The 141,964-nt window shown below is 42.6% G+C and overlaps 7 protein-coding genes, 1 long non-coding RNA gene and 1 other non-coding gene across 16 annotated transcripts; 4 read left to right on the forward strand and 5 right to left on the reverse strand.

Moving 5' to 3' along the window:
* Positions 1–4,633: 4,633 nt before the first annotated feature.
* Positions 4,634–11,341, reverse strand: LOC114803280 (kunitz-type protease inhibitor 1-like). The gene is made up of 10 exons (XM_029002749.1): positions 10,746–11,341; positions 10,469–10,626; positions 9,959–10,100; positions 8,497–8,667; positions 8,297–8,335; positions 7,980–8,105; positions 7,399–7,449; positions 7,098–7,268; positions 6,889–6,948; positions 4,634–5,532 (listed from the first exon to the last, which is right to left on the reverse strand). Exons 1-10 carry the CDS (start codon positions 11,116–11,118, stop codon positions 5,348–5,350), a joined length of 1,476 nt encoding a protein of 491 aa, XP_028858582.1. The 5' UTR covers positions 11,119–11,341; the 3' UTR covers positions 4,634–5,347.
* Positions 11,342–17,415: 6,074 nt separating this feature from the next.
* LOC114763706 (espin-like protein) lies at positions 17,416–19,968 on the reverse strand. Its single transcript, XM_028953463.1, has 5 exons — positions 19,954–19,968; positions 19,747–19,885; positions 19,534–19,664; positions 18,976–19,149; positions 17,416–18,904 (listed from the first exon to the last, which is right to left on the reverse strand). The coding sequence occupies exons 1-5, from the start codon at positions 19,966–19,968 to the stop codon at positions 17,462–17,464; spliced, it is 1,902 nt and encodes a 633-aa protein (XP_028809296.1). The 3' UTR covers positions 17,416–17,461.
* A 2,915-nt stretch (positions 19,969–22,883) lies between these two features.
* LOC114803025 (kinesin-like protein KIF1A) lies at positions 22,884–59,692 on the reverse strand. Of its 6 annotated transcripts, none has more exons than XM_029002281.1 (47): positions 59,424–59,692; positions 58,239–58,387; positions 54,732–54,805; positions 54,047–54,226; positions 53,830–53,898; positions 53,543–53,721; positions 52,434–52,545; positions 52,191–52,268; positions 51,327–51,392; positions 51,206–51,223; positions 51,054–51,132; positions 50,198–50,276; positions 49,980–50,122; positions 48,486–48,613; positions 48,254–48,333; positions 47,542–47,617; positions 47,392–47,471; positions 46,119–46,309; positions 45,816–45,996; positions 44,985–45,057; positions 44,820–44,898; positions 44,275–44,423; positions 43,871–44,049; positions 40,914–41,051; positions 40,528–40,646; positions 40,294–40,379; positions 35,249–35,381; positions 34,988–35,159; positions 33,924–34,014; positions 33,716–33,834; positions 33,571–33,626; positions 32,692–32,800; positions 32,177–32,243; positions 31,387–31,471; positions 31,138–31,243; positions 30,878–30,901; positions 30,536–30,650; positions 29,785–29,918; positions 29,576–29,637; positions 28,373–28,518; positions 28,128–28,301; positions 27,390–27,461; positions 26,995–27,113; positions 26,693–26,806; positions 26,071–26,263; positions 24,929–25,047; positions 22,884–24,529 (listed from the first exon to the last, which is right to left on the reverse strand). In XM_029002281.1, the coding sequence occupies exons 2-47, from the start codon at positions 58,342–58,344 to the stop codon at positions 24,487–24,489; spliced, it is 4,995 nt and encodes a 1,664-aa protein (XP_028858114.1). In that variant the 5' UTR covers positions 58,345–58,387; positions 59,424–59,692; the 3' UTR covers positions 22,884–24,486. The 6 variants fall into 6 exon arrangements, with proteins under 6 accessions (XP_028858114.1, XP_028858113.1, XP_028858111.1 ...); XM_029002280.1 differs by having other exon boundaries at positions 29,576–29,640; XM_029002278.1 differs by having other exon boundaries at positions 48,486–48,679.
* A 1,855-nt stretch (positions 59,693–61,547) lies between these two features.
* On the forward strand, positions 61,548–67,088 carry agxtb (alanine--glyoxylate and serine--pyruvate aminotransferase b). 2 transcript variants are annotated; one of them, XM_028953045.1, is made up of 13 exons: positions 61,548–61,559; positions 61,829–61,974; positions 62,372–62,678; positions 63,060–63,252; positions 63,345–63,409; positions 64,061–64,161; positions 64,260–64,330; positions 64,428–64,512; positions 64,584–64,682; positions 64,777–64,846; positions 64,942–65,037; positions 65,632–65,760; positions 66,641–67,088. In XM_028953045.1, the coding sequence occupies exons 3-13, from the start codon at positions 62,391–62,393 to the stop codon at positions 66,746–66,748; spliced, it is 1,305 nt and encodes a 434-aa protein (XP_028808878.1). In that variant the 5' UTR covers positions 61,548–61,559; positions 61,829–61,974; positions 62,372–62,390; the 3' UTR covers positions 66,749–67,088. The 2 variants fall into 2 exon arrangements, with proteins under 2 accessions (XP_028808878.1, XP_028808879.1); XM_028953046.1 differs by lacking the exon at positions 61,548–61,559 and having other exon boundaries at positions 61,822–61,974.
* Positions 67,089–67,949: 861 nt separating this feature from the next.
* On the forward strand, positions 67,950–86,476 carry tmem63a (transmembrane protein 63A). Of its 2 annotated transcripts, XM_029002091.1 has the most exons (23): positions 67,950–68,046; positions 69,963–70,132; positions 70,352–70,431; positions 70,567–70,645; positions 70,738–70,775; positions 72,620–72,762; positions 73,039–73,090; positions 73,377–73,485; positions 74,579–74,649; positions 75,838–75,918; positions 77,307–77,436; positions 78,328–78,461; positions 78,717–78,884; positions 78,996–79,149; positions 79,482–79,588; positions 80,250–80,336; positions 81,589–81,648; positions 81,743–81,905; positions 83,222–83,327; positions 83,484–83,651; positions 84,621–84,736; positions 84,869–84,925; positions 85,032–86,476. In XM_029002091.1, the coding sequence occupies exons 1-23, from the start codon at positions 67,956–67,958 to the stop codon at positions 85,176–85,178; spliced, it is 2,511 nt and encodes an 836-aa protein (XP_028857924.1). In that variant the 5' UTR covers positions 67,950–67,955; the 3' UTR covers positions 85,179–86,476. The 2 variants fall into 2 exon arrangements, with proteins under 2 accessions (XP_028857924.1, XP_028857923.1); XM_029002090.1 differs by having other exon boundaries at positions 83,222–83,651.
* LOC114802938 (uncharacterized) lies at positions 74,498–82,728 on the reverse strand. The gene is made up of 3 exons (XR_003751832.1): positions 82,328–82,728; positions 81,757–81,876; positions 74,498–74,621 (listed from the first exon to the last, which is right to left on the reverse strand). It is a non-coding gene; the product is annotated as an uncharacterized LOC114802938 (long non-coding RNA).
* A 1,391-nt stretch (positions 86,477–87,867) lies between the features above and the next one.
* LOC114802937 (protein kinase C eta type-like) lies at positions 87,868–114,014 on the forward strand. Its single transcript, XM_029002092.1, has 14 exons — positions 87,868–88,478; positions 95,350–95,413; positions 95,523–95,676; positions 96,841–96,875; positions 97,140–97,222; positions 97,490–97,619; positions 97,714–97,847; positions 101,307–101,447; positions 101,533–101,706; positions 102,548–102,702; positions 106,686–106,824; positions 107,125–107,313; positions 111,193–111,339; positions 112,643–114,014. The coding sequence occupies exons 1-14, from the start codon at positions 88,125–88,127 to the stop codon at positions 112,805–112,807; spliced, it is 2,064 nt and encodes a 687-aa protein (XP_028857925.1). The 5' UTR covers positions 87,868–88,124; the 3' UTR covers positions 112,808–114,014.
* Positions 114,015–116,518: 2,504 nt separating this feature from the next.
* On the forward strand, positions 116,519–133,383 carry hif1ab (hypoxia inducible factor 1 subunit alpha b). The gene is made up of 16 exons (XM_028953602.1): positions 116,519–116,660; positions 116,787–116,910; positions 122,785–122,975; positions 123,141–123,286; positions 123,512–123,596; positions 123,703–123,812; positions 124,941–125,143; positions 125,591–125,697; positions 126,408–126,555; positions 128,263–128,552; positions 129,522–129,742; positions 130,263–130,385; positions 130,900–131,255; positions 131,334–131,442; positions 131,854–131,968; positions 132,050–133,383. Exons 2-16 carry the CDS (start codon positions 116,879–116,881, stop codon positions 132,202–132,204), a joined length of 2,391 nt encoding a protein of 796 aa, XP_028809435.1. The 5' UTR covers positions 116,519–116,660; positions 116,787–116,878; the 3' UTR covers positions 132,205–133,383.
* Positions 133,384–141,735: 8,352 nt separating this feature from the next.
* On the reverse strand, positions 141,736–141,808 carry trnak-cuu (transfer RNA lysine (anticodon CUU)). Its single transcript has one exon. It is a non-coding gene; the product is annotated as a tRNA-Lys (tRNA).
* Between the last annotated feature and the right edge of the window lie 156 nt (positions 141,809–141,964).

Consider the following 141,964-nt stretch of genomic DNA (forward strand, 5'->3'; position numbering starts at 1 on the left):
ATTTAAGACGACATATTAAAAGGGTTAAGAATGGACTGTCTAACCACACGAAACACTGGATAAGAACACCGTACGAGAACCATGTCACACTGGGTGAAGAGCCAGAGCGTAAAAGTGAGTTTTTAAACCAGATTTAAACGCAGTGATTGACGCCGCCTGTCTCAGGCCTGGTGAACTGAGAGATCGGGGTGGAGTGTAGGAATGGAGTAATCTGACCAACAGGCTGCAGTCGAGCCGTTCGGGGGAATTTTAAAACGGACTCTAAAACAGACAGGGAGTCAGTGTAGTGAGGCTAAGATCAGGGTTATTGTACCAGTGAGAAAACGTGCAGTTGCATTTTGTACTAATTGTAGGCGAGCTAGAGATGTCTGGCTCATCCCAAAAAGCAATGAATACAAAAGTCAAGGTGGGACGTAATGAAAGCGTGAATCACTGTTTCCACATTTCGTTTGGAAAGAAGCCCAAACCGAAAAAAAGCACTTATCATGTTGATAATGCAATTCTGTAATATAGCTACGGTGCTATACGCTTGTTACGGTTCCTGGCGGTCTCAGAACGTGATTGAAAGTGAACTTAATTAACCCCAAAGGAAATTGCTTATTGTATGTACAAGACATAGGGGTGGTAGTAGCCTAGTGGGTAACACACTCACCTATGAACCAGAAGACCCGGGTTCGAATCCCGCTTACTACCATTGTGTCCCTGAGCAAGACACTTAACCCTGAGTTGCTCCAGGGAGACTGTCCCTGTAACTACTGATTGTAAGTCACTCTGGATATGTGCAACAAGTGCACAGAGAGACCGAGAGACAGACATACATTTATGAGCACTAAAAGTAAGTATGTAGTAGTGGCTAAAGCACCACTACACATTATGTAAGAGTTAAAAGTTAAGAGTCAGTAAGTAAGTTACTGCACAGTAAAAAACCAGCAACAGGAGACAGTTGCGCAGAAGAACAGCAGCAGAAGGATCATATTGCACAACCCCATGTAGTTTACAGGTAGTTTACAGACTTACGGATCGTGAGTGTAAGGTAGAGAGAGGGAGAGAGAGAGTGGCAGAGGGGCTGTGGGAAGGAAGGATTTCCTGTGGCGTTCAGTGGAGCATTTCAAACTTGTTAGTCTATTGCTGAAAAAACTCCTTTGTCCCTCCACAGCACTGTGCAGTGGGCGATCAGCATCTCCAATAACAGACTGCAGCTTTCCCAGCATCCTCTGCTCAGCCACAGTCTCCAGCGTGTCCAGTTTTACGCCCACGGCGCTGCCAGCCTTCTCGATCAGCTTGTTTAGCTCGTTCTTATCAGCAACATTCATGCTGTTCCCCCAGCTCACCACAGCATAGAAGATGGCACTGGCCACTATGGAATCATAGAACATCCGTAGCATGATGTTGCAGACCCCAAAGGACCTTAGTCTACGCAGGACGTACAGCCTGCTTCCCCCTTTCCTGTATGTGGCCAGTGTATTCTGTGACCAGTCCAGTTTATTGTCCAAGTTATTGTACAATCTTCACCTCCACTCCCCTGATGGATATTGGGGCGACTGTAGATTTTGACCTCCTCATGTCCACCACCAGTTCTTTGGTTTGGCTGCCGTTGAGCTGCAGCGGAGTTAGCTCACACCAGTCAACAAAACTGTCCACCACACTCCGCTATTCCCTTTCATCACCGTTCCCGACATGGGGCAGCCCTCTGAGTTGGAGCTGAAGTCTGTGGTATAGAAGGTGAAGCGAAACGGTGACAAAACGGTTCCCTGTGGGGCACCAGTGCTGCAATGAACAGTGTCAGTCCTGCAGTCTCTGACAGGTAGACCATGATCCATCAAACCAGCGGGGCGTCACAGCAGACAGCTTTCTTTCCCGACGGGCTGGCCGAAGGGTGTTAAATGCACTGGAGAAGTCAAAGAACATAATCCTTAGAATTCCATTTACCAGACGCCCTTATCCAGAGCAACTTACAATCAGTAGTTACAGGGACAGTCCCCCCCTGGAGACACTCAGGGTTAAGTGTCTTGCTCAGGGACATAATGGTGGTAAGTGGGATTTGAACCTGGGTCTTCTGGTTCATAGGCGAGTGTGTTACCCGCTAGGCTACTACCACCCTACACCATGCTGATGGGGATGGAAGAAACAGACGAGGCACTGATGATGGTGTCTTGGGGCGCATTGTCTGCTGATGGAGTGTTGATGGGGTTGAGTGGGGACCTGCTGTGGAACCTATTAAAAAAATGGTTAAACTCGTTGGCCCTTTCTCTGTCCCCCTCTGCCGCTCTGCTGGTGGACTTGAAGCCACTTTCCTCCTGTAATTTTCCCTTCTCCTCCTTTGATTTCTTAGCCAATTTCTTCTGTACCATCCTTGATGCATCCCTGTCACCCGACCTGAAGGCTCTCTTCTATTATGAAACAGTACAGCACAGCACATGGTGACACAGTGAAACGTGTCCTCTGCATTTAACCATCACCCTTGGTGAGCAGCGGACTGCCATGAAAGGCGCCCGGGGAGCAGTGTGTGGGGACGGCGCCTTGCACATGCACTTCAACCAGGTCACGCCGCTTGGATTGTCACATGGACAGTTTTTTCCTACCACATAGCTTGAATTTTTTTTCTACAACCTAAATATTTTTCTCTACTACATGACCCCTAGGGGGCTCCATACCATTCAACACTGCTAATAATAAAAAGTACTACACCTGAAGGGCCAAAATTTGATACACGTCAACTAATAAAAAAATAAAAATAAATAAATATTTGAACCCTTTGATATTTTGAGAGACATTTTATAGTTCGTCAGGACACAGGCAAAACCTTGTGAATTGCAAACTGCTCTTGTGCTTGGATATTCTCTGCTACCAGATCATCCTACCACTGATCCAGTTTAAGTGTCTGATAAGGAGGGTCTAAAGTAGGGCCGCAAATCAGAACAGAAACACCAGAGCAAGTGTATAATCGTTTGGCCAATTTGTTCTGGTGGTGTTACCACAACCACTGACATCCTGAAACATCCTGATACTGAAACACACCTGCACTTTCTAATAATATTGTAGGTCTGTGTAGCAGTAAAATGTTTCCTCTGTGTGTATGTGAATTTATTTTAAAGCAGATACAACTTAACTGAACTCATACTGTTTGATTATAATTACCGTGAATGTCTGAAGGTGCAGCTTTCATCTCATCTCATAATGTAAGATTTTGAGACAATTTACGCTGTCACGGCAGGAAGTGGATATTACAAGATAAGAGCAGCAAAATAATAACACAGACAATATGTTGACTGTATAATATAAAAGTTCACTGTACAAATTAAGCAAATAAATAGTCCCAGAATAGCAAAATAAAACAGTGAATGTGAGTTGTAAAAATAAAAAAATATGTCGGTATATACATAAAAGATTGATAATTGTGAGATGTACAGAGTGGGTAGATATAGACATTTTGGACTTAAGAGAAGTGGAGATGGTGTACTGGATGTGTGATCAGCTGTTGTAGAGCCTGACAGCGGTTGGCAGGAAAGACCTTCTGAAAGACCTTCTGGCAGCCTGCCACTGAAGGAGCTGCTCAGCTCTGTCAGGGTCTCCTGCATGAGGTGAGAGATGTTGTCCACCATTCTCCTGTCACATAACACCTCCACTGGGTCCAGAGGGCATCCTAGAACAGAGCTGGCCTTCCGAATCAGTCTGTTCAGTCGCTTCCTGTCCCCAGCGGACCACACCGTAAAAGATGGCTGAGGTCACCACAAAGTCATAAAAGGTGTTCACCCAAAAAGACCTGAGCCTCCGCAGCAGGTACAGCCTGCTCTACCCTTTTCTGTAGAGGGCATCAGAATTGTGAGTCCAGTCCAGTTTATTGTTCAGATGAACCCCAAGGTACCTGTAGCTCTCCACAGCCTCAACGTCCAGACCCTGGATGTTCAGTGGTTGCAGTGGTGGATGTTTGTGCCTGCGGAAGTCTACCACCTCATACTAGTTAAGATATCCGGTTAAGGAACTGGTGAGCAATGAAGACTCTGGTCCTTTGTATGTGTGAAGAATGTATTTATTTGGCCGATTATAGGCGTTTTTTTGTGTAGTGTCTGTATGTATGTGTGTGTGTTTATGCATGTATATATATTTATTTTCTTTTCCTTTCCTTTTTTTAATTAAAAATAGATAGGGATTGTTTGAGCTGTTATCTTTTGTAACCTCTTGAGAATATTGTTATTGCACATGCTCTAATTCCAATAAACACATTTTTTCATTTTAGGAGCAAAATAATAAGAAAGGCTTATCCTTTCTCAACAACAATTCATCCCACCACCCAAAAGCGGGTGGGTTTGCAACTCAAGAATTGGCCACAGGTGCAATTGTGCATACGCCCAGACGCTTGCCGATAGCTACCAAAAAAGCTAATTAAAATCAAACATGAAAGGGTTTTGCCAGTAATCGGTCTGACTCATGAAAAGGTAAAATTGTGTGACTGTGCACATGCATCATTGTTTGCACAGGCAGACTAACAATATTAAACCATATCATCTCCTCACAGCTTGATTTTTTTATCTTGTTGCATGTATTTCAGAGCAGATAGAATACTTTTCCACAAATTTATTAAAAAAAAAAAAAAAAAAAATCCATATACAGTTAATATCAGAAATAGTACCCATTTAGATGCATATCAAAAACTTTTATTTAAATGGCTAAGATATTAAAAACGGAAACACTCATACATAAAAAACACAAACATTACAGTACAGGCCAAACTAGTAAAACTATACATGAATATTCTGGCTTCAGATGAAGACAATTCCGGAGTTCTCGTTTCCCTCATGACACAGACTCCCGATGAAGCCGTACGATGAGAGTTCATGGTTTTTTTTTTTTTTTTTTTTTAAACCTGACAGTCGAAACTGGGGCTCATTAAAAATCTTCCACTGAGACGTACAAATATCCAAAACGCAACCGAGAATAATAGTAATAATAATAACCTGAGCTAGCTGATATCAGTATATACACAAACAGCGAAGGAGCCTCTTGAATCCACGACCTGGATTCACGAACAGATCTACCTCCAACCAACAAAAGTTCCCTTGACGACTCATAAATGTACTTCTTGGCACAACCCCCGGTTTCCAAATAACAATTCAAGCAAAAATAAAGCGATCTGCACACAAAGTGCTCTGCTTCAGGAGGGTATTCAGAACAAACCCAGAGTAACTATCAGCATTTCTAATGTAGTACATTTTGCTGCCCTTTAGACAGACGTTGTAAGTGGGACGTTTATGATGCGAGGCAAACGAAACCCTGGCCAGCAGTAAACCAGGTAAACGAGTTGGAACTGCGATTGGCCGCAGCCCGGATTCGGGGATACGGAGTCTGTTCAGACTGGCTTGGTGGTGGAATTGTACACCATGTTATCGGAGTCCTCCTGGAGCTGGATCTGGGGCGGACTGGTGGCCACAGGTTGGTGATCCGCCCTCTTCCTTTTCTTCAGGACGCAGTAGCCAATCACAGCTAAGGCTGCAAAGACGGCGACTAAAAGCAGGACTAATGCAGCGATGGAGCCTGTAAATAGAGTTGTAAAAAAATATATCAGGTAACAGCTTTCCCTTGACCTCCGTGGGGAAATAAAAAAAAAAAAAAAACCACGGAGACCCACCGTGCGAACCACAATCTGTCTGCACAAGCAGCGTCTCAGTACTGTTAAGTAACAGTGAACGTTTTTGACCATGGTCTGCTGTATAAAACTCAGAAGCTGGATTACAGAAGTGCTCCCACCACCTTGCTTTTAACCTTCAGAACTGAGTTAATTCTTCATGGCATGGGTTCAACAAGACGTTTTCCCTCAAGAGAATTTAGTCCACGCTGACATGATCGCATCACAAAGTTGCTGCGCATTTGTCATCAGAACTCAGTCATGTTCCAGAAAGCAGTCTGAGATGATTTGAGACTGGCGACATGGCTACTTCCAGCAGGGTAATGCACCATCAGTAGACCATGTATGGATGGACATGATCAGCAACAATAAATCGAACTAGCCGCGCACTGTCCTGTCCCACGTAAATTACTTTGGGGACAGTGGTACTTGGGGCCTGGCGGGTAATGAAGCAGACTCGGAATCGAAGGGTTGTGGATTCATATCCCAAATAGTCAAGGTGCTACAGAGGCCCCCCGGAACAAGGTTCCGTCCCCACACACTGCTCCCCGGGCGCCCACGGCTCACTAAGGATGATGAGTTACATGCAGAGGACACATTTTGTTGTGTCACAGTATCACAATGGGATGGTAGTAGCCTAGTGGGTAACACACTTGCCTATGAACCAGAAGACTACAGAGTCACAGGTTCAAATCCCACTTACTACCATTGTGTCCCTGAGCAAGACACTTAACCCTAAGTTGCTCCAGGGGGACTGTCCCTGTAATTACTGATTGTAAGTCGCTCTGGATAAGAGCGTCTGATAAATGCCATAAATGTAAATGTAAACAATGACAAAAAAACAAATCACTTTCAATACTAAAATACATTGCCAGAGAAACTATGTTCAGCAACAATAAATCGCCCAAAGTGTGGCAAGAAAAATTCTCCCCACACCATGACACCATCAGAAGCAGCCTGAAGCACTGATTCAAGGCAGAATGGATCCATGCTTTCATATTGGGGAGTGGTGGCCTAGTGGTTAAGGATGCGGCCCCGTTCGAACCCTGATCCGCTGAGGTGCCACCGAGTGTCTGGGTGGGGTGTGTAAAAATCACTCACCTCACTTTCTATAACCACCCAGGCAGGATTAATGTATTAAAAATAAATGCCACGCTTTTGCCGTTGTATTATTTGCACTCTTCTGGTTGCAAAGGCATGTGAAAATAGCAATAAATTAAAAAAAATAAAAATTATTTAAACAATGTAACGTGCAAAAGTGATACCTGATTTGGGGTCCCCTGGAGGTGAACGATCAAACAATCCTTTTGCGAAGACATCTTTATCTGCAATAAAGTGCACAATGTAAACGAGCTGGAGGTTCTCCACAATCCTTCTGGCATTTAGTAACGTGTTCATCCAGCCCTAAACCTAGTTTTTTTTTTTTTTGGTTGTTTAAATCGCAAGTTAATAATTAGACCCTTTTATTATTTACCGGTCACCAACTTGCACGTATCCATGCAGACGCGCTCCTGCTCAAAGTTGTTCTTGTTCCCATCACAGCCACCATATGTGAAGCGGTAGCAGCGGCGGTCCATTGGGTCGTAGTACCAGTGGGACATGCTGGCACGGCAGGGGCCCGTCACCGGAGGCTCAGTACAGTGTGCTGAAAGCAGGTGAAGTTTAAAAAATTTAAAACACCTTATTTTCCATTTATAATGGCTATTATACACCAAATGAGTGGCTGAATAAGCCTCAAGGAGCAGATCTCCAAAATCCTAGAATGAGAATCTCACCTTTATCTTCATCCACGTGTATATGCAGCAGTCTGGAAAGAGTCCTATTGACTGAGGCGGAGGGAGAAAAAGTAAATGTATTACTGTACTGACAGATGGGTCTTTTTTTTTTGTCTAGTCCATGATAAGACAATTTAAGTAGACTTATTGAAAAATAAAAAATCATAAACTAAATGCACAGTTATGTGATCTAATAGAATACAATTAATTATCCTTGTAACCATTATTTATAGATAAAAAGAAAGATAATAATAAAAAAAAAAAAAGATTTGGTCTACAAAACAGGGTCGTTGCTCAGCCCCTCGCCTCTCTGCCTAGTGGGGGTCAATTATGTGCATTGCTGGAACTCAAAAACTGTGTCCCCGCAGTCCTGGCTCTATAAAACCATTTGTTTCTGACAACACAGTTCCAGCAATGTGGGTTGTGAAAAATCTGCCGCATCCTCACAACTAGATGCAAGGAAAAGAGATTGCTGAGACAATGAGAATGAGATGTGAATGATTCTTTCTGTATTGATCAAGGGTCCATTTCGAATGGACACAGGTCTGGATGTGCATGTGCGGGTGTGTTGGTGTTCTCACTCATGCTGCATCCACTTTCATCAGCACCGTTGCTGCAGTGCGCCACGCCATCACATTCCAACGAGTCGTCCACACAGCAGCCGGGTTTACACGTGAACTGGTCGTCTCGACACGTCGCACCACAAGCTGCGTCCCAAACAGGAAAAACACCCCTCACATCTAACTGGTAATAACAGTACGCAGGAGCTTAATATTACGGAACCAACTATTGCCCGTTTGCATCGTCCCCATAGGACAACCAGATTAGGTTAAATCAGTATTGGCAAAAATGCTCCTACGAATCAATAAAACGAAAGAGGAAAAAATTCTCTACTTACCTTCATGCTCTGGAACGCCACTTCTTCTAAAACTAGAAGCTATACAGAACAAACAGAAACAAACAATGAACAGCATGAAGCACAAGGAGTGATTATAAATATTTACAGCATGAAACAGATATAAAAATGGAACAGTCGTCGTATAGAAACACTTTTTTTTTTTTTTTTCCCAGGAATATCTTTGAGGAGGAAACTCGTACCGGAGATGCCATTGCAAGCCGCGATGCACTCTTTCTCGGAGAGATAATTGTTGAGGTTTGCTTTGCAGCCCCCAAACACAAAACTCTCACACTTCTCAGATGCAGCGTTGTAGTGCCAGCGGGTAAAGGAACCCTTACATGGCCCCGTCTTTTTCGGGACCAGGCAATGGTCTACGACACACAGGAGCAAAAGTTGAGTATGATGGTGTGTCAATGTCACAACAGCAGCGTGGAGAAGGTACGAGAATAAGAATCCTGAATTTAAGAAAAATTTATACAATTTAAAAAAAAAAAAAAAAAAAAAAATTAATACAATACCCCCAATTTGAATTAAGTTCACAGTTCCAAAAACGAGATGGCTCACATGTTAATATCAGTTCATAGTTCAGTGGAAGTCACTTATCAAACGTTTTTTGTTCATACGTTTAACACTTGTTAAGTATTGTAATAATTTTTTTTATCTGCCTAAATTTTTGAAAATCGTTTTTTACTGGATGATTCTGGACGATCAATTCAATGCAATTTCCCACTTGTGGGACTAATAAAGGATGATTTTATCTTATCTTATGATTGACAAACTTCATTACAGGTCATTTGTAGTTGTTCATGTCTGATAAAGAAAACAATACGACGGCAACATTTAAAGAATTTCCCTGGAATCCTGTGGCATTCTTCCATTTCTAGTTTATCTAGTTTTTCGCATCTGTGGGACGCTCAACCAGCACAACATTCCTACAGAATTTTAAAGTAGGATTTAAAGAGTGCCGTACCCCACCCCGCGCCCACATTCGCTCATGCACCTTTTTCCCCAGCGCTGCTGCAACTACTGCGCGCCTGAGAATTCCACGTGAACTAGCGATTCCCCCTTTAAAAGCAGGAAGCAGCCCTGCAGTGTCTACGCCCAAAAACATCTCCACACCCACGATGCATTTCAACAGCCAGCGTGCCGTACGCTGGAAAGAGGAGAGAAGCGCCTCCAGGGAGCGGTACGGCCTGAGTTTACATCACCGCCCCCAAAAAAGGGCGGGGCCAGTGAAGTCACCCCCTGTGACTCTTTGTATTGACGTTGCTGAGCCGTTACGGATTTAACCGCCCACAACACGTACGGAACACGCCAAACCAGTTTCAGTCCTGGATTTCACGTTTTCCCATCAGTCTCTATCATCTCATCTAAAAGCATGTACGTATAATTAGTTAAACGGAAAATATAATACATTTAATAAAATTAATAATAACAAAAAAATAAAAAATTTAATTCAGAAAGATTCAAGCCCAACCAAGTAATACTGCATAAATTAAGATTTCAGAAGTTAAACACTTCTTTTCAAAATGATTTTTCATGAATATCAACATAAAGCTACGGTCCATACTTAAATTAATTAGTCGAATCTTATACGGAGGGATCATCACAGTTCTAATTAATTCAAACTAAGATCTATGTTTGCCTTTCCGCGGTACTCACGTTCCGACTGTTGGTGGGTGAGGACCAGGACCTGGACCTCTGCGGTGGCGGACTGGTCGTGGGAGTCGGTTACTTTGAGCTGAAATACGTAAACTCCCGGGAAAAGGTTGGACACCATAACCTGATCTTCATATCCCGTTTTCTAGAGAAGAACGGAAGAAACGGCATGGAAACGAACAAAAATCCCCACACTACATAAAACCAAAAATGAGACGTAACCAAGGCAATAGAGGCTTTTTAATTATGTGGAATCTTCCACATACATATACATATACATAGCCCCGGCTACCACCAACCCTTAACTAGTGTAGCCCGGTTTGATCTGATCACATTGTCAGTGGTGACAGGGCCCTCAGGGCGAAATCCTTGGGGCAGGGGTGGTTAAGGAAACGGCCCCGTAATCAGAAGGTTGCCGGTTCGAATCCCGACACTGCCCACTCAGGGTGATGGTTAAAAACAGAGGACACATTTTGTTGTGGCAGCGTATGCTGTGCATTAAATCCGCTTTACCTCCATCACCACGGACTGGTTTCCTTGCACCAGACTCCAGTCGTATCTGGCGATCTTCTTGTCGTCCCAGCTCTCGACGCCGTTGAGGGTGACGGACTCCATGGGCTGGGCCACCACGGCGGGTCCGGCATCGGCTACGGGGGGTCGGTCCTTCTCACCTGCGGGGTGGCACACTTTATTACGCCCCGATTCGGAGCGCGTCACAGTCGGTGGTGACGGGGACTGTCCCCCCGGGGACACCCAGGGTTAAGATGGCAGTGGGTGGGGTTCGACTCACCGGCTGTCGGGCCGTCCAGGAACCGCGCGTACACGGAGGCCTTCACGTAGCTGACGAAGCCCTCCTTCCTGGCGAAGTTGCACACGAACCTCTCCTTGTACAGGCAGTCGAACAGGAAGCAGCCGCCCGCGGCGTCCCGCAGGTCGGACAGCGCCACGCTGCACCGGGGGTGGTCGCAGCAGGCGGCGACACAGTCCATGGCGTTGAACCCGGCCAGCAGCGCGGCCCCGGCGTTGATGGAGTCGCTGGTGTCCAGGAAGAAGTCGGCCTTGCCTTCCCGGAAGTCCGCCGCGCAGCTCGGGTCCGAGGAGCTCACCTGGGCCACGGCGAGGAGGAGGAGGAGGAGGAGGAGGAGGAAGAACGCGCGGCGCATTTTCCCTCCAAATGCTTACAGTAATGATTAGAAATATGTAAATACCAATATATATCAACGCAGCCTGCGATAAGATGTCCTATCCGTATCCGGCGTCTTCTGTCCTCTGCAACCGAACCGGCGTCCTCCGGCGTCTCCAGGCGAAGGTGAAAGCGGCTTCCAGGTCCCCGGATCGTGTCGAGACGGTCACACCCAGAGTCCCCCCGGATCGTCCCCCCGGATCGTCCCCCCGGATCGTCCCCCCGGATCGTCCCGGCGAGGTGTGGGCGCGTTACGGCGCAGGTTCGGGGACGCACCTTTCCAAGTTCAGGAAGTGAAGGCGGCGACGCACATGACGCGGGGCGCCTTTTTATCGCCAGACGTCATTAGCGGCTGAGCCCGGCACCGGAGACCGCATCAAAGCACCACGCCGCTTTAAATCAATTACAGTCGGCCCCACGGTCCTCTTTGGTTTCTTTGTTAATAAAAAAAGAACTTTTCAAACAGCGCGACTTGCCCAACGCCGCCAACCGGGGGCAGTATTTCACCAGGAGACCAGGTGAAAACGCTATTAAATTACCGATAAATCACACACACACTCACATATTTATACACATGTGTACAGTACAGGCCAAAAGTTTGGACCTTCTCATTCAGTGCGTTTTCTATAATTTCATGACCATTTACGTTGGTAGATTCTCACTGAAGGCATCAAAACTATGACTGAACACATGTGGAGTTATGTACTTAACAAAAAGTGGAGACCTGGCTTCCACAGTCACCGGACCTGAACCCAGTCCAGATGGTTTGGGGTGAGCTGGACCAACAAGTGCTAAACACCTCTGGGAACTCCTTCAAGACTGTTGGAGAACCATTTCAGGTGACGACCTCTTGAAGCTCATCGAGAGAATGCCAAGAGTGTGCAAAGCAGTAATCAGAGCAAAGAAACTAGAATATAAAACATGTTTTCACTTATTTCACCTTTTTATTAAGTACATAACTCCACATGGTACATAACTCTCTCTCACACACACACACACACACATACACACCACCGGAGACCTCTTTTAATTTCAGCCTTAATGGCAAATTGTTAGTCCTGTAATTTCCTAATTCCGTTCCTGTAGTTGTGACTGTCATTTGTACATAACGCATCGTTGTTTTGCTGTAGTCCGTCTCGCCTTTTGAACTGAGACAGCAGGGCCCTTTCATATCTTTTCAGACAGTAACCAACATCACACAAGCCGGGTTTTTTTTTTTTTTTTTTTTTTACTCCTTTTGAATTTGTTTGAAGTTTCCTTCCTTCTGATCAAAGTGCACCTTTGTTGCTGCAGAAACTTACGTGTAAAAACTTGGTAATGCCATTCATTTGCTCGGGTTTCTCATGGTGTGCAGAAGACAGAAAGCCACCTGCAACGTGTACTGTCTGCTAGCGTTAATGCTTCAGTGCTCGGATTAGAAATGATTAACTGGAACTGGTCACACCTACGTAGACATTCCTCTAAACTCTTTTAATCCGTACAGAGAGATCGCCGGAACCCGCTAAAATGGGGTGGTAGTAGCCTAGTGGGCAACACACGCGCCTATGAACCAGAAGACCACAAAGTCACAGGTTCAAACCCCACTTACTACCACCATGTCCCTGAGTGTCTCCAGGGAGACTGTCCCTGTAACTACTGATTGTAAATCACTCTGCTAAAATCAATAAACCACATTACATCTGATTATTTGGTGTCTCTGCAGCTTTGTTTCTGGTCTGTGCTCATGGCTAGACAGGACTCGCTCTTGATATGTGTGTGCATGTGAATGTCAGGGGTGTAGTTAGTTATGTCTTTATTGCCATTGCACTAAATCAGGATGCTACATATACAACGTAACTGTAGAAGAAGAAAAGAAAGAATGTGAAGTGATTGTCATCAGTGCAGCACAGCACACAGTGACACGGTGAAATGTGTCCTATGTATTTAACCCATCACCCTTGGTGAGCAGTGGGCAGCCATGACAGGCGCCCGGGGAGCAGTGTGTGGGGACGGTGCTTTGCTTGGTGGCACCTCAGCGGATCGGGATTCGAACCGGCAACCTTCTGATTACGGGGCCGCTTCCTTACTCGTTATGCTTGTTAGGACCCTAGGGGCTACTTAACGGTGCAAACAGACAAAGGCAGACTGTGGCAGTGTAGACAATAGACAGTACAGACAGCAATGCAGACGATATACAGAGTACACACAATAAAACCCAGAACATGTCAGTTTACAGGTTAGTATTGAAGCCTTTGTGTGTGTGTGTGTGTGTGTGTGTGTGTGTGTGTGCAGTCTTGATTGGGACTGAGTACGTCAGCATGTTCTCGACGGCACAGCGGTACAAGGTCTCCAGCAGCTTCTCGCTGATGTTGATTCTCCTGAGCACTCCCAGGATGACCGTTGTGGTGTTGGGCTTCCAGGAGTGGACAGTGTGCACCCTCTCCACGCCATCGTCGTTGGTGTAGAGTACAGTGGATCTACCCTGTGCCTTCTGAAGTCCAGGATGATCTCTGTTTTAGTGTTCAGGGGCAGGTTATTTGCCAGGCACCACTTACACAGCCTCAGGACCTCATCGCTGTAGGCAGACAGCATTACATTTACATTTACATTTACATTTACGGCATTTATTAGACGCCCTTATCCAGAGCGACTTACAATCAGTAGTTACAGGGACAGTCACCCACCTGGAGACACTCAGGGTTAAGTGTCTTGCTCAGGGACACAATGGTAGTAAGTGGGATTTGAACCTGGGTCTTCTGGTTTATAGGCGAGTCTACTACCACCCTAGACAGCAGTGTTGTGTCAGCCGCAAACTTGGCCATTGTGTTGCTGATGTGGGTAGATCTGCAGGTCGAGGTGTACAAGGTGAACAGCAGTGGGCTCAGCACACACCCTTGTGTCCAGGTGGGGGACAGGTGGGATCCCAGTCTCACTGTCTGTATAGTGTCTTGTGGGGAAGTCTTTAATCCCGGTGCAGGTCAGTTGTGGGATTCCCAGATGCTGACCAAGATGTCGAGGATGATGGTATGACGTTGATGAAGCGCATTCTGAGGGCAACTCAGCGCAGTGTGAAGTGCGGTGGCAATGGCGTCCTCTGTTGACCTGTTTTCTTGGTAGGAAAAATGGTGGGGGTCAAAGGAGGGGGAGACAGGAGTTGAAGTAATTTTGGACCGTATTGGGATGATGGTGGCGGACATCAGGCTGGTCTGCACAGGCTTTGAGTTCGAACCCAGAGAATGCGTCAAGTCTGGCCGCTTTCCTGAGGTTCACCCTCCTGAGCATCCGTTCAACGTTCCTGCACCTGTACAGTCAGGGGGAGCGAGCAGGAAGCGTGCAAAGAAGGTGTTCACCTCCTCTGCTAGTGCAGCACCCGAGTCTGTACCTGCTTGGGTCTGTCATCTGAAGTTGGTGATTTGTTCAGGAGGTGATTTTTTTTTTTTACCCGTTGTCAGATTTGGCTTTTAAATTTTTTAGATCTGCTCTGGCAGCACTGTAACCGCAGTTATTTCCTGACCTGAAGGCAGCGTTCCGCATCTTGAGCTGTATGTGGACCTGGCTGGTCACCCAGCCAGGTCACACACCCTGTTTGAGAAATGTCACATCCGAGTGTTTCCCAAACAGGATGTGATGTGATGTAGGACACGACAGCCTCTGTGTGTGCAGCCAGATCCCGTTGTTCCATTTGGTGTGAGTGAAGCAGTCTTGGAGGTGAAGGAGCACGTCTTCTGGCCATGTGGTGATGGACTTGATCAATGGAGGAGCAGTGCTTCTTCTGACAGGTGTGTAAGCCCGGGTGTAATATCTACACTAATATTAGGGTAGACAACTCCCTCTCCTACTTTTCTAACATTTCCAATCTCTCTCGCTCGTTCAACATTAGAAGCATTCATCCATATCTATCAAAATTGGCTACCCAGATACATGTCAAATCTATGTTCGTCTCCAAGCTGGACTACTGAAACTCCTGGCTGGTCTTCCTCTTAGCATTACTCGATCTCTCCAGCTGATCCAGAACACTGCAGCATGACTTGTTTTCAACTTTCCCAAATTCTCCCACACCACTCCACTGCTGAGTTCCCTCCACTGGCTTCCTGTAGCTGCTGCACTGTTCCAGGGGGGGACTGTCCCTGTAACTACTGATTGTAAGTCGCTCTGGATAAGGGCGTCTGATAAATGCTGTAAATGTAAATGTGCAGACCAGCTGGCAGGTGTTCTCACTGACATCTTCAACATCTCTCTGAACACCAGCGTTGTTCCAACATGTCTCAAGGCCACCACCATCGTGCCCGTGCCAAAGAAGTCTTCAGTGTCATGTCTCAATGACTACCGTCCCGTTGCACTCACACATCATGATGAAGTGTTTCAAGAGGCTGGTCATGAAACATGTGAAGACCATTATGCCCTCCATCCTGGAGCCACTGCAAAATTGTCCAAACCGCTCCACGGACGATGCCATCGCCACCACCCTGCATCTGACCCTCACCCATCTGAACAATAAGGACACATAAGAATGAATGCTGTTCATAGACTTCAGTTCAGCATTCAACACCATCAGTCTCAGCATTTCTCAGCACCTGATCGAGAAGCTTAAACTGCTGGGCCTGAACACCTCCCTCTGCAACTGGATCTTGGACTTCCTGACTGAGAGATCGGGAACAGCTCCACCACACTGAGCACTGGAGCTCCTCAGGGCTCTGTGCTCAGTCCAATGCTGTTCACCCTGCTGAACCACGACTGTGCAGCGATGCACAGCTCCAAACACATCATCAAGTTTGCTGATGACACGATCATGGTGGGTCTCATCAACAAGAAAAATGAGTCAGCATACAGAGAGGAGGTGCAAAAACTGATGGACTGGTGTAAGGTCAACAATTTATTTCTGAACGTGGACAAAACAAAAGAGATGATTGTTAATTTCATAAGACAAAGGAGGATTATTCTTCACTGAACATTGACAGATCTTGTGTGAAGATAGTCAAGAATAAAAAGTTTCTCTGTGTTCATCTAGAGGAGAACCTCTCCTGGATTCTCAACACCAGCTCAACCATCAAGAAAGCCCAGCAGCATCTCTACTACCTGCAGATGCTGAGGAAAGCTCATCTACCACCACCCATCCTCACCACTTTCTTCAGAGGAACTGTTGAAAGAATTCTGACCAGCTGCATCATTGTCTGGTTTGGGAACTGCACCATATTGGACCACAAGACCCTACAGCGTATAGTGAGGACAGCTGAGAAGATCAGTCTCTCTTCCCTCCATAATGGACATTTACCACACACGCTGCATCAGGAAAGCATGGGTGGTAGTAGCCTAGTGGGTAACACACTCGCCTATGAACCAGAAGACCCAGGTTCAAATTCCACTTACTACCATTGTGGCCCTGAGCAAGACACTTAACCCTGAGTGTCTCCAGGGGGACTGTCCCTGTAACAACTGATTGTAAGTCGCTCTGGATAAGGGCGTCTGATAAATGCTGTAAATGTAAATGTAAATGTAAGCCACCAGCATTGTGAAGGACTTTACACACCCCTCACAAGCACTCTTCACCCTCCTGCCATCTGCGAAAAGGTACTGAAGCATTTTGGCCCTCACTGCCAGACTGTGCAACTGAACACTCAGGAACTTTCCCCTTTGGACAGACACACACACACTACCTCAGTTAAATTGAGTAATATTATCTATTTTTGCCCTGTTCCTTTTTACACAGCTGTCTCATTGTTGTCTACATGTTTTTTTTTTTTTTTTTTTATTTGGCATGGTGGATCAGGGATCAGTCAATCTGTAGTTCCCGGAGGCAGAAGTTGACAGAGGACACCATCACTTCGGCTAGGGTCCTGTGCAACCAAAGTGAAGGCCTCGAACGCGGAGAGGTCTGTGGCTGATGACACTTGCTGGTTCCTGGCGAGTTAAGTGTGGAGGAGATGCTGGGATACAAAGGACCCACTGGACTGATGTGATTCAGGGTTCAGGGAGGTTGACAGTAGGACCTGTCAAAACCCATTTGGGCATATTGACTGTTTTGGGCTATATTAGAAATAAACGTTGTTGTTCACTTGACACAGTGAAGCTTCGCTAGCACAACCCGCCCCAAACACACACACACACACACACACACACACACACATGCAGATTCAAAGTGATGCAGGATTTAATGTCAACTTCAAACATAAATATAGGTAAGATTATTTGCCATAAACTTTTTAAAATTTACAATCTGTCAAGATATAGCAGAAATAACAAGCATGAGTCTTGAGTTATGATTCAGGTTAAATTTGGATTAAGTTACACTTGTCCATGGTCTATGCAATTAGCTGAAATATTGATAATTAGGTCTGAAATCATTGTTAAAAATCAAAAAGTTCCGCTTCTTTCTCTTTCCAAAAAGCAAAACTACGATTGATGTATCTGCATATTTCATCATTGTTGTAACTCAAGAACTCTGTATTGTTGCTCTTTTCCCATGTTGGCCCATGACCAGTGTTCTCAACAACAACCCTATGATGACTAGAGCTGCTTGAACATAGATCTGAACTTGCTTCTCTCCCAAAAAACTGAGCTTTGATGTCTTCAAAACCGTCCTTCCACTGACGCTTTCCAGCCTGGATCTCCTGCAGGATGGTTTTGTGGAAATCCCTCACTGTCTCCCAGGGGAAGCTGCCCACGTGGTCAAATACTTCAAAGCACAGCAGATGCCTCATCTTTCTCTCCTCTGAAGGAAGCTCCTGCTCCAGTATGTGAAAGTAGCCGAGCATGAAGAGGTCAAGTGTGAGGCCGTCATAAGGTACTGGTGCACCATCTACAAATGGAAGAAACTGTTCCGGAGAGTAAATGGTCTGTTTCCTGTTGAGGCTTTGGAAGTGACATAAAGGAGCTCCAGTTAGGAAGGCCCTCCAGTTTTTGATCATCTTATCTATAGCAATCATTTGAGTGCAGAAGTAACCGAGAGACGTTTGTCTGTGTTGAGTGGCTGCCATTGACGTGCATTCATTAGTTTGGTAGTTGTTGAAGCTCGCTCTCATTTTAGTTTTCAGAGATATAGCATAGGCCGACTTCTTCCAGTGGCTCAGAAATAGGACCACAATCCTCTCTTTTCGCAATGTGGTGCTTTCCATGATCGGCGCATTGCACTTTCCACTGAGGGTCGTGTTGTGGTCAATGCCAGTGTCCAGTTTGGTAACAGAATGGCCTTTGACTTCCAGAAAATGTGTGGCAGTGGAGAGCTGATGCTCATTGGTATGTTGGGCTGAAGCTTTGCTCATTATCCCAGCAAAGGGGTAGATGGTGTCTACCTGATTCTCAAAGTTAGACCTCAGAGTCCTCACTGACACACCTGACAGTTGTATTTCTCGCTCTATCTTCTCCCTTCTGGAGTAGTTCTGGTGTCGTGGAGGAGAAGCTACAACCATTTCCCCAGGCTCTTCGTCGTCTTCTCGACCTGTGATGTTGTTCAGAATCAGAGTCATGCTCTTGACTATTCCTGAAATACGACTGCACCACACAGGCAACGGCAGCGGGCCCTCGTGGCCTGGAGGTTGCTCGTGTAAGAACTGTGTGTTGACAGTGATGTTGACTATTGGAGCCGGAAGGAGCGACCTTAGCTCCTCGGTTAAGCGGGCCAGCTCCAGCTCATAGGCCTGGCACCTCTTTTGCAAAGAGACGTTCTCTATCTGCTCCTCTAGATAAGTGAGGTCATCTTTGGTGAGAAGTTCACCAAAAGGGCCTAGAATGGCAGCATGGACGTGGGAATATTTCCATCCATCCAGGTCTGTTCCTTGGATGCTGCTTCCCTGATTAAAAACATTTATAGGCAAAGATGAGCATTTCACAGCAGATGTAGAGATTAACATGAATTCTGTACCTTCTGGTCCTGGTCTTCCTCATTCCACAATCGACTCTGAAGCTTGTGGACCATCACCTGTCTTTTCCATTCTGCAATTGGTTGGCCATTTGCATCATGGGTAGGCACAAGACAATCAATGTCAGTGAGACAGGCCTCTTCATTTGGGTGAACCACCATGTCGTTCTCTCCTTTCTGTCAAAGGATCATTCAAATAAACCATCTGCTATAAATCTACAGCAGTACATCTGAAACTGGTGTTTATTGCTCATAATATCATACTTTGTTGTTCAAATCTAACCATCAATATTCTTTTTTTCACAAATGTTCATCCTTAATTTAAGGCTATTGCCTACACTTGATAAACTAGTCATAATACATAAATAACTAGTCATAATAAAATAAATAGGTTGTTCTCTCAGCCAATCAGAATGGCAGGTCAGATCTCACCATTGTATTAACGTTGAATTTAAGGATTTAAATGGTCTGCAATAATCTACAGTATAGTTTTAAAAAGCTGATTTACAGTATATACTATGAATACAGTGTACAAATCACATGTATAAAACCCCAATTCACCGGAATATTGACGCTTTGCCCAGTGAAAACTGCTGTAATCCCTGCATGTTTTAGCGATCTCATTGACTTCATTTGGAACAAAAGACTTGATTCTTCCTCTGGAGACCTCGTCTTGCTGAACGTGTTCACAACTGTCAAATAAATACAACAACGTGTGTTCATAACCAACATCGAGCAGGCCTTTAGTGCAGCAGTGCCATGAATATTCCTCACCTGTAGAAGCCACCTGCACCTGCTGGAAGGAGCCGGTGGCAGCTGCACTGGCCGGCTGGTGTGTGGAGGGTGGTGACAAGAACGTGGGCACAGGAGAAGATGGACATGATCGGGGCTGTGGAGGAACCTGCTTCACTGGCTGCAAAGAGGAGAAAGATCTTCAGTTAACAGCCGGCAGGTGACAGGTGTTTACTCTAATATAGATACCTTGCCGCTCTCCATCATGGACCTGAGGCTAAGGCAGCCTGGAGATTACTTTTTGGTGGTCCTCTTGTACAGAAAGATGAAACTTGAATTTCTGGAGCAGATCATAGAGAGGAATTCAGTCATGATTTCTGTCAGGTACCAAGTATATTCTACTTATATTCTACACAAATAAGTTAATAAATCATAAAAAATGGTATTATTAAATAATGTATAATTATTTATTCATTCAAGTATTTAATTGTTCCTACAAATAATTATTGTACCTGAATCATTGTTCTTGAAAAAATGGAACAATAAATCATAAAATAGAGAAAGAAAAAATACATGATGTGCACCACAACACTGGTTGTAAAAGTTCTTGCTCTGTCATTTGAACAGTCCTGTGATTTGATTGGAAACACAGTGCTGGGCAGTATTAATGTCTGACTCAAACTGTCTTCATAATTTGTCAAAGTCAGATGAGAAATGCATGGTGTGGAGCAACGCATGATTAAATTATGTGTGAATTGTGTAAATGTGTTAGTCCTGCTGTAAATGCTTCCGAAAAACCCTGAGCCAAAACCCATATGATGTCGTTCACTTATGCAATCTGCTGACAGGACCTGGTCTCCTGGACTCAAGAGAGACGTGAAATATGAGACAGGATTGTTTACTGCACATCACCCCCTACTTGGCACATGGGATAAAGGGGCCACCCGATCAGACGTTTCAAGTGACTACTGTACCAAACCCACAGTGATTCACACTGGTCCTCGTGATTCATTCATATGAGTCGTGTGAGTTGTGCTCATGGTTGTATTCAGGTATCACTACTCTCTGTATTTCACTGTACATAAACAGTGTGTGTGTGTGTGTGTGTGTGTGTGTGTGTGTGTGTGTATATATAAATATAAATATGTGTGTGTGTGTGTGTGTGTGTGTGTGTCTATTTTTGAGCAAGTGGTGCAGAAATGCATGTGAAGTGCTCACATCACTAACACACACATTTTTTAGGACTTATTAAATGGAGAGCCACAGTCAAAATGCACAACAGAATAACTGTGTGAACCAATTGAACCCAAAATACACTGCAAGATACACTGCAGGTGGCAACTGACATATCAGCATCAACATGAATCTTACTTTTTAATGTATCAATCAGATGTATATATTCTGAAATATTCCAGCAGATGTATTCTTTAATTGTCTCATTAAAAAAAAGTATTCTGAATATTGCAACAAAGACATCTACTGATATTTTTTGCATTTTGATTATATGACTGTATATGAAAGTCTGTGTTTAGCAATTTCATTAACAACAACCTTTAAACAATACTATGCTAAACAAAACAAATAGATGATCCATTAACTTTATATTTCACGTGGATGAATGTTGTAATGTGAATTTGCCAAAATCTATGAATTTATCTACAAATATGAATTAAAACAGAAATAAACTTACAATCACTGCTCAGTCAAACCAGGCAAAGAGCACTGCTGGAAACGTGAATTTCTTAGGCTCAGTCATGAGAATATCAGACAGTAAGCGAATGCCCAATGGCTACCCTGCTACGATGAATAAACTCCAATAGGAGGCCTCCTTAGTAAGGTGTTAATAATTGAAGGGATGGGATTAAGTGTCCAGTAAAGCTACTAATACAGTGGTGGTCCAATGACTATGTGAAGACAAGTTGAAGGCATGGTGTGATTGGTGGGGGTCTGAATAGTTGTACTACAGTAGGAGTCTGTAGGAAGGGGATCTGTTTACCCATCTACACAATGTTGTCGTACGCCACATGGCTGTCTGCTCCGCTCTGTGCATGACAATGCGACTGCATTGTCAATCTCGATTAAAAGTCCAGTTGTATTAAACCAATTCTGGAGTCCACTGGGTGAGTGTGGGCGAATGCAATATAATGGTAATCTACATACATCTATATTTTCAGTGCTGCCAAACTGCAGGCATTTAGGGATATACTTCGTAATGAAATATGGTAATATGTTTTTCTAATACTCCATATGCCCTATATATATTATAGTATAGTTCACTAGAATTTGATTCAGAACTGAACAGAGCCATGCATTATAAGGTGTGCTGGATGTGCCACTTTCTCTGGTGTCATGTTTCCGTAATCTTCTATTCTATTTGTTGAATGCAGTTGATTGAAGTCATTCTGAACTGGTGATACACTTGATGTTTGCAAATGTGATGTCATGTGAATATAGCTCAACAACCTGTGAATGATCACATTTTCTGTGGTCATTCACTGTGGGGTCACGTTTTCTAGAAAGAAAAACCTGTTTGATTTTTATGTATATTTTTGGTGGATTAAGCCTTCACCTTTAGGCTTTGTGTATCTCGTCGTTGACTATGACTTGAGAGCAAGCCGACGGTGAAACCAGATCTCCAGTGTGAGTAGGAATAAATGGTAGATGATAGTCCAATACTGTGGCAGGCAGACATCCAGCCTGCTGTCAGCTCTGCTAATGAGTCTCTTTCATTTGGTGTATCATTTCTGACGCTCTGAGGTCATCATGATGTGGTGTGGCGTTTGATGATTTTATGTCAGGTCTATCAATTAATGATAAGTTCTTTATTAAATTTTAAAGGACAATGGACACACACACATACACACACACCACAATCGACTTTCTAAACTAAATCTTTCATACAAACCTATTATCATTATATTACTATTATATTGTAAGGCACAAACAAGTGATCTGTTTCTCAGACACTTCATCTGTCAGCAGGACTATGAAATAATAATCAAATAATTCCAGTCATGCTAATTAAAGGATTAGGATACATTTCTGTTCGCCAGTCGGATGACCTCAGTCTGAAGCGCTTTATTCGGACTCAGGTAGATTAGCTGGCCCTAAGTGTGCATTGGATTCTCTGTGTGTGTTTCCTATCCACATGGTCACTCGAGAAACACAGACTAAGCATATATTTTGACACATTTCACATTTATTACATACAGGACAAATCCACACATTTTAGAGAACACAAGTCCCGGAATGATGACTTTACCGTCTGGGGGACAGGGAGCGGGGTATGGATGGGCTTCATCCATAATTATTTACAAAACCTGAAAAATGTGTGAGATGGGCAGAGCACTTGGGTTATGATAATGGGTTTGCAGAGAAATGTGGACTGAGGCAGATGTTGAGGGAGGTGGTCAGGCGACAGCTGACCCCATGGTGCCAACCACAAGCCACTCAAACCAAAATCACAGTTTGCTGACTAGTTGGATTTCTTCATAGCTACGGGGCAGCTTTATATTCTACAAGTTCTTCATGGAAACAGCTAAAATCGAAACAAAGCATCACCCAATCGGTCTAGAGACAGTCCTCATAAAGCATAGGGGTACTATGCCGATGTAGAACCAGATATTCATTTCAGCACACAGCAAGGTTAAGTAATGGACAATATTGTGTATTGCAGCCCTGATGGAGCACTAGCACATGATATCCATTTATGAATATTTGATACTGAAATACTGTATTCTACTAAGATTTAATTATTTCAAAGCAAAATATGTATCTACAGCATGCCATCAGATACACAGAACGGCATCACATATCAAAATGAACAGGTAAGGCGGAGTTCAGACTACACAGCTTGTTGGGTTGCTGTACAGTTCACGCTACACTTTCTGACCTGTGATCGGATTGTAGGGGTTTGTACTACAGGGCTGAGTGGCAATGATTCAGCCCTGAATGGTCCACTTGGTCTTCAGAGCAAAACCATCAATTATGACACTTGAACAGTCTGCAGAGAGAGTTGGAGGTCCCGCCCCTTTTCATCTTCTGGTGTCCTGCACTCTCATTGGATGTAGCTCATGGGCGGCTCAAAAAGACATTAAGCATATTGATGCCAGTCATCAATGAATCTTGGCCATCTTTCAGCACATTCATTCAGGGACTTCCAATTACTGATACATTTGAGATTTTAACAAAAAAAAACAGCTGAGCACAGTAGATTTCTGAGCATGCTCAATGAGTTGGAAAGCTCACAACGGCATGCTCTGCACTCGCACGACTGGCAGGCCAGGACCAATGGCTGGCTGACCATGTTCACTGGCCATTCACATTAAAGAGGCACAAAACAGGAATGGGAATATTTTCTCATCAGGCCTATTACTGATTACATTAGGTCTTTAATAAAAGGCAACCAAATCTTTTCTTTTAAACTCAGTTGTTTAACCTCTGATGCAATTGATGTAAACTTGCAAACTTTGTTATAATGAAGTTTAAAAAATAAGTCAACCAAAAAAACTAACTAACTAGTGAAAATGTCAGTAAATAGTTAGGGAAATGTCCCTAAAGGCTTCAGAATTCATCAGTGACAAGAGATGTTTGTTTCTTTCCTCTTACAGACACACAACTGTAATTCTTCAATAAATGCAGGATAAAATATGACAAATGTAAATATCTGTTGCAGGCATTAGAGTTTCATACAGTGAAAGCTACCCTCACATGATGTAGGTACACATGGAGGTACTACAGTAATGTGTCCATCAGGGCATGGTGAGGATTCTGAGGTGCTTTTCACATTCTCATTTGTCCTGACTTTCTTCTGGACAGCCGGGACCTTCAAAATGAGAAGAAGAGAAGGGATATTTATTTAAGTATGAGTCAGTAGTAGTATGGATTTATTTGAATAGACGGATTTATGTGAATCTGTAAGGAGTCTTTCTTGTGTTATCTATTTATTTAAATCTACTAGTGAACAAGCCCAATGATGTTTACATGAAAACAATAGTTCATTGTTGGCCCATTTCTTCAAGACTAATTAAAACATGTTACAAAATATTGAAATTGTCGCCATGAACTGGAACTGTGTATAATTTTGTCTGGGCCCTGAATGTAATATGAAACCACCTTTTCTGCAATATTTTGAGGAAAAGAATGCATAGTATTCAGGTAAATATAGTAATTTAATATATTTTCTGATACATTGATACATTGGCCACTGCAAGGTAAACGGTACCTGATGGTCCCTGCCAGCAGAGGGTTGAAAGCATATAGCCAGTCATGCATCTCCTTCTCGGTATTCGCCTGGATGAGAATGCCGCGGTGCTCTGTGCAAACCGAAAATGTGTTGGGAGCCTAAAAATAGAAACACAACCTGGTCATTATTTATGCCATCAGAACAAGTATAATCAAGTGTCCATGGTATACAGATACAGATAAGATAAGATACTTGAAATCACAATTCCCAAAAATCAGGATAGGACCGAAACTCTAATAAGATAAGATAAGATAAGATAAGATCAACCTTTATTCGTCCCACAAGTGGGAAATTGCACTTGTCACGGCAGAAAATGGATAAAGGCAGAAGGTAATAGCAGCACAAAAAATAAGATAACAGATAATAGAGGAAACATACAGTAGAGGCCAAAAGTTTGGACACACCTTCTCATTCAATGTGTTTTCTTTATTTTCATGACCATTTACGTTGGTAGATTCTCACCGAAGGCATCAAAACTATGAATTAACACATGTGGAGTTATGTACTTAACAAAAAGTGGAGACCTGACCTCCACAGTCACCGGACCTGAACCCAATCCAGATGGTTTGGGGTGAGCTGGACCCCAACAAGTGCTAAACACCTCTGGGAACTCCTTCAAGACTGTTGGAAAACCATTTCAGGTGACGACCTCTTGAAGCTCATCGAGAGAATGCCAAGAGTGTACAAAGCAGTAATCAGAGCAAAGAAACTAGAATATAAAACATGTTTTCAGCTATTTCACCTTTTTTTTGTTAAGTACATAACTCCACATGTGTTCATTCATAGTTTTGATGCCTTCATCTACCAATGTAGAAGGTGTGTCCAAACTTTTGGCCTGTACTGTACATACATAGAAAATAAATGTTTCATTCATCAGATTCTTATCTCTTAACTCTTTTTCATGAACTAGTAAACACATTTGTCTTGACCGTAAAATTATAGCGGCTTTGCTCTGTTTACAATTTAGTTTATTGCATATAGTAATGTGTGTTATGTCATAGTTTTGAGTCTTTGTGTAAAAAATAGTCAGCAAAAAGAAAGAATGACTTAATGCATCCTAACTTTTTGAGTACAGCATATCAGAACTTGTGTTTTCTGTCAGTCTGTGCATGCACACGAACCCTCAGAAGGCTGTGGTTGTCCTCTCTGTAGTCCACCTGCGCGGTGGACAGGTTGATGACTGCACGCTCCACGGCATCACGCTCGCTGCGGTACAGGTAGACGTACGGCCGACGTACCACCACGTACCGCTTCACCCACCCGTTGGTGTGTGGCTCCAGGAAGAGCAGGTAGCCTTTCTTTGACACAATGGGACTAGAAAATAAAGGCCACTTTTAATGTTCAGTTCATTCATTCTGCAGAGGTTGAGTCCATGTTACAGTTTTCAAAGGGATTTGTAATATACAGTTTTTTAACTGTAAAAAATATAATCCGCTTTTTACACATGCATTTTCTTGGATTCTGTACTGTAAAATAATACAATACTAAAAATATTTATGCCAATATTTTCCTTTTTTAGAACGATCACAGCATAGTCTATTACTGGTGGTATAGGATACTATGGTAATTCCAGTTGGTTTGGTTTAAATGGAAGATTTATGGTAGACAATTGAACCTCACATCAGGTAGGACATGTTCATCTGTAATCTTTCGCTTCAAAAAGAACATTTGGCCTTGGGCAGAGATACTGTATGTTACCAAAAACTTGATGGTTCTTTGTTAACGTGGATGTTGCAGCCTCACCTCACTCTAATCTCTTGTATGTTAGGAACAAAGGTGCATGTTTTGATCTTTCTCTCCTCTGGACTAAAGGGGTCCAGATCAGGACTGGAAGCCCCAGAGTTAGAGCCCACACTTCTGGGAAGAAAGCAAAAACAGACAAGTGCGGTCCATTAACATGTGCAACTGCACTGCGCCTTTCTACCTGTCGAAACGAGTGAAAGGCCTGGCCGAAGAACACAACAACTAGAGACACAGCTTTTTAAAAAGTGCTTCATGAGGGGCATTTTGCATATTACATCACGTCAAATGTAAGGTGAACATACCTGTAGTCTGCAATGCCATAGTGGCCCTCCACCAGTGAGGGGCAGGTGGATGACGGGGTGAGCGTACTCAAAGTGGTGGAAGACGAGTCTCTCAACAGAGAGTCTGACATCTCAGAAAGCTGACACAAACACAAACATTACACAGCAGTCCATGTGCCCGCTCAATACAAAATGTGTGTTTTCACCCAGACAACACAGCAGAGATCCTTGAATTCCACGAAATTCTGGCTAAACAGTGGACTTTATGCTCTAAATAGGAAGCAGGATAAGTAATGTGGTTTGTGAATAAGTCGCAAACCATGCTGGAGCAAACCATGCTGGACTTTACACAAAGACTGGAGGAACCCAGTGGGTTGTGAGGCGAGGCTGGGGCAGGGACCATTTTGAAAGCTCACCTTGCTTTCACTGACACTTCTGCTCACCTGGCTGTACTCCCGGTCGAACGTGTGCATGAGCAGGCGCAGACACTAAAGGGGAACCAGAAAAAGAAGGGCTGGTCATTACTATTTCATTTCCATGGTTTAGTCTTTAAAAAAGAACATGGATCATGCATTGGATGGCAGTAATGCATGGAACGATTCGTCTCACCACTGCATGAGCAGCTGTAATTTACATGACTTTTAAAAGGAGATGCTGCGGAGGTGCTGGAATATGGAACCACGTGACCAGGTTAACTACGTAAAGCCAGCAAAGGTACTATAGACCTGCGCTAGTTTTAAATGTTGTAGTTGTAAGTGTAGAAGAACGTTTCTCACACAGTCTTACGGGAACCATGCACTTCATGTTATAAGTAAAACATTATATGTTTATTTCGTATTGCAAAACTTTTCAAGGCCTGAAAAAATTATTTTTTCAAATTCCATGACTTTTCCAGGTTGTTAATGACTGTTAGAATCCTGTGTATTACAACAAAGTGGCAAAATTGATTATCTATCGAACAGTAGTCGTGTTTCCCAATTAAATAAATGGCAGATACACTATGACAGACTGCGTCCAATGCTGGGCATGAATGGTATATTTACATATATGGGTATATATTATAATAACAGTATTAACACATTCTTCTACATGCTTCAAACTGTCCATGAATTCGTTGCTTTAGAACGCTGGTTTGTTGAAGTGTGTTGTGATACCTTCGCAGCCAGCTCCCTCTGCCTCTCACTGGGCTCGAACTCTAGACTCTGGGGCTCTCTAGGGGAGCTGGGGGAATCCAGTGGGTCTTTGCCACCGCAGATGGCCTCGGACCCCAACAGCATTGACGATTCCAGCTTCTCCCTCAAGAGCAGGTAATGGCGGGTTTTCTCCACCTGAAGAAAGACACATATCAGTAATACCCAAAACCAGCCCTGTTGAACACACTCGCTTAATGTTGGTCCACCTCCTGCAGCAAGCTGAGTTTCTCCAGCTCCCACTGATGATCCAGGATCAGGCTGTCACTACGTGGCCTCCACCCGGCCAGGTTCTCTTCCCCGCGTACGTATGCCACTGAAGTATCCAACACCCTCCTGCGGCGTCTCTGCATTCCTGATGCACATACGTCAGAATAAAAACTCATGCAGTTCACCATTTTCAATGCAGATCAACACACCCAGTTGCCAGTGTGACGTACTGCTATACGAACACTCAAAAGATGGATACATCTCAGCTAGACAGACTTAAGAGTCCCTTCAAAAAATCTGTTCAGCAACAGAAAAATATCACTGAGGACAATTTGAACCACATTTTCCCAGGTGAAGTGAAAGTCATTGTGAAACACTGCAGCACAGCACATGGTGACACAACGAAATGTGTCCTCTGCATTTAACCATCACCCTGAGTAAGCAGTGAGCAGCCATGAAAGGCTCCCAAGGTGCTGTGTCTGGGGACGGTTCCTTGGTGGTGTGGGATTTGAACCCACAACCTTCAGATTACAGGTACATTTCCTTACCCGTTAGGCCACTACTGCCCCAGGTGCATATGATGTAGATCATGAGTTCAATATTTTCACTGACACTATGAAGGTTTCAACTCTGCAAGTGGGGGTTGTTGGGTGGTAGTAGCCTAGTGGATAACACACTAAACTATGAACCAGAAGACCCAGGTTCAAACCCCACTTACTACCATTGTGTCCCTTAGCAAGACACTTAGCCCTGAGTGTCTCCAGGGGGGACTGTTCCTGTAACTATTGATTGTAAGTCAACCTTGATAAGGTGATAAATTACGTAAATAAAAGTGTGTCTTTTGGGTGACAGAAAAACTATCAAAACTATTTGCTGTGTGTGTATTGGGGTTGACGGCATCAAATCGGCAGTACTGGTGATGTGTAACAGCTCTGGGGGTATTTTATTCCGATATGCATCCAACATTCAAGTGTCCAGAACAATTTCCATACGGTAGGTAGTGCGTAGAGGTGGGGGTCCTGTTTTTTTCCAAACAACATTTTTTCCCTTAAATTTCTATGAGTAACATACTGAAATTATTGATCATATATCTGTCTGAATGTGTGCTCAGACACAATATACACTTTCTGGATCATAACCCTGTTCAACATTCCATAAAACCCCAATAAATTGCCGGTCTTTTTAAATGCCACATCTGTTACCTGGACTTCCAGCATCAGCCAGATGACAGAGGCTGGTTTCATACATGCCAGTCACACGATTGCTGCTGACAGACAAAGAAAAAAACAGATATAAATATATAAAGAAATAATTAATTTCAGGTCAAGTCATTGTTTTCAGTTGAAGTCTTTGGTTTCCTAGATTCGCTTCTGCTGTTCTCAGTAGCCATAATCTAAAGAAGTGCTCTCACCTCTCGGAGGGTCTGAGCATGCCTGTGCTGAAGAGGTTCCTTATGGAACGGCAGGCCGGCAGCTTGGCCTCGCGGGAGTAAAACATCATGCAGAAGTCCTTGGTTATCACTGCTGGCTGGTTGCAATTCTCCAACTGGATTTAAAAATAAAAAAATGGTACACACACAGATCACACATTTTAGTTAGCGTGTTTCAATGACAGCACTAAGAAACACATGATGGTCATCATTTTTGTGCATTAGGCTCCCCTGTCCACTTACTGACCCAAGCAGAGTGGGTCATACAAAACTTCCTAGCTGCTCAGCACAAAAACAGAACAGAACAGTTCCACTGACCCTCATTCATTCTATTTTGTTTATTGTATTGTCTAAATGAAAAGGACGTGAGTTTATTTTTCATGCAGCCATGAAAACAATACAGTACAACACCCACGTAAAGTTCCCAGGTTCTTAAAGGATTCAAAATATGCCACAAATGTGTTCAAAACACATTTGATTAAGGTCTAGGCTATGCAATTCTAAAAATGGCAACGTATTAAATGTTTTTGTAATGGTGTATTAAGTGAGTGTTGCCAGATTGGTAGAAATAACACAATTCAAATGCCAAAAATGTAATACATTACATTAAAATAGTCTACCTTATCCCCCAAAAAGGGAGGTTGGGATTCGATCTTTATTCAACTTCTTAGATTCATCATGGTATTACAGTATGATTAAGTGTAAGTGTACAAGAATTCAGGGTAGCACGTACCTCCAGATAGGCAGACAGGGTGATGTAAATTTTCTCTCCATAAGGAGTCACACGGTTGAGCAGCAGGGAGTTGTGCATGGAGCTGTCCCACGCTGCTTCAAACCGATAAAAAGTCCTAGAAGGTAACGGGAAGACCTCAGTGCAAGAGGTACTCAGAGTATCTGCAAAACCTAAGTGGTAATTACCACATATTTGCACATACAATTAATTTTAAGTGATTTAGTTGAAGGTACTTTGTGTGTCTGCAGACATCATGCAAATGTGTCACTGAAATCACTGTACGAATGCAAGACTGGATCCATTTATAGACTGGACACAACAAAAACACAGACAGAAATTTACCTATGATCAAGTCCCAGCGAAACACTAGACGGTGAAAGTAATAAACAGAAAATAAAGTTGATACATGAGGTAAACTGCAACTGCATATTGGTCCACTGTTCACAACTGATCAAATTTCATTCATTTTATTCTGCCCTATGCAACATTCACCATACAGTGAATTTTTGCATATTTTGAAATAAACACACTTCCCAGATTCCCATTGAAACCACATGTCATTCTGTTAAAAGTACTTGTGTGGTGGGTGGAGAAATGCTCACCTGTCACCATAAGAGGGTCGGATGTAATCCATAGACAAGATGTTGAGGGACAGTATGTTGGGGTCAATTATGGTCTCATCTGCTTCAGGTTTGTTGCGTATGCGTCCTGAAATAGGAAACATCAGGGTGAAGAAAATTAACATTTGATGAAAATTTTCGAAACAGCAATCATTTCAATGTTCATTTTTTTCTATCTGTTAGAACACAAACAGGGAAAAATATTAAGTAATATCTTTCTCCATAACTCACCAATAACCAGTTCCCTGACTTCCTTCCACTCAATATCATTTCCCGTTTCATGTGCAATGGTCACTGTGATCCTCCTCTGAATTCCCTGCAGGGAAAAATGTCAAGTCTCACTCTTCTGATGGACGTCATACAACAGTCAAAATCTTTGCGCTTTTTACTTTACTGCTCTGTTTTTTTTTTTTATGGCTCTTTTCTTTAAAATGAGTGTCTTTCACTCATTTGCACACCATCACCCTACCAGTTACACATATTTTATGTTAAAGACGTAAAAGTGTAATATTTGGTTATGTTTGAAATATTTGCATTTTGGTTCATTGTACACTGGCATCATTTGCAATACTGTGGTTTGTGGCAGTCGCAAAAAGCATTTCACTGCACATCATACCGTGTATGACTACGTATGTAACAAATAAAATTTGAATTTGAAACGGTGACACAACAAAATGTGTACTCTGCTTATAATGATCACCCTTGGTGAGCAGTGGGCAGCCATGACAGGCGCCCGGGGAGCAGTGTGTGGGGACGGTGACACCTTGGCGGATCAGGAATCGAACCGGCGACCTTTTGATTACAGAGCCGCTTCCATACCCGCTATTCCACCACTGCCCCAGCAATTATTGCCACCCTTATTTGCCACCCTTATGAGAGCATACTCTATTTTATGTACAGAGCATTTTCTATCTGGAAATCTATCTTGGTATCATAGATGATAAGATGCAACTGCATACATGTGTTCGCAAACTGCAGTCTGAACTACTCCTTTGAGAAAATACAGACAGTGAGCTAATACCTGATGTAGAAGGAAGGTTCCTTGACATGGCATCCCATCTCTGTGATCCACCACTGCAGGGATGTAGCTGGAGATAATAGTACATTTGGATAGGAACACATTTTCTGCCATTTCATGCAACCAAACCAGTAATTAATTCAAGACACACAAAACATAAGTTGGTACATGCATTGTTAAAAGATATATCATATACACTAAAAAATACAAAACTAATTGAAGAATTCAATGCAATCCCTGTTGTCTACGGTGGTGGAGAGAAGCAAAGAGTGTGAAATCACAGCAAAAGCTCCCTGCTTTGGAGAGACTCAAATATTCAAGCTTTTTGTTGTTCTTTATTAAATAACCTCATGTGTGTTACTGCATAGCCTTGTCTTCAGTTTTGTTCTATAATGTAAAAAATTCAAGACCCATTCATGAGTAGGAGCATCCCTACCTCTGATTAGTATTGTATACATAACATATGGAACCTTTTTTCCTTTATTCTAATAAAATAAATGTGTGCATGTGTAACTCACTCTCCATTTGCTTCTAGTTCACAGATCTCAAAGAAGACCATGAGGTCATATTTGCAGTGGCAGGGCCCAGTGGTGGGTCGGTTCATGGTGTTGATCTTTGTGGCAGGAACTAAGAGAAAAAGCCATGAGGCAATTCATCATCATCTTCTTCAATGTTAAATTCAAATAGGGCCCAGTTCACATTATGCATTTAAGCAACATGCATACATGTACATTAATACATACTTTCACTCCACTCCCAAATAACTTTGGCAACTTAAAATAGAATTTTGGTCAAACAACCTTGACAGAAAGTATATGATTCTAAAAAAGTGTTCGGTGTAAATACGGAATTTCTCTGAATGAATGACAGTGTCACTGCCCACCTGAAATGGCAGGATGTGCATCCATCAGCTCCAAAATATTCTAGTACAGTGGGCTTCCATGCCTGAATTTAGACTGAAATTGTATAACTGAACATGTTGTGATTTTGGTGCTTTTTTACATTTTTTTATATTGTGTATGACTGCTGCTATTTGGTGTGCATGAGCGAAGCCAAGGCTAAAGACTGAAAAGCAATAAGAATGAACTTAATCATGTATTTTCCTGTATCTCTTTTTTAGAAAAGAAATTCCATTTGTGGGAGAATATTTACTTTCACTCAACTACATTTTAAAGTAATATATATATATATTTTACACTCCACTATTTGTGGCAAAATCTGTCATTAATTTTTACTCATGAGTGTGGAAAAACAAGTTGAAACAAGTGAGAATGCAGCAAGTTCCTGACTTGGTGAGCAACCTAAAATTAATTAACTAAGCAAGAGCATTTAATGAAAATACAGCATTTCACTAATGAATGTGGAAGAGTCAGAGAGTAGATAACTGAATTTCTCACCTGGTTTGGACAAGGGCATGATCCTAGGGGACTGCCTCCTAGCAGGCCGCAATGGACTTCACAGTGAGGATTAGAGAAAAGACATGAAATTAAAGAGTGTTTCCATACTTTAATATTACTATCACATTGTATGTAGCATACATACCTGATTAGGTCTTTACAAAACTGTGGGAATGGCTGCTTCTGGTAATGTCCAAACACCTCAAACACTAGAGGCTGAGTCTTGATGTATTCCACAAAGGACTTGGTGACCTCCACAGTGATCTAACAAAAACACAAACAGAATGATGCTGGGCAGAATCCTCCACATGACAAAATGGAATATATCTTTCTGTGGTGTTACTTATGCCTACATTCTGAACATGATAGAACCCTAATGGAGGTCCTCTCCCAGTGTTCTTCAGTGGTTCTGTGGAGAACGCCTCATCATGTCGGTGGATGAAGCTGCATGTGGGGGTTTTTGTTAAACATATCAATTCATTATAATTATTAAATTGTGTAAGTGATTAAAAAATGTTATCCAATTAATCAGAAATAATAACTTAATTAAAGGCTGCATTGTCATTAATCATGAGTTTAAAATGGTAGTGTTTTAAAAGAACTAAACAAATGTGGGTTGAGGGGTGTAACTGTTGGAATGTTACATTTACATTTACAGCATTTACCAGTCGCCCTTATCCAGAGCGACTTACAATCAGTAGTTACAGGGACAGTCCCCCCCTGGAGACACTCAGGGTTAATGTCTGAAAGTTGAGTCATGGCAACTGGTCTTTCTTTAATGTAGAGACGTTTCATTCTGCATCCACAGAACTTTGTCAATCTGTTCTGTCAATCAAGTTCTGTGGAGGCAGAATGAAACGTCTCTACATTAAAGAAAAAAGGCTCAGTTGCCATGACTCAACTTTCAGACAAATTCACCTTGATGACTGAGAATTTTCACAAGACACTCAGGGTTAAGTGTCTTGCTCAGGGACACAATGGTAGTAAGTGGGGTTTGAACTTGCTACCCTGTGGTCTTCTCTTTCACTAGGCTCTGATGTTAATATGACCATCTAAGTCACTTTGATGTGTTTGTTTTTGCTGCGTGTATGAAATTTATCTCAACATAAATGATTAATTGGCATTAAAGCATAACAATGCATTATTTACATTAACATTATAACCTGAAAAAAACTCTAGATTTCAGGATTACTAGTATTTTTAAATTATATTTAAGTACTTTAAAGTTCCGCAGATACCCTGCATACTAGTAACAGTCATTTATCTAATTATTCAAACAAGGTGCTATACATTTCAAATAACATGCACTAATATGTTATCAGTTACTAACTGCACATGTTGAGAGTTAAACATATTTTTCATAATAAGTCAGAAAGCTTTGATCAGTGGCAGAATTTCAAGTTTTGAAGACACTCACTTGAACTGGCAGAAGATGTCGGCATACTCAGCAGAGATGCTCGAAGCCTGGAGTACCGTCACCCTGAAGGTGAACTGGCTGCCGATCTTCAGGTTCTGGAGGCCTTTTTCCTGGCCGCCCTCCAGGGGGCAGTCCAGAGCACTCTTTAGGGCGCTGCCTGGCTCGGGCGTGGCTGTGCAGGAACAACACACAATACAATTGCAGGCAGGCACACACGTGTGTGCACACCGTTTTTTTTTCCAGGCCCAGTGGCTACGGTACCTGCACAGGTGTTGTTGTTGACCTCATCTGCGGACAGGTCCATCTGACCCTCCATCTGGCCCTCTCCTTCCACGATGCGCAGTTCCTCCTGAGAGGTGTGAGACTGGATCAGAGCACTGGACTCAGTCTGAAACTGCAACCAGAATAGACAAATTCAAATGACACAATACACAAATACATACAAATAAACCAACTTCACACTCTGTTTTGGTCAGTCTCAAGTGTCTATAATTTGACACAAAGGCTACAGTGCAGGAGCGTCGCACTGTAAAAATGGTTTCAGGTGAAATCACTGCCAAGTCCACATTTTCCATCCTTGAGAATAATCCGATTACAAGCCCATTCTGCTACTTATAAATCTGCCACAAAAGCATTTGACAGATCCTTCAAAAAATAAAGGCAAAATATTGGTTGGACCACCTTAAGGTACAGAATCCATTCACTGTAGTGATATTTTAATAAACTTATATCATATCATAAGATTTATTTCAGTCCAGAGTTGTGCTAATTCTTCAGCAGTTCTGATGGGAGCGTTTAATAAAGAATTAAGTCTTCTCCAGCACATCACAAAGATTCTAAATAAGTTTAAGGTCAGGACTCTGTGGTGCCCAATCCATCTGTGCAAATGATGTCTCATGTTCCCTGAACAATTCATTAACTATTACACCCATCCATGTACATTTACATTTACAGCATTTATCAGACGCCCTTATCCAGAGCGACTTACAATCAGTAGTGACAGGGACAGTCCCCCCCTGGAGCAACTTAGGGTTAAGTGTCTTGTTCAGGGACACAATGGTAGTAAGTAGTATTTGAACCTGGGTCTTCTGGTTCACAGGCGAGTGTGTTACCCACTAGGCTACAACCACCCAGTAATGGAAAAGTGTGTATATTCAGGCGTTCAGCTGACATAACTTCATTGCGACGTAATGTTGACAATACCAACTGAAGCAACCCCCCGATCCTAACACTGCATGCCCAGACTTGCACATTAGGGACCATGCATGATGGGTGTTTCATGCAAAGACTGATGACCCCATCGCTCTAGAACAGTGTGAGTCTTTATCCGTTTAGTCGATTATTTGTGCTTCCTAGCAACTTGACACCTTTTTACACATATTCTCACTAAAAAGGGGCTTTCATGTGACCACACCACATTTTTTGAATGGTGTATGTGGAAATGCAGAGCAGTGCGTTCAGCTCTCCATTTCTACCATTTGACGTCACCAAACGTCGAGTGGTCTCTGATTATTCTCCGACACACCACGCCACAGCACACAATGCACGCAGTGAAATGGGGTCTCTGCATTTAACCATCCCCTAAGGGCGCAGTGTTGGGGACAGTACTTTGCCGGTTCAGGATTTGAATCATCAATCCCCCTACTTATCGCATGCACTCTGCCATTTGAGCTAATTCCCCTATGCTGATGATGTATTGAGGTACTAAATCAGTACCAGCTAACTATACCAGTGTTTTGAAATAGCTGGTATTAATTGTATTAAGAAGCTATGCGAATATTTCAAAAGTGTTGTCCAAATCTAAAAAAAGTGTAAGATCTCTCATATTCAATACTCAAAAATATACGTTGATATATATCAACACAGCCAATGCTTTTTTCCCTATTGTAAAATTAAAGAGACCCTGTGTTAAAGATAAAACTCACTTGAATATAAAATATGAAAGATCATTACATGGGGTTACCATGAGTTATGCCCATGGTAATCTAAAGATGATATGGGAAAAAGACCTTCCCGAGGTTTTGGATGGAAAATTATGGGACGGGATTCTTTCCAACACAGAGGAAGCAAGAGGCAAATTTATTCAATCTAAAATTATTAATCATTAATCAAACAAGACTGCACAGAATAAACCTAGTTAAATATGACTTCTGTTGGGAAAGTCAAACTGAACAAGGCTTTATGAACAAGCCCTGGTGGAGAAATAGAACAGCCATTGTTCTTATGCCATACATGCCAAAGTTTTAATGCCTGTCTGAATGTTTTATTATTATGTTTATTGTATTATGTTTGTGTTTACTGTATTATGCTTGTATCCTTTTATTTATTTATTTATTTGATTTGGGTGTGAGTGTGTGTATATATATATATATATTCCCTTTAATTTTCCATTCTTTGAATTGCTGTTTTCCTGTTAACAACAACAACAAAAAAACATTTAGAAGGTCTTTACTGCATCAGTTAAATATTATCCACTGAAGTAATTAACTAATCAAAGGCTCTTTGCTCTATTTGGTCATTTAAATTCAGGTGGCGACTTAGTTTGGCAGACTTGAAAGTTAATTCTTGCACGTTTATATTTGTCAGGATTGACTACAGCTGTGCTTATCACCGGTGGCCAATCCTGACAGCGCTTAAATACCCTAGTTTTCCGCCCCTTCAGGAGGGATGGCATTTTCATGGACGTTAGCGCACGTATGTGAATGTGTTTTTGAGTTCTGGCAATTGCAACACGCCTGTGGGCTCGTTTATGTTCTTTCATTTAGTTAAACTGTTTTCAGCCACCAAGCTGCGTTTATGTTTGTTTATTGTTATAATAAAACCCCTTCCCAGCATGTCAGACCTTCCTTCCTTCCCCGTAGTCCGTAGTCGTGACAGAATGCCGTCCCTCTCGACAAAAGCGGCGAGGAAAAAAGCAGAGGAGAAGAAACGCCACGAAGGACACAGCCCAGCGCGACGAACGCGGACACCGGGGGGAGACACGCCGCCCGTTCTGGTAGAGCGATTTCTCCCCGATAAGCCGTGGTACGCGCCGCCGCGTGATGACGTCACCCCTGGGAAACTCCGCGAAACCCAGAAGCGACAACGTTGGCGGGTGAGTGGGCGGAGCGAAGACGTTGGCCTCGACAGCAACGAGGAAGTGACGTGGGCAGCGAGCGCAGAGGATGCGACCCCCACGATCTTCGCCATGTCGAGCCAGGAACTCTGCACTCTGCTGGCCAGGCTCCCCGTGGACTGGGACGACACAGACGATGACGAAAGCACGGGAGACGAGAGTTGGGCTCCGCCCATCGCGCCCGTCCACGATCGTCGCGAGGTCCGTGGGGACCCATGTCACTTCCAGGGGGGTGAGCGACGACCACAGCGGCGTTCCTCCAGCAAGGAGATGGGTAGGCTCCAGCCCGAATGGCCAGAGTACTGCCCATGGGAACTGATCGCGGCTTGGGTCCAGGATGTCCGCAGGGTGGACGACCCTCAGAGTCACAGGTGGCTGGTCGGTGCCGGGATGGCTCCACCCATTGCGTGCGTCCGAGATCGTTGCAACATCCGTGATGACCCACGTGACTTCCGGGGGTATGAGGAAGATGAGGGAGACACGGACGACGACGAAAGTGACGAAGACAGTGTGCTCGTCCCAGATAGTCACAAGGTCCGTGGAGACCCACGTCCCTCCCATCAGTGTGGGGACAGCTGGTGGAAGAGGGCGACGGGAGATCACCACCATCCTCACGTGTCTGTCCGGGTCAGCATGGGGCTGGGGCGCAGCCCTCTGGCAGCAGGGAGAGACAGACGGAAGAAGTTTTCCGGACTTCCTGCCGAGACTGAGGGCGGAGTTTGATCAGCCAGAGCCTGAGCCAGGGATCGAACTCTGCCCCTCCACCACGTCCAGCGCCAGTCAGGATCCGGAGCAAGAAGACCAGCATTGGTGGGCGACGAGAAGGTCGCTCCTCCTGAGATCCTGGCTGTGCCCCCTGAGGAGGTCCCGGAGAGCCCAGAGAGGGAGCCAGACGACCCTCTCTTCTGTCTGTCTCTATCTGTGTGTGTGTGCGTGGTATATGTGTCCGTATGTCGCCCCCACTTCCCCTCTTTGTGTCCACCAGATGGCGACCCAGCAGCGGAGCCGAACCCCGGGGAGGGAGTTCCTAACCTGACTGTACTGGTCCAAGACGAGGTGGACAAGCCCCAAGGTACCCCTAAGTCCAGCCGGGGGGGGTGCTCCCCCAATGAATTTTTTGGGGGGGTGCAGTTTGGGTTGGGGGCCCCTCCTGAGGGGAGGGTAGGTGGGGAAGCGATGGCGCTGGGTCCTCCGGTAGCCGATGAGGAGGGCGGGCCAGGCATGGGCCTGTGTCCCCTGGTAGAGCCCCCTGGTAGGCATGAGGACCCAGCTGGGACAGGCAGGAATAGGGCCTGCTTGTCCCAACGGACGCAGAAGGGGCTAGCCGGATGGTCTGGCAATGCCCCCCCTTGGCACCAGGGCCGTGCAGTGAGATGGGCTGCACGTGCCGAGAAGGCATCAGCCTGGGGTGCCTGGAACAGTCGCCGGAGGCTCCGGGACAATCTCCCTGCGCGGTGCAGGGGGTGACACAAGACGTGTCAGAGGGGACGTGTGGAGACAGGGCCCACACGTACCCAGATGGATCGGCCGTGATTATTGTGTGCAGGTACGAGGGTCCGGGGCAGCCATGCGGGACCACGCCGGGGAGCCAGGCCGAGGGACCGGGGCCGCCACGCCTGACCACGCCGGGGAGCCAGCCCGAGGGACCGGGGCCGACACGCCTGACCACGCCGGGGAGCCAGCCCGAGGGACCGGGGCCACCACGCCTGATCACGCCGGGGAGCCAGGCCGAGGGACCGGGGCCGACACGCCTGACCACGCCGGGGAGCCAGCCCTAGGGTCTGCATTCTGTCACGTCTACGGACTTACGGGGGAAGGAAGTGCAGAGGTCTGACATTCTGGGAAAGGTTTTTTATTATTAAATAAACACAAATAAAGAATGGCGCGGTGGCCGAAAACAATTTAACTTAAATGAAGAATGTAAACAAACCCGCAGGCGTGTGGCGATTGCCAGAACTCAAAAACACATTCACATACGTGCTCTATCGTCCACGAAAATGCCGTCCCTCCTGAAGGGGCGGAAAACTAGGGTGTTTAAGCGCTGTCAGGATTGGCCACCGGTGATAAGCACAGCTGTAGTCAATCCTGACAATATTCACCTGCTGGTTTTGATTGGTCGTTCTTACACTAAAACCCTACCTTCTAACTTCTCCTTTGAAATCCTGTAAAATAAAAAAGATACAACCAGCACCTTTTCAAACTGGTGGTCTTCAAAGGAGATCTTGGCGGTTCCTGACTGCCGAACTCCAGAACCATAATCAGGAGCCTCTTCATCAGCTGTAAGTGAAAAAGAAAGCACATCAGTGCAGTGCTACTCCATTAGCTACTTCAGTGAGTGAGTGTTCTAATTCACATTCAGCGTTCATCGGGTATAAAACAACTAGATCAGAAACCGAGGAACCAAAAGAAGATAGGGTTTCCTCACCTGAGATGGCCTGCACCGCCACTCTGAGGAAGCCCTTCACCTCCCCCTTCTCACTGACAATGGCCACACGGTGCACAAGGGGCACTGGGTACAACAGGTTGCTCAGATACACAAACGCTCTGTGGCAGAAAGAGAGAGTAAAGCAACAGAGAAATATTCAGGATCTTCTTTTCCACACCATGGAGTGGTTGTGAAAAGAGCCGCCCCTTAGGAAACAAACGTATATTGCTATATACTAGAATTTATATTGCAATATATTTATAAATATATTTCAATATATGAGAAACTTCCCTATATATTTGCAATTTAATTTATCAGTATATACAATAATATATTCATTGAGATTATAAATTGAGAAATATATTTTTGTTGCGTATGAGACTTACCGTCCCACCAGACGGAACCAGGGGAAACGGTCATAGAAGGGATCTCCACCAGACAGTGTGTGGTCACAGTCCTCCACCATGGTGCTCGGCAGCTCTGCTGCTCGGTCATACATCTCTCTCATCAGGTCCAGTCTCTGCCTGAAAATGGAGCACACAGTATATGTTTCATAACCTAATTAAAATAAATTAATAAATAAACATAAACACTTTCACACAAAGTCTGACCCCAGTCAATTAGTCTTATATTTTGAGAAGGGTAAAGGTACGGTGAAAAAGTACAAGTAAAGTGGTCAGGTGCATCCTGTTTCCCCTGATCCTCCTTGAGATGTTTCTGCAGCTTAATTGGAGTCCACTTGTGGAAAAAACACTTGATTTTACAAGTGGAAAGACATACACCATCTATATAAGGTCCCACAGTTGACAGTTCACAAACACAAACCAAGCATCAAGTCAAAGGAACTGTCTGTAGACCTCCGAGACAGGATTGTCTCATGGTACAAATCTGGGGAAGATTACTGAAAAAGTTCTGCTGCTTTCAGGGTCCCAATGAGTACAGTAGCCTCCATCATCCATAGGGGAAGAAGTTCTGTAACGCGAACCGGGACCAGAACGAGAGAGACGTGTAGGAGGAAACGAGAGACCTCAGTGCAGTGGGACGCAGGGAGGCAGGTAAGTTCCTCCACGTTAATCTGCGAACGGGGACGGCGCGAGCCGCAACACCACACTGATGTTGTCGTTCGCGTATTAAGACACGATACAGGGCAGGACAGGGCGACAGGAAGGAGTTCGAGGGTCAGGAGAACAGAGAGGACAGGTACGGTCTTACTGGGTTGCAGGTTTTCGGGGCCGAGTCGAATGGCGTGCGTCATTCAATGACTGAGCAATTTGCAGCTGCTCTCCAGCCTAATATATAGGAGTCACGTTACCTCGTTTCCGTGTTACTCCCGGTCACATGACGAAATCATGTGACAAGTTCAAAACCACCAGGACTCTTCCTACAGTGAGCGATCAGGGGACAAGGGGCTTAGTCAGGGAGGTGGCCAAGAACCCGATGGTCACTCTATCAGTGGAGAACATCTAGAAGGACAACCATCTTTGCAGCAATCCACTATTCAGGCCTGTATGGTCAGAGTGAGCAGACGGAAGTCAACCCTTGGTGAAAGGCACATTTCAGCCCACCTGGAGTTTGCCAAAAGCCACCTGAAGGACTCTCAGACCATGAGAAACAAAATTGTCACAAAAAATTAACTTTTTGAAGGGAATGCCAGGCGTCACGTTTGGAGGAAACCAGGCACCGCTCATCACCAGGCCAATTCCATCCCTACAGTGAAGCATGGTGGTGGCAGCGTCATGCTGTGGGGAAGTTTTCCAGCTGCAGGAACTGGGAGGATAGTCAGGATAGAGGGAAAGAGGACTGCCGCAATGTACAGAGACGTCCTGGAAGAAAACCTGCTCCAGAGCGCATTTGAAGTCAAGACTGGGGCGACGGTTCATCTTTCAACAGGACAACAGACCAAAGCATACAGCCAAGATATCAAGATACACAGCCAAGATATCAAGATAACACTTGTGGGACTTGTGAGCAATTTAGTATATTCATTAACAAACAAGAAAAAGAAATACATATAAAATGAATAGAAATGAATAAATAGGCACAACTAAAGCTTGTGTCAGCATCTCATAGGGGAAGCACATGGAAACCGGAAGTGATGCCATCTGGAAATGTAAGGAAGCACAAAACAGGCTGAAAATGGGGAAACTGGGCAGGGCGGATGGCACGGCAAAGCGCATCACCCCAGAAAAAAGAAAACAGAAGGCCCTTTTATAACGGCTGTCCGCAGCAGGAACAGAAGGGATCACTTAGTAATCACCAGGCATCCTGCAACACAGCACAAACACAGGACGAATGTGCACCAAAACACCGGGACGTAACACAGACGCTTCCCATCCAACCTGATGGAGCTTGAGAGGCGCTGCAAAGAGGAACGGGCCAAAACTGGCCAAGGATAGGTGTGCCAGTCTTGTGGCATCGTATTCAAAAAGTTGCATCACAAGGTCTTGAGCAAAGGCTGAGAATACTTATGTGCGTGTCATTTCTAATTTTTTTTATTTGTAATAAATTTGCCTTTTTTCCCTTTATCATTATGGAGAGTTGTGTGTAGAATTCTGATGAAAAAAATTTATTTAATTCATTTTGGAATAATGCTGTAACCAGACACGTAATTTCCAAGGGCATTAGGGGGTCATGACCTGGTAACGTACCCAACCCCCCAGTCGAATACTTGGTATTACCCAACCCACTTCCTCTATTAAACTATTTGGTGTATTTTTGTCACGGCTGCTAACTAAATGCTGGCTAACTGAACTGTGGGGACAGACATGAAAAGAGGCGTACAGACGTTGGTCGAGACCAACCATGTGCAAAAAGAAAAATGTCCTGACCGAAAGGAGGTAAATTCACATATTGTTAAGTTAGCTGGTGATTTGTTGACTAGTGTTGGTTAGTTAGTCGTTCGCTTGCCAGCCTAACCTCCTGTGAGGAAAAGCCAGAGCCTGGCAGTGATTAAAACCAATGTCAGTTTCACTGAATTTTAGTGGTACTCCGCTTAACGTATGGCTCACATTTATCAGATGCCCTTATCCAGAGCGACTTACAATGTGTGATTAACTACTGCATCATTGTGATATAAATGGTCTATTACACAGCTGCAACCACGTTAAGTAAATCACTGTGTATCGCAGTGTATTTCTAACACAATACGTAGCGAAAGTAGCCTGACTTTAACAAAAGTAAATGATTAAATACATACATAAATAAGATGAGTTTAACCATGTCACCATGTGGTATTTTGCTATCAAAGCTACGCCCTTTGGCTGTGTTATAAGAAAATGTGGAAAAAGTGATGCACTGTGAATGCTTTCTGGACGCACTGTACGTAACAGAGAGCGGTGTTTACCTGAGCTTCTCAAGGGTCCAGTAGTGTGTTGCACCATTTTTCTGGTCCTGTACCTCAACAGCTACGATGGTGCGTGGGAAAGGTCTCTTCTCACGATCTTTCACCATGCTGGGTGGCAGCAGGTCAGGAGGAAGTGGAGAGTACAGCGTGTCGGTCAGAAGGACGAACTGGAACTGAACCTGTGACAGATTTATGTAAATACACAAATGTATTCTTCACAAAGTAACACATGTATCTAAACACAAAATGCAATCATGAATGTATCATTTATAAATTCTGATTACAGTGAATACAGTGATAATTACAGTGAAAACAAAAAAATATAAAAAAAAAATAAATAAAAAAATAACTAAATGTAACTAAACTGGATTCTGAAAGGAGAAGATTTTGGATTTCCAGCTTACCTTCTTCTTCAGCTCCACGCTGATGGCATTGGCCTCTTTGAGGAATACAGCGTTCCCCCACAGCAGGTCCCTCAGAGAGGTGAACTGGTAAAACCTCCACTTCCGAAAAGCCCACATGCCCAGGTCAGTTTCTCGCTTAGTCCATTGTACTGTAACACGTCAGATAAAAGGGTACGATCTAGTAAACCCTTGCACCACTGTGCAGCCCCTTGGCAGATTTGAAACTTCTAACATGCCTCATTTACCTCATTTATCATTACACAGGAGTAGGAGCAGCAATTACGTTAGGACTATCCTGAGACTCATGGCTTTCACACTACAGAACTGCTGTCCTAAAAGGCCATTGGACCTTTAATATTTGCATTTGGTTCAAATCCCGCTTACTACCATTGTGTCCATGAGCAAGACACTTAACCCTAAATTGCTCCAGGGGGGACTGTCCCAGTATCTACTGATAGTAAGACGCTCTGGATACGGGCATCTGGTAAATGCTATAAATGTAAATGCAAATGCATTAGTAAAGCACCAGAAATTAGCTTTCTGACCTTCCTCTTCCTCTATGGTTTTGGGATAGTAGTGTGAGTCCACTTTATCCTGAAGGGCCTTCAGCCTGAGCTCAAAGTCCTGCAGCAGAAGCACCCAATTCAGACTCAGTTGAAACCATCTATAACTAAAAATGCTAGACCAAAAAGAAAGTCTTGCAAACTGACCCGCTGCAGATCATCCAGGAGACTGCTAGCCACTTCTTTTTCTTTTCTGTACTGGTCTTCCAGATCCTGCAATCTGAAAACATATCAATATATATGAAATATTAACAGTTAAAAATATAAAAATATACACTGATTAAAATGTTCCTGCTTGCTGGATTTATATGTGGGGGCTGTACATTTACACTAGTGTGACACGAGTAAAGTGGCCCCTCGCCTGTGCCCTGGTATAAAGTAACCACTGTCTTTATGACTGTGCAATGACAATTTGCTAATCTAAAAGTTATTTACAATCACATACAAAGGTATATCATTTACATTTACTCATGCATTTTTGTTCATGATTTTTGTACATAAAACAATTTCTATTTAAATAAACCTGTTTACAGGCTTATATTATTAATTTTGCAGTAATAGAGTTTGATATAGGGAACCACATGATCAATTGCATGTGTGCACTCGCCTATGAACCAGAAGACCCGGGTTCGAATCCCACTTACTACCATTGTGTCCCTGAGCAAGACACTTAACCCTAAATTGATTGTAAGCGATTGTAAGTCGCTCTGGATAAGGGCGTCTGATAAATGCTGTAAATGCATTAGAGCTTGCATATCCAAAATTCATTTGTAATTTGTAATTTTGTCAGTTGGTTGATATTGTAGTGTTGCATTAGTCAACTCAATACATGCATACTTACAGCTTCTTGTCAGACTCACCCTGGTCATCACCTATATCATTTCTATTGCAAAGAGTGGTGTGAGTTGATGGTTTTTGGAGCCCCAGCCTGGCAGCAGAACATGGCAACCGTATATGTGGTAGTTTAATAAGTGGTACCTCTGATCCATTTCCTGCTTCATATCGATGCCCTGTTTCTCCAGTAGCTCCCTTTGGGCAAAAGCCCAGTCTACTGGCTCAGCAGGAGTCTCAGCGCATGGTGTCCGCTCCCTTTCCTGGCGTGCTTGTTCTGGGTCATTAAACCGGAATACGTGGCTTTTCCCCATGATAATACGGTTTCCTGGGTCACAAGAGCCGGTCATAATTAACATTTTATATTACATTTGGTAAATCATTATTTGGCTTGAATTGATGTTTTATATATATATAAAACCAGCATGCATTTTGGTGACTGATAACCACCTGAGCGGAGCACGGTGGGTGCTGTCACCCTTTTCCCATTGACATAAGTTTCAGCTCCATCACAGGGCTCCAGGACCACCACCCCCTCACCAGACATGCCAATAGTGCTGGTGAAACAGCAGTGTTCCTCCTTTATGAAGTGACCACTGAGCACAATGTCCTGTCGAGTGCGAGCATCCTTACGTCCAACCCTGCGAAAGAGACACAATCAGAGAATGTGTGAGATCTCAAAAAGAAGCACAAACATGCTACAGTTATTGTTCAATGTGCTCTATTACATGGCCATTATAAAATTAAGAGTTGTGGTCTCCCTTTGGCTGCTCCCCTAAGGGGGTCGCTGCAGTAGATCATCTGGTCAACTGATTTGGCAAAAGTTTCATGCCGGATTGCCTCCAGATGCAACCCTCCCCCTTTACCCAGGCTTGGGACCAAGAAATGCACAGTAACGTTTCCCCAGTTAGGTTCCACATGGCAGTGGTTGGCTTAGCATGTAAGGAAGCGGCCCGTAATCGGAAGGTTGCTGGTTCGAATCCCGAATCACCAAGGTGCCACTGAGGTGCCACTGGGCAAAGCACAGTCCCCACACACTGCTCCCCGGGCGCCTGTCATGGTTGCCCACTGCTCACCAAGGGTGATGGTTAAAAGCAGAGGACACATTTCATTGTGTCACTGTAGGCTGTGATTGCTGTGCTTCACAATGACAATCACTTCACTTTCACTTATAAAATAAAGAGTAGAGGCTCTATAAGACAAATTAAGGAAACATAATGGCTAAATTGGCCATACATTTTTTATTTTTTTTTATGAGGTCACTGTCAATTTGTAATACAAGCAGCAATGAAGCAGCACTGCTGAGGAACAAATGGTCTTTTGGGAAACAAAAGAATTATGAAATGTTCACCGTGCAATATTGTTAGGTACATGTTCAAGTACACTTAATAGAACATATTTGAAAATAGAGTACTGATTTTGGGAGGAAATAGTCATTACTATAAAGTGAAAGTTGAAACAATTACAGTAATTACAGTAAATGTTAAAGATATATCTAGAGATGTGCTAAAAGAGCTGGGGACTGTTCTCTCCCAACTCTGTAAACAATTAATTCTCATATGACAAGTCTACAGATGGAAAAAAAGATATAAGAAAAAGAAGAATAGAGCTGTGGAGACCTGCATCTTAAATAAATAGTGTTGTATTATTAGATAAATAGTGCAATTATATTATATTGTCTTTTACACATTACTGAAAATAAAAATTACAGTCGTTTTCTTACTTTGTTATTCCATCTTTGATGTAGTACAACAAGCACTCAGACATGAGTGGATCTTCATTGAGATTTACTAAGTGAGGGGTCTGAAAAACAGAAACCAGTAGATTAGGAATGTCCAAAGGCAACAGCATCATTTCCTGAGACTACACAAACCTTTTTCGGGGAAAACACTCCCACTGTGCCTCCATCTTCTCGAATGGCCACACCCATTTCTGCCAACAGAGCCTCTCTGTGGAAATCAGTGACTTGGTTAATAAGAGTGAATGCAAGTAAAAGTATTGTTACTTATGAATAATTACTTGAACAGAAGTAAAAGTACTTCAGTATGAGCTTTCAATCCCATGAATCAAGTATAAGACAATATGTTAGAAATTGGGAAAGACCCTAGATTATTGTTAAGAAATTAATTTTACTGACAGACAATCAATGTGTTCTGAGATTATTTGGCCAATGATTATAAAAATAGCTGTATTATCCATCTTTAAACACTGGGCGTTGCCGAAACCACGCTTCATTCTCAAAAGTCCGTTTCAAACCTCACACATATCCTGAATCCAAAGTGGAGAAAAAGTGTTTACACCCTTCAGAACATGAGAGAAGTACTAGATAAAAACCTCAACAATTAACAAAGATTAGGAAGAGAAGTTTTATGACCTATAAATGTATTTGTCTATATACTGTATGCTTGTTGTCTGTTTGTCGCCACCTCCAACATCATCTCTTTTGCTAACTGCTGTGAACACCAGCCTTGCCAAAGGCATCACTTGGAGTTCTCTACCGCGGTTTGTGTTACGTTCTTATTTTGTAGTGCCTAATTTGTTTTCCAGGATGGAAATAGGATTTTTGATTCGTGTCTATATCCAACCTTTCCATGCGGATGGCCTCAGTGCGTCTGAGCTTCTCCTCCCAGGTCTCATTGAGCTCAGCAATGATTTTCTCGGTTTCCTGGACAGAACACAACAGAGCTTGGACCACTGATATGGTTTCCTCCAGCCGAATTCCGATCTCTCAGGTTTTAACACAGATGTTGGCTGAATAGATACATCTTTGCTACAATGCACTGACTGCGCCTCCCTCCCGCTTCTTCTTGCACCCACCTTCAGCCTCTCGATGGTCTCCTCACTAGCAAGCATGATGTGGTCTTGAAGATTTTTGACAGAGCCTGCTCGGCTGGACAAGGCAGAGAGTGATGGGGAGGGGCTCATTCCTGTCATAGCATTGGTCACTGTGGAGAGATGACCCCTTTGACTGACAGCCTGGACATCAATGACATTGCTGTAATTGGCTATACCTGCCAAACAGGGGGCGTTATTCGCAGGGCACATGAAAGGGAAAAAAGGGGAAAAGTTCAGGCAGAAAGGGATATTGTAAAGAAAAGCAAAAATATTACGGCCAAGGGAAATTTCTTCAGCAAATCAGAACAGAACATTCACCTAAGGCCTGGGCAACAATCTCCAGGGGCCTTTCTCAGTTCTGCTGCTGCTTTCTCTTAGGTCTAGGCCACACCAGATCTGTGAAGTCCTGGTTTTCATTCCACCATCAATGTTAACAGGTTTTGGGCAGGATTTGGGCGTGGCCCGACCCACAAGTCAGCAGCATATTCTGCTTGTTGTCTATTTCACAAATGTAAGTGACTCTCAGCAAATTGGACAGAAACAAACACCTTTCACTGTACTATACATGTTATTAAAGAAGAACGTGGAGGCTACGTGCATCCTACATTCTCATTGACGCATGTCTCTCTCTATCACACTCTCTCTCTCGCTTATGCCTTTGTCTTGGCCTGTTTATTTATGGCGGTTTATGCATTGATCACCACATACACTAGCCCCAAATGGATCTTGGTGCCCAGTCCACATGCTCGTTCTCATTCACAATAAAATGCAAGCCAAGATAAAATGCTGCAGCCACTCTCAGATAACCAGCGGCCAAAAACAAAAGGCATTTATGACAGAAGCTCACTTCTTTGTCATGACCCATTGCATGACAAGCTCAAGCTTTCTGGAGCACCACTGCATGAAAAGTGAATTCCTAAAAAAAAATGTATTTTCTACATTTCCTTTCACAATTTATAAAGAATCAGTGCAACCATCTAAATCCTCTAGTCTCTGGTGCTACAGGCAGCTGGGGTTTATGTAGGGGGGTAGATAGATAGATAGATAGATAGATAGATAGATAGATAGATAGATAGATAGATAGATAGATAGATAGATAGATAGATAGATAGATAGATAGATAGATAGATAGATAGATAGATAGATAGATAGATAGATAGATAGATAGATAGATAGATAGATAGATAGATAGATCAATAAATTACTACTTTTATATAGAAGAAAGTGTAAACAAACCCTCATACACACATTTCAGAGGTACAGCAGGTAAGACAGGACCCGGATAGACTTATGAAGAGAGGAGAGACCATGTGACACACCTTTTCTGCTATTATGACAGTCTCCTGCAAAACTACTGGTGTACTACCAAATGAATAACTGGAGCCTATTGGAAGTGACTTTCATCATAAAGCGTTACATTGATAGATTATCAACATCAATTTAAAAAGCTGAGGAGCTCAGAGATAATACACTCACTTTCAATGATATCACCAAGACCCTGGGAGTAGAGAAGGTCTCTGAGTCGAGCCACTTCCTCCTTCAACTCACGCACCAGACGGTTGTTGGGGTCCTCGTTGATGATGGCATTACAGCGAATCTGTTTTGCTCGATCAGCGTATCTACAGTGATTAGGATGACGGTACATCACTCCTAATGCACCAAGTGAGACTTGTTTCTTACATCCATAGCATTACCTTAGGGTGCTGAGGGTCTCATCATAGTTGATGTCAGCAGGGCTGAGAGCTGCTACCATAGCAGTTCGGGAATTTCCACCTAATGAAGATCACGGATGCAATGAATATTGAACACACCAGCATAATTTTTTAGACATACACTTGTTTCCATGCTGCAAGTGCGTGGAGTGTGAAACTATTCAAGGAGAGATTCATTGTTGTTTTGTTCCAATTTAAGTGTTTCAGTTAATAAAAACTATTTTAATTATTTCATGTGTGCTGTGGCTAAAACTACTGAACTCTGTATCTTGCTATGTATGGGCACATACAGCTCTGGCAATGCTGTATACATGTGTGCTGGACCTTGCTCCGACTCTCATGACACCTTTAAAGGTCCTCTGACATGAACATTTTTTTGCTTTTATATCGGTCTTATTGGTCCCCTAATACTGTATCTGAAGTCTTTTTCTGAAATTGGTGCAGAATTACAGCCACTTTGATCCAGTCCCAATATGCGATTTCCCAGGACGTGCCGCTTCGGTGTCTGTAGCTTTAAATGTTAATGAGGAGGAGAGGAACAAGGAGGATAGCGGCCTATAGAAGTGAGGGGGCATTCGCGGAAATGACGTCACCAACACCACAATGTTTGGCAGAGACAGGAAGTCGTTTTTCCAGAGTTGGGTGACAAATTCCACATCCGACCGTCTGAGCTGCCACTCACTGAACGGTGAAGCAGAATGACCAAAGCACTCTTTAAACCTATCGCCATTTCTAGCCACCGTAGGACCATATACAGGCTAGGGGACCTTGTATTAATGTTACATTTTCATGTCAGGGGACCTTCAATAAACAGCCCTGTGGTAGGTGTTGGTCATACCCAGGTTCTCCCTCAGCAGCCAAGTCAGTACAGAGTCTCTGTAGGGGATGAAGCTCTCCACTTTCTTCTTTTTCTTGTTCTGTTGGTGCAAAAACTCTTCATAAACGTCCAGTGGGCGGAAAAGAAGAAAATTATTTCATGATTTGTTTTACCTTATTTGGAGCGGAATCCTACCAAGACAAATCAGGGCAAGACGGACATTAGATAACAAATTTGATTAATCGCAAATTATTTTGAAAAAAATTGTGAGGATTTGCGTCTGATGACTCGTACCATTTCAGCCAGTGCTGAGATGACTTTTCCAAGGGTGGTTAAGGACTTGTTGATGTTTGCGCCTTCCTGTAAAATTGATAAAAGTTATCTATGTACAGTTAATTTCATTCTTTTACCATTTAAAATCTTCAATTCAATAATTTTTTTTTTTTGTTGCAATTGTATCACAGGGAAAATAGTGGCTTGGCTTGACACGTAACCACTTCAGCGTAATCCTGACACAAGATCAGAGGCTCAGTTGTGTCAACTTCATGGCAGTGGTGACAAAGACGACCCAGCGCAAAGCCACCAAGAACGGTATCTGTTATCAGGCGGGAGGTGCCAGAAACTTAGGTAACCTTTACCTGGGCAGACAAACCAGAGAACACATTCATACCAGCCAGTCTTCACTATCATATTCCTCACAAAACCAAGTCCTTTGACTGAACTGGTAGTAGGGGTGGTAGTAGCCTAGTGGGTAACAAACCTGCCTCTGAACAAGAAAACCACAAAGTCAAAGGTTCAATCCCCACTTACTGCCATTGTGTCCCTGAGCAAGACACTTAACCCTGAGTGTCTCCAGGGGGACTGTCCCAGTAACTACTGATTGTAAGTCACTCTGGATAAAGATGTCTGATCAATTTGTGAAAATGTAAATACACCAACTGTGAGTCCCGGTTTGCCCCCAGTGCCAAGCAGGATGCAGTATCTGGCTGTTTAGCTGTGACTGGTTCTGTTTCACATTTTTACCTAAACCAACTCACAGGCGAGATGAAATTCTTAAATCACCAGTCACATAGGTTTATTCTCGAGGTTTATTCAAGGTCTCGAGTGGGGAAATGAACCATGGTCAAGCATTTTATCATCAACTCGCTCATCACCCACCTTCAGTCGGGTGCCTTTAGCCCCTGTGGAGTCCGCCCTCTCACTTCCCGCCAGATCCACCAGACTTATTTTGCTGACCTGGAAACATTAAAGGATCTTTATCTTTACCAGATCCGTAGCAAAGAACACAGAGTGGACAAATATCCATATGTTTACTCTGGTATAGAACCATAGTTGTTTTCTTACCAAATACCAAACAGATCCCATAGTTATGGGATAAACGTGACTGTGTGGGTAAAATACCTTTTCTGAAGTGTTGTCTGTCTGGGAGTCATGCTCTTTCTGGGTGAAGATGATATTGAACACGGCATGAGAACGACTGCTTGTCTCATTCATGTTAGTGGCTGCCACAGTTCTGAAAGGAAATCACACAAAACCAGTGAAGTAAAGAACATCACTGTAATTTTCAGTTATCAGACGCCCTTATCCAGAGCGACTTACAATCAGTAGTAACAGGGACAATCCCCCTGGAGACAACCAGGGTTAAGTGTCAAAAAGCTGCTGAAAACTATTTTGGCACAAACTTCCAGCAACTTGAGTGAAGGTCCTCCTCCAGAAGGGGGTGCTCTTGCACCCACAGGCTGCCTTTGTTGTAGGAATTCAGCGCTTTTTGTGCTCTTACAGTTCATCACTCTGCTCTGACATGAAAGTAAAAGTGATATTCTCTGTTTCTCAAAAGAGGTCCCAATCGATAAAAACTATGGTTTATAATTCTATAATTAAAAAAAAATCGACTTCATTGCCATCTCAAGATCTGTGGAATCTTATAATCAGTCCCTCCAGGAGTCTCTCACTAACTCACATGGCATAACCGTTTAATTTTCCTAAGGGCCGTGGCTGCAGGTGTCCTTCCCAGGACACTGGGCGCAGGACAAGACTCACCCAGGGTGGAACACGTGCACACACAATTCACTCACATACTCAATTCAACTAGCGTGCATGCATTTGGAATGTGTGAAAAAGCGGAGAGCCCAGGATAAACCTGCATTAACACATTGTTATATAAATATTTTCATTTATATTCATCCATACATTAATTTATATTTTACACTGTTCACATGTGCACACATCGAGCAGCAACCAGAATTGATCACTTCATTGATGGTAACATGGAAGCACGTTGTAAGTCGCTCTGGATAAGGGCTTCTGCTAAATGCCTTAAATGTAAATGTAAATGTGTGATATGAATATTTACCAACTGTTTCATTCTCGCTCATTCTCAATGAAGATATTCCTTCCAAAATTTTTTCTTCAACACTTTCACATTGCAAGATTCATTAAAACTTTTCTAGCACAGTCTTTAACATCTAAAATGAAGACATCAAAAAAGTAATGCTGTGCCATCAGCTAACCTGGCTTTGTTCCCAGCATCCATGAGATCTTGAATGTCACTGTAGGAGGTGACGGCCAGCTTGGAAAGGTCCTCCACGTATGGCCCTAGTAAGGGGTGCTCGCGTACCCGCAGGTTCCCTTTGTTCTTTGGATTCAGCAGGTCCCGCACACGCTCACAGTAGATCTCCATGTAGCTCACCTAAAAGAGATCCGAGCGTTGAACGTCCGACGGCTGCCTGTTTACAGCATCATTTCATCATTCCAGTCACTCGACACCACTGACGCTGTTATCAGTCGAAGCTCTCACCTCCACTGAATATGACAGGCGGTTGTCATTGCTGCTGTCATTTATTTTGGTGAAAAGGTCTTCACATAGCTGTCAAATAGAGACAAGGCGTGACAATTTTAGTTCCCTTGATTTTCTGCCCTTTCTGGCCAGCAGTAATGCTTTTTTTAGGGCTTGGTTTGTCCAATAAAATAAGTAGCAGCCCTAGCAGCTGCAACTCGACTTGACTGTTCCGTACCAGTGGTATGATCCCCTGCTGGTCCTTCTCCTGCTTGCCCATCATGGTGTATGACTTCCCAGCTCCAGTCTGTCCGTAGGCAAATATACACACGTTGTACCCCTCAAAAGCGTGCTGCAGCATCTCTTCCCCGATGTCCCTGTACACCTGCTGCTGCGAGGCATAGTTGATGTCCTCAGGCTGCAACAGGTTGGTGCAAGAAGGAAAAAAGTCATCATTTGACATGTATCAGAGGATGTGTAGAGGATTCAAATAATGCATAAGGTTAGATGCTGATGTCAGCCGAGAAGGTCTGGTTTACAGTCAGCACTCAGTAATATAGTATATAGTAGTATGTAGTAGTACTCAGTAATACAGTATAACACTCAGTAGAATTGCACTGCACAATTTCATTAATATGTACAAAATTTAAACAGGCAGTAAGTGAGGGGCCTGGTAGCTAGCTTAAGATAGAAACAAGATCTTTAATGCTGTTTGCACGTGTAATGTATTAAAGAAGTAGCATGCATGAGAGCTGCTAAATAATGGTCAGGTCTGTTTTATCTGTTTATGTAATTCCTGAGGATGCCACAGACGAGCAAGCCCCACATGTATCATGTAATACTTTTTACGTAAGTAAATTCCACATTTTAAAACCACATTCTACACACAAAGAACAACATAAGTTTCCACCAGGGCAACATACCGATGTATGTGACCAGTAGGAATAATCAAAGTTGAAGCTCTTGTTATCTTTTGGCTGCTTTGGATTCAGAATAGCTGAAAGAGAGGGAAAATGGCAGTGAGTAAAAGCATTATTACCTGCTTTTTCAACGTATCACTCACTTCAAAATGTTAGGTAAGGTAAGGTCAGTCTCATGGACAAAATCTGCACACCACATGCTAGATCTTGGTTCAAATCAGTATGTGCTTGTAGCAGCATAGAAAGCAGTGCTTGGTCATGTGTTAAAGTTAAAGTGAAGTGATTGTCACATGTGATACACAGCAGCACAGCACACAGTGCACACTGCTCACCAAGTGTGATGGGTAAAAGCAGAGGACACATTTTGTTGTGTCACTGTGTTCTTTGCTGAATCAACAGCACACAGAGCTGCCATTTATTATATTCACATATTGCACACTCCTCTATTATTTGCACCATAATATCATTATTTCATTAGTATGTCTAGTAATGTTACCTTCCATTGGATTGTATAGTCCAATAAATAATGATTTATTTATTGTCCTAATAGTTGGTCTTTATCCCATTTGTCCCATCTGTATCCCATTTATTACCCTGCAACTGGGGCACAAGAATTTTACTGCACTGGAAAATATATATAAATCATGAACTTGGAAACTTGAAACCATGGCCACTTTTAGACAGGCATATATGAGGAGGAGGCACATAGGCAGGAAATGGGTGGGGTGGGGGTGGGGATGCTCTAGATAACTGTTTTTGTCATGTAATTGGATTGCACATTGTCAGGCCTCTACCCTAAGACCAACTTGGGTGTCGCTCATGAAGGCTGAGCTTCTGCTGATTTTGCTCTTTGGGTCACTGTGGCACACAAACCCCTGACCACTATAAGGTGGCAACTCCTCAAGGGAAAATGTGAAATATAAAACTGCAAAAATGATTCCTCATCAGATTATAACAACTAAAAACATGATATTTACCTTAATTGGATGACTAATATCAAATATATTCAAACCAAACTTCTCACTATTGCCAATAGTAACAAAAAAAAAAAAGGGTAGGCCGAGTAATATAAAAAATGTCAATAAGCTTCACTAAAATCGATATATATGTATATCAGAAAACCTGTAGCGTGCAGAGTTGGAAGAAGGGGCGGGGCTTTGTGTCGGGGACTGACAGACATAGGTCCTCCAGTCGGCCTGATGCAGCAGACAGGCTCACAGTGGTGCTTGTGGGATCAAGAAAGAAACACTTCTCATCCAGACTGATACTGGGAGAAGAACGGTGGACTAGACCCCCACTGACTGTACAAAGAAGGATATATTTTTTAGTTAACTATCTCACGAGTCGCTATGATTTTGATAACAGAGATTTGTTCTTCCCCCAAGGCCTCCCGCTGTTGTGCAGCTGCGTACTACAGCTGTAATCGGGCCTAAAGAGTTAGGAGGGGTACGATATAATGCAAGTTTGTGTTTGTGGACCAGTCGTTAAGCGTGTGAGCTCGACTCGACCCAAGACTGACTTAAATGACAAAAATTGAGCCTGGGCCAAGATTTACAGCTCTACTTCCTACGGAGAAACCTGTCACTGGGTCATTTGCATACTAACAGTGATTGGATGTTTAGCTAGGGGGAGGGTGAGTGGGGATTGGCGCACAAACAGAGCATGGAGGCAACAAGAGGTGAAACCCACCATCTCATTTGTGCCTTTTCCAGCGGATTTTTTCACATACTATAGTAAATCTGGTCCATATTCGTAATTTATTATTTTCTTGCTCAACTTCTTAAAGTTTGATTTAAGGGGGCCTGTTTAACAGGGCATTGCCCCCTCTTGACCCAGTGTAGAGCTGGCCCACCAAACTATTAAAATGTTCTGAAGTGGATGGAGGTAAAACATTTAGGAAATAGAGTTTTTCTAGTTTCAAAGCAAATATTAGCTTTACCGGACCTTTTGTTCAACCTGATTGTACTTCATTGATTCATTGGTGTGTTTAGGGCATAGCATGCTATGAATCTGAATTATAATAGCTGTCAATAGTCATGATATTTAGTGAACTGGAGATCTTTTTGGTACCACAGTGACTTTCCCATGGAACACCTTTGTTGTCTGGCGTCCTCGTGAGGGTGGACTCCAGAACGTTTACATAGGCCAGTGTGAGAGAGGTCTTTATTAACTTACCCGGTTGCTTTGTGACCTCATGGACTATTACACGGTTGCTCATTAAAGTCAGGTTTGTTGGTCTACTACCCCGGGTAACTATGTCCTTGAATGTCTAGACAGTCTGTTTGACTATGGAATGATGGATTCCATACTCTTCATATATCCTTTTTTATGCCATTTCCTGCCTGATTTACATGGACTACTCCTGACATACATTGATTTAAAAAATACAAAGATCCTTATTCTTTTACTAAAACAGGGTGCCACTTACACATTATTTTCATTCCATTTATCAGACTCTAATTTTAGCGAGTTTTTCGTTTTCAGTTCGTTATAAGTTCGTTTTCATTTGCCACTCAATTACTTCTTTCTTTTAAAAGGGTTCACAGACTTTCAAGCACTAATAGGTCCCTGTCCTAATAGGGGCCACCCCTGAATACTGCTACAATTAGCTAATTATTATTTTAAATGTCCCCTATTATGAAAATGTGACTTTGTGAGATAATGTAACATTAATACAAGTTCCTCTAAGCTGTCTATGGTCCTGCAGGGGCTAGACATGGTGATAGTTGTAAAGAGTGCTTTGGTCATTCTGCTTCACCATTCAGAGAGCGGCAGCTCAGACGGTCGGATCTGTGCTTAGGGCATAGCATGCTATAAATCTGGGAATTTCTGAAATTTGGAATTTTGGAATCTGGTATTTGTTGCCATATGACGTCATAAGAGGAAAGGTTACCTCCCATTTCTCATATGTTTTCTCATATTTTATCTCTCATGTTCCATATTTTATGTCATATTTTCTCAGTGGGGCAGTGGCGGCCTAGCGGGTAAGGAAAGTACACTGAGCAAAGCACCGTCCCCACACACTGCTCCCCGGGGCGCCTGTCATGGCTGCCCGCTGCTCACCAAGGGTGATGGTTAAAAGCAGAGGACACATTTCGTTGTGTCACCATGTGCTGTGCTGCAGAATTCACAATGACGATCACTTCACTTTCATCAGTACTTCATATTTTGACCGCCTAGAGAATTTCTACCATCATGACTTCCAAATGTGTGAACCATCCCAATTGCTTGGTGATTGGATGTGAAAATGCTGAAAGCACAGAGTCTGACCGTAATTCTGCACCAACGCTGAATTTTGGAAAGAGACTTCAGATACAGTATTAGGGGACCAATAAGACCGATATAAAAGCAAAACAATAGGGGACCTTTAAAGGACCTTATGTTTTATTTCTGTCACCGGATGATTTATTTGTCCTCCACTTTTTATATAACTTTGGCTCCTAAACACTGATCTGTTATTTCAGTTTTTAATAATAATAGCTGCGTGCAATGAGCGTGCAATAAACTCACTGGTGGTGTTTCCTGACATCTGGATGATGCATTTGCTCTCCTTGCCGATCTCTCTGGAATTGAAAGGTCGCACCCTGACTGCCACTTTCACCGAGGCTCCTGCCATTATACCTGTTGGATGGAAACTGTCTGGACTGGAACCTTTTAACCTGGAGGAAGATGAACAGAACAGCTCACATTTGAACAGCTCACATATGAAGATTTAAGAGCCGAGAAACACCACGGGGAACGAGACATTGGAGCTAACGGCCTTCTGGTTAATATGGCCTATAAATGTTACGATTGGTACCATATTATATCAACATAATATGTAGATCTTCTGTGTTCTGTGCAAGAGAATCCCAGCATAAATCCATTCATCCTCAATTTCATTTCATTATTTTGTACTTTCTTCCAACACCCTAATGCATTAATGCGACTTCCCCGACCAACTATTTAAATTTGAATTATTCTATATTGAAGTAATGGATGCAAGGAGTGATCGCCTCATCTTGTTTTACTAGACTACATCTGTACATTGGTGACATTTGACCTGGATTGCAAGTTAATGTGATTTTTTTTTTTGCTGTTGCTAAATGCTGCCCCCTGTAAGGCCAGAGATCCCACGAGAGGAGAATTCCACAGTCGGAACTATGGAAATGTCACAATTCCAAACACGGCCGGATGTGCACATCCGTCCACCGACGAGCGGAAAAACGACGTGGCCGCGCTGCGCGCGCCCGACAGACGGACAGCGCGCGTCTGCGCGGCTGCGCGTCGCTCCGCGGCCCGTCACGTGACGCGCCTGTTATTACGCTCGCGGGGCAACAACACCGCGGCGCGCGGATCGTTTGCCGATTATTTCGGCGGCTCAGCGGCGCAATGACATCGCAAACGCCGCTGCGTAATTAAGGGAAGGGCGTCTGAAAAAATAAAATCCCGAATATTCGGTAACAAAATCGCATTCGTATACCTGCTAAATCAACAGACACGTAAACGTTGGAGAATAAATTACAGCAAAGTCTGGTTCTGCATACATGCAAAGCTCAATCAGTGTAAATCTGATCAACAACAACAAGAAAAAAGCCACCCAGGAACCGCATGTCTTCCTCGTCCTCTGTACTGTCACATGAAACCTAATCTCACTGGTTCAGGCTGCAAAACCGATGGCATCATCACTTGCAGGGTGGAGGCCGCCTCACCTACCAACTTCTCCTTCCCTTCGCTCCTCTGAGGACGATTCCCGTCCAGGCTTCTCCCGCCTGTCCTCAGTGTCGTGCACCGGTGGCAGCTGGAGCCCACCCCGGGGGGGCGGATGAGAGAGACCCGGTGAGGGCAGAGCTGCAGGGGCCGGCAGGGCCTGGTACGCAGTGGCGCATCAGGGCAGGGCCGGGGAGAGAGAGAGGGAGAGACAGGGAAGGAGGGAGGGATGGAGGGGGCGCTGGACAAAATGGCTCTGATGTCTGCTGGCAGCGAGGATGCTGAGCAGTGGTGATGTGGTGATGACATCAGCACAGGGATGTGGCTGTTGGGAGGTGGAGAGAGAGAGAGAGAGAGAGAGAGCTGGACAAACAGAAAGCTAGTGAATGTACAGCTATGGAAATAATAATAAAAATAAAACAGTATTTCTGTTTTTATGGCGGTCATTACATGTCCATTATTTGTTGAATTTCAACACTGACATACGTTCATGATGAACTTCTGATTAAATTATCAAATTAACCAAATATAGAGAAGCATCTGTGGACTGTCCTGTTTCATCTTGTTTGGACTGTCAAACCCTTCCTAAGCATAATTATTATATAATTAAATAGACTTGTTTTGGTGTGTTGCTTATCATTTCTTGTAATATTATTGTATGCTAATTTTAAAGTTTATTTAAATATATAAATAGCATAAACCCAGAAACCCAGAAACAGACTCATCTGTTAAGAAATACATGAAAAAGAAAAGGTTGCCAACCTTTCTTAAATTTTCCCAGAGAAGATTTTAATAAATCTCATCATAACTAAATCAAACAAACAAATTTTCCCCCTCTTAACAATGCCACCCATCACACTACTCGTCAAAGAACCCACCATCATTTATTACTTATTAATCAGACAACTGTATTGTGCCCTAAAATAAAACATTGCAGTGATCAAAACCACCGAAGGCTGAAAAGACCTTCCGCAGTCAAAGAAACAATGAGAGCAGTCTAGAACATTCCATGAAACAATGAAACACAGTGTCTGTTGGTGTACAGTATGGATACATTCAGAGTTGGACAAAATACTTTGTAGGGATGTCTGAATACTAACCATACATGTACTCAGTAATGTACGCTGTCTCAGTACATTAAAAAGTCATGTATTTAGAATAAATTTAGTAAACTTATAAAATACATGTTGAAATGTATGTGTAAAATGTGTTGCATTGTTAGTCGTCTATCTTTCTTTTGAAAGACTTCTGACTGGAACTAGAGTTACTATTGCGTATAAGCATCAACACGGAAAAATTTTTTCTGGACTCTCATCCACATCCACAACGCATGAAGCAGAATCGCATTTTTGTAAGTGTTCACACAAGCATCACTTACCAGGGATTTATGACTTATTACAGTTACAGTCAAAATACACGATACGTACTGTGTGTGACATGATTATTATTTTTATTGACTGTCCTTGACGTCAACATCTGAGCGCTCAAAGCAAATGTAATTTATATTACAACAGACGTATTATAATAATTTGAAATAGTGTTGTGTGTACTGTATTTTTGTATTTAAAATATGTATCATTGTACATCTGCACATGTTGCCTCCAGGCTAGAGTTCGAAACTCAGTCAAAACCGTCAAGTACCACAACCCAGTGTAATCGCTTCAGGTTTTTTTGGGGTTATGTTGGGGGTAGGGCAGGGAAAAATGGATGCAATCGCTTGACTCACAAACAGGGGGTTTAAATCACAACGTAACAAGGGCACAAAGAACTTACAATGACATGGCTAGACACAATAAGGATACATTCATACACATGACAACAGGTGCACATCTCTTTAGCCCTTGTTGAATGCTTCTGATACAGTGTCTTGCCCGGACGGCGCAGACATGTTGCAGACATGTAACCTTCGTGTTTCAGGGTGGGAGACCAGGCGCCCACCGTTGCGCAAATACCCACCAAATGAGGCAGCTAGTCTAATTATTGACTGGGTCGATGGCAAGGCCAGAGTCAAAGTCCCTGTTGTACCATACGCACTGAAGCATTCAAATCCACACCTGCAGAGCCACCTGCATTTTGTTCAGTTCAGTTGGGCAATTTGGTGGCTTAATTACAAATGTAATGTCAGTACAGACTTAATATGACGTAAGCTTGAAACAAACAATTAGTTTGACTTTTTGTCAGATTTGCTTGGAAATTATATTTGTTTGTGTAAGCAAATGCTTCTCTGTATTAATGTGCATGAATGTTGTAACTTGTCATGTCAAAACCTTTAACTGGTGAGGACTCAGGGTTACAAATTACCCGTCCAAAATCATTGACATTTGTGTATGTGCATGTGTAAGTGTGTGTGCTAAACATCTGGGTGGGCCATTGAAAAAAATCCTTCTCAGCCAATCTTCTTGCTTGAACAGGGTAGCCACCTCTCCTCCTCATACATGTTAACAGGCACCAAGGGGCAATCGATAGGACAACGAGTGACCAAACTCAAATACAACAGGACCCTACAGGACCTGCTGGCGGAGTGCCAGAAAAGAGCACGTTGCTCAGTAGAACCCAGGTATTTTTCTTTCTTTTACAAAACTATAAGATTAACAACTGATTGTATTAATTTCAGTTTTCATTCCTGATGGTAGAACTCAGCAGGCCAGAAGGTTAAAAAAAAAAGTCACTGTAAAGTATGCATTGCCTTTTAAAGAAAACATGATGAAGTGCATCAAATATGAGGCAGGGCTGTATGGGCATTGCTATAAATGTGTGGAGTTGGAGGGAAATGTGGTAAAATAACATGAATCCTAATGTGCCGTTCCTAAAGGGATAGTGTGGTAGGCTATTTATATTTTTTCTGTTCTCCGCTGGCTGTGGGTGGGCAGGTAGGGTCTTTTTCTTTCTTTATTCAGTGACGCACACAGTTCATTAGCCCACAGGTCAAAGACCTGTTTACTTTATATTCTCAGGTACTGACCAGAGCAGCAGATGATCAGGCTCTTCACCATGCTGCAGAGATCACTGTTCTCCAGGAGCGCCCTGCTGGTGCAAACTGCACCCTTCGAGAATTTACTTTACTCCAAAAACACACACGCGGCCTCATGCATCCACCGCTCCTTGGGCTCGGTAACTATTCCCCCTCCTGCGTGCATGTTGCGGCCCCTCGAGGCCCCTCTCCGGTACCTGTTTGGACCCGGGCCTTCCAATGTACCACCACGAGTTCTAGCGGCAGGAGGAAGGCCCATCATTGGTCACTTGCATCCAGAAATGTACGAGGTAAAATACTTTTATATATATATTAGATAAATCTGCAGTACTTTGGAGAATGTTAAGTATTTTTAATGTAATACAATAGCCCATCAACTGATACACACACATACACACACACACACACACACACACACACACACACACATTAATATATTTGTATTGTATTTTTTATAATGTGTCTGAAAAAGTAGTGTCATCTTATGTTCAGGGTCTAACAAAAAAAACCTACATGTTAACAACTAAATGCAATATTTTGATTCATATTAGCTCAGAGTCTGTCTTATATTCAGGCTAATATGGTATGTCATTATTTTAATTGTGTAATATAATATGAAGATGTAAGTAGAGAGAGAGAGAGAGAGATTTTTTTGTGTGCACTTCCTCTAGATTATGAATGACATAAAGAAAGGCATTCAGTACGCCTTCCAGACGAAAAACAACATGACAATTGCGATGAGTGGCTCGGGACACACTGCTATGGAGTGTGCCGTGTTCAACACGGTGGAACCAGGCGAGAGCGTTGTGGTTGCAGTCAACGGCATCTGGGGAGAGCGGGTCGCGGAGATCGCAGAGAGGATGGGTAAGACTGACAATCGGATGTTGCACTTCCGCAATTGACATATTGGCACAATTAGCCGACGGTTTGTTGCATGACTGCGTGTGTTCCAACAGGTGCCCGCGTTCACAGAATGGTCAAGGCTCCAGGTGGCTATTACAGCAATGAAGAGATAGAGCAGGTAAAGAACTCCTCCAGGACTAGGGGCCTAGGGCACACGTTGAAGTATCTTGAGGTCAGTTTTGGGTTCCCCCTTTGCCTCAGCTTCCATGCTCCCAACTATGAGGAGTTGGTTTGAGTTTTTGAATAATCTTGGAATAATAAACCCATCTAGTGGATCTTGTTTGCTAATGATGCATTAGTTTGTGACGGTTGCACCGATCTATTCATGATAATCACATGGCTGGTTGAGTTTGAGGGAACTGCTTTGCTCCTGTAAACATACATTATATAACACAGGACATTTGAGTGGTTGGTTTTTATGGTATCTTATAACATGTCACAGCGCAGACTTTCTTACTCGATTTGGAAGAACCCACAGGCTTTTGCAGAGGTAAAATTATAAAACATTAGTTTGGAAAACTTATACGATACATTTGTCAAGTCAGAGATTTCACATTAGAAGATTCATAGTTTCCTCTTATTAATTAAGGGAAAATAGGAAATGTCACTCAACTAAAGATCAATTTAAATCAATTGAAAGTAGCCACGCATAGACACAAGCCCATCAACTGAGAGATGTGTAAAAAGGAAATGCTGCTGCTGCCTTTTCCCCGGGCCAATATGTACTGCAGAAATCTAGAGACACAGGGGTTTATGTCCCTCTGTGCAGACCCTGGCCAAGCACAAGCCTGTTCTTTTCTTCCTTACCCATGGAGAGTCTTCAGCGGGTCTGGTGCATCCTGTTGATGGCATTGGTGATATATGCCTTAGGTGAGCCGTTTTCACACTGATTACGCTGATTTTCACACTGATTTTGCACTGTGATATCAGCGCAAGCTGAACCGCTCCCTCACGTGCTTCATCCACAGACACAACTGTTTGTTTTTGGTTGATTCGGTGGCATCACTCGGTGGTGCACCTCTCTTCATGGATGAGCAAAGTAAGTTCACAAGAAGAACTTTTAAAGCTACACACAAAGATGTTTTATTCAAGTAATATTTGTAATATGTAATTCTACATTATTTTGATTATTTTAGAAATTGATATTTTGTACACTGGCTCCCAGAAAGCCCTGAATGCCCCTCCGGGTACAGCCCCTATCTCCTTCAATGAAAGGGCATGGTAAGTCATGGTGTTGTATAGTTATTAAGTGCACAGGTCCTGCATTCTGATTTTACTCCCACCTTTTACAGCAAAAAGATGTTCAACAGGAAAACCAAGCCTGTTTCCTATCTCCTTGACATGACACATTTGTCCAATTACTGGGGTTGTGATGGCAAAACAGCCAGAATGTAAGAACTTTATTAAGTGTTGGAAGTAACTTTGCTGTGACCAGTTTCCTGGTCATTCCTGGTCAAAAGTCTTTTGGATTTGTCTGCGTTCCAGATATCACCATACAGGTCCTGTTTCCGGCTTCTTCAGCTTGAGAGAGAGTCTCTCCATCCTTGCTGAAAAGGTGTAGATATAACTCTAAATATATTTTGGTATATGTTGACATGAATGCAGAGTGTTTTGTGATGGGATGCATTCAAGAGGCTTTGGTCTTCCCAGGGCCTGGAGAACTCATGGCGGCAACACAAAGAGGTGGCTGAATATCTATGGAAGGGTCTGGAGGATCTGGGCCTGAAGCTGTTCATTAAAGACAAGGTGAAAAATACAGGGTGGTCACCATTAATCACCATCTTGACACATATTAAATACTCAAGCTAAATAGCTAAACCAGCATTGCAGTACACCCATCAACCCTATGAGTGGCACAAGCGACTGCCCATAACATAAGATAACATACAGTACAAACAAAAAGTTTGTACACCTTCTCATTCAGATTCTCACTGAAGGCATCAAAACTATGAATGAACACATGTGGCGTTATGTACTTAACAAAAAAAGGTGAAATAACTGAAAACATGTTTAATATTCTAGTTTCTTTGCTCTGATTACTGCTTTGCACACTCTTGGCATTCTCTCGATGAGCTTCAAGAGGTCGTCACCTGAAATGGTTCTCCAACAGTCTTGAAGGTGTTCCTAGAGGTGTTTAGAACTTGTTGGCCCCTTTACCTCCACTCTGCACTCTGGGTTCAGGCCAGGTCTCCACTTTTTGTTAAGTACATGTGTTCATTCATAGTTTTGATGTCTTCAGGGAGAATCTACCAACGTAAATGGTCATGAAAATAAAGAAAAAACATTGAATGAGAAGGTGTGTCCAAACTTTTGGCCTCTACTGTATATCCTTTCCTTCAGGACCTAAGACTACCGTGTGTGACCACCATCAGCATCCCTCAAGGCTATAACTGGAGGGAACTGCTAACCTATATAATGAAGCACCACCAGATGGAAATGACTGGAGGCCTGGGGCCCTCTGTTGGCATGGTGAGTGTTGATCATTAATCATTACAGTGACCATTGACATATGATTAAATTTTTCTTGGTGTGTAATTATTTCTGTCACTCACAAGATGAACTTTAATGGTGTTTTTTGTAAAAATAGTTTCAAAAGGGAGGAGCCCATGGTGACGACGCTCACTTACACACCTTACTTCCTCATTCTGGACCATTTCTTCCTTTTTCTGTCAATAGGTCACACATGCAAGACCACAGACCACAATGTTCTACAAATGAGCAAAAACACACACAAAACTCTTTCGCCTCTTTTTTACAAACTTAAATAAGAATAGGATTTTTTCCCAAAATAACACACATCCGTAACCAAACCAAATGTATATCTATATTATCAGCGCCATCTGATTTTTTAATCTTACATTTGTGAATGTCCCCAAAGCGTCACAGAAATATTACCTATGTCCCACTGTAAAGTAAAATATATACATTAAGCTTTGCCTAAAATTATTAAATGTTGTCAAGATATTTGATTAATTCTAAAATATTCATTAATCCTCCTGACAACAACAGACACACAAGGACTCAATGGACAAATCACAGCTGATGTGAAATTTGTGGTGGCTTAGTGGGTAAAGAAGCGGACCCGTAATCAGAAGGTTGCTGGTTCAAATCCCGAGCCACCAAGGTGCCACTGAGGTCCCACTGAGCAAAGCACCGTCCCCACACACTGCTCCCCGGGTGCCTGTCATGGCTGCCCACTGCTCACTCAGGGTGATGGTTAAAACCAGAGGACAGTGTTTCACAATGACAATCACTTTCGCTTTCAAATTTTCACCATCACATTTTCAAACTTCAGGAATTTTTTTACCATAATTTGGCCTGACGCATGCATTTTGATGCTCTGTTGTAGGTTCTGCGGGTCGGACTGATGGGGTACAACTGCAACAAGGCCAATGCAGACCTGGCTCTGGCTGCGCTGGCTGATGCTCTCAAAGTCTGCCCGAAGAGCAAGGCATAGAGTGGACTTTCATGCGCCGCAGTTCACAATGCCTGTAATAAAACCTTGACACTTTTTTTTTTATTGAAAACTTCACATTTTCAGTATGTACATACTGGCATTGCCCAATATGCCAAATAATTTGACCTGTCATAGGACTTTTTCAAGATGAATTCATGTCACATACAGGAGCTAATGGTCATTTGAAAATGGTATTGCATGTTTTTTTTGTGTTTAACCAGAATTGGATAAAAGAGATAAAGTATCAGATCAGCCCAGGTCAAACTAACCCCAAGACTTAGTAACTATGAGTAACCGTTGAACAGAAACTATACAAATAAATTGCGTTGAATGACAAAAACATGTTATGTGACTTAATCATTTTGTTACTTCATAATGTCATAATATGAAAGTATAAAATGCTAAAGGTATGATCTGCATGTGTTAAATAAACAGTGCTAAAATAGAGCAGCTGATAAGATCACAAGTTAACACTACTGGCTTGTTGCATTGTTTCAGATCATGAAACATGAATAGATCCACAGAGGAGATATAGTGACCATCATTTAATATCGTTGTTTAGTGTGTGTGTGTGTGTGTGTGTGTGTGTGTGTGTGTGTGTGTGTGTGTGTGTGTGTATATATATATATATATATATATATATATATATATATATATAAATGAATGTGACTGGAATGGACACTGTGGAGCTATAAACCTTCCAAATAACCCCAACAACAAGCAATTCAAAGCCCAGCTGTACAACAAATTCTTAGAAAATATACCTGCCCACCAATTTAAAGACATTTGTAACTTATTAAATTCAATGACTTTGTCGCACAAGGTGTGACAAGAGAAGGACTTTCAGTGTTTGGTATTGGCACATTTCAAATATTTGTTTTTCTGATAGAAAAGCCACATAGCCACATTGTTATCGGTCACGGGTTCACACCACCTGCATGACTCTTTATTATGATAGTAGGTTAAAAATTTTTTTTTAATAAAATTCGGATCAATTCTCTTGATACAGGTTAGAAAACACTGACAGCCCACAGACGGTAACTTGCTCACTGACAGACCTGTGCTGCATCGGGCGGGGGCGGAGACTTACTTCCGTCGAGAGGCGGGAGTTTCTCTCAGCTCAGCGCATGCGCTGTAATCATTGGCTGCCACCCAGATGGGCGTGGCCACCAGGGAGGGTTTTCCTCTAGGCTGTGCGCATGTGCGGATGTGTCGCCTCCCTGTTTTGAAAGCGCCTGGGAATGTGCAGTTTATCCCCCATCTGACGGAAGAAAAGGCTATCAGTGTTCCGACCGGAGGTATGCTGATTGGTTCTCGTTAAATTCGTTTTTATTCAGTAAAGGAAAAGAATCGAAAAGCTCCGTCCTCTTCACGATCGCGACACGATCTGAACAGTTTTAAAGTGACCAGTTGACTGTGTGCAGCAACACCAGAGGATAAAAATGGTTTAAGAACGTGTTGCAGGCCAACTTGGGATGTTAATGAAACGTTGCATACATGTTTTACCTTGTGTGTGTTCTTAGTTCAGCATAGGAGTTGACATCTGATCAAAATGGCTATTCTTACGAAACGTATCACCAAACTAGTTTATTTCGAACGATCATTTTAAAAGCATGCCGAGACTGTGCTTTAAAGTTCACCTAAAGTGAAGTGGAACCAAGTGTTGGAATTGTGTCGGTCCAAAAAAAACAAAAAAAAAAGCACCACAACTCTACTAACGTGACACGTCACTTTCTTCACGTGTCCTTAGGAAGGGAATTTTGAGAGAGTTGTCGGCACAGTCCGTGGTATAAATGATAAGTATAGCTGTGTGTTGTTTGGGATGGGCGACTGTGTAAATATGATCCTGAGATCTCCACCTTTCCGTGCAGAATTTTCAGAAATGTTCGTGTGCATGAGGAAATCTGGAATTCCTGTAGGAAGCTTGCGTCTGTCGAGTTCGAACGTGTTTCGTGTGGATTAGAATCAAAATGACTGTTTAAACTGTTAATTTACATCTTACATCTTATCTCAGCTTAGTTCTCTACTTCGCTCAATTTTGGAGCTCTGTCGTATCCATATGTATAAATGTATTGTGTGGTACTGTTTCAGTAACCACTGACAAGTCCAGTTTCGGTTCTGCCTCAGCCCAGTTTGAGCTTTAGACAGAAAAAAAAGAGCCGCTTTTGCCCTGTGTAACCAGACCGTACGGTGTACTACATGTCTATAGATTGCTATTGACCAGGAAATGGCCGCGCCCTCTTTAAAATGAAGTGATTGTCACATGTGATACACAGCAGCACAGCACACGGTGCACACAGTGAAATTTGTCCTCTGCATTTAACCCATCACCCTGAGTGAGCAGCAGGCAGCCATGACAGGCGCCCGGGGAGCAGTGTGTGGGGCCTTCTGATTACGGGGCCGCTTCCTTAACCGCTAAGCCACCACTGCCTAGTAAATACAAATAGTTTCAGAATGTTTTGAAGAACGAAAAATTCTGCCTTGGTGCCTGTAGCTTTAAATGCTAATGAGGAGGAGAGCGGCCTATAGAAGACGTCATCAACACCATTCACCAACCGCAATGTTTGGCACAGACAGGAAGTCGTGTCGGCATTTTTTCCAGAAAAAATGTAATGAATCCACTGGCTCTTCAGATTCTCACGTGACTGAACTAAAAAATATGTTTGTGCTAATTTTACATCCAATCACAGAGCAACTGCAGTGCTCCAAACTGCACGTTTGGAAGCCATGACGGTCTGTGGAGATAACGCTTTAGGGGAGGGGCGGGAAATTTATATAAATGTGACAACATATATAAAATTGACAACATAAGGGGACAAATTCCAGATTCATCGGTCTCTGAACGGCGGAGCAGAATCGCCATTTCTAGCTACTGCAGGACCATAGACAGGCTAGAGGAACTCGTATTACTTAACTTGGCAGACGCTTTTATCCAAAGCGACTTACAAGGAGAAGACACCAGCAATTCTCATTCGGTTTCCATAGATTGTGAGTTATTAATGTTAGATAACCTCACAAAGTGAAGACCTTTAAAGGCCCTGAGAAGTTCAGAGGGCTTTTAGTGACATGAAACAAAGTGACAATTTTTTCAGCATTACTCGTCACCTTGTTCTTCACACATAGGTTCCGCCACCATCCTTGATTGTCAAACTCCAACTATAATGAGATCTGCTATTTGAAACCCAGATGTGTGAAAGACGTTTCTCTCCGCCAGGTTCGTCAATGGCCTCTGAGTGGTGGGAGCAGGTCCCCTGGTTGGGGGGCAGAAGTAATGTGTCCGGGGACAACACCACATGCTTCAGCTCCAGCCAGAGCACCGTTCTGAGGGGAGTCCGTTTTGGAGGGGTACCCGTCGTGCTGCTGCTGGACTTCATCTTTTTCCTGGTGAGTCAGTCGCTCTGCGCTCTGAACCGTTTAAAGCGAATTTGCACGACTGCTTGCGACACACACTTCTGCTGCGAGTCGATGACTGTCAGCCCTGTTTCTCAAGGTGCTTCCTGATATGACCGTTCCGGCAGAAGTGTCACCTGACTGGTGCGTCCGGTAGAGGAGTCAGCTGAGCAAACAGATTTTATGATCATTTTTTTCTTTTTTTTCCTGCAGGTCTTGCTCTTTATCTTTTCCATCATACGAAAGAAGCTGTGGGATTATGGTCGCCTCGCCCTGGTCTCGGACAGTGAAAGGTCTGTGCATCCGTCTTCCTGAAGGCTGTGGGAATCCTTCATCATATTATCTGTTTAAATCCCCCAAAGTTCCCGTGGCTTTGTCCAAAATGCATCTTCCCCTGATGGTTACTATAACTTGGCCCGTATTTACAGATTTAGTGATTCTGCCAGCCGGCGCTACGCACGCATGGCGTCCTTTATTTCGAATGCGGAGGAGCCAGAGTATGAGAAGGTGAGATCGGACTCTTCAAGTCAGCTGCGTTGCCACCAACACCCCCATCACCCCCATCATGCTCACTGTTCCCCATGTGTCCTGCCTTCCAGGGTTTCTGCTCCTGGATGTTGTTTGTCTTCAGAATGGAGTAAGTACAGCTACCAAATTACTGACCTTTTTAAATGTAATGTTACACTTTGGGCCATATTTTCCTGGCCCTAAATAGGGTGTGGCACATGGAAGATAATGTCACGGCAAGCCTGTCTTCTGGAGCCTCCATTGTTCTTCCAAAACTTTTAAAGGGGAGGGGCCTGTACGTGTTGTCACACACCCAAGTTCCTCGTTAAAAGCAATACGTCACGAGGCCGGGTGTAACACAGTTACTCCCAAAAATGTTTTATGTAGTGGACATATGGACATTTGTTAAATGGTTTTCTTGTCCAAATTCAGTTGATTTCGGGATCAGTCTTTCTTCTCCTTTCCGGTACCAAGTAAAATGAGGCAAAGGAAATATTTGGACATAATGGTTATATGAAAATATAAGTGTTTAAGGGATTGCTTATCTATTCTTTATCAATTCACTTGATAGCTAAACTATCATTTCAGGAAAAGAAACTCCCTTTCTGTACGGTTGTGAGACAGGTTTTGCAATTATGGGAAATTTAAGTCTAATATGGAAGTGACATGTTTCCTGCTTAGCTTGGAGCACCACATCTATTGTCTTTTTCTACTAACAGGAAGGATAACCAACATACAGTACAGGCCAAAAGTTTGGACACACCTTCTCATTCAATGTGTTTTCTTTATTTTCATGACCATTTACGTTGGTAGATTCTCACTGAAGGCATCAAAACTATGAATGAACACATGTGGAGTTATGTTCTTAACAAAAATGGAGACCTGGCCTCCACAGTCACCGGACCTGAACCCAATCCAGATGGTTTTGGGTGAACTGGCAACGGGCAAAGGGGCCAACAAGTGCTAAACACCTCTGGGAACTCCTTCAAGACTGTTGGAGAACCATTTCAGGTGACGACCTCTTGAAGCTCATGGAGAGAATGCCAAGAGTGTGCAAAGTAGTAATCAGAGTAAAGAAACTAGATCATAAAACATGTTTTCAGTTATTTCACCTTTTTTTGTTAAATACATAACTCCACACGTGTTCATTCATAGTTTTGATGCCTTCAGTGAGAACGTAAATGGTCATGAAAATAAAGAAAACACACTGAATGAGAAGGTGTGTCCAAATTCTTGGCCTGTACTGTACTTTATCACCAGAACATGGAGGGGAATAAATCTTGAAGTGATTGTGATCGGCAACCTTCTGATTACTTGGCCGCTTCCTTAACCGGCAGGCCACCACTGCCCCACAATTTGCCCCACGGGAATTGTGGGTTAATTAGCCCAACCCAACTACTGTGGACCTGTTTTGGTTTGAATCCAAATGAGAAAGGATTTTATAATAATGAAGAGTAAGTAATCTGTTGATTTTGTGGAAGAAAGCTGTCAGTCAGAAGTACAAACACGACACATCTGCCAAATCTGAGGATCCACTACTGCAATCCAATATGCTGAAAAGGCTGTCGCAGCCGCACGTCCGTCCCAAGGCCATTTTGAAGGATCATATTTTGTCATTTCTGTATCAGTAGAAAGGGAAGTATGTTTGATGAATCAGTTTTTTTCAGAGTCGCCTCTTTTTACCTTCTTGGCTGCTTTGTTCACTATCGTAATCAAAAGTCACTATGAGATGCTCATTAACATGAGTGAATGATAAGAAAGTGTTCAGCACAAACCTCTGGGATTGTTGGAAACATCACATCAAAAGCTCCTCGCTTTTGGAGAGACGCAAACTTTTTACCTTGTTTGCTTTTTTTCTTTATTACGTAACCTTACGTGTGTTATGTCATAGTCTGGTGTCGTTCTATAATGTAAAAAATGCGGCCAAACTCTTGACTGGTAGTGTATATGATAACGTGTCTTTCTCTTGCACAGTGAGGCGATGATAAGAGACCGGTGCGGCGTGGACGCGGTGCACTACCTGTCCTTCCAGCGCCACCTCATCACGCTGATGCTCCTCATCTGCGTTGCGTCGGTCACCATCATCCTGCCCGTCAACCTGTCAGGGAACCTGCTGGGTACGTGAGAACTCTCTTCCCTTTTTAATCTCGCTTTTTTAATCACAGTAAGTCTTGAGCCTTTTACGCAACTGTAAAAAATCCAACGGTTTCTTAACGCAGAGAAAGCAAAACAACCTCTGCGTGTTGAAAGAAGAAGTAGTTCAGAAAAATATGGGACAAAGGCACATAATGGCACTTTTACAGCTATAACAACAACATTTAGAATTACAGGGTTCAAAGGGTTAAAGAACCAGATTGAGTGCTGTCATTGTAACGGCTGTTGTTATATTACAGGCAATGATCCTTATAGCTTTGGAAGGACCACAATTGGAAATCTTCAGAAAGAGTAAGTGCAAGAATATGCAATCATTTCTTTGTGCTGCAAAATGCAATTTAAAAAAAAATGTCTGTGCGGCTTCTGTCACTACCGAAAATGTGACTTGTGTGCACAGAGGGAAGTTGTATTTATGTTTCACTCCCTTTAGCAATATTTTAGGCAAAACATATTGAGTTAAAACTTATTCACAATTTAAAATCAGTCACTTTAGGCTGTGACAATCGGCAATAAAGAGGGATTGTAGAAGAAAATGTGACACACTGGCGTTCTGTGATTGGTTATCTTTGTTCCCCAGTAATAACCTGCTGTGGCTGCATACAGTCTTCGCTGTACTCTATCTGGCACTCACGGTGGGACTACTGAGACACCATACCTCACAGATGAAGGGAATGCAGAGAGAGACGGTACACAAGACATAACTAATAATAAACCTCATAAGCCACTGGATTCTGGTAGGCAGGCAAACCAAACATAAATCCAGAATAGCTCTAACACCAGCAGTCATTGTGTCACTTATGTGGCCAGCGTGGTCCCTCACTGCACCCCATCAGCTCAATTTGGATCATTTTGGTCTCTGTGGGGGGTTGACAATGATAGTAAATTGATTGGAGCTGTTGCTCTGTGCTGTCCTGTAATTGGTTAAATATTGGTTCATTTTGGCAAACATATGAAAATTTCACTTTGTGACATTAATACGAGTTCCCCCAGGCTGTTTATGGTCCTACAGTGGCTAGAAATGGTGATAAAGTGTAAAGTGCTTCGGTCATTCTGCGTCACTGTTCAGACAGCAGCAGATGGGGACGAAACGTTACCTCCCATTTCTCATGCTTTGTCCACCCGCCCCTCCCCTAAAACATTATCTACACTGACTGTCATGGCTTCCAAACACACAACATGTTAAAATTAGCAGATTATTAGTTCAGTCATGCAAAATTAGTTCAGTCATGCAAGACCAGTGGGTTCATTTAATTTTTTTCTGGAAAAACAGCAACACGACTAACCTGACATTGTGGTTGGTTGAATGGTGTTGATGATGCCATTTCCATGAACGCCCCCTCAACTTTTATAGGCTGCTCTCCTCCTCATCCCGCCCCTCTCCTCCTCATTAACGTTTAAAGCTACAGACGCCGAAACGACACGTGTGGGACTGGATGAAGTGGCTGTAATTCTGCGCCACGGATGAATTTTGGAAAGAGACTTCAGATACAGTATTAGGGGACTGATGTAAATGTCAGGGGACCTCGTACTTTTTTTTTTTTTTTCTTATTGCAACATTCAGCTGATCCCAGTAATGGGTCCACATTACTTAAGAAGGAACTGCATAAAAATGGATAATGTAGCATAAAGCCTTAAACTGATAGTGTTTAAAATTTTGTCCTTAGCACACCTTTGCACAAATGCTGCCATAATATAAAGGCGGGTTTTCTGCATAATCAGAATGTTCTTCTTGCAAGCGTGAGCCATGATCTGTGTTCTCAGTGTTCTCTTCCGTTCCAGGCCAGGAACACGCTCTTCATATCCTCGGTCCCTCGCAGAGCCACTGTGGACAACATAAGGACACACTTTATGTGAGTGGATCATGGGCTTTATGTGAGTGGATCATGGTGTAACATTAAAGTAGCAGTAATGAGCTGTCATGATAACATAATAACGTCACAGTATTCTTACATGTGGAATACAAAAAGTAACCATGGTTTGGGGTTTTTATGATTATGATTGCCAAATTAATTGCACAAATATGACCTATGTCTCATGAAACATGTCAAGAAATTTGATCATTTCAAAAACATTCAACCCCTTAGACCCCTTTCAGATCACAAGTTTGCCCATCCAATCTGTGTGTGTGAGGCTTGGAATGAACGCAATGAACGGATCTTGCTGTGATTTTTTACATGTGTAAGCAGCGTGGCTTAGATGAAGAAGAAATTGCATTTGCATTGCTGTCAGGAGCATTTAGTGTTTGCCCTGTTGCCCTTTTGTGGGGTCGATGATATCATCAAAAGATGAATCAGAAACACAATTAGACATTTGATACTGGCAGAGGGCTTCATTAGCAAGAGAGGCACCCATTTGCATTCCCATTCTCCTTTCCTATTCTCCTTCGAAATGTCTGTTTACAGCTTTGTAAAATAAGAATGAAAGTTATTTGGGAAGTAAAATGTATGTTACCCAACAGACGTGTTCATACGCGGCCCTGTTGCGTGTGTCTGCTGGTGTGCGGGGTGTTTCTTGCACAATGGATGCACGTTTTACAATATGCTCAATGTGAGCACATTGATGCCACAACCATATGCGCACAATGATTATCTCTAAAAAATCAGTAGGGTTACTGGTACCAGGCTTCTTCATCATCATTTAAACAACTGTTGACTCAACTAAGTGGATTAGGAATTAGGGAGTTCGGTTATGATCGAGTGAACCTCAGAGACAGAGACCCACTTGCTGGCTCTTTGTTTTTAATTTTACTGCCATCTTTTGGCCATTTGTCTGCATTAGGGGAGGCATGTACTGTCACTGTGAATGGACTCACTTTACTGTAAAACCCAGAACCTCCTGAGAGAACAGTCGAGCATATCAGATGTTCCAGGGCATCCAGGAGATGCATTAAATGGTGCAGGGTGCAGTAGCCCTGCAGTTAGATGCAGGGTGCTAGTAGCCTAGTGTGTAACACACTCGCCTATTTTAGACATTAATCTTTTCTTTTAAAAAAAAAAAGTATCATTATTAAAATTACATTTATACCTCACTTTTTTCAGGGAGGCCTACCCCACTTGTCGAGTTACAGATGTGCGCCTCTGCTATGATGTCACCAAGCTGGTTTACATGGACAAGGAGAGGTAATAAAGTATGATTTCGGAGAGCACTGTGGTAATGGATGTCCTTCTGGATCTCTGTCAGAGTGACCGATGTGTTCCTGGTCACCTCGCTGATTAAGGCCCCTTTGCCTCATGGCTTGAGTTGTGTCAGTTATGGGACCTTTTATAGAAAGGTGTGTGCTTTACCAATTTATGTCCAATCAGGTGGACTACAATGATGTTGTAGAAACTTCTGAAGGATACTTATGTACATTTATTAATAAAGCAAACTGACTGTCATTAAATCATAGTGTGTGTAGAATTTGAATTAATTTTATAATATTCTATTTTGAAACATAATAAAATGTAGAAAAATGGAAGCATGTTACATGATGTACTGTATATTACACATTTTACACAATCTAAAGTGTATACAGAGCATAGATATATAAATATAAAATAGTGGCAATATGCAGCCAAATTAACAAACAAATTGTACTACAGAATGCAATTACGTAGGCTGATTTACAACCTGGAAGGGAATTCTGTCCACTGGTTTGGTGTAAATGAACCCAAATTCAGGGATTTTTTTTTTTTACAAAAAAAATTACCCAAATCAAGTTCTAGTTACTATAAACCATAATTGGCCAAATATTTTGCCTTAAATCATGAATGTAATGAGTCTTGGAAAAATATGGTGGTGGCATCTTCTATTCAGGCCATTATAGTATTTGTTTGAAATGCAAAAGTGAACTTGGCCATGGCTGACGTATATATTTTGCCCAAAACTGGTATAGTTTGCCCAAAACTGGCTGGAACTCGAGCTTTAGTGGGACATGAGGGAACCGTCCCAACTGAAACTCCAGAACAAAAGGGAAATGAAGCTGCTCAGTGTTTCAGATTTGACATTGTGCGCTGATCAGATCCCATGGCATTTTGCTGCTTGTAGGATGTGTCCCTCCTGCACGATGTCCTGCAGCCAGTATCGTCTGATGAGTTCACTTGGATTTGACAGTAGTTCAGTGATGCTTGCTGTCATTTCAAAATAGATTCAAAAGAGTTTTTTTGTTCAATTCAGCAGTATACAGTGTCTTTAAATGCTGTCACACGAATTGCGATTACAAAAGAAAAATACCTATAAATGTTAAATACCTGTAAAACTATAGACTGCATAAACTATAAAAAAAACTATAGACTGCATCAAGTATACCGAGACATGACAAACATGTGCAAAATGGGCAGATTTAATGTGAAATGTCATTTCTGAGACAACAGGCTGTGTTTGACCTCAGTATGCACGGTGTTGCGAGCTTTAAGGCAAATCTTCCTTGTTTGGTTTATTGTAACAGTACCCCAAGAGCTCCACAAGAGGGCGTTGGCCTGGGAAAAATATCAAAATACCAATGTTCTTTCCTGCTGTTCCTACTCAGAAAGCGTGCAGAGAAGAACCTGCTCTATTACCAGAAGGTTCTGCAGAGGCAAGGGAGGCACGTGGTCATCAACCCGCGGCGCTGTAGCTACCTCTGCTGCTGCTGCGGTAGCTGCCAGTGCTGCCAGGAGGTCAGCGGCGCCACCTCACACACACCTCATCACTTAAACCCGCCAGGACAAGAGAAATGGACTTAATGGTCTTGCGTTTTGCATTTTTACATTATAGCGCAAAAGTGAAAGTGATTGTTGTACACAGCAAGCTCACGGTGGCACAATGAAACGTGTCCCCTGCATTTAACATGACTCCTTGTGAGCATTAGGCAACCATGAACGGCGCCCGGGGACGCTTCCTTAGCTGCTAGGCCACCCCTGGCCACTGAGGACACAGGACTATGAAATAATGAACAAAAACACCTCAAACAAGGCAAAAAGTTGAACATTTGAGTGTTCAGCTTGAGGGAGCTTTTGCTGTGATGGCAGCATTTCACACGTTTGGCTTCACTACACCACCTTTTGCTAGACAACAGGGACAGAGGGTAAAAAAACAGATTCATCAAACATACTTTCACTTTCTCCTGATACTAAATGGGGGGCAGCAGTAAGCGGCCCTGTAATCAGAAGTTTGCTGGTTCGAGCCAGCAAGGTGCCACTGAGGTCCCACTGAGCAAAACTCCTTCCCCATACACTTCTCCCCTGGCGCTTGTCATGGCTGCCCACTGCTCACCAAGGGTGATGGTTAAATACAGAGGACACATTTTGTTGTGTCACCGTGTGCTGTGCTGCTGTGTATCACAATGCCAATCACTTCACTTTCATATGTTTCTTGCGAAATGGTTCCATAACCACCACAGAGTAGGTGCGTCCAAACTTCTAACTCCAGACGCAAAAATCACGTAGTGCCATATTAGTTTTGTTTTTATTATTATCATTATTATTCTTGTTGTCTTGGTTTTATTATTTACTGCAGTTTTATTCTGCTTTGTTCAAAATAACTAGAGTGTCTTTTGTATGTGCTTGCAGGTAGATGCTATAGAATACTATAGCACACAAGAAGCTGCTCTTTTAGAAGAAGTACAGAGACTAAAACAGAGAACTCCAGAGCGCCCCCTGGGAATGGCTTTTGTCACACTACAGACAGAGTCAATGGCAACATAGTAAGTTTTGTTTTAGAAAGTTGATTTTTGTTTTATTTATAAGATCATTTTAAATGATAAGTATTACTATGACACATGGGGAACATTTATTAAGTGCAGTATACTGTGATTGAGAGCAAAGGAAAGAATTTGGAATGGACCTGAGACTATTATGGCCTATTGAATTTTTTTCCATGCAAATTGCCCACCAAAACTTTACTTCATACCACCACATACCATTGAGAATGTTTGAGTGACGTTTAATTGTTTCTTCAGTATTCTGAAGGACTTCAATGCCTTACAATGCAGAAGTGGGGCAGATGGCGTGGGCGGGGCCTTCAAGTGTGGTTGTTGCCGTGAGCCACAGCCCTCCTCTGTTAGCGGAAACCTGCATGTTAGATCCTGGAGGATCAGCTATGCCCCCAATCCCAATAACATTTACTGGTAGGTTGTGAATAGTGGAATTCTCCTTTTTTCTTTGTCTTGACTGGTACTCTAAGGTGGGATTCCCAAATTCTTGAATTTGAGCCTCTTCATTCCTCTCCTCTCCCACAGGCAGAATTTGTCAGTGAAAGGAGTGCGTTGGTGGCTGCGCTTTATTGTGCTCAACTCTGCACTTTTCACCCTGCTCTTCTTCCTCACCACACCCTCCATCATCATCACCAACATGGACAAGTTCAATGTTACAAAGCCCATTTATTACCTCAATGTGAGTCAATAGCGCCATTGCTTATTAACGAGAATCTTATCTCTAGACAGGTAGAGATTTTACAATTTTACTGTTCAGGAAAACAAGTGGGCTTAGTGAATTAATTTGAGATCTAGAAATTATTTTTTTAGGTTTGGAATATGGTAAAATATGAAAATTTTGAAAAAAGTACTTACAGATTAAATTTTTATTATGGTAAATATAGACTATGTAGACTGATTTAAGGCTTAGGCTATTAAGCCTAAGATCAATGAATTATGTACAAATAGTGTTTAAATGGATTCTGTATCATAATATAAATCTATTTACTTGTGTTTTTCTGTCTTAAACAGAGTCCTGTGATCAGTCAGTTCTTCCCCACTCTCCTGCTGTGGTCCTTCTCGGCCCTGCTGCCCACTGTTGTGTACTACTCCACGTTGGGAGAGGCCCATTGGACCAGGTACCATACATTACATAAACCTTACACTCTGTTTATATCTTCAGTCACTGCACAATTCAATGAGGCGTCATTTTGATTCAGAATGTTTTTATGTATGTGCTGAAAAATCAGTTTTTATTTATTTATGTGTATGATATGAATTGCTAAAATTCCTCTACTGCACTCTATTGTCATCATTATAAGCAGCTTCATGAGATGATCCTTAAAAAGAGTGCAGGAAAAGCACTGACAATTGCTCAACACAGGAACTCTTTCATTACATTTATTCATTTATCATACGCCCTTATTCAGACTTACAATCAGTAGTTACAAGGACAGTGGTGGCCTAGTGGGTAAGGTTAGAATCTCTGAACCGCCAAGGTGCCACTGAGTAAAGTACCATCCCCACACACTGCTCCTTGGGCACCTTTCATGGCTGCCCACTGTTCACCAAGAGTGATGGTTAAAAGCAGAGGACACATTTTGTTTTGTCACCGTGTGCTGTGCTGTGGTTTACAATGACAATCATTTCACTTTCAATAAATGAGTAGGTATGTGCCCAATTGTGAGCATTCACAAAAACAAAAAAGAATGCACACATTACTGTGTTATTAACTGCTGCTTTTGTGCCTACATTCACATTTGTTCATATTCATTTATGCTTGAAAATTGCCTTCCATAGGTCAGGTGAGAACATTAGCATGATGTACAAACTGTACATCTTTCTGCTCTTCATGGTTCTGATTCTGCCTTCACTGGGCCTGACCAGGTAAGTGATCAGACTGCAGTGTATGTGACAATTACCAAACTTTTAAAAAGCATGTTAGTCCCCTTTAAATTGTAATAAATCTAACTTCTCAAAGACTCGTTTATGCATGTGCAAAAATAAGGACACCCTGTTTCAAACGTCACCATCCACCTCCTGTTGTGTGTGATTTATATTGTCAATGTAAAGCTACGCATGCACTCCAAAAATTCAAACCTGACAAGTATAAAGCACATAGAAAAGCAGTAAAGCTGTCCAGGTAATTCGATTTGGGGAAAAAGACATATTGCAATTATTGAGATCAATATTGCGATTGCGATATGATAAAGGACGCTTGTATAGCAATGAAAAGTCGCATACAAATTACTAATAGTGAAATTTTTAATTTCAAACATACAAACTACTTATAACAACTGCCCAGTGCTTTCAAAATACAATATTCTACAAAATTAAATAATCACAAAAAACTCTTTACATTACTGTTGAACGACAAACCCTGGTAAGGCTAAACAACTGTTTTGATTATATTTGGCCATTATAAAATCCTGTATTATAGTTCTTACGTTTAACCAGAACGTTGTATGGAGGCTGAACACAGGGATGCATAGCTTCGCTAGCTAATAAAACGGGATTTTATAATGGCCAAATACATTCAAAACAATTGTCCAGCCTTACCTATGAAATGTAATCCCCCGGGATCTGGTTTGGAGCGTGCAGCGGTTTGTACAGCCCCAAGCAGCACAAGAGTGAGGCATTTTTATGCACTTCTCTCCATAGACATGTATATGCTTCACTCCACTGCAGATCCTATCGCAATATGGCGGCGACATTGACGTAGGTCTACCCATATGTCTATGCGAGTCACGAATCTGAGGTCTCCATTGAACCGAACCGAATCGAAAGTCATGTGACTGAACACGTCACATTCGACTGAAGTGAGACTTCAGTCAGCTCACAAACTTTGAGAGAATGAGTGATGTGTTCAATCCATGTACTAATCATTTAAATTGCAAGATTTTGCGTTCATGTAATCGCACAGACTGACATCGCGATTACGACTGTGATTAGATTAATCGTACAGCACTAGTTCTAACATGCTGAAAGGGGGAATATTGCTGTATATTGTAATCGGTCCATAAATAATCGGTCCTCTTGTGCTTGTATACTGTGACAAGGGTGGTGGTCTGATCAAACAGGCGAGTCAAGCTTTAACTGTGCGTGGGAACATAATAAAGTGCCTCCTCTCGCTCCTCAGCCTGGCTGTGCTCCTCCGAAGGCTCTTCGACAATCAGTCCGACACAAAGCTTCGCTTTGAGTAAGTCATGCCGTGTGAGAGCTGACCAGACATATGATGCTAGGTCAGAAACGATCACGTCTCCCCCTCTCTTTTTTTTATCTGGCGTGTGCAGGTGTGTGTTTTTACCTGATCAGGGCGCCTTCTTTGTGAACTACGTGATTGCAGCAGGACTGGTGGGTTCCGGTATGGAGCTGCTGCGGCTGCCAGGTTTACTGCTCTATACCATCCGTATGGCGATGGCTCGCTCTGCCGCAGAGAGGAAGTATGTCAAACAGGTCCGGAAAGTCACATTTGTTGGGGGTTACATGTAATGCACATGTATGAATGTTACCTTATAAGAAAGATTATGGATGCGCGGATACCACAATTGTATTTGCTCAATAATAGCACATATGTGAGAGTTACGTAAATTCTGTGCCAGTTACTAGAGAACATGGTTGCCTTATGATACATAAATTATTTGGAGGCAGGAGTATCTGAGGTCCTAAGATAGTTACGTTTGTACAAAACCCAGTTTATTCCAAAGTGTCAGAGTAATGTTAAAATGGCCAAAAGTGATATATCAGTATTTTCCTGGGAAAGTAATAGCTGTATGATATTTTAAAATCACCAGTTAAAGAATTATTGAGAAAGATCGTGTAAATATGCGACAGGCCCAATAATGACTAGAATCTTGGGTGTGGAAAGGAGGACGCACCTTCCAAAGTATCTTTATATAGGGGGAGGTGACCAATAGGCAGATGGTAGGTGGAGCTGGTAGGCTTCAACTCCTCCCACAAAGTCAACCTAAAAGAGACAGGACACACAAAAACATAGCCAGACACAGACAACACGTGGGAGCATACGTCCAGGGACGTAACAAGAAATAATAAGAAAAATGAAGATACCACAATTTCATTGTATTCGCTCAATAATAGATCAGTTCTGAAGAAATGGCGTCTAAAATTCTTTGCAGATGGAATCATGAGGAAAGCTGGAGTACAGGGTGGGCCGTTTATATGGATAAACCTTAATAAAATGGGAATGGTTGGTGACATTGAACACATTTTATAAGTGGTCAGAATGAAAGAATAAAGTTACGTTAATTTCTTGTGAAATTACCAATAAATTTGATGTGCCACATGACCCTCTTCCTATTGAAAAAACAAAAGTTGGATCCAAGATGACTGACTTCAAAATGGCCACCGTGGTCACCACCCATCTTGAAAAGTTTGCCCCCTCACATATACTAATGTGCCACAAACAGGACATTAATATAACCAACCATTCCCATTTTATTAAAGTGTATCCATATAAATGGCCCACCCTGTAGAACAGCAAGACGTTCACCAACTTAAATCAACATAACATTATAACACAGGTTTACTCCTGCCTCCAGATACTTTATGTATCAACACAGCCACCATTTTCTGTAGTGACTGGCACAGAATTTCCATAACTCATATATAATATTTGGCCCAGTAACAGTAATTGGGCCTGGTATTGGTCCATAACTTGATAACTAGATTGGTATCTGTGCATCCCTAATAATAATAATAATAATAAGAAAAATAGTGACGTGTCCTTGGTCTCTCCCATTTCTGTTGTGCAGAATCAAGCATATCAGTTTGAGTATGGGGCCATGTATGGCTGGACTCTGTGTGTCTTTACTGTTATTATGGCCTACAGTATCACCTGTCCTGTCATTGTGCCTTTTGGTGAGTTTAAATTTTTGAGTACACACTCACACACAATACAGTCCATAGTCTTAATCAGAATATATATATCTGCCGATATTTTTTTTCCTTTTGAAGTCCTTGCATATCAGTGGGATTTAGTTTATGTCCTCTCCTTCTTATTCTGTGCCCCTGCAGGTCTCCTGTACTTGTTACTCAAGCACATAGTAGACAAGCACAACTTGTACTTCACTTACCTGCCTTCACGTCTGGATCGCCAGGTTCACCTAGGTGCTGTCAACCAAGCGCTTGCAGCACCCATCATCTGTCTCCTGTGGCTCTTCTTTTTCTCCGTCCTCAGAATGGGTAACTAGCTGAACTTAATTGAACTGCATTTAACTGCAGAACAACTCATCAAAATGTCTGACTATCTGAATTGAACCATTTTGTGGTTGCATGCATCCAACTTCAGATAAAACAAGCCAAACGTGTTTCATTATTCAATTTCGACTATTTTAGATTTTTCAGATTGGCCCTGAGGTTCTAAGATTGTTAAAGATCCCTTATTATGAACTTGTTTTTTGCTTTTATATCGGACTTGGTGGTCCAATAATACTGTGTCTGTAGACTCTTTCTGAAATTTAGCCTTGGTGCAGAATTACAGCCACTTTGATCCAGTGGGGCGTTCGCGGAAATTACGTCATCAACACCATTCACAAACCACAATGTCTGGACAGGAAGTTGAGCCAAAGCCATCTTTACACCTATCGCCATTTCTAGCCACTGCTGGACCATAGACAGGCTAGAGGAACTCGTTTTAATGTTAATTAGTCTCACAAAGTGAAATTTCAGTAACACTATTCAGTAACATTCTAGTTTGATTCCAAAGTGTCAGACTGATGTTAAAATGGTATAAAAGTGATATATCAATACTTCCTGGGACTTTTACTAATTAGTAGCTTTTTTAAAGCCACCAGTCAAAGAATTATTGAACAAGATAAGAACAAGTATAAATAAGCGACAGGCCCATCAATTACTATAATCTTTCTCCTGTTTACTGTGTTTCTGTACTCTTTCGGACATAATGTGTTGGCCAAATTGAAGATTAATTAAAACAATTGTTACAAAAATATAATATTTGTCACCATACATGGGTCTTTTTAGTTTAACCTGTAAAACATATGTTGAGTTGTCTTTTTCAGACGTCCTTTCTAAACACTTTAATCCAACTTAAAATGTATGCAAAAATATATTGCACTGTATTTTTTGTATTTTTGTGTTTCAGATTAGTCCCAATGTCCTCATTGTTCTACTTTTTCTGGTTTCCATTCGCAGGGTTAATGGCTGAGACCTCCCTCTTCACCCTGGTGGTTCTCTGTGCCACAATCTTCATCTGCATCGGTTATAACTGCTTTGGCCATTTTAAGTACCTGAGCCCCCACAACTACAAAGTGAGTTTGATTTGCGCTCAGTTGCATGTCATGGGGTTTGTGATTTTTTCAATAATTTCTCATGGTGCTGGAAATCTGGACTATAAAATATCGTGATTTACGCATACAAGTCCTGTGCATCTCTCCCGTCAGGTAAAGGATGAAGAGGATGAAGAGGCTGATGAAGCATCAGTGAGCTCCTCAGGCATGGTGAGAGATGCTGTCCTAAAGAAAGAAGGCCAGAAAGACACCTTACAGTTCTCAGCATTATTATTGCTTTTGAGTATAAAACCAATTCTGCCATGCCGTTCTGCAGGTGTATGTCCCCAAGGTGCTGAGCGCCGAGCCAGACCCAGACCCAGACTGGTCAGACAGGCAGCAGCCAAAAATGTATGGCACCACAGAGAGCTCCCCGCCGTTCATGAGTACAGATGATACTGAGCCGGATGAACCAGAGACCTAGAAAAAAAAAAAAACATTTTCTACTCTCACACAGCTGGAACGCCTGGAAAAGACCAAACCCATAGCTTTTTTTTTTTTTTTATTAGAGAGCCAAAGTGTCCCGAGTTGCCACTGTGCAAAATGTCTCAGGAATCCTTCATCACATCACTACACCCAATGCTTTATCAAAGAAGACCTGCAGGGTGGTAGTAGCCTAGTGGGTAACACACCCACCTATGACCCAGGAGACCACAAAGACTCAGAGCAAGTGTCCCTTAGCAAGACACTTAACCCTGAGTGTCTCCAGGGGGACTGTCCTTGTCACTACGGCTCGTATGTCGCTCTGGATAAGGGCGTCTGGTAAAAAAGGATGATGCCTCAAGTCCAGGGATTGGTGAAGACACAGAGGGCACAATTGTCCAACTGGCCCTAAGAAGAGCACTACACACTAAGCCTGGGGCTTATTCGCTAGTGTACGGTAAAGGCGTCCTCATGATCCGCATAAATAAGTAGATCAGGTGACAGTTTATGTTCCAGGTGACAGAAACAATTGCACGCCAACAAAGAGGGTATTCTCTTCATAAAGACACAGATAATCTAGTGATTCTTTTTTTTTTTATTAATGTAATTCCTTTTGGGGCATTTCACAATTTCTTCTTTTGCTATACCTACATCTGTTATTTCTGAAAAGGTTTTTGTCGGGGTATTTCAGCAGAACCACAGGCCCAGTGACAGGCAAACTTCTGTCATTGTCACAAGATTATCAAGGATAATCAAAGAAAAAAGACTTTTAAAGCATCATACCCAGCATACAGTTCCACACATAAAATCTCTTACTTTACTAGCCAAAGTGGGTCTGACTAAACTGCCGTTCCCACGTCCTGGTATAATTCTATCTGTTACGTATGCCAAAGCATGGAAGGCTGGGCAGATTATAACATCTAGTCAGGAGTGGAATGTCAGCAGCAAAACATGAACTGGATCAGAGAAATCTCCCTGGATCACGCCTGCGCCGGTCAGATCCTTCATACGCTGTATTCAGAAATGCCTAGGTCACGGGGCCCTGTAGGTCACGGGGTCGGCTCAGTCGGTGTGGACAGATATTAAAGGGAGTGTTTAATAAGGGATTAATCGTGTTTCACTGTAAGACATTTTGGACCGTCACTGCTCAGCATTTTTATTTTTGTATTTTTTTGTTGTGTCTACAGTTGCTGCTGAATGTATTTGACAAAATTTTATGATTGTGATAAAACTGTCTCGCAGAGTTATACATGTTGTAAGTTATAATCAATACAAATTTAAATTTATAGAAAAGGAAAAGGGAAAAAGGAGTGTCATCTTGCATTTTCAGTCTAGACAAAGACATGCAATACCAGTAGATATATATATATATATATACACACACACACACACACACACACACTTATATATACACATATACATACACACACACACACACACACACACACACTATAAGCCAAAAGTTTGTAACCTTCTCATTCAATGTGTTTTCTTTATTTTCATGACCATTTACATTGGTAGATTCTCACTGAAGGCATCAAAACTATGAATGAACACACTTAACAAAAGTGGTGGCCTAGCAGTTAAGGAAGTGTCTCCGTAATCAGAAGGTTGCCGGTTCAAATCCCAATCCACCAAAATGCCATACTCCCCGGGCGCCTGTCATGGCTGCGCACTGGGTTAGCAGTGTGCTGCTGTGTATCACAAGTGACAATCACTTCACTTTATAAAAGTGGAGACCTGACCTCCACAGTCACCGGACCTGAACCCAATCGAGATGGTTTGGGGTGAGCTGGACCAACAAGTGCTAAACACCTCTGGGAACTCCTTCAAGACTGTTGGAAAACCATTTCAGGTGACGACCTCTTGAAGCTCATCGAGAGAATGCCAAGAGTGCGCAAAGCAGTAATCAGAGCAAAGAAACTAGAATATAAAACATGTTTTCACTTATTTCACCTTTTTTTGTTAAGTACATAACTCCACGTGTGTTCATTCATAGTTTTGATGCCTTCAGTGAGAATCTACCAACGGAAATGGTCATGAAAATAAAGAAAACACATTGAATGAGAAGGTGTGTCCAAACTTTTGGCCTCTACTGTACATAGATATATAATTGCATGTCTTTGTCTAGACTGAAAATGCAACATGGCCCTCTTTTTGCCTTTTTTCTTTTTCTTCTTCTTCTTCCCAGACGCCAGTATGGGATATTTGTTACACTTTGTATCAGTGATGCTTTTTACACATTCGTCAAAATAAAGGGCTCAGTCTCAGGATTTGTGCTTCCAAATCCTACATGTCGTTGAAATGACACCATTTAATGCCTTAAGTGTCTCCAGTCGATCACGTGTGTGTTTTGATGTCTGAGCTCGAATAAAAAGTTGCAATGAAATGGTGACAAGACAGGAACTGGAATTTATCCTAGAACTACAATTCTCTTAGCACGCGAAGGCAGCAAAAGGTGGAACATGTCTTAAAAGAATCGCGGTGGGATCTTTTTTTTTAAATTATTATTACCCCCCCCACTGAATAATCATTATTTTGTAGTACAGCGCAGTGATCAGACACTGAATAAACACGATCGTATCGAATGAACGATCACGTGGGTCCCGCATAGCGCCACCTGCTGGATGCGCGCGTCCACTTTTCATTTCCTACTTTTTTTTTTTTTTTCATTTTTAAAGTCCATTCGAACGAGTTTGCGTGACCGCCGTGGACGCTGGGTTTAGATTCGACTCCGCTCTGTGGAACGGGGCGTGGGCTGGAGCTGGCTGGGCCCGGAATCGGGGAGGGATCTTGGTCGAATTTCTCGCGTTCCTCTGGCGGCTCGGCATCCTGCTGGTGGAACTCGACCGGCGAGAAAAGGCGCGTTTCTGTCGCGGGAGGGGGGTCCCCTTCTCGGCAGGATGCTGCGCGCCGCCCGCACGCCAAGCGAGTCGCTCCGAGCGCCATGAAGTTCAACGGCTTCCTCAAGGTCTGCGTGGGGGAGGCGGCGGGTCTCCGGCCGACCACCTTCTCCACGCGACACTCCATACGGCCGCTCCACAAGTCCGGCCACCCGCTGGACCCGTACGTGGTGCTGCGCGTGGACGACGTCAAGATCGGACAGACGTGCACGCAGGCCAAGACCAGCCGGCCCGCCTTCAACGAGGAGTTCTGCTCCCACGTGCGGGACGGGAGGGTGCTGGAGCTGGCCGTGTTCCACGACACGCCGATCGGGTACGACGACTTCGTGGCCAACTGGACCATCCATCTGGAGGAGCTGATGGAGACGTCCAACTCGAGGAAGACCTTCGAGTCGTGGGTCAGTAGAGTGATTGTGTCTGGTCGTGGAATGAAAGGACAGTACTGCACAGTAGTAAGCTGAATGGCAATAAAAAAATATATATTTCTAATCCTAGAGTTAATTCTTACTCAATGTAGTGTCCAAATTTACATTTTAGATTAATTTGATTACACTGCAACTTCAGTTGAATAATTCTGGGCTATAATAAAACGAGCTCATTTTTATTACTGAAATGCATGCTGGTTTCAAAGCGAAGTGATGCACACTGCAGCACAGCACGCGGTGACACAACAAAATGTGTCCTCTGCATTTAACCATCACCCTTGGTGAGCAGCGGGCAGCCATGACAGGCGCCCGGGGGGGCAGTGTGTGGGGACGGTGGCACCTCAGTGACACCTTGGCGGATCGGGATTCGAATCGGCGACCTTTTTATTACGCTTCCTTAACCGCTTGGCCACCACTGCCCACTTCTAATACAGTTGTAAATACTCGTTCTAGGCCAAAATACGTTTACTCTGAAATACTTTTAGTTCAGATTGGATGACTGTTTTTAACAGGATGTGACCCTTGGGTGCCATGGGGCCGCTGAGCACCATGTTGGAGAGGCCTGCGTTATCCAATACAATACAAATTCTACACATAGCATGTTACCAACAGCTACCCAAAGGAATAAAAACATTATACAGAACACATTTTTGATTGGAGAGGTCAATTTAGAACATTATTGTCGTGTTTTAATAAAAGGCCTTCACTGGTCTCACGATTCGATTGCGATTATCAGTGCTTCGATATCGATGCATCACGATGCACACCATACATTTTCTACGGTACTTCATATGATGTTTTCAAACACGAGTTAAGGTCTCGTACGCCTGTGTGGACGCTTAGAGGTCCTACAATGAGCAGAAAATGTTTGTATTGTTCTCTTCCAAGATGGTGGCCTGTAATAAAAAGTGTCATTTCACCGCAGTGACGGAGGGTAAAGAACTGAACCGACATTATTGTTCTTCTGTAATACAAATCAACAGTGAAGAAGTAAATGTCAGTTTTTCAGTGTTTTTATCAACTCTGTCACAGCGTCGAAATTCTTTTGAAAAAGGTTACAGGCAAGAGAACTGTACAAAGATTCCGTTCGTCTTCAAGTCGCCACTGAGCTCAGCGTGAAGCATAAGCGTGTTTTTCTAAACTCTCGTCGTAGATCTCTGGACACTCAGTGAAAGATTGTTTTTTCCTCCATTCCCGCTTTGTGTGTGTGTGTGTGTGTGCTTTGAAGTTCAGAAAGAAAACTATCAGCCCGTGGCCTGCGTTCGTCTTGGTGCTGTAAACCTTGTGTCCTGAAATGCCATGACGCTTTCTTGGGAAGGTCACCGTGGCACGACCTTCGTGTGCTGCCGCCCGGTCCAGATTTGCAAGTAGGACAGGATGCTGTGAAATATGTGTTCCAGATAAAACATGAAGCCGTTCTCAGAGCCCAGTACCCGCGATATTATCTTATATAAGATATTAACTTATGAACACGTACTCGAATTGTCTTGGCTTTTTCTGCATTGTATTGCAAGTGTGCAGGTTTGCACACTCGCTCTTATGATGGTCAGGAAGCTGAAAGACTGTGTGTGTGTGTGTGTGTTTAATACATCTTCACCGCTCATTGTATTGCAGCTCTGGGGGAAAAAAAAAAAGAACCCAGGCAGCTTTCCACCCACTCTGCAGCACGCACATGCGACTTGTTTCAAACCACGTTGTGGGGTCGTTTTTTCCGCTTGTGCATGGGGTCTTGCAGCCTTCATGCAGCTCAATGCCTCCTGGGATAGTGGGCGGAAAGTGACATCTGCCCCCCCCCAAGTGTAGCATTCAATTTTTTTAATGGCCTCTATCTGGACTCTTATTTTGAAAATTTGCTGCTTGACTCCTGATTGATTGATTAGATGATTGTGATTTACTGGTTTATCAAGATTCGGAAGTTGAAAGTACCAGTAACCATGGTTAACTTACGGCAGCATGGTGACATCCTCACATCCCATCACATAATGATTGAGGATGTAATGGCACTGTGTAGCCCAATCAAATGTGATGCAGAGGGCACATAAAGCATGGCGTGATGAAGGGGTGAGAGCAGGCTCTGAAATGTGAAAATATTTGACAAGCCTGGGAATAGAGATGACCTTCACAGTATTCATATGGGCACGATAACAGTGAAATGTTATGAAATCATAACAAGCCAGAAAATCTTTGAGACAGAATAAATCTGGCTGTTTCTGACAGTATATTGGCAGATTCTTTTGACTGATTCTTTACTTAGCAGATGCTTTTATCCAAAGCGACTTACAAGACACAAGCGACTTGTGATTCTAGTAAGTACAGTAGAGGCCAAAGGTTTATACTAGGGCTGCACGATTTGGGGAAAAAGACATATTGCGATTATTGAGATCAATATTGCGATATGCGATTGCGATATGATAAAGGACGCTTGTATATCAATGAAAAGTCGCATACTAATAGTGAAATGTTTAATTTCAGAGTGAAACATACAAACTACTTATAACAACCTGAAATGCCCAGTGCTTTCAAAATACAATATTCTACAAAAATAAATAAATCACAAAAACTGGTAAGGCTAAACAACTGTTTTGATTATATTTGGCCATTATAAAATCCTGTATTATAGTTCTTACGTTTAACCAAAACGTTGTTTGGAGGCTGACTTGAACACAGGGATGCATAGCTTTGTTAGCTTAGCTAAGGTTAAGATTTGTAAACTGAGGTGAATTTCTTTAGGAAACCTTCAAAGTTTGAGAAAAGTTAACTAAACAGCTAAGAACAGTCTAAAGAGTTAATGCCTACGTTTAGCCAAAACGTTGTTTGGAGGCTGACTTGAACACAGGAATGCATAGCTTCGCTAGCTTAGCCTAGCTTAGCTAAGGTTAAGACTTATAAAAATGGGATTTTATAATGGCCAAATATATTCAAAACAATTGTCCAGCCTTACCTATTAAATGTAATCCCCCGGGATCTTGTTTGGAGCGTACAGCGGTTTGTACAGCCCCAAGCAGCACAAGAGTGAGGCATTTTTATGCACTTCTCTCCATAGACATGTATATGCTTCACGCCACAACAGAACCTATCGCAATATGTCATGCGCCGTCTACCCATATGTCTCCGAATCGGAAGTCATGTGACCAACGCGTCACATCCGACTGAAGTGAGACTTCAGTCAGCTCGCAAACTTTGAGGATGAGAGAATGGATCGGATATGTTGCCGATCCAATCCATGTACTAATAATTTAAATCGCAGCTTTTTGCGTTCATGTAATCGCACAGACTGACATCACGATTACGATTGCGATTAGATTAATCGTGCAGCACTAGTTTATACACCTTCTCATTCAACGTGTTTTCTTTATTTTCATGACCATTTAAATTGGTAGATTCTCACTGAAGGCAACAAAATTATTTTTTAACAAAAACATGTTTTCATGCTTTGAAAGTCTGCTTTACACACTCTTGGCATTCTCTCGATGAGCTTCAAGAGGTCGTCACCTGAAATGCATTTCCAACAGTCTTGAAGGAGTTCCCAGAGGTGTTTAGCACTTGTTGGGATCCAGCTCACCCCAAACCATCTGGACCGGGTTCAGATCCGGTGACTGTGGAGGCCAGGTCTCCACTTTTAGTTAAGTACATAACTCCACATGTGTTAATTCATAGTAATTTTATTATTAACTTTTGATAATATTTTTTCTGCATATTGTTTTCCTAAATCTCCTCATCACACTGGAGCTGAAGCTCTATATCCTGTCACCAAACGGTTTCGTCACACGTGCTAAATTCTCCATTCTTCATTCACCTGCTGCCCTGAACATACGTCACCCTGTCAGTTTTATGTCGGCACTGCTGCTCGCTGCCGCGTTGCTTTTGTTCTGGTGAGGAAAGGTGCAGTCTGGAGGGGAGGGGAGGTCTGAAAGATCCGCACTTTTTCCGGCCGCGTCCACGTGTAGTGCCACCGCACACAAAAGAAACGTGCCCGGTTCTTATGATCTTGTTCCTGACGGTCTCGGTTTCAACCGATCGTCATTTCGGCCTGATTTAATATGCCGGCATGGTCCGAATCTAGGACCCCCCCCCCAAGTGCTGCCACGCTGCAGAGGTTTAATACAAAATTCCTTTCCTGACACTACACTCCCCATTTACCAGGGTTCAAGTTAACTGTAAGAATGTTATTCCTGGGTATGGAGAAGAAAAAAAAACACTTTAAACACGTCAAACAAGTTCCTGCAGAAACGAAGCTTAAAACGTGCTGGTTTCTCCAAGGTTTTGTGATATAAATGAAGTCCCTATGTGGTAAAAGTGAAATGTGTCCAGAAGAAATAGCATCATGTTTCAGACATTTACATTTACGGCATTTATCAGACGGCCCTTATCCAGAGCGTCTTACAGTCAGTAGTTACAGGGACAGTCCCCCCCTGGGGACACTCAGGGTTAAGTGTCTAGGCTACCACCACCCTTGAAAGTGTTATACTTTTCAAATCGCTTTGGAGGACGTGTAAGCAGTGGATAAGGTGGTGGTCACTTTTTCCTGTCGTGGAGGTGGGCGTGTTCCTTTCGGTGTGGTTTCGGAATTAGTGACAACGTTCACGCTCGGTGGATGTGACCTAGTTTTCAGCTGTAGGGTCGCACTGATCATGTCACAGGCAACAAGTCGGTCCAAGTCTTTTTCACTAAGGCAAGCGTATTTAGGGGATTCACATTCTTTCTGGGTCATGTCTGTTTTGGTGTTCTTTTTAAATATGTAAGTATTGCGGGGGGGGTTAATATGGTTTTTACATATGGGTTGTCATCATTGCATTAACAGCTTAACATCTCTGTACATACATTTCATGCATCAAAGCCAAGAAATCTAATTGTGGAGCAGAACGACCAGCATTCTCCATGCGTAACATGTTTCTTATGTTAAAAGTATTTTTAACAGCGTCTCTTATGAAGGCCCTGGTTTTTAACTCATATCGGTTCCACTACAAATTATGTTTGTTTGACCGTCTTTAGGAGATTTTGGAATTAGTGGCTTGGCATGGGAGTGGATGCTTCTTATCAGGTGACATGGAAGGGGACCACATCTGCTCCATGCAAGCTCTCTAGTGGTGTCCCTCAGGGCTTAGTGCGTGGCCATCTTCTGTTCTCACTTTACAACAAATCTCTCATATCCTCACATGGATTAGCAGATGACACCCAACTCTTCTCTTTTCCGCCATCAGATGTACATACATCTACCAAGATCTATGCTTGCCTGCATGACAGCTCATCATCTGAAACTCAACTCCAGCAAAACCAAACTGCCATTCATCCCTGCTGTTTCTCCTCCACAACAGAACGTAAAAAAAATCTCTCTGGACGATCCCCCAATCTCTCCCTCTGCAAGTCCAGATACTTGTCCAATCTCTGGTCATTTTCAAACTAGACTATTGTAACTCACTCCTGGCTGGTCTTCCTCTTACATCAATCATGCATGGAATCCAACTTGGTCCTGTGTTACACTTGTTTCGCTGCTTGACTGGGGCACCCCTAGGGGAAACACTACAGGAGGAATGACTGGAACCAGGTCGGTATTGCCTCAGCTCTGGCTCCGCCCTGCTGCTCTACGGTTTCAGCGCGGCTCCCTCATGCGCTTTGGTTGCTGATCTGGTGCCCTGATGGTTGGATGTTTGTGGCAGGGAGCCAACACGTTCCACAGCGTGTGGATGTTCCGGTGTCTGGTATGAACGCAGGCATGCCAACCGGCCCAGCCTGCTTTCTGTCACTGGCGCTCAGCTGAAACTCCGATTCTGATGAAAAAAACGTCACTTGGTGCACAGATGATCATATCAATATTTCACACAATACATGACATTTCAAAAAACAAATAGAAATATGCCTATGTGTTTGTTGCGGTCCTTAACTGCTGATCAGCTGAATGGCGTGTAACGTAATACACGTTTATCGCAGGCAGGGACGAAGCCAGGAATGTTTTATTCAGGGCACCTGCTGGGTCTTTCAACAACTGTTTGAAAAGTCCACTGTACTAAAATGTTTTTTTTTTTTTGTTTTTTTTTGGAATGACATTGACTTCTAACTAACAAAGTTTCAGTTTGAATAAATTCACTTTAATCACAAGCGGTTGAAGGAAATAAAAAAAATGTGTGTGTGTGTGTGTGTGTGTGTGTGTGTGTGTGTGTGTATATATATATATATTATATTATATTATAAAGACAACCCTGACATTTTCAAGACTCTTTAGAATACTCACTACTAAATATAGTTATCATAGTGCCGACGTGGACATGGAGGACTCAGTCGCTCGACTTGTACACGCATGGGAACACTGGACAGGAAACACAACGCACGCGATGACCCGACGAAGACATGATAGAATCAAGGCAAATTTATACAGATAACAGCGGGTGAAAACACTCCGGAAAAGCACAGTCTGATCGCACCCCGCAATGTCAGTTGGTCCCATCAACCAGTACTGATTAGTTAATTTTTTTCTTAATTAAAGAGAATCCCACTTTTTCCATACGGAAGAACCTAGTGCCAAGTGCGGATTACTGAAACTACTGACTATCGAATTACAATTTATCGAATTTACAATTTTAGTGATTTACCCCATGTTGGAGTGGTTCACAGTGGTATAGACAGCTACAAAGGGCCAGTGTAAACCCGGGACATTATCTTACAATGCAGGATAACCAAACCACTCTGATCACAGGCCATTTTTTGTTCCGCCAGTCTTCCGTTTTCTTTCAGCTTCTGAGTTCTCGATGGTCTGGAATATTTCTCTCACTTACTGATGTGTGTTCTCACCTCAAATAACTTTAGTTTTTTTGTTTTTTTCCTGTTTCGGTGGCTCTGACACCTTCAGGTTGTGCTGGAACCGGAGGGCAGCATCCATGTCACCATCACCCTCACAGGTTCCTTCACTGATGGTAAAGAAGCACTTTTGTCACGCTTTGTGTGTAATAACTTAGCGGTTCTGTTCTTTATTATTCATGTGCCATTTAGCACATTGAACTACAGCGATTTTGTCCCTCTCAGATGAAGCTGTTCTTAATGGATCCAAGGAACATAAAGGGCTTACCAGGAAGAAGGTGCTGAGAAGACGGAAGGTGCACCAGGTCAACGGCCACAAGTTCATGTCCACCTACCTGAGACAGCCCACCTTCTGCTGCCACTGCAACAACTTCATCTGGTGAGAGGGTCTGGTGGTGTGGGTCTTTCCACTGACGGGTGGGGCAAGTCCGCTATGAAATATGGGGCAGTGGTGGCCTAGCGGTTAAGGAAGCGGCCCCGTAATCAGAAGGTTGCCGGTTCGATCCCCGATCCGCCAAGGTGCCACTGAGGTGCCACTGAGCAAAGCACCATCCCCACACACTGCTCCCCGGGCGCCTGTCATGGCTGCCCACTGGTCACTCAGGGTGATGGGTTAAATGCAGAGGACAAATTTCACTGTGTGCACCGTGTGCTGTGCTGCTGTGTATCACATGTGACGATCACTTCACTTTATTATTTATTATAAGCAGTAGAAAGGACAAGGACAGGTGCAAGGTGGCTGTACACTAGCAGCAGACACCAGGACCAGGGACACAGTGGAGCGCCATGAGACAGGATTTAAACATGAGAAAAAGCGTAGCATGATCCTGTGTATTTGATCACATGAATTTTGCCGTGGTTATGCTAGTCGGTAATACTTATTGACAACTTTCAAAAATGGGAGAAAATAATCACCACGTTCTTTTATGGAACAAAGTTGATTGACAGTCTAATAAAACAGAGAGATATGGAGCATTTTTCAGTTTGTAGTTGTAGTAAAACATGTCATTGTTAATAACACATCCATAATGGTGCGTAAGCTGAAAGCGCAGTTGACGTGGACGAATTGCACATTCGGATGAAATCTGTCAGGCCAAATTTCAGTCATGCGCCATGACTCTTGGATAAATTGGACACGTTCAAACCCATTTAATCCTGTAACCATTTTCACTCAGATCTCAGAAGGGGTGTGATCCTATGTGAGCTCATGGCACCGTAATGTTGTCAATTGTACAATATTTAATATGGTATTTTAAAATATGAGTTGCTGCTTTATGATTAGGACTATAATAAGGCGTGGCACATTCCACCACTCCTTTTCTTTTCTTTTCTGCTGCTGTCACAGTTTTACAAATGTGAAGTCTTTAATGAACTATAAATGCTGATATTTATCTGCAGCACTGAACTCATTCGCTGAACGTATTTGTTTTTCCTTGTGAATATGACCCAGTCCCATGAGACCGGTTTTCTGTTGCATTTGTTAATTCTTTCCGCCTGACATTACCTGTTAGAAACATGACCCCTGCCTCTTGTCTCTCTGTAGGGGTGTGTTTGGAAAGCAGGGTTACCAGTGTCAAGGTTAGTGCTTTATTTCATTTAAATATGCACATCCTTCTCATCCCTCTGGCCCGGGCTTGTAAACGGCTTACAGAAACGAGCCATTTGGCTGGAACATTCGTTCACCTTCCTCACGTGGGTGGACCCCATCAACTGGGCCAAGGATTAGAATTTCCTCATATCAAGTGAACTTTTGTCTATCAACAGTTGGGGTGGTACGGTTAGTCTCCCTTCTTAATTTGCTGTCATACAATTCACCACCGCCCTCATGTGTCCATATCCCAGTGTGCACCTGTGTGGTCCACAAGCGATGCCACGAGCTGATTGTTTCTGAGTGCCCTCGCATGAAGAAGAAGGCTGAAGAAGAAGTAAGTAATGATTGATTAAATTTTTTTGTCCAAAGTGTCACTTTTCAAAAAAATTATTCAGTGAATATGACTTAACCTTACACAACAAGTTTATTTCCTGTATAAATTATTAATAATAATATTAGGAAGACAAAAGATGAAGGCCTAAGACTTTTTTTCTGTCAGTAATGGCAGTAGTTGGAGAACCAGATAATTTATCTGATTATAAATGATCCATGTTTATTCATTTTAATACCTAAAACATAGATGTTTTTTTGGGCCCTGCAGGGCGTCACTCAAGGCTTCAGCATCAACATCCCCCACCGATTTAAGAAGCACAACTACAAAGTTCCCACCTACTGCAACCACTGTGGCTCACTGCTGTACGGGATGATCAAACAGGGTCTGCAGTGCCAGGGTGAGACCACACAGACCCACGGACACCCCTCCACGCTGTTGTCTCTTTATGTCTCCTGCTCATATGTGTGTGTGGGCGGCTGCATATTGTGCAGGATGCAGAATTAACGTCCACATCCGCTGTCAAGAGAACGTGGCGGCCAACTGCGGGGTGAACAGTGCAGAGCTGGCCAGTAGACTGGCGGACATGGGGCTACAGGCGGGCAGACTCAGCAAACGCAACTCGAAGGTGCGCTGACACACACATCACTGATCAACTCATCATACAACTCATCACATTCAGCAAGCGCATTTGATTGGTTTTGGGTGACAACATGTCATTTAATCATAAATGATTCAGTGAAACCCTTCTAATTGTTTAGACAACCATGTCAAAAGATATGCTTCGGTCTGCTAAGGAGCACACAGAATTACACTGCCCTCTGTAATTATTGCCACCCCTGGTTGAGTATCAAGGAACATTTGAATTAGCATTTCATCACTACATGTTTTCCTGGGGTATAAGTCGACCTTCACAATCAGGCAATGGCTCCAAGAAAATAACCACTCGTCTGCACCGGCCAATATCTACTGTCAGAGGAATCATTAAGAAGTTTAAAACAAGTGGTAAACAATAGAGGTGTGAACCATCACTGGTCTCATAATTTGATTATGATTATCAATGGCTCAATAACGATGCATCGCGGTGCATCCCATACATTTTCCAAAGGTCTCGTACGCCTGTGTGGACACTTTGATTTGCTACAACGAGCAGAAAAACTGTCTGCACTCACCTAGTTACCGTCGTATATACTGGTATATCTCCTTTAAAAGCACACGGCTTTGCTGTGGGAGTAAGTCGTCTGCCTCGGTCCTGATGCAGACTGGTCCAAGCTCCTGTGGTCCCTTTATTATTTCATTTTGTATTACATAAAAGCAGTAACGTTTGGTATGTGTAACGTCCCCGTCTCATGCAGGAGCGGTTACCGACATTTACCCGGGCGTGGCAGAACTGAGGTGCTGTGAGCATAATAAATAGAGAGCGTGATGGAAACCCCAGCAGCGACGTGAGATTCTCTTTCTTTCCGGCGGGCCTCTCTGCATGTTTCCTCCAGAGTTTCCTCCACTACACACCACAGTTATAATAGTTTTGGATTTTTCATTAGTTTTAGTTTTTATTTCGTTTAGATTTTTTTTTTCAAATTCAGTTTTTAGAGGCAGATTTACTAGTTTTTATTAGTTTTGATATTTTGAAATTGCTTAGTTTTAGTTTAATTTTTATTAGTTACAGTGTTAGTTTTTTTTTTTTGTAAATTAGGATATTTGTCAGGTGCATGAATCAAAATCACCAGGATAGCCTTATCCATCTTAGCTCCGATAAGGTTATTGACTCTTGCAGCTCTGGGTGTTTTTAATTTTGGTTCGAGTGAAGTGGTGAACTTTTTGAAGGTAATCGAGTCACACAGTCGTGTAGACATTCCAGTCTTAATAAACATATTTACCAATGCTTCTTCTCATTTGAGGTGTTCCTGCGTATTTACTAGCCAGCAGCTACTTGGTCCATTATGGATGCTGTAGTATCACGTTCCTTTCCCATGTTACCTGGCCTGGCTACCGCTTCTCTTTCTGGGGAGGGCGGGCGAGAGGCTAGCTTGTTCAGGTACTCTTGGTTCGCCTTTTTGTGTGAGCTTTTCAAATGGACTTTCAGATTCGTGGGGTTTTTCCCCTTGAGAAGTATTCCACATATTGTATCACCTGCTTCTACAACAAGGCACTTACTTTTATTTTTGCCACTGTCATAATCAAAGAAATCCCAAATAGGACTTTCTTCCGCTTTCTTCCGACTTTCGCTGCAGCCATCACGCTAGCCGGCGGCGTCACGGAAAGACTATGGACACGTGACGTCACAGACCACGTGTTACCATAATGGTCAAAAACCTGGCTTAAAACTGGCAGCGTGAAGTAAATAGATTTTAATTCAACCCAAAAGGCTTATTATAAAGACGAAAACGAAGGACTTTTTTGCTATAATATTAGTTCTTTTAAGTTCGTTTTGTATACACACAAAACAGTTTCAGTTAGTTTTCGTTTTTTTTTAACTCTTTATTTCAGTTAACGAAAATGCTTTTTCAATTCTAGTTTTAGTTTTATCGTTCGTTTTCGTTAACTATAATAACCTTGCTACACACCGACCCAAACCTGCTACAAATACCATAAAAACGCAGTGAGGAGGATATTAAGAGAGAATTTCAACAAATGGTAACATCTTGGGGGTCACAAAGTTTCCAAAACAACCATCAGCTGCTATCTACATGCCAACAAGCTATTTGGGAGGCATGCACAGAAAATAACTTTTCTTATTCACAATCATAAACGCAAACCTCTGGAGTCTGCTAAGCGGAACTGGGGCTTCAACTGGGACCGTGGGATTTGGTCAGATGAGACCAAGATAGTGTTGCCAAAAAGCTCTACGCAGAACACAGAAAAGCACCCCATGCCCACTGTGAAGTGTGGGAGAGAATCAGTGATGCTGTGGTCCCTGGGAACCTTGTTACATTTACAGCATTTATCAGACGCCCTTATCCAGAGCGACTTATAACTAGTAGTTACAGGGACAGTCCCCCCCCTGGAGTTCCTTAGGGTTAAGTGTCTTGCTCAGGGACACAATGTTAGTAAGTGGGATTTGAACCTGGGTCTTCTGTGTTCATAGGCGAGTGTGTTACCCACTAGGCTACTACCACCATAGGGTTTATGGCATGAATGCTCTGAAATACCAGGACATATACCAGCAAAATCTCATGCCCGCTGCCCAAAAGCTGAAGGTTTGTCGTCACTGTGTCTTTCAGGAAGATAATGACCCTAAACATCTTTCTGTATTCTTGTGAAACACAGGAGAAGATAAGGTGCTGTTTTGTAGGCAAAATGGAGTATTAACATCAGGGGTCTAATAATTGTGGCACACATGATTTGATGTAAAAAGAATTCTTTTGTTAATGTGGATTTTTTTCCCCACTGAATAAATGCACTTGAATATTTTTTTCATTGTGGTCCTATAACTTTATTAGATGTTAAAGAACAGTCTTAAACAGGGGTGTAATTATGGAGGGCAGTGTAACTGCAGAGACCACATTTCACTGTGTGCACTGGGTGCTATGCTGTGGTGCAATGCTAGTCACTCTAGGAAATAAGGTAATGTGGTCTGAGTCCTGTTTTAAATTAATGGGTGCATATGGATAAAAAGGGAAGTGATGCACCAATCACGCTAAAGTCCCTACTGAACATGTCTGCGAAGGCCGTGTTGTGGTCTGGGGTTGCTTCAGTTGGTCAGTTCTGGGTTCAGCATTATGTGGCAATAAAATGAAGTCAGTCACAATTTTCACACATGGATTGTGTGAATCTTTGGATTACTCTCCCATCCTAAGCACAAAATTTAGTTGAAAAATGAATAAAGATCTAGACCTTAATGTTGTGACATTGCATACGTTTATATTCATGTTATAATTGAAAGCACGCCTTTTTACATTTAGTTTTGTCAGAGCAGTATATCCACTTCAATGAAATACGAAGGACGTTGCTCAAATAGAGAATTCTGTCTATCGATATCAATATTAGTGATATTATAAATATTACTATTTGGTTTACATTTTAATGGCTTCTGCAGCCCTGGAACACCATTTTTCTGCTGGAACGTCATGTTCTTTCCCTACAGGTGACCCCTGGCTCTGGGAACTCTCCTCAATCGAGCGTCAAGAGTGAAGTAGAGCCTGACTGCCCCACCCCATCAGTTCACAGTGTGCAGCTGGATGACTTCACTTTCCTACAGGTGCTTGGCAAAGGCAGCTTTGGCAAGGTTAGGTGACTCTTTGTTTCTGTGCTGGATTTTCCAGGACTTGTCTGCAGAAGAGATGGTCATGGCTGCTTGTTGTGTTGTACAGGTGATGCTGGCCCGCATGAACAGCAGTGAGAAGGTGTTTGCGGTGAAAATGCTGAAGAAGGACGTCATCCTGCAGGACGATGACGTGGAGGCCACCATGATAGAGAAGAGAGTGCTGAGCATCTGCCACAATCACCCATACCTGACAAAGCTCTACTACTGCTTTCAGACTACAGTGAGTGTGCAGACACACATGCGTCACAATGTGAAATCATGTAATATAATCTATTTAATGTAAGTGAGGTGTTTTTACAGTTCAACGTAATCTCGCGAAAACACCTTCCATCAGAATTGTCACAATTCAACAGCAGGTGGCAGCAGTTCCTGTGTTTTGGCTCCGCAGACAAGTCACATGGGGCATCGTCACATTCTGCGACGACAGGACTCAGCCAGTTAGAGCCAGAAAGTGTGCTGAGAAGAGCAGCCTGTACTGAAACTGCGTACCCGCACCGTACACGCTCCAATAAATAAATAAATAATGATACAACCGCTATAAAGGACTACTCATTTACCACTGAATACACACCTCATACTCAAGATAAACCACGTGTTAGATTGGCAGGTAAAAAAAAAAATAGTGAAGCCTATAGGGGAAAAGGTCATTGGTTTTTATAATATAGTTAATGTAAAATCCAATGTATATATTTTTTGCCGATTGAGGCGGATAAGGTCAGATTCTTAGATTATTACCTACAGTAAAAAAAAAACCATTTACAATCCACAAGTCTGTTCTGAAACTTGTATAGAATGAAATATTGGGAAGTTTGGGTTCAATAAAGTATCTGCTTATCTAGCTAGATAGTTACCCATCCATCAATATTTTCTTTTTCTATTACCATATTAAAGTTTTTGTGATGACTGTTGTATTTAAAAATGACTGGAATGGTCACAGAGTAACAATATTGATTTATACGCTGGGAACGTTGTTGATGTGTGGAATGTCACATTTGACTTTTTGACATTGACCCCACATTCTCATGTTCCATGTTTGGATCGTGATTCGCTGTCTTTGCCAGGACCGACTCTTCTTTGTCATGGAGTTTGTCAACGGCGGAGATCTCATGTTCCACATCCAAAGGTCGCGGCGGTTTGATGAGGGCCGGGCACGCTTCTACACGGCCGAGATCATCTTAGCCCTCATGTTCCTGCACACTAAGGGGATCATCTACAGGTGAGCTGGTCTACTAGGGTCCAGGATTTCAACACACATACTGACCGTTATCTTTATAGATTATACACCACAGTACCAGAGTAAAAGCGTTGGGATGAAATGCTAAAGTTTCTACTACTTCATTCTTACAAGAACTAAACTTACTGTGCTTTTACACCAGATGTAGACCAGTCAAAATATTACCCGTTAAAACATGGATTTCAGCAAATAAAATCAATAAAGAAAAACCTCAACAATCAATCATATTGATTATCTGCTCATTTGTTGGAACTCCTGAGTGTGACGGACAAATCTAACCTGTGGTGCTTGACCCTGATCAGACTGGACACTGCAGGAATTTCCTAACCCACTACATTAAAAATAGAATAAATGTGTCCAGATCAAGAGTGCGAACCCTGGACAGGGGGGGTCACTTCCTGTCTGGTGCTGTTTGATAAGGTGCTTTCCGCCTCTAAGCTACAGTTCAAAAGTGTTGAAATGTGCTCGTTTTTGATAGAAAAACGATAACTTGTCCATCAACACTACTTTGCAGACCTTGTTAATGTCTTAAATGGCTGTGGTGGATGCAAATGGCTTCAAGAATGTAGAGACAACAATTAGTCTTGAGCTCCCCACAGATGCTGTGTCCACTAATGCAAGTATCTCAGTTGAGAAGGTTTATCAATTATTAGAAAACCCCTTTTTACAATCATCTTAGTACATCTGAAAACAATTGCACTGCTTAAAGAAGCAAATTCAGACCAGTGGAGTCCGCAAATGTGGGTTCGACTGCATCATTGTTTCTTACATTTTGTAATTTTCTATTCAAACAAATTTTGGGTGGAAATCAAGAATATTTTAAAATGACTCCAGACCTTTTAATTGAAGTGTATGTAGGAACTGGTCGTCTAGTGATCATCGCCGCTGCGAACTCGCAGACGGGAATGTTAGCCACTGGAGTGTATTTCCTGGTAATGTTCCCAGAATTGGTGGCATTTGATGCCATGTGACCGCCCCCCCCGAGCCTCTCGGTCAGCTGAGAAATGCGGAGCAGCTCCAGACCTTGAGGGTGCCAGAGAGAGAGAGGGGGTCTGGTGAGAGCCGTGACCCCTGCGGAATTTACGAGTGGGGGGGGGTTACTCTGCCATGTTTACGGCCCATTTTTCCCCCATTTTGGCAATTTATTGATTGGGTCTTTGGGGAGCAGAGGTTGATTTGATTTTCCAGTTGCTACATATGTGGGAAGTGATTTTATTTGTATTTATACATGAATTGTTTTGCAGACCTGATGGCAGTGATGCCACCAGAGAGGGGCTGTTGGGACAAAAGCCAGCATTACGTAATGTGTTTACCAGAGGGAGCGAGGGACAGCATGTTGCATGTTCCTGCGACTCTTAATCCCATCGGAAACAGATTGAATAATTTTCCCGTCCACACGCAGCATGCACAGTCACACTGGTGCCGGCTCCCGGCGCAGCGGCCCAGCGTGCATATTCGGTGCTGGCCAGGCGTGCACACAGAACACGCAGTTCTCAGAGTTCACTGCACGATGGCTGATGTCCCCTGAGTCAGGCTGCCAGTTCAGCGTCACCTCGCTGACCTGTAATCTCAGGCTCCAAGAATAATCTCGCCCTAATCCGGTTTTAAATCCAATCCGAGGAGCCTATTGAGTTGAGAAACTGGGAGCAGTGGTTTATTCTGGAGAGCAGCTTTTATTTTTTTTTATTGAATGATTTCATAGATCTGCATCCACATCCATCCAACCTCCAAACAAAGCGCTCTATCTGAAGGACGTGGGCTAATTGGCCTCGGCGCTGTAAGAATGTCTGCTGCGCTGCAGCAGTAACCGCTGCCCACAGCCCAGCGCCACAGTCCTTGCCAACAGTGCCACGCTGGCAGGGTGGCAAAGATGACCGCCCTCCACCATTGCAGGCGTGCAGACACGCAGGTTTAGTTCTCGCACACCACATGCACACATTATCATTATAAGTATACCAAACTTATGTAGTAATGACAGACTCAGGACGTTAACGTGGCCTCCACATAACTCCTTCATCGTTTTGTTCATCATTTGCAATCTGTTAATGGTGCTTGGTGTATATACACGGTTAATAACTGTGTTTGTGTGTGTAATGCTGTAAATAGGGGGTTCAGGCATTTTCTGGTGCCTGCTAAGAGGATACACATTTTTCAAATACAGACTAGATATATTTTGGTTCCAAATGTTGGCTTTAGAGGTGCGTTTACAATGCAAATGCTAGTGTGTCCTGGGAACAAAATGTGTGTGTGTGTCTGCTAAAGCTGGAAAATTTCTCCCAGCTATGTATTACTCAATATCCATCCTGTGGCCGGGTCACGTGACCAGGTCGTCTTGTTTACTCTGCTCGATAGTGTTTGTGTGAGGGAATGCTGTAACCTCTGTGCAGTGTTTAGTCAGTCAGGCCACTCCCTTTGGCTTGGCACCTTTTACCCCTCATTACTGGAACTGACCCCCCCCCCTCCCCCAACCAACACACACACACACACACACACACACACACACACACACACACCTCATCCTCTTTCTGTCACTGTCTTCACTGTTGCCAGACAGGATGTTACTCATTTTCTCTTGAAGGCTGTTTAGCCATTACGGATAATCCTCAAATCCTTTTCCAAATCTGCGTCGGACATCATCGTTTTTGTGTTTTTGTTATACTTCTGTTTAATGCTTTTGCACTGCAGCACTTTCAGTGTGTGTGTGTGTGTGTGTGTGTGTGTGTGTGTGTATGTGTATATCATCAGACACAATGTATTATAAATATATTATGAATGATCTGAATTACCTGGGAAATGGCTTGGCAACAGTCAAGTAAGTGTGACGTTTCTTGTGCCCTAGTTGCAGGAGCGGGCAGGGACAGTGCAATATTTAAATTGTCCACCAAGACAATGGTGACACGTGGCCATGAATAAGGACGCTTGAATAAATATTTTGCAATGTTCAGATGACACAGTAATGCAAATTCAACAAACCAACAATTTTGTGTAGTCGCTGCCACCCTTCCACCCTCCCATGGCATCAACCGAGATGTACCAAACTCTCAGGGTCATGAAATTGGTGTAACACATATCGACAAGTTTTTTCTATGCAGACTGAAACTTGTCACAGCAGTGCTGTTATATTCTCACCAAAGTTGCCTTTTAAATACATTTTCACTTGTTTGTCCAGTTTTAATTGAGGGGGGAAGGCCTTTAGGCTGTAACAATGCCCCAAAAACCCACAAAATCCTGGAGGCACTGAATAAAAGAAGTCTGTATCGAACACACTTTGACAGCCATTCAAATGCAAATGTTTAGGAGTTGTAGTAAAAACTACAAATTGTCCACATAATTCTTTTTTTTTAACTGAATCGATCGATTGATTGAATTTATTCCAAGCACGCGGGAAATGTTCCTGTTCCAGCATTTAGAGGCTCCTACTGTAACTAGTAGTTATAGAAGATTATTGTTGTTGCTTCAGGACAGTGTTTTTGTTCCTATTTTCTGTGCTTATATGTTTTTTGTTCTCTGAATTACTTCTAATCCCTGATAATAATAATTATTATTATAATAATTATAATGCTCATGACGCCGTTAGTTCTGCTATCAGAATTGAATGGGGAAGGTAGGGTGTGGACACCCAGTCAGCATGGAACAGCCGATCTGCACATAGTACTTGGTGAGTCGGCATTGCCATATGGACAAGATGTTTACAATACGTCTGGATAGCCGCACTGTAGTTTCAACGCTGTAAATTTTAGCTTTGATTTGTATATGTGCATTTAAATTTGTGCCATTTAGCAGATGCCCTTTCCCAGAATCACTAGCTACAGGGACAGTCCCCCTGGAGACACTCAGGGTTAAGTGTCTTGCTCAGGGACAAAATGGTAGTAAGTGGGGGTTTGAACCATAGGCGAGTGTGTTACCCACTAGGTTCCTATCACCCCATTGTGACATTGCATTGTGTCATTTTTGTGTGACTGCAGGGACTTGAAACTGGATAACGTGCTGCTGGACAAAGACGGACACTGTAAACTGGCCGACTTTGGAATGTGCAAGGAGAACACTTTTCCAGGGCAGACGACACGGACCTTCTGTGGAACGCCGGATTACATAGCTCCAGAAGTGAGCCAAAACACACACACACACACACACACACACTATCACATGCGTGAACACACTACCCTGTACCTTGTGTGTGTGTATAAGTAGAGTTCTAGCTTAGCTGTGTCCATGTAGAGTTTGTCCAGACGGTAATCACCAGTCAGGCTCTGGCCACAGCATGGCGGTTTGGTCACACAGCAGTTGTGTAAACGTGCTCTGTCATGTCCCACACCTAAATCATGGTCCGCAGAATCTGGATTAGAATTGAGGAACAAGTCGGTGGTGAGTTTCTAACGAGGTCTCTATTTGTGTCTGTTCCAGGTCATCCGGGAGGAACCTTACGGGTGGTCCGTGGACTGGTGGGCGCTGGGCGTGCTCCTGTACGAGATGCTGTCTGGGCACGCCCCGTTCGAGGCGGAGACCGAGGACGAGCTCTTCGAGTGCATCCTCAGAGAGGCGGTGGTCTACTCATCCTGGCTGAGTGGCGAGGCAGAAGACATTCTCAGAGGCGTGAGTCCATCGGAGCCTGAAATCCCGCCCCCGCCCAGAGTGCAGCTGTCCAAACATTCTCAGTTACGTCCAGAGGGGGAACAGAGGCGGCACTTGTCCTGACATTTTCAGATCATGAACGTGGAAAGCTGAGCAAGCAGTTACACAACATGCGTCCACAGCAGTAAAGTAGCGAAAGTAAAGCAGTGAAAAATCTGTGCTGATTGAAGCACGTAGCGGGGCTTATTTATTCCCATGTACCGACAGAGGGGTTCTGCATGGGGCACGGGGGCAGCATGGTAACCCCCGGTTAAAACTTGGACCACCAACCTGGCCCCTCCGCCAATCTGCTCCAATTGGTGGTGATGGTCAGATTTAGTAATAATTTTATGCCAAAATCAAAACCTGACTTGACTTCCTAAAAGCTGCAATCAAAAATCTGAACCACTGTTCTTTTTAAACAAAAATACATCTGAAGTCAGTTTGTTCTTTTATGGTGTCACAATTGTCACAGATCGTACAAAGATAGACTTTGAAGACAGCCTTAAAGAAAAGAACACATTCTTTTAATGTCACGCTGCATAATCTTTGAAAGATTTTAAAGGTCCCCTGACATAAAGAGTTTTTGCTTTTATATCGGTCTTAGTTGGTCCTCTAATACTGTATCTGAAGTCTCTTTCCGAAATTCAGAATTTCAGCCACTTTGTCCAGTGCCACAATGAGATTTCCCAGGACGCGCCGTTTCGGCATCTGTAGCTTTAAATGTTAATGAGGAGGAGAGAGGCGGGACTAGGAGGAGAGCGGCCTGTAGAAGTTGAGTGGGCGTTTGCGGAAATGGCATCATCAACACCATTCACCAACCACAAGGTTCGACCCACTGAGTCTTGTTTGACGGAACTTAACATTTTTTTTTGCCTCCAATCACTGTGCAACTACAATGTTTGGAGGCCATGGTGGTCGGTGGAGTTTTTAGGGGAGGGGTGGGAAATTCTCTGGCCGGAAAAAGCATGAGAAACAGGAGTAACCTGTCCCCTTATGATGATAAGGGGACAAATTCCAGATCTGGCCGTCTGAGCTGCCGCTCTTTGAACGGCAAAGTAAATTGGCCAAAGCACCCTTTACACCTATCGCCATTTCTAGCCTCTGCAGGACCATAGACAGGCTGGAGGAACTCTTATTTGTAACACGCCCAAAAAAAGACACAAAATCTCTGGATACCAGTGGCATGGCCAGTGACTCAGGAACATGCAGTGGAGCCCATACAACACAATCATGCATGCAGCTCAGGGTCAGGGTCATTTGTCTTACTCCTGTGGGTACCTTCAGGATGCCACAGCGGTGCAATCGCAGCAACTAACAAAAGTTCGCCCAGAACCCTGTGAAATCTGTGCGCCCTTGCAATTTTGTCCAATCTTGAGGTTTTACTTCTTTGTTTCTGATTGTGAAGAAAAGTGCCCAGCAGTTTTTTTGCAATTGTCACTTCTAACGCAATTCTATTGTAAAAACGGCTAAAGACATTGCAACATGAGGTCCAATTTTTTAAAGAAACAATACTGTTTCATACTGTTGCTTCATATTCAACCAGCCTTCAGCTTCCCTGCTCGAGCTTCGTTCTGGGTTGATCGTCAGAGTACCACGCCTTCAGTTTGTTTATAAGAGGGGTTTTTTTTTATTTAGACTAAGACAAAGAGATAAGGGTGGTGGTGGGTCATAGTGGGTAGCTCATAGATCGGACTCATAGATTGGATATTTAATTCAGGTTTCCTCCCACTGTTCAAAGGCACTAGGTGAGTGAACGTTACGTCCATGCCTGCGCTGAATTGGCCAGGATAGGCATGGGCACTGATTTAAGCAGAGAGTGAGTAAATTGAATTAGTATTAAATGATTTATCAGCATACTCACTGACATTGATAATAGCCTTTTGATGTAAAATTTTTTGGGTCAACTTATCTGTGTTTCTCAATCCTACTCCTTGAGTACCACCTGACAGAAAGTGTTCACTCCAACCTGACCTTTACTACCCTAAAGTCTTTCTTAGTGGCCTAAGAATGAAGGTAGGTAGGTTGTAAGCAGTGAGAAACACTGGACTAGATCATTCAGTGGAAACTGACACCATGTGTGAATAAAGCCTGCGCAACCTGCATTGCCGGCACGATAAGAATAGTATTTCTCTGCTGGGTCAGAACACTACCACTTGAGGGCTTTTTGAGAGCCTGTCTAAAATTAGACAGATAAATAAGAACCGAACACAACTGCAGCTTGTGAAGCCCAGACAGCAGCTCTTAACAGCACTTGCTGGAAGTGGGCGTTCATTAATCATCTGTATGACGCAGTAAATAGGAAATCTGCTTTTGTGCTTCAGTCTGCATTGTTTAAGATACATCCTGAACATAATATCTATAATATAATAACACATCTGTGTTGTAGTAGTAGTAGTAGAAGATCTGCTGACTATATTGTTTCTTCTAGCTGCAAATATTGACAGATATCAATTTAATATATTTCCTTTTACCACATAAAAAAACCCTCAAGACAGCAGAATGAAACTGCATTTTCAGTTTTTCCAAATGTCCATTTGGGCTCAGGACATTGAACTGATAAGCTTCACAAGCGCAAATATAATAACATTTAGATAACCAGTTTCTTAATTACCATTAGTACACTGACATATACCCTGCAACAAAGAGCCTTTGTTTGCCTTCGTTCAACAAATTTTGGCGGTAAATATTCCTGCCTCACTGTTGCCTGCCGAGTTAATGAACCCTTATCAACAAAGGGAAGTGTTTCACTCAGTTGACATCACTCCTTTAAACCTTTCTTCATACAGTTGCCAACAGGGGCCTGGGATTTGGTGGGTCAGGGGCTTGGTGGTTTGACTGTAGAAATGTGGCGTTTGTCATTGTGATGCACGGCAGAGCACACGGTGCACACCACAGCCCGCGTCCTCTGCATTTAACCCAACACCATTCGTGAGCAGTGGGCAGCCATGAAAGGCACCTGGAAAGCAGTGTGTGGGTCAGTGCCTTGCTCAAGGGCACCTCAGGGGCACCTTCGAACACCGCAGATTCGCAGGTGGGGGGCAGTGGTGGCGCAGCTGTTAAGGTTGCCGGTTTGAATCCCGATCCGCCAAGGTGCCACTGAGGTGCCACTGAGGTGCCACTGAGCAAAGCACCGTCCCCACACACTGCTCCCCAGGTGCCTATCATGGCTGCCCACTGCTCACTCAGGGTGATGGGTTAAATGCAGAGGACAAATTTCACTGTGTGCACCGTGTGCTGTGCTGCTGTGTATCACAAGTGACAGTCACTTCAGTTCACTCTACAGCAACCCTTCTGTTACAAGTCCGCTTACTTACCCACTGGGCCTCCAGTCCCTAACAAGCCCTCTATCTGCCATAAAGGAAAGGGGTAAGCAGAGGCAAGTTAGCCGAACGGTCTAATTCTGCGACACACCCATGTGTGTCAGTGTTTTGTTTCAGCAAGGGACCTGAATGCTGCTCATTGATTTTCAGCTGAAGGTCCAGGACAAGAGGTTTCAGGAGGTGTTCAACAGGGGTGACCAGACTGTTTTAGAATGACCTGCAGTGCTGCTCGTTTTAGGGCTATCTAATGTCAGAATTGATTGATCTGCAGCCAGAATAGCCTTGGTGAATAAAGCTGTGTGTGTTGGCAAAAACCTCAGGAGCAGTGAACTGTTTTGCTGTTGCATGCTGGCAACGCTGACATACTCCCTACACAAAGCCATATCCCCCATACATCCTCGCTCCAGCCATGCTGATGTCCTGAAATAAAGCAATCCTACAACTACAGACATACAGAGCTTTAGTCATAGTCATAAAACATTATATGTTTAAAAATAAAACACTTCCAATATTACTCAAATTATGGTCTGTTCCACAGTTCCTGACCAAAGACCCTGCAGATCGACTGGGCTGCGTGATGAGAGATGGAGGGGAGGATGCAATCATGAGACACCCATTCTTCAACAAGCTGGACTGGGATAAACTGCAAAAACGGGAGTTAGAACCTCCCTTCAAGCCCAGAATAGTGAGTTCTCTCTACACATAAAGCTACTGCACCTCATGTTTGTTTATTAAAATAATAATAATACAAAAACGTTACACTAATACTGATGTGGTCCTCTGAGTAGACTGCTGCTCCGTTCTGCTTCAACCACCCAAAAAAAAGAATTTCATTGATATATTTTCCAACATCTTGCACTGAGCATGTCCATCTGTGTATAAAATACCAGTTTAAAGTTACAGCACACCTACTCATTTACGGGTCTTCCTCTATTTTTATATTATTTCACATGGAAAAAGGCCTGAAAGGGTACCAATGCAAATCATGAGAAATGTATCAGATGTATAAGAATGCACATATCTGGGTACAAACATAAGCCATCCAAAAAAAAAATCATTTTGTTTGCCCTGTTTTTGTGCTTCTTAATGGATGTCATAAATGGGTTTCAATGTTTTAATTCAGTGGAAAATCTGTTTCTCAAATAACAAAAGCAGTGATGCCACTAGGGGTGTTTGAAAAATATTGATACAGCAATATATATCGCAATATTTTACATGGTGATATTTTATTGATACATGTACGTCAAATATAGATATTTAGTACACTGGTTTTTCTTTAGTGAGGTCAGTAGAGATGAGAATCAGCGTGCCACTACAGCCTCCACTCCTGTAGATGGCGCTGTACAGCTGGGTGCTTTGAATTACTTCTTAGCATTTCAGTGAAATCACAAAACATGACAGCCCAATGACAGCATTTTTCAGCTCTGTTTTTACATTTTTTTAGTGAACTATAGATTATCGCAATATGTACAGTATCACAATATATTGTGATACATGGGACACAATTTGAATACATCATATGTATCGTATCATGAGATCCTTGCCAATACACACCCCAAGTTGCTGCACTAAACTTGCGGAAACTTTCTGCTGACAAATAATTAATTGCCACAAACTTCCCCAACATGCAACACAAGCACTTTCAAAAAATAGTATGGAAAACACTTACAAGGTTTCCATTTTCATTGCTGTGTGCTCTTGGTTGGAACCTTTTTTTATGCTTAACTGCTTCCCAGACCAGAACAGCATTAATCATAGATCAGGAAAAGCACATTTGGCTTCTTTGAGTTGGTTTGGGATCTGGACAGCCCTTAGATGGGATGGGATTAAACTGGTCTGCTGGCCTAGGAACCTCTCTGAAGCTGCTGGAGGTTGCTTGAGATGCACTTCATCTGCAAGTTGCAATTTGCCCAGCTGTCTAGATTTTGACAACCGATACGTGGAATTTCCTGATTGTGTGTTTTGTGTTCTACTTCTCCCATCTGTAGAAATCTCTGGAGGATGTGAATAACTTTGACCCAGACTTCACCCAGGAAGAGCCGACCCTTACACCCATCGAGGATGGCCTTATCCCCTATGCCAACCAGGAAGATTTTAAAGACTTCACATTCACAGCCCCCTTTCTGCAGCAGAATCACAGTGGGTGGAGCTGATCTACTGCCTTTGTGCTTGGTTTGTGTGGGAGGCATCAGATACTTTTGGGCAGGAACAAGCATGCAAACCATAACTCATGCCGCTACAACTAGCAACAGCAGAAATAAAAGAACACGTACATCAAAACATGCCAAAAAACACCGTATCATATGAATTGGGGGGGATTTATGTGTAAGTGTGTGTTGCTTGCCTGGTGTTCACTCTTTTCCGCGGGTAAACATGACCCACATTTGCAGGCTTTCTCAAATAGTACGGCGAGCAGTGAAACAGTAATCCAGCAGAATCGTTTCTTCAGCTCGCAATCTGTTCACTCGCATCAGATATTCTCCATATTGAGAACAGCATAAGCCCATATTGAAGAATCGCTTTCCGCATTACTCAGGTTTTTTAGGTTCTATTTGATGTGGTGCAAACTAAATAGTAAATCAAGTTTCGCAGGATTAAAGGCTTTAGTCAATTTAACCCTCCCTGCAGTCTTTCTTTTACATAATATGATCTGGCAAAGTCCATATAAGTCCATATAAGTCCATGGCTGACCATGTCTGTGGACCAATACATCTCCCTTTGGAGCGTTTCTGGGTTTCTTTGCAATGCACAGAGAAGCAGACTTCAAGTTGTCACACGTGAGTGCTGGACAGGCACACGAAGGTATAGAATTGAGGGACCAGCGTGTGCATTTCTTACACGAACAACATCTTGATATTGGTTATTTTGAAGGCAGGGAGGAGTTCAGAATCCATTTCTAAAGTTGGGTCTATTCTCTGACTGGCTACAACAAACGGAGGTCTGAATGTAGTTCTTCCAGTGTTGGGCAATATTACAGTAATATTAATGCAGTAATATTGTTTTTTTTTCCCCCAGTAATTCCCCAGAGTTGTGTACCTGATTGCAATATCCAAATAAATCCCAGCCCAATTTTATTTTTTTATGGTGTGGACATGCTTCATAATAAAAAATATGTTTATAATTTGGAAGTATTGTCATTATTTGAGTTTGTATCAGTAAAGGTGGCAAATAGCATTGTTTGTCCCAGCAGCAAAAGTCTTTCAACTATGAGTAATATATTGCTGGCGGCAGCAATGTGTTGAAATCAAATGAAGAGATTTATACATTGTTTGTGATTGCTGCAATGTTTGTGGTTATGCAGTTTGCTTTGAGTCATTCTTTTCTATTGTAATTGTTACAATAAAATTAATTCAAAGAAGATGTTATGGCTGTTTAGCCATTGAAAGTAATATAATAAAATAACAAGTGGCCTATAACTTCCAATGCTAAGTAATAAATAAAATAGATTTATTCATTTTAGTAATCTTCCTGAGTAACTATTCAAACACAGATCTACATCTCAACCACTTCCGACTTGGAGTGGTTGCAAACACAGCAGTTTTCTGATGCCTACTGTAATATTTTGGCTGCAGGCAAAGTCCAGTCAGTACTTCCACAGTGTCATTTCCATACGTAATGTTCTCCAGGTCACAAAACCAGAAAAAATAAGAGTCATGTAACCTGGTGCACTCCTCGTGAGGGTGAGTGTGGACTAGCTGCTACTATGGCCCACACCAGGGGTGGGGAAGTGGTGGTCTAGCGGTTAAGGAAGTGACCCCGTAATCAGAAGGTTGCCGGTTCGAATCCCAATCCGCCAAGGTGCCACTGAGGTGCCACTGAGCAAAGCACCGTCCCCACACACTGCTCCCCGGGCGCCTGTCATGGCTGCCCAATGCTCACTCAGGGTGATGGGTTAAATGCAGTGGACACATTTGTATCACAATGACAATCACTTCACTTTCACACCTACTATCAGGATGTTTCCTCAATTACACATTTGCTACGAAATTTATTAAAGTACACAGTCAAAAGAGCACAGATAAAATATTGTCCATGTCAGGGGTACAAAAACTTTATTTTGTTTTAAAGACAACTTGTATGTATTGTTTGTAATTTTGTTTGAAATCTGCACAGGATGTCGGGAGACAGGAGAAACTACCCATTCTTCACTTAGGTATAGTGGATTTAGGCTGAAAACTGACCCTTGAGGCACCTCTCCTTAGAACGGGGGCATTGTGTTGGTGGTGTGACACTCTGGCCCACGCTTGTCCTCATGCCTCTCCTCTGAAAGGTCTGGAAATGGTTTCTGCTGACTTCCTGTGCTGTTCCTGCTGAGACTTTTCATTCTTTGTTTGCAAACATCATTTCCTGCCTAGTATTTTGCCATCATGGTAGAACAAGCTTTATTAGTTACTGTATTGTGTGGTCTACTAATGAATTAGTGCATGGCAGGTCATTTTCCAAACTGCCATTGGTGATAACCTGTGACCTTGTGGTTCTGACATATGCTGCAGTTTACAGGCTTGATCAATACTTTCTACTTAAGGCTGAAGGTTTCATCAGCAGACCGGGTGTTAATGGGGGATATTTTATGGGTAAACAAATGCTAATGATCAAATATCGGTCCATCTCTACAGATTTTGATTATCTCTTTTTAGAAGAAGCAGGAACTGGGTCATGTTTGCTTTTGTCTTCTTACATTTGATCAAAGTTGGTTTACAGCACATGGTTCAATCGGGAATCGGCTCCCTCAAGAAACAAGTGAGATGTCTGATTCTGTACTGCATCAAGGGAGCCAACTCTTCTTTCTTCAAACATTGCGTCACGCTTCAGGCTTGATAGCATTAATCTGGCTGTGTGCAGTGTGTTTGCACAGTAGATTTATTACCTTAATGTCTGTTTGGTCCCTCATCCTGAGACCATGAATGGAAATAAAGGTTTTATGCATATGTAAAGTGGTAAAGACCCAATAAAATATCACTTTAAAGTCAAAGTCCACTGTTAATAAACAACTTATCAGTCTTATCTTCATTTAGTGTCCAGACAATTGTCTTCTTTTGTGTGTGTGTGTGAGAGAGAGGGACAGAATGAGTGAAACTACTAGTACATTTTATAATTTGCAGTGTGGTCTAACAATTTTTATTTGGTTTCACTGCCATTCATTTGTACAATTTCTGTAGAATAATAATTGGACAAGTTGGGAAATACTGTTTTAGTCGATTTTGTAACCTTTAGTTACAAAATTTTGTACATAATGTAATATAGTTACCATAGGATAGTAAAACATCATCCAAACAATATTCAACAAATAAATAAAAAATATGATCAATAAAACTTATAATTTGCATTGGTAACCCTTTTCCATGTGAAATAATATAAAAATATTGCTCTGCAATATAAGCATCGGTTTACTAATTATTATCACAAAAACAGTACACATTTCCTCACTTCAGTCAGAATCATTCATTCTAAATGTTGAATATATTATTCTGTAGTCCGATCCTTAATGTTTCCTCAATTACACATTTGCTACGAAATTTATTAAAGTACACAGTCAAAAGAGCACAGATAAAATATTGTCCATGTCAGGGGTACAAAAACTTTATTTTGTTTTAAAGACAACTTGTATATATTGTTTGTAATTTTGTTTGAAATCTGCACATTTGGAATTAGTCTAACTTTTGTGACCGTTTAAAGTTATCATATCTTGAAATCTAATCAAAGTCCCCCCCCCCCCATATTGAATAGTGTTGCATGGAATTAACATGATTGTGTTATTAACCGTGTAATCACTGCATCCTTTTTACTCATCCTTGTGTGACTGTAAAACATCCACCAAGTCAGTATATAGTATGCTCTGCAGGGGGTCATGTAAAGATGTGAGCCAATTGTGGCTCGTTCGGTGTGCCGTGATCGCTCGAGCTCGTCGGCCGGCGTGACGTCGTGGGACTGCGCATGCGCAGCCGGCGCTGGCGACTCGGGTCGGGAAGGCGACGGAACGCTCGTCTGAAGTTCTTTGTGCTGGAGGTAAACAATGGACTTTACGCGAGAAACGAGTTGAGCGTCTCGGCGATTGCGTCGCACACCGCAGCGGAATATTTCCGGTCGCCGTATCGCTTGCTTGTCTGAGGATATTCTTGTCGTTTTTGCCAGAGAGCCAAGTCCTTCACTCGCTGACCTGGGAAGCTCCCTCCGGCGGCTCTGCTTTGGGAGAACCTTTTACAGAGAGAGGGTTTCACCCAGGAATGGATACTGGAGTCGCCACTGAAAAGAAAAGGTAAGAGTCGCCGGGTAGTTGTGCGGGGTTTTGCTTGTATCGGCGAGTCCCTGGTCCGGTGGGTTTTTTTTGGCGACGCCGCCATTTTGTTTAGCTGGCTAATCGGCCTTTATAATTACCGACGAGCCGGACACGGAGCCGGTTTTTTTTACGGTCCCTCTTATTTCAAACGTTTGAAAAGACACGACACGCCCGTCACAAGTGCCCCGTTGAGATGTGCTGGTACGATGGGGCCTATTACGTCAATACGGATTCACATTTTACCGATACCAGAAGAGTCAGAATTGTCGTAAACTGCTTGTGGCTGCGTGTGTTTTACCCCGCAACACGTGGATCCCGTCCGGGTTCTGCGGCTGATTGAGCCGAGTAACAGGTCCAATAAACCCGTTTTTGGGGATATTCGGGCTTGTCTACGTGGTTCCTATGTCCAGTTCAACCGATAACTATGGAAGGCCGAGATAACCATAAGACACTTGAGATTTTTCTTTACCACTAATACATGATTTCCTTTAATTGTTTTGCCAGTTTTCTCATTTTGTGCTTATCTCTAATTTAAATGTGCCCATCAAAGCTAGCTCTCTGTGCATTTTTTCCCGGTCCAATTGGTGCAAATCTTTTTTCCGTGCCTGCCCTGACGTGTATGATATTCAATACTGGTATAATAAATTCTGGCTAAACTAATGATAAACTTTTGACTATGTTGGTGTACGTCCTGATTTGTTGTCGTTTTTGTCAAATGGAAGTTTAAAGACTTAACATGTGAAGGTGGTCATTTTTGTCATTGTGATACACAGCATGGCATGGTGACACAACAGAATGTGTCCTCTGCATTTAACCTGTCACCTTGTGGGCAGCCATGACATGTGCCCGGGGAGCAGCGTGTATGCTGAGAGGTTTTAAAGTATAAAAGGACTTAGTACTAATTGATTTTTAGATACAGTTATAATAGTAAATATGCTGGTCAAAACTACACTGCTCAAAAAGTAAAGGGAACACAAAAATAAGACACCCTAGATTGGAATGAAGGAAATATTCTTATTAAATACTTTGGTCTTTACATACTTGAATGTACTGACAACAAAATCACTTGGAAATCAATTGGATTCAGGTCTTGGAAACGGACGGGTCAGTCCGTAGCATCAATGCCTTCGACTAGTTAAAATGTAATTAAAGGTATCAATAGCTTCAATTTGATTTTTGGCATGAGTGGTTCCTTACCTGTCGTGGCTGCCCACTGCTGATGGGTTCAATGCAAAGGACACCTTTTGTGTCAATATGTGCTGTGCTGTTTCACAATGACAATCACTTCACCTTCGTTTTTTTTCTTGTTTATACTGCTTAAATTGTCATGTCTAGTTATAAATGTAATTGATGGTTTGTAAAAAAATAGTGGATATCCTTAAAAGTGGCAATGTATTGTGGTTTTTCAGAATATCATTATGGATATCAGAAATGTGTTTTTAATTTTGTATATCCAAAATTAATATAGTGAATATTCTGTATTGTAAATATCTCTCATGTGCAAGAATTTTTCTGCAGATAGGTAGAATACTCATTCTGGATATGTGAAATGGACATCCCAAACGTGATGTTATTTCTCCCAGAAAGAATAATGTAGTGGATGTCTGAAAGGGAAATTGTGGAGAGGAAGATTTTCATTGTGCATACCTGAAATGTTCATTTTGACGAGGAAGAATTATATGATAGATATCTGCAAATCATTTTCATTCTGTTAAAACCGCTTGCCATAAGTGTGTGGGATGGTACTTTGCTCGGTGGCTGTCTAGTCTAGGCCACCACTGCTTTTTGTTTGGGGTGATTCAGAGATCAGAAGGCTAGTTTCATACCGGAGTCTGACCCCTGTTTCCTCACATCTTACATCTTAGTGACTGCAACCTTGTGACGTCAATCGGGCTTCCTGTCCTTGTTTGTAGCAATGAGCTGTTGGATTTCAAAAAGAGAATTACTGGCATTTTTTTACTTGGAAACTCCCTGTCCATCATTGTTATCTTTGACTAGTTAGTTTGTCTGAAGATGGGCGAGGGGTTTGGGTGCAGAGGAACTGAGCTTGATTTGTAGAGCAGTCTGTCCTAAAGATATTACTGAAACCAGAATCTGGTATTCTCATGGATTCTCATGGCTCTGCTGTGTTTACCCCTTTTAAAATCCAATACAAAAAAACGCTGACACAGTACAAACATTTCAAGTGTCAGCCTGCATTTACAGATGTCCTCCCGTTTCACACTGGAGTTCTGTTTGACCTTGTTCTGAGTTACACTGGTAGATTGTCACATGAGGAAGTGGTCATTACTGCCTTACTCTGCACTAAGATGGAATAGAGAATGCATCTGTATGAAGAGAAAATGAAGTATGTAATACAAATCACAATGCTGCACACTCCTATAAAAAAAAAAAAACTTAACATTTTCTGTTAATATTCTGTAACATGTCATTACATGCAAATATATTCAGACAAAACACACACACTTTAGTATGCATGTAAGTGCTATATACAGTTTTTGGAAAAGCGCTAAGATTAGAGTACTTAACATGCCTGACATTAAAGCCTGGGTCTGGCTTGTGCCTGAGGCTTTAAACGTGGCCTGATGGTGCTCACAGCCTGACTTTATTGTGACAATAAATCACAAACGTATATCCCAGGCACTACCAGAGATATATTTGTGACATGTTTTTGGAATTCAAGATATAAGTCACAGCGATCCCTTACAGATTCGAGTAAGTCAACTGTTTTATCTGTTGTTGCAAACTTACACAAGGTTCTGCATATTCCATAGTGATGCTGTTTCCTGTTTATTTGAACTTTTGAGTTCTTCGTTGGTTTTTGCCATTAAAAATCTTTTTGTACACTTGCTATGTGTTGTGCATTTACATTTACGGCATTTATCAGACGCCTTTATCCAGAGCGTAGTAATCAGTAGTTACAGAGACAGTCCCCCCACTGGAGACACTCAGGGTTAAGTGTCTTGCTCAGGGACACAATGGTAGTAAGTGGGATTTGAACCTGGGTCTTCTGGTTCATAGGCGAGTGTGTTACCCACTAGGCAACTCATCTCACATATTTTGACTGAAAGATATTCTGAACTAACCACTTGATTGAAGAGTCCCTATCATAATTGCAGGACTGACACATTTCTAAAGTTTAACATGGAATTGCATACATGTTTACATAATTTTTTGGCATTATGAGAAGGGCAGAAGCAGCTTGATGAGTACAGGTGTAGGAATCCATATTTCTCACCATCTTCATCGCTGCCTTCAGAAGTTTTTATCAGTAGTAGCTTGGTGTGGATTGGTGTGCGTAGGTTAATGTAGTGAGGAAAAAAGAACTGCGCCAAGGTCCCCAGTGTGTCCAGCATTGTTGCTGGAGTCCTGCCGCCACCGGCTAAATTGAATTTGGAGACCGGGGCACAGCGCGGCTCTCCTCAAGGCCGGTTGGAAATTGGATGAACGGCTGATCCAGTAAGCAGTAGCCAGGAATATGGCAGCAGTTGCAGGCTAATCATTTCACTGTCAATATTCCCTTTCATGAGGCCAGCGTGTGACTACACAGCCAAGAGCGACGTTGTTAGCCATCTCAAGAACACCCTTCCCATTTGGTACAAATGTTCACATGAACCCATGGATGAACTTAAGAACTTAAAGGTCAAAGTTACTTATGTAGGCCAATGGTCATGTGAAACTAAAATGGTTTGTGTAGGCATTTAGCCACGAGACCGTAATTTGAGTTGTTAAAATTGTTCTGAGGTCATTCCTGTAATATTTTATGTATGAATATTCTCAAGTGAAAGCCACGGTTGGGCTTATAATGCATTTCATAAGTATTAACTCTGTGTTTAATGCACATTGAACATGTAATTTCAGGAGGACCAGAAAAATGGTAGCAAAGTAGTAATGAGGGAATATGGGGAATAATTATGAAGGACATACCATGATCATAACAAAAAATGTTTAAATCAGCACTTTTGTACATACTACTTTTATGCCAGCAAGTTCCCAGTAACAGTGTAGAATTCATGATGTGTGTGTTTGCTATCAGATTATACTGCGTGACCATGGAAATTACTTGGTTATAATCATAGAATTTTGTTATTAACGATAGTACATTTGGTTCATAATTTCCTCATAATTTATACCACGTCCTGTAAAAAGGCTGTCAGTATTCCCTGTATACCTCCTCCATGCATGCAAAAACATTTTGGGATGTACAGGGTTTCTATGTCTTAAATTCGATTTTCCAAAATTAACGCCTTAAATATAATTTGAAAATGATAAGTAATCTTTAAATTCAGAGTTTAAATCTCTTAAACCCAATAAATCAAACTTCCTCAATCTGTTAGTATTCTGCCAGTCTCTGCGCTCTGTGCGCCCTTACTCTGAAGTGGCTAGTACAGGTAATATGGCTAGTGGCTAGTTATGCTAACAGCGGGAAAAGACTTAAAAATAATTGAAATTTGGAAGGAAAATTAATATTTCAAAAAAGATAATAAGGTAAAAAAAAAATAATAATGTTGTATTTTAGAAGAGTGTCTGGCTCTGACAACTCTGGCCCTTGGACAAATGTAGTTGACGGCAGGGTCTTAAATTTGATGAAAGTGGCATTAAAAAGGTCTTTAAAAGTATTACATTTGGCTTTTTTAAACCTACAGAAACCCTGATTGTATTTTTTTATATATATATCTGAAGCTAGTGAAAGCTTTGATATATATCTGAAGCTAGTGTGCTAAAGTACTGCACAAAGTCTCCCAGAAATGTAATAAAACAGTGTTGAATATCAAAGAAACGAGTTAAAATACATTTGTGTCAGAGGATTTCCTCTGAGCGTTGGTACGGAACTATTACTAATATAAAGCGTTGGTACAGAACTAATTACTAATGCGGATATAAAACACAAACAGCACAGGAGGTTTTCAATGAATTAAATTTTCAGTTTGTGGCTCAACACACTGGTCACACTGCCACTTTGTCATCTGTTCTAATGTGAATAGCACTTTTTATTCGCTTTGTAATTTACACACCTTGCTACTGAAGACATTGCTGTTCAGTTAAATAGAACCGTATCCCAATATTTTTCCAATATCAGTAATGAATTCAAATTAGCCTAATGTGTTCATTGCACTGCTTTGACTCTTCCACGTTTCGTGCACACACAGTGGTCATGATCTCTTGTTTTGTTGCTCTTCTAGTGTTACCCATCCACTGGTGATCTGCACGTGCGTGTGTTCCTTTTTCTGGAAATGGGGCTGTTAGCCGGTTACTCCAAGTAATGAATCAGGGTTTAATGGTCAATTTAAAGCAAATAAAACGGATATGGCACTGTGTAGCTCAATGTGGTCATTTAATGTAATTCAGGCGTGTGCTGACTAGAGTGAAACATGACTATTTGAAGTAAAATATTTTTAGTATAGCTCTGGATGCAGCCCACAGCACCATGGACTGACCCAAATCTACTACCTCACTGCCTGTTTACCTGCTGTTAATGTTCCACAGGGACTGGTTTTAAGATTATACCATCACTACCTGATATTGATATATTCGTTGCACCCATAATGCACCACGGAGTGTAAAACTTGCATTCACTTGTCTGTTCAGTTTTTTTTTGTAGCAATGATTTCTCATTTTGATTTGAACCGACTGGCTGTACATAAATCATCTGCAGAATCATCAATTTTTCTGCTCAGTAAAATTGGTTTTTGCTTCGGAGGTCAAATGCTGTACTCCATGGTGTGAAATGGAATCCTTGTCACAGCAGAGCCACTCCCTGTCCTTTTCTGAATCCAAGCAAGGGGATACAGCAAATTACATACTGACTTTCACACATAAGATACTTATTTTTGCATAACTATTCTTCTCCAGGGTGAGTTCGGAGAGGAGGAAGGAGAAATCCAGGGACGCGGCGCGATGTCGCAGGGGCAAGGAATCTGAGGTGTTTTATGAGCTGGCCCACCAGCTGCCCCTGCCCCACAATGTCACCTCTCACCTGGACAAGGCCTCCATCATGAGGCTGATCATCAGCTACCTGCGCATGAGAAAGCTTCTCAACGCAGGTCAGTGCCCGTCATCCAATCCACATCATTTAGGAAGAACTGAAGGCAAAAATCTGGCCTGACTGGTTGACTCACAAAAGTGTCTTCAGAATTTATTGTATTTACTCATAAAATATGTTCCTGAAAAAATTGATTATCTGCTTTCTTTATTCTTTCTTCTTACAGACAAGAATGGTGAGGAGTCTGAACTGGAAGGCCAGCTTAACAGCTTCTACCTGAAAGCTCTGGAGGGCTTCCTCATGGTGCTCTCTGATGATGGCGACATGGTTTATCTCTCAGAGAACGTCAGCAAGAGCATGGGCCTGACACAGGTACGTAGATCGCCAGCGCGACCTCTCCCTGCTCCGTTAACAAAGGAAGAGAACCATACATGGCCTCAAACCTACAGGGTGCTGAACAAAGAACCAGATTGTTCCTGCACTGCTACCAAATGTTTGGATCTGGGAATACAGAATGGGGAAACTTGAACCTCTGCCAAAAGAATTTAATCACCTTTTCTCCCTCTTTGTCCTCGTAATTTGTTTTTGCCATGGCAGTTTGACCTGACCGGACACAGTATCTTTGACTTTGCCCACCCCTGTGACCATGAGGAGATGAGAGAGATGCTGGTTCACAGAACAGGTGAGCCTTGTGTACTATTTGCTTTGTATACCATCTGTAATCCATATATTCCTCATTATTTGAGTGTTTAAACCCCCCCCCCCCCCCCCCCCCCCCCCCCCTTCAGGTTCTAAGAAGGCCAAAGAACAGACCACCGAACGCAGTTTCTTTCTGCGCATGAAGTGCACCCTGACCAGCAGGGGGCGCACCGTCAACATCAAGTCATCCACATGGAAGGTAAACGTACACATCAAAACTGTTGTGTTCAGAACCAACATGGCTGATTTCTTGTAGACTGAATGGCCAAGGAGAGCAGGTGAATCTCAGAATCCGCCACGGACTCGGATTATGGCACGTTAATCTGAGACCAGGAATATCTGACTCTGCCTGAGTCACTAATGCTGAGATGGTTATTTACCCATGGCTCTCATGTCTGGATCCTATGGGCAGGGTTGCTTCAAGGCATCTTGGGCCCCACTGAAAGAATATTGCAGCAGGGTCCTTTTAGCATAGATTCTATTAATAGCCTGTTTTTTATGTGCTTCAGTCCAACTATAATTACTACAACCTACAGGAATACTACTACAGACATAATACCACTAGTGTACATAAAGTACAGTTGCAATGCTGCACAGTCGTGGCCAAAAGTGTTGAGAATGAAAGTTTGCTGCTTCTGTTTTTATTATGTAAATTTGCATTTACTCCATACACTGAAGCAGCAAACATTGTGAAGACCAATATTTGTTTCATTCTCAAAACTTGGTCACGACTGTAAGTGTTTTGCAGTGAGAAAGTTACGCTGTTTAGGAGGGTGACTGCAAAGATTGTCTGCCAGAGGGCAACAGGTCAAGAACCTTTTTCCTGGTTCTTGAGATGGACAGGTCCTGAATGGAGGACGGAAGGGGGCACAGATCATCTTTTCTGTCCTCCGTACTGTCTGTTCCTTTGCTGTTTAGTGGCTGCTCCATACCAGACTGTGATGGAGGAGCACATGATGGACGTTTTTTGGCCAAGTATGTGAGCGGTAGAACTGGATCAGCAGCTCCTGTGGAAGACTGGACTTCCTCAGTTGCTTCAGGATGTACATGTCCTTTGGATAGCAGTTGATTATTTTTTCTTTTACTGTTGACTGTGAAGTAAAAGGAGTTGTTGTTGACAGGATTCTCACCTGTGTGGTTATAATGCGCTATGTTATGTTTCAAGTGGAACAGATTTTAAACTCCTGCCTATTTTAAATACTCTTACAACAAAAAGGTAGCATAACACACCTCTGCCTAGTTAAAGGTACAACAATGACCCAGTTGAATGTCGTCAACACGAGCGCAACAGTGCTTCATGAACTCCAAACCTCTATGTTCCATCCAGGTGCTACACTGCACTGGCCACATGCGTGTCCAGGACCGGGGCGAGGGCCCGGTTGACTCTGGCTACAAAGAGCCTCCCCTTACCTACCTGGTCATGATCTGCGAGCCGATCCCTCACCCTTCTAACATCGAGGTGCCACTGGACAGCAAGACTTTCCTCAGCCGTCACACCATGGACATGAAGTTCTCCTACTGTGATGAGAGGTGGGTGGTTTTGGATAGTGTTTCCTCCTTAGACAAGACACATGTTTCTTAGGGAAAATCAAGTTTATAGAAACCACCAGTGGAAAGTCTCTGCTGAACCACAAGCCACTTTCTGCTTGTCAAGATGAGCTTCAAATCTCCACAGAATTTGCTTTAGGATCTTCATAGAAAACATTTGAATTGCAACATGATCTTCAATTATTTAAGAAATTGTAAGTGGAGCTAGTGTATATTATTTTGTAGAATTTACCTATACCAAAAGTAGATCTTATGTGAACTATTTGTCTAAAATCTGAACTGCAATGCTCTAAAAACCAAAGCCTGCAGCAGAAAGGACTGGTCATGTGACTGTGATTTTAAAAAAGAGCATCATCTCCACCTAGTGGCTGAGTTGGATTAAAAAAAACTTTCCTATAGCGGGATTCAACTCATTTTTTTCTTTTAAAGGATCACAGAGCTTATGGGATATGAACCTGATGACCTTTTGGATAGATCGGTTTATGAATATTACCATGCCATGGACTCAGATCACCTCAACAAGACTCATCAAAACTGTAAGTCAAATTTATAAAATGAGGGAATGGTCAAGAACAGCCTAAAACCCCACAGACACATATACTGTAAAAACTGGCGAGAGTGGAGTAAAAAAACTCTCTCTACACACAAAAGCACTGTATTCAAACCACTCCAATTTGATGTTACCTGGCAGAAAGAGGCATGGCACAATAGAGGTTAAAAGATGAACAGTTTCTAATTAATTAACACCAGTAAATAATTATTGCAGTTACATGTGAATATTGTATGTAAAAAGGTACCAATGTTACAGAGAAAACCAAAATGAAAGACAGGAGAAAAGATAGAAAAGGACAGCACAGCCTAAACCAAGTTTCAGAGACAGCACCTGATCCAGGAGAAAAATGAGAGGAGAGAGAGCAGACTCGAAACCCGTAAAACCTGGTTTCAATGAAAAGGCAGCTGGGAAGGAAAGTCAAAGTCCCTTCCCCACATGATCTTTATACACCTGGCATACAGGAAGCCGTTCGACAAAGGCATGCAAAAACGGAGGTGTTGAATCTCCATGCACAGAAATGTCATGGCTCCGCGACGTCCCATCTTACAATACTATTGACAAATATGAAATATTGATTTTTTTTTTCCTGGTTTGCTTACTCAACTGTTGTAAAAACAAGAATCATTCAGCGATAAAATTTGGGAATATTATACCAATTTATTTCTGAAAATTGCTACAATTTCTTTCTTGCAGTGTTCACTAAAGGCCAGGTCACCACAGGCCAGTACCGTATGCTGGCTAAAAAAGGTGGCTTTGTGTGGGTGGAGACCCAGGCCACAGTGATCTACAATCCCAAGAATTCACAGCCACAGTGCATTGTTTGTGTCAACTATGTCCTAAGGTACATGTGACATTACTTACCTTTTATAGTTCTTAGTGTATATGTAGTAGAGGTGTTGAAATTAATCGTATAATCGATGCATGGTAATGCAGATGTGGACTATTCTGCATCAGTACAGTGCAGCACATCAATTATATCAAAATGAGGTTGCTTGGTGATTTGCTGACGGCGGCATAAAAAGCGGCTTTAGATTTACTCCAATCTGCAGAAAAACTGCAGTCTGTGTTTAGTCCACACTCACCTGACACCACGGACGTCTCAACCGGGAAACTCTGGTGAAGCATGCAGAGTAAGGAGGCCCGCCAGGAAGAAAGAGAATCTCACGCCACTGCTGGGGTTCTCATCAGCACCTCAGTTCTGCCACGCCCGGGTAAATGTCCGTAACCGCTTGTACATGAGGTGGGGACATTACACGTACCAAATATTAATGCTTTTTATGTAACACAAAATGAAATAATAAAGGGACCACGGGAGCTTGAACCAGTCTGCTCGGTTCCTCTGTATGTGGGCAGCCCACAGCATAGTGCAGTCTGCCTTTAAAGGAGAACTAACAGTATACAACTGTAACAAGGTGAGCCTGGACTGAACAGCAACAGTTTTTCTGCTCATTGTAGCAAATCAAAGTGTCCACACAGACGTACAAGACCTTAACTCTTCTATTTGAAAAATCATGCGAAGTAATGTAGAAACTTTATGGGATGCATTGATAATCATAATCGAACCAGTGAATGTTTACACCTGTAATATTTGGTATATGAAATGGTCATTCCGTTATTTCAGCAAAACATTTTGATTGCTTTGATTGGTGAATATGACATGGCAACACTTTATGGTTAAATATATGTTAAAGTTTCAATGGCTGGGCAAAATTGCAAGCATTCATGGAGGTTTGGTTGAAATAGCGGCATTGCAAAATCCTGGAGGAACTGTCTAGGGGTAACAAATTTATCATTCTAAAATATGACACGTACAATCACCACCAAAAAATGGAAAGCTGCTTCAGATAGCAGCTCATTATGTTAAACCCTAGAATTAAATACACTGCTCGAAAATATAAAAGAAACACTTAGTCCACTTAGGAAGCAACACTGACAATCAAGTTCACATGCTGTTGTGCAAATGGAATAAACAACAGGGGGGAATTATAGGCAATTAGCCAGAGATCCCCAATAAAGGCATGGTTCTGCAGGTGGTGACCACAGACCACATCTCAGTTCCTATGCTTTCTGGCGGTACTTTTACTCTTAGAAAAAAAGCGTTGTGTAAAGAGTGAGACCATATGCTGGTGCAGTTGGCCCTGGATTCCTCATAATGCAAGGTGGTGCTAGACCTCATGTGTCAGCAGCTATGGACTGGCTCGCCCATTCCCCATCATGCCTCGCTCGATCCACCAATGGCACATTGCAGCACAGACTGTCCAGGTCTAAGAGGAGATCCCTCAGGAGACCATCCAAATCCAGACCTCCATGGGTTGATAAATTTTAATCCATCAACTTTTTGGGGGGATTTTGTTGTCAGCACATTCAACTATATAAAGAACAAAGTATAAGAATATTTAATTAAATCAGATCTAGGATGTTGTATTTTTGTTTTCCCTTTATATTATTGTTGAGCAGTGTATATTTTGAGTGTATATTTAAATGTTGCCTTTTTTTCTTTTTATTGTATTCTTATTTGCATGACCATGTCATCTTCATTCTCATATAGCGGAATTGTGGAGGGAGATGTGATCCTTTCACTTCAACAGACTGTGACAGAGACGGAGAAGAGCAAAGAGGAGGAGGACCAGGTGGTGGAGAAAGAAAAAGAGGAAGAGGCAGAAGAGGATGCAAAAATGGAAGCTGGCAATGAGATCGATATGACCAGTATCTTCACCAGCAGTGTGGGGTTCAGCAACACACACAGCCTGTACGACATTCTGAAGGGCGAGCCGGAGGCACTCACAGTTCTGGCTCCCTCTGCTGGAGACACCATCGTATCCCTGGACAACAGCCCAGGTCTGGGGAAAGAAACACATCTCTCTTTGTAGCGTCTCATGCATGTGTTTATTTTAGGACATAACATTTTAATTCCTTTATTATTCTAGTCTCTTCCAAATCCCTAAACCTTCCAGAGTTTGCAGATGCCTTTGAAACTTGACATCACAATAGGCAGAAGTGTCTGGTTTATGTGGCAATGTTTGCATTCAGTCCTGAAAAGCAAAAAATGTTTATCCTCTTTACTTATGATGTAGCGTTAAGATTTTTATATGACACATGGGAAATCTATAAATCAAATTTTAATAGCAGTAAAACAGATTTAGGAAATGGTAATTTTCCCCTAGACAGCACTAGACTTAAGGTATATAGTACAGTTTCTTTGATTTTTTTTTTTTATTGATTTTTATTTTTTATATTTTATTATAAACTCTTGCTTTTTGTTCCAAAAGAGCCAGATAATATCATAGAGAACCATCCTTCATTCGTCTTTATTTGTTGAAGTATTTTTTAAGATTCCCACCCCTACTGAAAATTTTGATTGGGTTTCAGGATATGTAAGACTAGTTGGTGTACACAGCACTCATTGTCAGGTACAGCATGACCATTTCATTAATGATATTTAGGGCTGGGCGTTATATGATTTTTCAGAAGCACAATGAAAATGGCAGAAATTAGCATATTTTGAATGTGTACTTACATTCATTTAAAACTGAGACGTACTGCTGCCAGGCATCCCAAGTCTCCAGGAAGTTCCTGGAGTATTGAAGTATTGAATACAATATCGTAGAAAATAGAGCATGCACATGAGACCGTACCATGGGCATCGCTCACTTGACACACACATGACCAAATGAGACAGAGAGAGAGTACGTGTGTTTGGAATAGGGAAGGAGCGCATGCAGCACCATGTGACCTACTGCCACCTTTCTCACACATGAGAAACCTACCGCTTTCTCTGATCTTCCATTTGTGCTCTGTCTCCTCTAGACTCTGATATGCTGTTGAAAGAAGTTCCCCTCTACAATGACGTCATGTTACCTTCCACAAGCGAGAAGCTGCCTCTGTCTCCTTTGGCTCCCAGCGAGCCAAGCCCACCCCTGTCCAACTTGGAGCCAGCCACTGACCGCTTTCCTTTTAGAGCTTCATCACATCAAGCACAGCATCCATCTGGCACCTCCAGTTCCAGCCCAGAAAACAGCTCTCCAGAGGTAAGCTTTAACATCCATTATATTCCACTTAGATTGTATGCTATATTACACCACAATTCGGGCGTACCAACAAGACCGCAAAATAAATATCAGGTCCTCCCAGTAACCTGATACTAGATCTCAGAGTGCAGTTTTCGCCATCGACCACACAAAGGTCCACAAGCCAGGCGGCCAGCCAGCCAGCCATCCAATCAGAAATAGGGACTAGGACTTGGAGCTAGACAGCTAAATTCTGCACTCGCCGGCAGACATTCTGAGAGTGGAGTTCTCCTTACATTAAAAAATTCTCTGATATGCTGAACTACAGAGAAGGGAAGAGTATGTTACTGCATTATTCATTTGATTTAGAGGGAAAAAAATATTTAAGCCTTCTAACTGTGTTGTTTTGGGCACTTTTGAACTCACAAGTGTAGCACTGCACAATTGCGATGTCAGTTCGTGCAAATACACAGGGTGGAGCTGGAAATTAATTTCTGTAATTTCAGTTGGTACTGTAACTTCAGACTCTTTCTGTCTACAGCCCAGCAGTCCAGTTGACTACTGCTTCCCGGTGGATTCTGACATCGGCTCAGTGTTTAAACTTGACTTGGTGGAGAAGCTCTTTGCAATAGACACAGAGGAAAAGACCACATTCAACAGCCAGGTACATAAAAAAATATATATATGTATATAACATGTCATTAAATATATTTTCTGTACAGTCCTCTGCAATTACTACTGCAACTTCGCTGTCCAACAAATTGAATATAGCTTGTTAAGTAGTTTATCCATTTTTATTATATTGGTAAATAGTCAGTTGTTTTAAGAGGGTAATAGTACCCTAGTGGGTAACGTGCCCCAGGTTCAAACCCCACTAAGTACCATTGTGTCCCTGAGCAAGACACTTTACCCTGAGTGTCTCCAGGGGGACTGTCCCTGTAACTACTGACTGAAAGTCGCTCTGGGTTAGGGTGTCTGGTTGGGCTGCACAATTATATAGTGCATTTTCTCTTTTTAATACTTATTTTTTCTTTATTTCTTAGCTGTCTTTAGTTCTTCTGAGCATTCTACTAAGCATTTTAACATTTTTAGCATGTGTAATGACATACTTTGAATTTGAAATGAGTTTGGTCTGTGCAATGGTGGATTCACCTTTGCTCTTCTTCATTTTGCTCAAGGACGATCTGGACCTGGAGATGCTGGCCCCCTACATCCCCATGGATGACGATTTTCAGCTGCACACACCATCTCCTCTGGACACACAGTCCTGCACCTCTCACTCAGTCGCTGCCATGAATTCCCTGTTTCAGCCTCTCAGCGCTGAGCAGCTGCCACCCACATCCCCCTCCACATCCCGGCCCGCCACTACAGTCAGGCAGGAGCCCAGCTCACGCAATGTGTCGCACATTCCGTCTCCTCTGCACATGATCCAGGAGGTGCGCAGTGCTCCAAACTCCCCGTTCAGCCTGGACACCTCCCGTAAACAGACCTCCAACTTGTCCGAGCAGCAGGATGCCAAACCCTTGAGCAGCAGGTTGACATATGTCCTTAAATCACTTTAGAAATGTATCCGTTTTCATGTCCTCAGGTCTGACTTAACACTGTTTTTCAGGATCCTGGTGCCAGAACTCGAAGTTTCCCCCAAGGTGTTGGCACTACAGAATGCCCAGCGCAAAAGAAAGCTGGAGGAGGTGACTGTGCTGTCCCAGGTCGCTGAACTGGTTAGTATTTTTTCCACCTCCTCCTCTAGAGTTTCCTTTGCAGAATCATCAATTGGTACCAAACCTGTATTTTTCTTCTTACTGTAACTGGTAACTATCAAGGCCCATTCCAGATATAATTTGCTCTTTGTATTTATTAGAATACTATTTAAGCTACTGTAGAGGGTCTGTGCTGAGCAGAAACATACTCCGTGTGTGTGTGTTTTTGGTTTTGAAGTTAATTAGAACTATGTATTTACAGTGTAAAAACATCATCTTTATGATTCCCACTCCTACCCATTCCTGTACACTTTTCTTGCACAGTCATGTCACCAAACGTGATCGTGATTCCCATTCAGCAGGAAGCATTACATATTGTGTAATCTAATGCGTATCATTGGGGTAATGTACCCTCTATATTGTTTTTTCCAGGGTGCTTTGCTTCAGAGTGTGGAAGGCACCATAGAGCATGGAAAGAGGGCCAAAGTGCTAGAAGTGAAGGGATCGAGCGTGCTTGGCAATAAAACTATTCTGATATTGCCATCAGGTATGTACTACTTCTTTTTATTTTAGAATTAAGATGTTCACGTTAGAATGAATGCACTCCTCAACTGATTTTGTCCCCCAGAGGTGGCCAGCCGTCTGCTTTCCAGCACACTAGAAAGCACAAGCAGCCTGCCCCAGCTGACCCGTTACGACTGTGAGGTGAACGCGCCCATCCAGGATCGTCACCATCTTCTCCAGGGGGAGGACCTGCTCCGGGCCCTCGACCAAGTCATCTGAGCATCAGCGTGTGCTCTGCAAAGCAGGACACTGCCCCCAGTCCCATGACCTCGCCACTTAGTCACTCCAGTCCCCAACCACCTGTCCTTGCTTTTCCTATCTTCTTTCCCATTCCTCCCTCCATCCACCCCTATTGGTGTTTCCTGTATACCCCATTCTTGTACAAGCTGTAAAAAGTGACTCGCTCCTTGGGTAGAAACTTGGACTTTTACCTCCTACCAGCATTGTGGAGGTAAAGCCATAACAGGGAGCAGAATGTAGAGGTGGCGCATCCCTCGCTGGAGCGCTGCCCTGTGGTGTCAGCGGTCTGATGTAACCAATGGCAGGTTAGACGAGCCTTAACAGAAAACAAACACTCGGAGCGAGCCCATACACAGCCCCTGCTCTGTTCATCTCTCGTGTAGCTACAGTCGCACAATTATCTATTTTCTTAAAAAAAAAAAAAAAAAAAACAGAGACAAAAACAAGGATACCAGCAGTCCATGCAATATTCAACCCCTTTTTATGGAGTAAAAAAAATTAACCATTTATTTTGCTCTTCCTGTCCTTTTTTCTATAGCAGTTACATCAATAATAATAAAATAAGGATTTTTTTTTTCTTTGTGTGTGTGTGTGCTTACCATCAACCCACAGTTGAAATGCAGTTTATACGTCACTCTGTTCATGTCACTTTCTACTTCTGTGGGCTGAGTTAAGCCTGGCACCAGTCAAGAACAGACTGTGTAAAAGGGAACTGAAATGGTCTATATCTAGGTGAAGCTGTCACAGATATATATATATATATTTTCTGTTTAATGACGTGATAAGAGTTTTATATTTTTTAGCATTCACTGTTTGCGCCCATTGCCAATTGCTTGTCTTTATAGTAGATAATTAGATTGAAACCAATCATACCGCAGAAATATTAGTCTCAGTAAAACATGTGGTAGACCACTCATGCAGGTTTTGCCCCAGTGTCTCATGGCATATACCCATATGAATGCATGGATAAGGCTAGCAGTTCGGTTTCCTCCATGTTCATTGTTGTTAAAGTAACTATATTTCAAATTTCACTCAACAATCCTTTCTTTTGTTGTTATTTCCCTCTGTGACCTAGTCATATTGTAATCCTCTGTATTCTTTTAACACTAAATGTAGTTGTTTATCGCATCATCAGTAAAGGAAAATTGTGGACCACAATGTGATTTCTTTCTCTTCTGTGTTTGGGTACCCTACAGTCCATCTTAAACTGCTCTGTACTTTGTAAATTTGTGAGTTTATTGCTACCTATGTATAGGTCATGGATTTGTGGTGCACAGTGAAACTTTAATCATGCCTACTTAATGGTTTTAGGGTAGCAGTCTGAGCAACAGGTACCCCTCTCAGAGTTCCGTGTCAAAGTTTGCTGATCCTTTTTGCACTGAACAGTAATTGATTTTTGATTGAATGTTTCTACAATCAATTTACATTTTGATTTGATCATTCTTGCTTTGTGGTTGGATTTTTAGCATTTGCATCGTACAATTTAATTCCTGACATTTAAATTTACATTTTTTTTACAGCATTTATCAGACGCCCTTATCCAGAGCGACTTACAATCAGTAGTTACAGGGACAGTCCCCCTGGAGCAACTTCGGGTTAAGTGTTACCATCTCCTCCCTATAATTATTCATTAAACACTGGTATTAGCTCGGTTCTTGGGATCGTCCTGTATCCAAACTCCAGGTATTGGTATTGGAATTGAAAAAGATTTATGGGTGATATTATTTCTATTCCTGTTTGCCGTCCATTGGACAGTGTGACTCTTGGATAAATGAACCTGAACCAGGTCCCACCTGGTGTCTTGAATCCATTTATGCTGGTTGCAGAACACATGAAACAAGTCTGCCGCTGCACTCTGAAACCTATTGTTTTCTATGGAATGCATGTCTGAAGAACATAAAGTAGCATGAGGAAGGTGGTATGCTGGAGAAAAATATTGGATGTTTTGACAATGAAAGCAGGATAACCTTCCCCACAGCATGATTCTTCCACCACCATGCTTCACTGTAGGGATGGTATTGGCCTGGTGATGATATACATAAAAGAAATTGCATGTAGTAACAGACCAGAGGAAAGTAACAAATTACATTTACTCACGTTGCTGTAATTGAGTAGTTTTTGTGAGTAATTTGTAATTTAAGTTGTTTTTGAAATAGATAATTTTACTTTTTACAATGCTGAATAGCCTAAACTTTTGCAGCCTGCAGCATGAAAGCATGTGGTCGTAAGTAGAATAGCCTGTACAGGGCATCTGGAATATAATCATAGTGCATCAGCTTTTCCACATTTTGTTGTGTTACAGCCTTATTCCAAAATGGATTAAATGCATTTTTCCTCAGAATTCTTCACACATCACCCAATAATAACAACGTGAAAACTTATTTGAGGTTTTGGCCCATTTATTAAAAATAAACAAACTGAGAAATCACATGTACATAAGTATTCACAGCCTTTGCTCAATCTTTTTGAATATGATGCCACAAGCTTGGCACACCTATCCTTGGTCTGTTTAACACATTCCTCTTTGCAGCACCTCTCAAGATCCATCAGATTGCACAGCAAAGCCATTTTAAGATCTCTCCAGAGATGTTCAATCGGATTTAAGTCAAGACTCTGGCTGGGCCACTCAAGGACATTCAGAGTTGTCCTGAAAACATTACTTTGATATCTTGGCTGTATGCTTTGGTCTGTTGTCCTGTTGAAAGATGAACCGTCGCCCCAGTCTTGACTTCAAAGGCGCTCTGGAGCAGGTTTTCATCCAGGACGTCTCTGTACATTGCTGCAGTCATCTTTCCCTCTATCCTGACTAGCCTCCCAGTTCCTGCAGCTGGAAAACTTCCCTACAGCATGACGCTGCCACCACCATGCTTCACTGTAGGGATGGTATTGGCCTGGTGATGAGCGGTGCCTGGTTTCCTCCAAACGTGACTCCTGGCATTCATACCAAAGACCAGAGAATTTTGTTTATCATGGTCTGAGAGTCTTTCAGGTGGTTTTTGGCAAACTCCAGGCAGGCTTTCATGTGCCTTTTATTAAAGGTCCCTTATTATGAAAATTTCACTTTATGAGATTATGTAAAATGAATACAAGATCCCCTTGCCTGTCTATGGTCCTGCAGTGGCTTGAAATGGTGATAGGTGTAAAGAGAGCTTTGACCATTCTGCTTCACTGTTCAGAGAGCGGCAGCTCAGATGGTTGGATCTGGAATGTCTCCCCTTATGTTGTTACTTCCCCTTTCTCCTGCTTTGTCTGCCCTGAGAAAAGTACCATCCCACTGACTGTCATGGCTTCCAAACATGCAAAGTGTTCCAATTGCTCAATGATTGGGTGTGAAACTTTGCACAATTGTTCAATCATGTGAGAACCAGTGGGTTATTTTTTTTTTCTGGAAAAATGCCAACCCTTCTTCCTGGCTGTGCCAAACAGGAAGTGTTGATGACATAATTTCCAATTGGCCTCTCTCCTCATTTGCATTTTATGCACACACACACACACACACACTGAAACAGCGCATCCTATGAAAGTTAGAGAACAACCTTCTCAATTAGCTTAATTTAGGGCTGCAGGGTAAGATGAAGCATATAATTGTAAACTCATAAAAGATCAGGCTAAACTCTGTGACCTGTGGAACTTTCCTCACAAATCAGGGCAAAGACCTGACTGTTCACATTATGAGGAAAATCAGAACATCTAGTCAGAATTTGACAAGCAATTTCCTGACCAGCTACCTGTGTTTTCCATTTGGTGCCAGTATTGATATGTATTGCATTGTTTCTACAGTAGTAGCACTATTACAATTGAATGGAGAGCTCTGATCCTACTGCTGGAAAAAATGTATCCTAACCTCAGAAAGTGTGCCTCAAATTTGACTGCAAGATCCACAATAACAGATGAGCATCTGCCACTATGAAGTAAAGAGATGTCATAAAAAAGTCAAGACAACCATTTGTAGGCCAATGCATGAAATGCTTGTATTTTTGCCAATATATATAGGGTGGTAGTAGCCTAGTGGGTAACACACTCGCCTATGAACCAGAAGACCCTGGTTCAAATCCCACTTACTACCATTGTGTCCCTGAGCAAGACACTTAACCCTAAATTGCTCCAGGGAGACTGTCCCTGTAAATACTGATTGTAAGTCGCTCTGGATAAGGGCGTCTGATAAATGCTGTAAATGTAAATGTATATAATGGAGCCATTTGACCAGGGAGCTCTGCAATAGTGATTTGCATGTGTGTATCTGTAAACATGCTCTGGTCATTTCAAATAATCTTCTACTTTACTTTACTTTACTTTACTTTACTTTATTTGGCAGACGCTTTTATCCAAAGCGACTTACAATGGGAAGACACCAGCAATTCTCGTTCGATTTCTATAGAATATCAAGTATACAAACTAAGAGCCCTGATAAGGCTTAGACTTGTCATTGAAGAACATGCTCGGAGAGTGTTGGGTGCTAGACTAAGAAAAATTATAATGTATTTATACATTTTGTATTTGTTTGTTAAATGTGTATGCATGTGTATGTGTTAAATTTATCTGTAATATTTTTGGAATAAGAGGGTTTTCACCTTCTTCTTAAAAGTGGTGATAGTCTCGGCTAGTCGTGTGGAGGAGGGTAGGTTGTTCCACCAGCCAGGGACAACAACGGAGAACAGACATGATTGGAATCGGAGACCCCGTGAAGAAGGAATTTTTAGTCTCCTTTCGTTTGCCGATCTGAGAGAGCGTGTAGGAGTGTTCTACCATTTGCACCATGTGTAAAATGCACAGGACCTGTCGGTCTTCTGCTGGAAATTAACTAAACTAACCAAAGAAAAAAAAAAACACACCGACCCACAAAATCACTCTTGGTCTACCCCTGGTGGACACACAACTCCCTGACATAAGAACATTGGCCTAAAATAGTTTAATCTGGTGAACAGTTTAATCTGGTGAAACAAAAATGTCAAATACACCTAGTATTAAATCCAAAATGAAATGCTGATATTACAGAATGCAACATTTTATACTGTGATAGCAGTATAAAATGTTTTCAATGGAAGTGAATGGGGCACTTTTGGCAACAAAAGTGTCAAGAGGAATTAAATTATTTAATTGGTTTTTAAAGAGTTCAAATCCTGAAAATTATTGAATGTTTGATTCAATGTTAAAAAGACTCAAGTTTGGTTAAACGATTTATGAAAAAAAAACTGATGTGAATTTTATGGATTTTGGTGCTTGTACATTTTTGACCACAAGGAGTGTCAAAAGGCATTATTTGACACTTCACATAAAATACTAACTATCCTTGACATGTCTAAGACTCTTAATTATCACCACTGCCCTATCCCCATACTATTTATAATATGGAACTCAATAACACAAATGTTTTAACAAACATTTAAGGGGTTAAAATTCTGAAAATTGTTGAATCATTTTGTAAAGGGCTAAAGTTGACCAACTGATTCACGGACGATGCTATCGCCACCATCCTGCATCTGACCCTCAACCACCAGGACAATAAGGACACATAAGCATGAATGCTGTTCATAGACTTCAGTTCAGCATTCAACACCATCATTCCTTAGCACCTGATTGAGAAGCCGAACCTGCTGGACCTGAACACCTCCCTCTGCAACTGGATCTTGGACTTCCTGACTGAGAGACTGGATGTGTCCGGATCGGGAACAGCATCTCTGGCACCACCACACTGAGCACTGGAGCTCCTCAGTGCTGTGTGGTCAGTCCAATGCTGTTCACCCTGCTGATCCACGACTGTGCAGCGATGCACAGCTCCAACCACATTATCAAGTTCACAGATGACATGACCACTGTGGGTCTCATCAGCAAGAACAACGAGTCAGCATACAGAGAAGAGGTGCAACAACTGACGGACTGGTAGAAGGTCAACAATTTATTTCTGAACGTGGACTAAATGAAGGAGATGATTATTGACTTTCGAAGAAAATGGAAGGACCACTCTCCACTGAACATCAATGGATCTTGTGTTCCTCGCTGTTCGTCTTGAGGAGAAGCTCAACATCAGCTCAACAGCATCAGCAAGAGTATCTTCTCTACTTTCTGTGGAGGCTCCTACCACCCATCCTCACCACCGTCTATAGTGGGACTATTGAGAGCATTCCGACCAGCTGCATCACTGTCTGGTTTGTGAACTGCACATTTGGACATTTATTATTCATTTCACCTGTTTAGTGCTGTCTGTCTCGTTGTCTACATGTTTTTTGTTAAATGTTATTCTTGTACTGCCTATGTCCCCTGTTTGCACTTTATGTAGCTGTTACGTCCCGTGATCATGTGATGTGTGGTTTGTATGTTCTGTCTTGTTGGTGTTTTTCCTTTTTGTAGGAGGAGCCTGTAATTTACGGAACTCCTCCCAGACCTGACGCTGATTCGCACTCCCATCGGAGTGATGCCGTTAAAGACACCATGCTGCGACGGAGAGGAAAAGACAGAAAAAGAAGGAGAGAGGGAGACGAGAAGGAGAGAGGGAAAATACGCAGGACAGATGCCCTGTTACATTTAGTCTACCCGGTGCTTTTCGTTGCCTGACTGTGTGTCAAGGCGTGACTTGTATTGTTTTGTTTTATTAAAAATCACTTCATTCCAACGGTTGTGACGTTTCCCTCCCTCTTTCTAATTGTTCACGTTCAATATATAACCAGGCAGTATGAACTTAGATAAAGGAAATACAATTTGCAAACTGTCGTGATTTGTGATATATTCAGGTTAACAAACAAACTCACAGTGTTCACTGATGATAATGATTGTCTGTGTATATGCACTTTATATTTCGTATTTTTACATTTCAGCTCAGTCACATTTCACACCAGCCTTAGATAACTGACCGGTCACTCAAATATCTTATTTTCAATCTTGTGCATTTTATCTTAACGTTTATGGTGTTCACTACTTCAGTGTGTTAAAATGCAAAGACAATAAACTTAAAAGATTTATCATTGGCAATGCATACCCCTATTAAGCATGAATGTTTATTTATTGTCAAAATTTTCTTAAGATGGCAGAGGTGGCCTAGCGGGAAACGACCCCGTAATCCACCCCTTGAATCCTGATCCACCAAGGTGCCACTGAGCAAAGCACCATCCCCACACACTGCTCCCCGGGCGCCTGTCATGGCTGCCCACTGCTCACCAAGGCTGATGGCTAAATGCAGAGGACAAATTTCGTTGTATCACCGTGTGCTGTGTTGCATTTTTGATTTGCAGCACTTCACTTTCACTTTTCGCTTTCAGAGTTACAGATGCTGAGATTTGCATTGGGGGTGACAAGGATAGGCAGAATGGGTGCATTAGAGGAACAGTTAGTGTTGGATTTTTTAGAGACAAAGTCATAAAGGCTAGATTGTGTTGGTTTGCACATACAGAGGAGAGACACTGAGTACATTGGGAGAAGGATGCTTAGGAAGGAGCTGCCAAGCAAGAGGGATGCAAAGTAGGAGGTGTATGGATGTAAATGAAGTATAAAATTACTGAATCCCAAGTCATTTACACAACACTGCGGAATTGGTGTATTCATGTATTTAGTCATTTAATGATTATACCATGTTACCAATAACCATTAAGATGCTCAGGGCTGTCAGGGTCTCCTGCATGGGGTGGGAGATGTTGTCCACCATTCTCCTGTCACTCACCACCTCCACATGGTCCAGAGCGCAGCCTAGAACAGAGCTGGCCTTCCGGATCAGCCTGTTCAGTGTCTTCCTGTCCCCAGCAGAGATGCTACTGTCATGACCGTGAGGTTACGTTATACTCAAACTTTGTCCACCCCAGACACAGGCAACACAGTAACACTTTATTTGCTATTTAGATCAACCAGATAAAACAAACTTTGGGTGCGTATCAGAATAAAACACTGCCCAGTACTGCCGATTTGATGCCACCCTCCCCAATAGACACACAGCAAATAGTGACAGAGCATATGTAAAAACCCACAATTCGTCAAAATAGAAATCACACAAAACATATATTCCATACGTTCTGTACGGCAATCCCGCTGTAACATAAACACAGTCGGGCCACTTGATGGACTCTGGGTCCCCGTCACCGCTCTCCCAACCACGCCATGACGTAAGGTACAATACCCAGTCTTAACAAATCAATCCATCAGAGTCATTTAAAGTCAGGCTGATGCAACACCAAAGTCCCTGGTAGGAACACAGCCGGTCATTATTAAGGTTCAATTAGTCCCGGAACCATTAATGAGCGCCAGTCAGTGGAAATGTAAAACAGAAACATATCAACAGCCATTAACACAGTACTACAATTCCATGTACTTGACACTACCTCCACAGCAGACCACTCCATAAAAGATGACTGAGGCCTTCACAAAGTCATAAAAGGTCTTCAAGAGTGGGCCCTTCACTCAAAAAGACCTGAGCCTCCGCAGCAGGTATAATCTGCGCTGTCCTTTTCTGTAGAGGGCATCAGAGTTGTGAGTCCAGGCCAGTTTATTGTTCAGATGAACACCAAGGTACCTGTAGCTCACAGCCTCAATGTCAAGAACAGGCCAGGGGAGAGTGGGATGTTGGCAGGAGGGGAAGCCGTACAGGGCAGTGACAAAACAATTCAATGGTAAATCCAAAAAGCAATGGTCCACGGAAAAATTTAGGATATCAATCAATGTCCTCATAAGGTGTACTTACTTAAAGTCCCTGTAAGGATTTCTTATTGATGGTCCTGAATATCAAAGAATTCTTTTCTGACATTCTTTTCTGTTTTGTTTTCATCCAGCATTTAGCCTAAAGAGTAGAGCGCTATCTTAGCATGCGAAAGCTTCAATTGGTTAAATCCCTTTGTCTTTTGGACGTAAGCCCCAACTGTCCACGCCCTCATAACGTGCCCTTACTCAAATTCCCTGTAAGGTTTTCTTCTTGATGGTGCCGAATATATGGAAAAAATGGTACCTCTGATTTTTTCGACATGCCAAAAACCAATGCATGAGTCCATTTAATCCCTGTTTATAGTCTTCCCAAAATGTCTTGCCTGTTTTCTTGTCACAGGGGAATTAGCTCAAACGGTAGAGCGCTCGCTTAGCATGCGAGAGGTAGCGGGATCGATGCGGGATCAATGGAGTGGTAGTAGCCTAGTGGGTAACCAGCTAACCAGCGGAACTAACCAGCCTCGTAAAGGTAAATGCTTTGACGGTTTTGGACGATTGATTAACAGCTTCTGTGTCCAAGAGTCTTGGCACAAAATGCAAGAGTTTGTTTAATCCCTGCATGTAATTTCCCCGAACTGTTTTTCCCCTTCGTTATCATAAGGCAATTAGCTGAAATACTAGAGCGATTGCTTACTGTGCGAGAAATAACGGGGATCAATGCCTGCGTTCTCCATGTTTCATATTTTGATTATCTTTTTTTAATTAAGCACCTTTATATGAAGCAGCACAGCAGTGCTACATACACGAAAAAAGTGCAATCTCTTGCTGGATGTACTCAAATGTTTTCCGGTTGAAGGCATCCCTAATTGGAACATTTTTTCCCAAAACAGACGCCCAACGTGGGGCTCGAACCCACGACCCTGAGATTAAGCGTCTCATGCTCTACCGACTGAGCTAGCCGGGCATAATACACTCCCTTATTATTGAACAAATCCGAATACATTGGATAATATCTGTGTCGTATATCTAATTTCCCCGTCACTATAACCACCATTGGAAATTAAACATGTTCAATCCCTTTGCCTTTTGGATGTGAGCCCCAACTGTTTACGCCCTCATA

The sequence above is a fragment of the Denticeps clupeoides genome, chromosome 14 (assembly GCF_900700375.1).
Source record: "Denticeps clupeoides chromosome 14, fDenClu1.1, whole genome shotgun sequence".
Classification (NCBI taxonomy): domain Eukaryota; kingdom Metazoa; phylum Chordata; class Actinopteri; order Clupeiformes; family Denticipitidae; genus Denticeps; species Denticeps clupeoides.

Coding starts and splice junctions, on each gene's coding strand:
- hif1ab (XM_028953602.1), top strand. CDS start 116,879: ATGGATACTGGAGTCGCCACTGAAAAGAAAAG. Junction 122,976..123,140: donor GAGAAAGCTTCTCAACGCAG/GTCAGTGCCCGT, acceptor TTCTTCTTACAG/ACAAGAATGGTGAGGAGTCT. Junction 123,287..123,511: donor AGAGCATGGGCCTGACACAG/GTACGTAGATCG, acceptor TTGCCATGGCAG/TTTGACCTGACCGGACACAG.
- agxtb (XM_028953045.1), top strand. CDS start 62,391: ATGATCAGGCTCTTCACCATGCTGCAGAGATCACTGTTCTCCAGGAGC. Junction 63,410..64,060: donor GCAATGAAGAGATAGAGCAG/GTAAAGAACTCC, acceptor CCCTCTGTGCAG/ACCCTGGCCAAGCACAAGCC. Junction 64,683..64,776: donor GATGGCAAAACAGCCAGAAT/GTAAGAACTTTA, acceptor TCTGCGTTCCAG/ATATCACCATACAGGTCCTG.
- LOC114802937 (XM_029002092.1), top strand. CDS start 88,125: ATGAAGTTCAACGGCTTCCTCAAGGTCTGCGTGGGGGAGGCGGCGGGT. Junction 88,479..95,349: donor GGAAGACCTTCGAGTCGTGG/GTCAGTAGAGTG, acceptor TGACACCTTCAG/GTTGTGCTGGAACCGGAGGG. Junction 106,825..107,124: donor CGGATTACATAGCTCCAGAA/GTGAGCCAAAAC, acceptor TGTCTGTTCCAG/GTCATCCGGGAGGAACCTTA.
- tmem63a (XM_029002090.1), top strand. CDS start 67,956: ATGTGTCGCCTCCCTGTTTTGAAAGCGCCTGGGAATGTGCAGTTTATC. Junction 74,650..75,837: donor AACATAAGGACACACTTTAT/GTGAGTGGATCA, acceptor CACTTTTTTCAG/GGAGGCCTACCCCACTTGTC. Junction 80,337..81,588: donor CCTTCACTGGGCCTGACCAG/GTAAGTGATCAG, acceptor CTCGCTCCTCAG/CCTGGCTGTGCTCCTCCGAA.
- LOC114803025 (XM_029002277.1), bottom strand. CDS start 58,344: ATGGCAGGAGCCTCGGTGAAAGTGGCAGTCAGGGTGCGACCTTTCAAT. Junction 29,641..29,784: donor ATGCTCAGACCCTCCGAGAG/GTGAGAGCACTT, acceptor TTTGTCTGTCAG/CAGCAATCGTGTGACTGGCA. Junction 24,530..24,928: donor CTGCTGGCAGGGACCATCAG/GTACCGTTTACC, acceptor CTCATTTTGAAG/GTCCCGGCTGTCCAGAAGAA.
- LOC114763706 (XM_028953463.1), bottom strand. Junction 19,665..19,746: donor GGTGCAGGTGGCTTCTACAG/GTGAGGAATATT, acceptor TTTATTTGACAG/TTGTGAACACGTTCAGCAAG. Junction 19,150..19,533: donor GGCAAAGCGTCAATATTCCG/GTGAATTGGGGT, acceptor ATCCTTTGACAG/AAAGGAGAGAACGACATGGT.
- LOC114803280 (XM_029002749.1), bottom strand. CDS start 11,118: ATGCGCCGCGCGTTCTTCCTCCTCCTCCTCCTCCTCCTCCTCCTCGCC. Junction 8,668..9,958: donor CACCCACCAACAGTCGGAAC/GTGAGTACCGCG, acceptor TGTGTGTCGTAG/ACCATTGCCTGGTCCCGAAA. Junction 7,269..7,398: donor ACACGTGGATGAAGATAAAG/GTGAGATTCTCA, acceptor ACCTGCTTTCAG/CACACTGTACTGAGCCTCCG.